A 142,196-nucleotide genomic window follows, 5' to 3' on the forward strand; every position below is an offset into this window, starting at 1 on the left:
CAGTGGTAAAAGTTGAAGTTGAGAGATGTCATTTAAAACTTATACTCCAAATATTAGAAATGTGACAACATACTAAGGGACTAAGGGGTCAAAAATTTTAGTGCACTAGCTAAAATTAGTGCATTTAGCCAGTCCTTCCTAAATACCAAACACACACACACACACGCAAATATGCACACGCAAATAAAATAACACAGAAAAGAAACACAGTAAATGCAATCGACTACAAATGGTAAATATAGCTTTAAAAATGTGGGAGAGTTTGATATAAAGATGAATAGGAGAAACAAGAATATTTATTTATTTATTATTATTTTTTTTTGCGGTACGCGGGCCTCTCACTGTCGTGGCCTCTCCCGCTGTGGAGCACGGGCTCCGGACGCGCAGGCTCAGCGGCCATAGCGTACGGGCCCAGCCGCTCCACGGCATGTGGGATCTTCCCGGAAGGGGGCACGAACCCACGTCCCCTGCATCGGCAGGCGGACTCTCAACCACTGCACCACCAGGGAAGCCCAAGAATATTTCTATTAATTTATATCTATACCCACTAAAATCAATCATGATAATAATGGATTATAACACTGAATTTTAAAAACGCATGAGTCCACAATGAAACTCAAAAAAGCTTTTAATGATATGGAAGGGGTATGGATTGTCTTTCCCACAGCACAAGGCCAGGAATACAAGTTTACAGAATGATTGAATTAGAAAACGTCCAGGGTACAAACACAAGTATGATAATTGACATACATGAGGGAACAATAAGGGATGGTAAAATATTTAGAGAAAGAACATCACGGAACAAGATATTCATAAACTCTCAAAGTACCACTAATCAAGTTACTGATTATAGACAGAAAACATGTATTTCCAGTGAACGGATCTCATGGCCCTTGCATAACAAAGTGTCCAATGCTAAAATGACAATAGTGGTGACAGGCAAAGTGGACACTCTTAGTCTCCAAAGAGGCTGTGCTTGGAAGCACACAGCATGCAGTAAGTGGTGTTCTTGGCAAAAAGGGTTCAACTGAACCCTTCAGGAAATGATCAGACAACTGCAAAATGTAGACCTTTGAGCCAGACAACTGACCTGTCCTCTGCAAGCAAGTCAATGTCACCACCATTGAAGACAACCACAAAAAGCTGAGGAGAGGTTTTTGGTTCCAAAGGACTAAAGAAATATACTGACACAATCTTTTTGTCCTTGGGAATCTAAAACACCTATTCTCCTTTTTGTTGTCTATTTGTGGAGACGTTGACTGTTTGAAGAAATACAGGCCACTTGTCTTGTTCAATGGCCTAAATTCTTCAGTCATCTGATAACTACCTCATGATGAAACTCAGGCTAAACAGTTTCAGCAAGAATACTGCATAGTTAATGCCCTCAGATCCTAGTACAGTCCATCTAGTGGCAAAGAATGACCGGTTGACATGTTGCCTTCTTCCAGTTGCTCCTGATGCCGGTGTGTGGAGGATGAACATTGAGACGAGCAAGAGTTAAGGTCTCTCCAAACTGTGTGTCCACCAAAGCATTGGTCTCCTTATCAATTAATCACCCTTGGAGGCTGATAACTGGGATTTCTTCCATCAGATCTATGTCTTGGAGTGTGGAGAGTAGTTGTTGGTTGTAAGGTTGATTCTCAGGAAAGGATCCCTCCAGTGTTCTGTTTGGGCTTTAACTTGACTTGCTGCTGTAGATTATTTTTCATCAAATGGAAAAGGTACATTTTATAATGTGGTTTCTTCCAAATTGGCGATATCTTTTCTTAGTTCCTAAAGTAATTGGTATCTGTGAAAGACAGGGGAGGCGGAGAGGAGACAGAGGGAGAGAGAGAGATGAAATGTGAGTTTTGTTAGGTCCTGCTGATAGCTGAGCCTGGAGGGATGGCTACATGGTGACAGAGGCCAGGGGCAGGCTGAGCTCCTGTTGACAGGAGGAGCTGAAGGGGGAGCCACAGGCTGGCTGAAGTGGAGAGTGAGGTACATGAGTTAGAAGAAATACCTCCCTAAATTTTCATCCAGCCTGTGGTGCAGAATCTAGGGACCCCTGTCCTCACCCCACCAGTGCTTGGTGATATCCCAGCTCAAAGCTGCTGCAGGGGCTTAACCGAATCCCCACCACCCAATCCTCAGCAGCCACGTACATCCCTCTTGAATCCCCTTCATCTGGACCGAATGATGACTTTCTCACATGTACCAGGATGGATGTGCTTAGCATCCCTTGTACACTTTCAGAAACAGACTGCTATGGGAGCAGAGGATCCTGGGTAGAGAGACACACCCTCTTCTATCTCTACGTCCCTGCCTTCTGAGGAGGAGGGGCAGGCTACAGGGAAAGCCCTGGAATGTGAGAGCCAACAGGAACCTCAGAATGTATCCAAGTCCAGCTCCACCTTTTACAGATGAGGAGCTATGTTTCCAAGGGGCTAGGGACTAACTAAAACCACGTGGCCTGTTATTGACAACCCTGGCCCTAGAACCCAGGCCACAGGCCCTTTCCATACATTTGGGGGAAGGGAGAGGAAAGTCTCCAATCTGGAGGTGTCAACAGTTAATGGAGGCTGTTTGGTCACCCTCCTGGACAGGAATAAGGCTTTGCAGAGAAATCCTTCTCCAAAGGGGCTGAGGAACAAATGGAAAAACAGGAAACTCGAAATGAAATTAACAAAAAGAGAGCAGGGAGTGTAACTGTGGCCCAACCCATTTGCATCCCATGGACACCAACATTCTAGAAAGGTAATTTCATGATGGATCCACCTTAGGGCATTTCTAGGAATATTCTCAACATATAGAAAAACAAAACTCTGAAGTAAAAGTGAAAAAGCATTAGTTTTAGTTATACTAGATTCTCATCACTTTCTTCTTAAACTTTTCCCAAAGAAAGAGTCTCTCTTACTATTTTATGCTAGTGCATAGAAGGGCATGAAAAAGGATAAACATAGGAGAATGAGGCCTAAGATTCATTATGGGGTTTTTGCATAAGGAAAAAATTAAATGAAAAAAAAAACCCAACAATTTGTTGAATCTGCAGTTCTGAACCCGTTAGGGAAATCCATTTAGTGAAGAGCGAACTGCAAGTTGCATTTTGACAGTAGAAAAGGAAACACTAAATTTCATTATTGTGGGAAGAGGAGGTACTATTTTATACTCTGGGTTTTTATGTAATTTTTTTTAACTCTATCTTGTACGATAAAAATTGTGAGAAACTTGGATCCAAACAGAGATATTATATATCTAACTTATCTATCTTTTTTCTCTTTTCTCTTCTCTGAGCTGTACAAATAGTTCTGTTGAGAGAAGAATGCAAATTCCCTTAATGGCTGATATTCAGCTTTTCTATGAAGTAGCCACACAATGGACATTGCCATACTGGTTACTGATATCCTACCATATCCACAGTCCTTATAATCCCTTGATGCAAATTAACAGAGTTTTTAAAAATACTGATACCCAAACCTCACTGCAGAACTTTAGAATCAGAATTTCAATGGATTGGGTTAAGGCATTCATGTTAGATCAAAACTCACCCAGTTTTTATTTTATAATAGCATGATTTAGGACTACTCATTAGACCTACACTATTTCACACCATTCTTTTTCTTCTCTCCATCTACTCCAGCATGGACTTCTTTCCCACTGGCCCTAAAGATTTTTTGATCTTTCTCTGACACTCTCATATAAATAACTTGCCTTCTCAATTAGATTTGTCTGAAGCAATGATCATCTCGTATTCTTGTGTATCTCCCTGGGTCTTCATAAATCTGGCCCAAAGTTAATTCACTACCATGCTCTCCTACATTCCCTGCCCTCAGATTCCAACTCAGTTCATTTCTTCTGGATTTTTACTGAACATGTAGAAGGAGTAATTTTAAGAAAGGGGAGAGGTGTGAATGCCTATGCACTTCATGCTATTATGCATATTGAAAACCTGGCCTCTGGATCTCCTTTTGGGCAATGTCCCTTTAGGGTGCCATCTACTGTCCTCCACCTACTGCCAGCTCATCAGTCCCTGGAAGCCCCATGCACATTAGCACAGAATTGCCCACCTGGGGCTGAGGGGAACCTGATTCCAGGCTAGTCCAGCAATCCCACCTATGACCCAGGTTCTTACTTAGTTTTTATAATCAGTGCTCTTCTTCCTCAGTTTCAGTTCTTCTTATTCATGTGCAGATGTTGAGGATTAAGGGTTTTCCTAGATAAGGTTCTCCAAAAGCCAACCCAACATGCAAGTGATTCATTAACACATGATCCTGGAAGAAATAGGCAGTGGAGTTTGGGAACAGGGAAGGGAGAATAAGAAAAAGAAACCAAGAAAGTGTGTGAGATCAGGTGAAGTACTATGTGTTCAGTGGCCTAAATTATGCTCTTCTGATGAGGAGGACCATGGATTTGGGGTTCCCTGTGGCTAAAAGGGAAGCTCAGAGGGAATATTGGACAGCAGCTATAGGAACTCAACAGAGTTCAGAGTGCAAACAAAAGATGGAGATGGAAGGGCCATGGCAGGGTGGCAGCCCCCATGGAAAAGAGAGGAAAGAGCAGACGAGGTAGCATCAGCTGTTGAGTGAACAAACGAGGAAGAGAAAAAATAGTGGGAGACTGAGCTATAATCTTAGGTAAAGAGTATAAGGAAGAAGTACACGTAAGAGCCTCAGATGTAATTATCTCTGTACCCTAAGCTTGAAGGCCAGGGAATTGGCATGCTAGTCTCCACTTGCTGAACAGCAGTTTTCTTCGGATAATCTTCTGTTTCAGGACACTTAAGCATTAACCTTGTTACAGACCAGACACTCATGCTTGCTGGCAGCTAAGACCTCACCTTCCAGCTTGGGAGCATTCTTCTTTCCAATGGAAGCATCCAAACCCAGCTCTGAAGATAAAACCACAGCCAAAAGGATCCGTTGTTTTGCATGATCTTACTATGACTTACCCCCCCACCCAGGAGAGACATCAAGTAAGGAAAGTGTCCGGGAAAAAGAAAGGCCATCTGAAAGTCTATGGTGAGTGGAAACCAATGGAGACATTTTTGTATTTGCTTTTTGTTGATCTTCCTAACACTACCCAGTACTGGTAAGATTGCCACGAGGCAAACATGTTCCCAAATGCCAAAAGAAAAAGTCAAGAAAAATAAAACTGATTTAAAAAAAGTTCCTAGGTAGAAAAGACAAAGGCAAGAAAATCATGCTGGACATAGGCTGTACTGATGGGAGGGAAGAGACTGTACAGATCAAGCAAAGTCAAAATTGAAGGAAAACCTCATGATAGAAAAGAACTGGGGAAGTCTGAAACTGGAAAAATTTTCAAATGTGCATCAATATATATTTCACATATATATGTATCCATAATATGTGTAATACATATATATACTCAATCTAAATACGGCATGGAAAATATGATAAAAATGCAACCACACAAGTGTGTGTGTGTATAATGGAACTAATTCATGAGGGTGTTGAGGTACTGAATGGACTGCTCTAATATCCTCCTGATGAGCTGAACTTGGAAAAGAAAAACCAGAAGAATGAGAGAGAAGCTCTGGTGGGTGACAGGAGCTATTAGATATGGGGGGCAGGAATCACTGGGTGGAGGAGTGTAAAAATAAAGGGCATTAAAATTATCCTTTGCTGCAAAATCTGCTGTGAAGCCTGGATTCATCTCAGGCCTCCATGGAAAGTGAGCGGGAGGCAGAGTGACTGAGCCAGTGGGGTCAGGTCTTGGCTGGTAATGTGGGAAGCCAAGGACAAGAAGAGGAGAGACTAGAGGGAAGAGAAGACAACTAAATACCACAAGACCTAATGGCTCTTGTCAGGGCTACGCATCCCCTACATTCCCTACATTCCCTGAGCACTTTCTATGAGACTCTCCATGGTGCCACAGGGGTGCTCTGTCTTACCTCACCTCCACCTGAGGACGTGGGTCTCTCCTCATTTCTCAGATGAGGTCATCACCTGAGGGATGAGCACCAGGCAGCCCCAGGCTCCAGTGCAGATGTGGAGAGAGGTGGAGGGTAGGGATGAACACGTCCCAGAAGAAATGGATGTGAGGGTTTGGAAGCTCTTTTAAGAAAATCTGAGCAGAGGTGGATCCCAAGGAGAAGAAAACTGAGGACATGGCCATGGAGATGAGTGAAGATGATGAATTAAATGGAGTGACATAAAATAGACAGACCAGTACACCTCATGGGTGAGGGTGGCCCTTTATTTTAAAAAGAGGGGGGAAAGGGAAAATAACCTGGATATGAAAACTAAACTGGAGGCTGAGTTGTGTGGCCAGGGTTTACATTGCTATAGAATGTTACTAACACACTGTTACTGAGAGCACCTAGCAGGGGAAAATTGACTTGAGGGTGGATGTTGAAAGGAGAGGAAAATACTGGCCAACCTGCCTTTCTGAGGAAGCAAGGGAAGACGGGTCCCAGAGAAAGTGGGGATCAAAAAAGTGCTCTACCTCAGAGGAAACAACACATGTGCAATCATTTTGTAAGTGTTAAAGCACCAGAAAGACACAATGGTTAGATGTTATCTATTCATAGTTGTTATCAAATCATTTTTACTGATCAGGCATTCTGGACATCATGTTGCTTAATATTCCCAATGACCATGGAATGGGGATATAATTTTCCAAGAGTTCAGATGAGGGATGTGAGATGTGAATACCTAAGGAGATAAATAAATTGGCCCAGTTAAACAATCAGGAGTTTGCAAACCCAGGGCCTGAGGCAGAGCTGGCCCTAAATCCCAGGCTCTTGCTCACCTCACTCTGTTAGAGCATCACAGATTTCAACCAGACCTACAGCGGGCATGGGAAAGGCCCCATTGCCCCCTCCAACCTCAACCCTGAGACAACTAGAGCTTCCTAATTCCCTTTTATTTTTTACCTAGGAAGAATGGTCTTTGGTTTCCAGAATCGGGGTTGGCAGTAAAGCCCCAGATGGTGGAGGAAAGACCAAGTGTGGCTTTGCTGTCCCACATCGAAATGCTGGTCCAGCTGCAGTTGCAGATAATTGTTCATGTGGGTGCTTTTCTGCAGCTGTGCTTGTGGAGTTTGTACCCCTGGGCCTTGGAAACTCAAAGGCCTTTGGTGACAGTCCTCCCAGGTGTCACCTGAAAGGAAAAGAGGGTTCAATAGGACCAATCCAGGTTTTCCTGTGCTAATCCCTCCCAGAACACCCATTTCTGATATCCCCGCCTATGAGTGAAACCACCCAATAACCCAGACAATAAAGGCAGACATCACGTACATGAAGGAGATGTCGTTTTTATGGCTGTGCCTGGGGATGCTGAGATGGCAGGTGCTAGGCTGCAACATCCTTGAAATGAAAAATCACCCACTTGAATCTAGAGGGCTTTGGATGGCATACGAGGTCATGCCTATTATTCAGCTATTAGCCTTAGTCCTGTAGCCTAGAGAGAAGGCTCTAAACAGGCCTCATGGCATGGAGGAGAAAGAGTTGTTGATATCTACCCACAAGAATAAAAGAACAGGGGAAGAAGTATGGCCTAAAGCCTTCAGGTATCACTAGAAAAAGGAATTGAGAATCTACAGTATATGGACCAAGTTAATAGACTGTTTCACAGTTCTGGAACCTTTCGAACTTCCTTACGTTTAACTTTGTCTACCTTTCCACTCACCCATACATGTGTATATTCTATTGCCACATGGGGCAGAGTGGGGACAGATGGTATTAGCAGATAGAAGTAGTGTAGTAGAGGCCCGAATCCCTTATTGGAAGCTTAGGTACAGAAGTGCTACAGAATCAGAATTTGTGTTTCTTTAGATTGATGATACAGTGCACACTCCTTATATTACACACCCCTCCAGTGGGGTCTGGAAAGTGCTCCTAATCAAATATTTTGATATTTCTCCTGTGAAATGAACACATTCTCAGAATGTGGGCTAACCAAAGGTATCAAGTACCCTCATCCAGTCCAGGTCAGGCTCAGGTGGGGTCATGGCCCACAGGACCTGCTCCACATTGCCGTGGGCACCCCCCCTACTCTCCCCATACATCCTCATCCTCAGCGAGGTTTGCTTAACTCTTTCTTTAAAGTCTCTCATACATCTGTTACCACTTAGTCTTCCAGAGAGCATCCATGACTGACTCTCATCAATGATTCATCCAATCTCCTTCTAACTTCTTTCTCTGATTCTGTCCTCTCCACACTACCAAGGGTCACCTGTCCTATTACCCCCAAATCCTGTTTCATCTCATGCTCCTCGGCTTGTGGAAATTCATCCTCCCTCCTCTACTACACAGACTCTAAACTCCTCACCTGCCTTTGTAGTCCTCCTGCCTTCTGGCCCCTCTTTCTTCTGCAACATCACTTCCCACAACTCCCTTCTACAAATCCTCCTGGACTCGGCTGGCCCCTCCCTGACCCCAGCCCTGCACCAGGAGCCTCTCTGAGCTTCCAGGGTTTTTTCCACAAGCACTTCTCTCAGTCCAGCGTGCCCTTCCTATTTCTTTCAGGCAGAGTTCATTAATCATCAATTTTAGGACACTTACTCAGATTTTATGATAATTCACATTGGGCTGAAGGGTAAAACCTCTTAAATTAACAAATCTGGTGGGTGAAAGAATTGTCACAACCTGGTATCCCCATTCTCCAATGTGATTTTGAATCAATGTCTAGGATTGTTTTTAATTATCACTGTGTAATTTCATCACGTAATTTTATTTGTCTACCTATGCTTTGAATATTCTTTGCATTTGCATGGGAAAAGGACAAAACATTTCATCAAACATCGACAGTACTGACCAATATTATTATTGTGTGGGGAAGGCTCCAATACAAGGTCAAGTTGTAATTTAAAAATCAAGTGTTTGTATGGCTTCTACAGTGTTTCTCCTTGTACAGAGAGGATGGGGCAGACCCGACCACCTGTGCCCATGCTGCTGCATCACAGCTAGCCACACTGTCCTCAGGTTATCATCAGAACCCAGACACAGGTGGATCTGTGTATTATTTACATGTTCCATTCATTCCTCTCAGCCCATCTGTCTGGGGGAATTTGGCCTCTCCTGGCCCATTCTGAATGATGGCCTGGCAGGGCTGTGCCATATCACACACATCTCACTTCTGAGACGTGTGTCTGAGAATTTCTTCTCCTCCTCATGGAAACTCAGACCCGGCTGTTGGTGTTTCTGAGATAGAGCTCTGCAGCTGTTTAAGGGCATCAGCACAGCCAAATTCAAGGCCTCCCTGGACCCTGAGTGAGAGCAGATAATTCTGGGGGCAGGAGGTTCTGGGAGACATGAACCTCTCACCCCTTGCTGATTGTCCACGGAGAGCTTCGTGGAGCTGTGGCTTCACCTGGAGGGGCTGGATGAGGGGCTAGATGAGCAGCCGGCTCTGCTCATGGGAAAAAGTGCACTGATGGATTAGGAGCTGGCAGATCTGAGCGAGGGACCACAGGAGTTCTCTGCGCCAGTCTGGCAACTTTATGTTTAAGATTCAGATAGTTTCAAATCATTTGGTTCAGGGCAAAAAGGAAAAGGTGAGCAACATCCTCTCTTAGTCGCTGACGGGTCCGACTGCTGAGAGGAGCAGTCAGAGCCTGAGCCAGGGAGTCAGGCCAAGGAGAGGCCAGTGTCCCACAGCCCAGTGGCCGGGAGTCTTGGGCAAGTGAAGGGACCTTGCTGAGCCTCAGTGCCCTCGGCTCTACCATGAGATAAGACACCTACCTGAGAGTGTCCCACGAGGACTGAATGAGTTATGGTTCACATGGAGCTTGCTTAGTAAGGTGCATGGTATACAACAGATGCACAATAACCATGTGTTCCATTTCTGGTTTGTGAACTACTGTAATCCTGAGAAAGACTTTGCTTCTTTCATTACTTGTGATTGGTCTGTTCATATTTTTTATTTCTTCCTGCTTCAGTCTTGGAAGCTTATACCTTTCTAAGAATTTGTTCATTTCTTCCAGGTTGTCCATTTTATTTGCATAGCGTTGCCTGTAGTAGTCTCTTAGGATGGTTTATATTTCTGCGGTGTCTGTTGTAACTTCTCCTTTTTCGTTTCTAATTTTATTGATTTGAGTCCTCTCCCTCTTTTTCTTGATGAGTCTGGCTAATCGTTTATCAATTTTGTTTATCTTCTCAAAGAACCAGCTTTTAGTTTTATTGATCTTTGTTATTGTTTTGTTTCTATTTCATTTATTTCTGCTCTGATCTTTATGATTTCTTTCCTTCTGCTAACTTTGGGATTTGTTTGTTCTTCTTTTTCTAGTTCCTTTAGGTGTAGGGTTAGATTGTTTATTTGAGATTTTTCTTATTTCTTGAGGTAGGCTTGTATTGCTATATACTTCCCTCTTATAACTGCTTTCGCTGCACCCCATAGGTTTTGGCTCATCATGTTTTCATTGTCATTTCTCTCTAGGTATTTTTTGATTACGTCATTGATTTCTTCAGTGATCTATTGGTTATTTAGTAACGTATTGTTTCACCTCCATGTGTTTATGTTTTTTACGTTTTTTTTCCCTGTAATTGATTTCTAATCTCATAGTGTTGTACTCAGAAAAGATGCTTGATATGATTTCAATTTTTTAAAATTTACTGAGGCTTGATTTGTGACCCAAGATGTGATCTATCCTGGAGAATGTTCTGTGCACACTTGAGAAGAAAGTGTAATCTGCTGTTTTTGAATGGAATGTCCTATAAATATCAATTAAATCTATCTGATCTATTATGTCATTAAAAGTTGTGTTTCCTTATTAATTTTCTATTTGGATGATCTGTCCATTGGTGTAAGCGAGGTGTTAAAGTCCCCCACTGTTATTGTGTTACTATCAATTTCCTCTTTTATAGCTGTTAGCAGTTGCCTTATGTATTGAGGCAACATACTGTTATTGTGTTACCATCAATTTCCTCTTTTATAGCTGTTAGCAGTTGCCTTATGTATTGAGGCAACATATTAAAAAAAAAGTCTTCCAACAAACAAAAGTTCAGGACCAGATGGCTTCACGGGTGAATTCTATCAAACATTTAGAGAAGAGCTAACACTCACCCTTCTCAAAGTCTTCCAAACTATTGCAGAGGAAGGAACACTCCCAAACTCATTGTATGAGGCCACCATCACCCTGATACCAAAACCAAACAAAGATATTACAAAAAAAGAAAATTACAGATCAATATCACTGATGAACATAGATGCAAAAATCCTCAACAAAATACTAGCAAGCAGAATCCAACAACACATTAAAAGGATCATACACCATGATCAAGTGGAATTTATCCCAGGGATGAAAGGATTCTTCAATATATGCAAATCAATCAATGTGATACACCATATTAACAATTGAAGAAGAAAAAGCATATGATCATCTCAATAGATGCAGAAAAAGCTTTTGAGAAAATTCAACACCCATTTATGATAAAAACTCTCCAGAAAGTGGGCATAGAGGGCATACCTCAACATAATAAAGGCCATATATGACAAACCCACAGCAAACATCATTCTCAATGGTGAAAAACTGAAAGCATTTCCTCTAAGATCAGGAACAATACAAGGATGTCCACTCTCACCACTATTATTCAACATAGTTTTGGAAGTCCTAGCCATGGCAATCAGAGAAGAAAAAGAAATAAAAGGAATATAAATTCAAAAAGAAGAAGTAAAACTGTCACTATTTGCAGATGACATGATACTATACATAGAGAATCCTAAAGATGCCACCAGAAAACGACTAGAGCTCATCAATGAATTTGGTAAAGTAGCAGGATACAAAATTAATGCACAGAAATCTCTTGCATTCCTATACACTAATGATGAAAAATCTGAAAGAGAAATTAAGGAAACACTCCCATTTACCACTGCAACAAAAAGATTAAAATACCTAGGAATAAACCTACCTAGGGAGACAAAAGACCTGTATGCAGAAAACTATAAGACACTGAAGAAAGAAATTAAAGATGATATCAACAGATGGAGAGATATACCATATTCTTGGATTGGAAGAATCAATATTGTGAAAATGACTATACTACCTAAAGCAATCTACAGATTCAATGCCATCCCTATCAAATCACCAGTGGCATTTTTTACAGAACTAGAAAAAAAAATCTTAAAATTTGTATGGAGACACAGAAGACCCCGAATGGCCAAAGCAGTCTTGAGGGAAAAAAACAGAGCTGGAGGAATCAGACTCCGTGATTTCAGAGTATACTGCAAAGCTACAGTAATCTAGACAGTATGGTACTGGCACAAAAACAGAAATATAGATCAATGAAACAGGATAGAAAGCCCAGAGATAAGCCCACGCACCTATGGTCAACTAATCTATGACAAAGGAGGCAAGGATATACAATGGAGAAAGGAAAGTCTCTTTAATAAGTGGTGCTGGGAAAACTGGACAGCTACATATAAAAGAATGAAATTAGAACTCTCCCTAACAGCATACGCCATACACAAAAATAAACTCAAAATGGATTAGAGACCTAAATAAAGACTGGACACTATAAAACTCTTAGAAGAAAACATAGGAAGAACTCTTTGACATAAATCACAGCAAGATCTTTTTAGATCCACCTCCTAGAGTAATGGAATTAAAAACAAAAATAAACAAATGGGACCTAATGAAACTTAAAAGCTTTTGCACAGCAAAGGAAACCATAAACAAGATGAAAATACAGCCCTCAGAATGGGAGACAATATTTGCAAACGAATCAACAGACAAAATATTAATCTCCAAAATATATAAACAGCTCATGCAGCTCAATATTAAAATAACAAACAACCCAATCCAAAAATGGGCAGAAGACCTAAATAGACATTTCTCCAAAGAAGTCATACAGATGGCCAAGATGCACATGAAAATCTGCTTAACATCACCAATTATTAGAGAAATGCGAATCAAAACTACAATGAGGTATCACCTCAAACCAGTTAGAATGGGCAGCATCAGAATATCTACAAACAACAAATGCTGGAGAGGGTGTGGAGAAAAGGGAACCCTCTTGCACTGCTGGTGGGAATGTAAATTGATACAGCCACTATGGAGAACAGTATGGAGGTTCCTTAGGAAACTAAAAATAGAATTACCGTATGACCCAGCAATCCCAGTACCGGGCATATACCCTGAGAAAACCATAACTCAAAAAAACACATGCACCCCAATGTTCATTGCTGCACTATTTACAATAGCCAGGTCATGGAAGCAACCTAAATGCCCATCGACAGACAAATGGATAAAGAAGATGTGGTACATATATACAATGGAATACTGCTCAGCCATAAAAAGGAATGAAATTGGGTCATTTGTAGAGACGTGGATGGATCTAGAGACTGTCATACAGAGTGAAGTAAGTCAGAAAGAGAAAAACAAATATCGTATATTAACGCATATATGTGGAACCTAGAAAAATGGTACAGATGAACCGGTTTGCAGGGCAGAAATTGAGACACAGATGTAGAGAACAAACGTATGGACACCAAGCGGGGAAAGCGGCGGGGGGTGGGGTGGGGGGGTGATGTGATGAATTGGGAGATTGGGATTGACATGTATACACTGATGTGTGTAAAATTGATGACTAATAAGAACCTGCTGGGGCTTCCCTGGTGGTGCAGTGGTTGAGAGTCCGCCTGCCGATGCAGAGAACGCGGGTTCGTGCCCCGGTCCGGGAAGATCCCACATGCCGCGGAGCGGCTGGGTCCGTGAGCCATGGCCGCTGAGCCTGCGCGTCCCGAGCCTGTGCTCCGCAACGGGAGAGGCCACAACAGTGAGAGGCCCACGTACCACAAAAAAAAAAAAAAAAAAAAGAACCTGCTGTATAAAAAATAAATAAAATAAAATTCAAAAAAAAATGTGTACAAAGAAATAAGATTTTCTTCCCCTACTTTGTTTCTAATTTCTGCATGAGTCCCTAGGCTGAGTGGGGAAGAATAGGAAAGACAAACTGTCAAGAAGAGCTCACCTCACTGTCCTTGCTTGAAGTCTAAGTTTAAAAGAATGATTTACCGTCTTGTCATTTTGTAACAATCCCCTATCTAAAAATACTAAAGGGCAGTTCTTACATTTAGAGTGCCTCAGAATCAGCTGTGGAGATTACAGAAGCTCCTTCCTGGGCTCCAATCCCCAGAGGTTTCATTGGTGTGAGGCCCCAGAGTCTGCGTTTTTCATGTAAACACAAACCACATGTTTCAGATGCGGGTGGGCTGCAGATCCCAGTTGAAAACCTATTGTTCTATAAGACTGATTCAAACCTATAAATAAGCTTGTTTTCCTTAAGAATCTTTAATTAAAAAGTGTATAAGTCATACCACAAATTGACATAAAGATCTCAAAGCATTCCTTGGGAAAAGTCCTTAGTTATGTTCTTTTGCCTGCCAGAATTAAAATCAAGCACTCACTCCACAATTATTTCCTAGTAATGGTTGAAAAATTAAGCAACAACATGAACAAAAAACTCAACCATTGTCACCACCATCACCATCAATCACAAAAAGATCCATCAAAAGACTCAGGCCTGAGGTAGACACATGCCCTCCTTTCGTAGTAGATGAAGTGACTTTGACTTCTGCTTTTACACTTGGTTATTTAAGTATTTTCCATAAGTGCCTTTAGCTGTCACTACAGAGGAACTCATTGGCAGTTAGCAGAATGGATGAAAAGTCAGCCAAACTATGAAGTATTACTTAAAGATAAAGTAGTAAAATTTGAGGACCTCTTGCCCTGTGGTTATTCAAGCATCCCAGCAATTCTTCCTTCATCCCTGTGCTGCCAGGGCTGGAAGGCATTGATGATGTAATCAGTAGTCAATGGAGAACTCAAATATTACTTCTAAGAACTTCATTTTATGGATGTTACATTTATGAAAGCAACAGCATATGAATCCAGTAAATCTCAGACCTGGTCAGGATTAATTACTTTTAGGGAAAATTCCTAAAAGGCATTCTTGTGTTTCACCTTTGAAAAGTAGTTCTTCACCCTAATAAATAAAAAAGTTGCAAAAAATGTATCTTTGGAATGGAGGATTCTACAGTATTTAACTTTCCATAAATTATATTGTTTCCCTCTACATGTTAGAACCCGTTCTTAAAAGCAAATGTGTCACCACCAATGTCTTCAATTTGCTGTAATTCCAGTGAGAACCATCTTGGGTACACCTGTGCAGGAAACAGGGTGAGAGTTCTTTAGGGAAAAAAATGGAAAGGAAAAAACATACTTAATGTAATGCTTCAAACATGTACCAATATTTCTTGACCTGTCAGCCAAAGACAGGCAGACAACCTGCAGATTTATACAGGGTTCATTATGTCCCCCATCTTATTACTGCTAAGGTGAATGAATGTGCTGGACACTTACTGAATTGGTGTTCTATGTCTGCTGTAATAAGTGACTATGAGTTTAGTGGCTTGAAAGAACACACATTTACTATATTACAGTTCTGTAGGTTAGGAGTCCAACAAAGGTCTCATTGGACTAAAATCAAGGGGTCAATAGGGCTGCCTTACCTTCTGGAGGCTCTAGGGGATAATTTGTTTCCTTGTCTTTTCTGAAAAGGTTTTAGAGGTCACCCACATTCCTTGGCTTGTGCCCTCTTTATCCATCTTCACAACCAGCAACAGCAGGTAGAGTCCTTCTCACTTTGCATCATCCTGACCTTCTTTTCTGCTTCCCAATTTTAAGGTCCCGTGCAATTACAGGAGGCCCATCTGAATAGTCCAGGATAATGGCCTCATCTCAAGGTCTTTATCCTAATCACAGCTGCAAAGTTTCCTTTTCTATGTGATGTAATATATTCACAGGCTTGGGGAATTACAACAGGAACAACCTAGAGGGGGCATTATTCTGCTGCTGAGAACACTACTAACTAAGGTGCCAACTAATATTGGAATAAAGAAAAAAAAGCCTGTCTACTTTCAACAAAGTTTAGTAAAATTAAGACAGTATAGGAAAGTGCAGTGTAGAACAGCAAAGCAAGACAAAGTCAAATCAGAACCCTAGAAATGCTCCATTGATGACCATACTATTGCACAAGAACTAGTCAGTTTAGGGCTTCCCTGGTGGCGCAGTGGTTGAGCGTCTGCCTGCCGATGCAGGAGACACGGGGTCGTGCCCCGGTCCGGGAATATCCCACATGCCGCGGAGCGGCTAGGCCTGTGAGCCATGGCTGCTGAGCCTGCGCGCCCAGAGCCTGTGCTCTGCAACGGGAGAGGCCACAACAGTGAGAGGCCCACGTACCGCAAAAACAAACAAACAAAAAGAACTAGTCAGTTTAGATTAGATTTCTTTATCCAGATGTTGCTTCCCCACCCTCCACCCACCCCCAGGTTGACTTTGATGGTGGAAATCTCATCCAGCCTGTGGTAGAGGAAGTGAAGGTGGTAGTGGAGTCGGTGCACCTGGGACACCACTAACTTCTGACTATGTACTTTCAGCTGGTCTCCATGGAACAGATGGGTTTTCTCAGACCCACCCTTGCGTAAACACCAGGCGGATGGGTTGGGGTGGGCACGCCATGCTCCTTTCCTTGGAACTTGGCCTTGTAAAGAAGCAGGCATCAAAAGGTTAACCTGTCTGGGACCTCCTGAACCAGATGTTCCGGGTCCCAGTAGAGAGCTTCCTGACTTTTGGTCACACATCCCCGGGGTCGGCCTAAGGCCCGTGCTGCCTGGGTTGGCTGTGGAGGATGAGCTCCTCAGGCAGAGCCATCTTGCTCTGTCTTCTCCAAACCAGGTTCTGACCAGAGAGCAATGTGTTCGTGTTTCTCAGGCTGGTGGAAAATACTCCCTCATCGTCCTCTCAGACTGGGGCAGCCCCTTCCCATGTTGGCCTGCTCTGGGTGGGGGAAGGGATGGGAGGATGGGAGCAAGAGGGGCAGGGACAAGGAGAAGGAGTGGGAACAAATAAGCCTGGGGAGAAGATAGGGGAGGATGGCGAGGAAGGGGAAGGCGGAAGCTGAGGAAGAATAAGGAGGACAATGACCAGAGCGTGAATGCCATGGACGTTCTGGCCTCTGGTCCCAGAATGGCAGCTGCCCTCTCTTGAACTTCCCCTGACCTCATGCTGGACACACGCACACCCCAGCCTCCTCTCTCATCCTCCAGACTTCTTTATTCCCACAAGAGCAGCCTCTCAGCCCCTGCCCCCTCCCATGCCCTGATTCTGGGGATCTTTCCTTTTTCCCTAGGTTTCCCCAGAGCTAGGCACAGATTCCTTACCAGCAGCCAAACCCTGGTCTGTGGTTCTGGAGAGTCCAAAGCATGGAAATCTCCCATGAGAAAAGGAAATGCAGGCCACATAGGGTCATGGGGTCACTCTGTGGAATCTCAATCCAGCTGTCCAAGTCACACTATGTTGATATTTGGGAAGATGTCAAACTTGTTTAAAAAAAAAAAATCTAAGGAGATCCTTGGTGCAGGTCATTGTTACATGGAGTAAATTGCACTATGAAATCCTAAACCAGGTGATCAATCTTCATTCTAAAGTAACCGATCAGCCCTAACAAGGGCAAAACAGGTTGTGAGTACTAATTACAGGGAATGAACAAAACTGGGGCAGATCTCACAAAGGCCCAGGTAGGAGAAGCTGCTTGGGCCAATGGCTAAGTAACCTCCTGTATTAGTCAGTTTGGGCTGCCATAAAAAATTACCATAGACTGGGTGGCTTAACCATAAATCTGTTTTCACAAATTCTGGAGGCTGGAGGTCCAAAATCAAGATTGATGTTCTCACCAATTCAGTTTCCGACACGAGCTGTCTTCATGGCATGCAGATAGCAGATGCCTCGCTGGGTCCTCACATGGCCTTTTCCCCTTGCTTGAGCTGGGGTAGGGCAGGAGCCCAAGCTCTCTGGTATCGCCTCTTGTAAGGACACTAATTCTATCAGATTAGGGTCCCAAGGCTATGACCTCATTTAATCTTAATTACTTTCTTAAAGGCCCCTTCTCCAAATACAGCCCCACAGGGATTAGGGTTCAAGATATGAATTTGGGGGCGGGTAGTGGAACACATACATTCAGTTCCTAACACCCTCTCCAGCCTCCTCCTCCCATGAAGCTGTTTGCAGCTCTCAGCTCTGGTCCCTGGGAACTTCCCAGGCACTGGGGCCTCAGATTCCTCTCCCCACAGACTTTCTCCTTCTCTCTCCCTGACTCATATGCCTCAACACGGGGTACAGCTGTTGATTGGCTGACACTCAAAGGCAGTGGACTGAGTTGCTTTCACCTGGCTGACTTTCAGAAGAGAGGGGCCACCACTGACTGATATGTTTGCAGAAATGTGTTCACTGAGGAGACTGGCTGTGGTGGCAGAATAATGCTTCCCCAAAGATGTCCACATCCTGGTCCCTGGAATTTGTGAACATGTTACTTGACATGGCAAAAGAGACTTTGCAGGTGTGATTAAATTAAGGACCTTGACATCGGGGGGAGGGTTATCCTGGTGGGTCCAATGGAATCACAAGGGTCCATATAAGTGAAAGAGGGAGGAAGGAGAGTTGGTGTCAGAATAATGTGTTGTGAGAGCAACTTGATCAGCCGTGACTGGCTTTGAAGGTGGAAGGGGGCTGTGAGAGTAGAATGTGAGCATCTTCTAGAGGCTGGAAAAGGCAAAGAAAGAGATTCTCCCCTAGAGCCTCCAGAAAGAACCTCAAATCCACTGTCACATTAATTTTAGCCCAGTGAGGTGCATCTTGGACTTCTGACCTCCAGAACCACAAGATAATAAATGCGTGTTTTTACAAGCCACTAACTGTGTGGTAATGTGTTACAGTAGCAACAGGAAACACCTACTTTGGACATTGGTGGATAGAGAGGATTTAGAACCAGTTTTGGTGGCTATTTCTTACCATGGCTTTAGATCAATTACTCTACCCCAGAAATATGAACTTTCAAACTTTTCAATTCTCAGTGGAGATAATGTAAATAATAATGGATGATGTACCCACCATCCCTGTATAAGAGGTTGAAACCCTCACCCTGTGCTCAGGGATAAACATCTAGTATGCTCCGAGGTTGGGTTGTGCACGTGTGTATATTTGAGGCAGGGTTGCAGTGGCTTGGGCACTGGATTTATAATGTTATCCACAGGGCTGGCTGTAGGGTGCTGGGTACGGGGGGGTCTTTTGCCATATCTAAGCCATCTAGTATCTGAGCCCCCTTTGTTTGTATGAGGAACTTCCCACAACCTGCAACTTTTAAGGATCACGTACTTGCTTTCTTAGTTTTCCTAGGGGCTAAGGTGTGGGTCTATTACCAAGAGCTGGCCAATCCCCATCAGCAACAACTACTCCAGCATTTGACAGAAGTTGAGAGACACAAGGACTAGGCCCCGGGGAAATTTTTTCTGTCCCCTGCAACAGAAGAATCTCCCTACTTCAAGATCCTTAGTTTAACACCGACCAGGTGCAGCAGAAGCCATGGAACCATTGGAGGTGTCTAGTGTCCAGGGCCAGTAGTGTCACCTGTGCAAAGCTACAGGGTTTGTCACTCAGCAGGGTGCACTAGTGTCCTTCCCGTTTGGTCTGTGTGCTCCCTTCCATTGGCCTTTCTTATTCCTCCCTGTTTGTACAGTCTGGTTCTCCAGTTTGATGGAGATTCTCTGAGCTATTACAATCCCTGGAATAAAGCATATTTCAGATGAAATGAGCCAGAGTTTATTTTTTTTTTCTTTTATTTTTTTTTTTTATTAGTTTCTGCTTTATAACAAAGTGAATCAGTCATACATATACATCTGTTCCCACATCCCCTCCCTCATGCATCTCCCTCCCTCCCACCCTCCCCATCCCACCCCTCCAGGCGGTCACAAAGCACCGAGCTGATCTCCCTGTGCTCTGCGGCTGCTTCCCACTATCTATCTACCTTACGTTTGGTAGTGTATATATGTCCATGCCTCTCTTTCCCTTTGTCACAGCTTACCCTTCCCCTTCCCCATATCCTCAAGTCCATTCTCAAGTAGGTCTGTGTCTTTATTCCCGTTTTACCCCTAGGTTCTTCATGACATTTTTTTTTTTTAAATTCCATATATATGTGTTAGCATACGGTATTTGTCTTTCTCTTTCTGACTTACTTCACTCTGTATGACAGACTCTAGGTCTATCCACCTCATTACAAATAGCTCAGTTTCGTTTCTTTTTATGGCTGAGTAATATTCCATTGTATATATGTGCCACATCTTCTTTATCCATTCATCCGATGATGGACACTTAGGTTGTTTCCAGCTCCGGGCTATTGTGAATAGAGCTGCAATGAACATTTTGGTACATGTCTCTTTTTGAATTATGGTTTTCTCAGGGTATATGCCTAGTAGTGGGATTGCTGGGTCATATGGTAGTTCTATTTTTAGTTTTTTAAGGAACCTCCATACTGTTCTCCATAGTGGCTGTACCAATTCACATTCCCACCAGCAGTGCAAGAGTGTTCCCTTTTCTCCACACCCTCTCCAGCATTTATTGTTTCTAGATTTCTTGATGATGGCCATTCTGACTGGTGTGAGATGATATCTCATTGTAGTTTTGATTTGCATTTCTCTAATGATTAATGATGTTGAGCATTCTTTCATGTGTTTGTTGGCAGTCTGTATATCTTCTTTGGAGAAATGCCTATTTAAGTCTTCTGCCCATTTTTGGATTGGGTTGTTTGTTTTTTTGCTATTGAGCTGCATGAGCTGTTTATAAATTTTGGAGATTAATCCTTTGTCAGTTGCTTCATTTGCAAATATTTTCTCCCATTCTGAGGGTTGTCTTTTGGTCTTGTTTATGGTTTCCTTTGCTGTGCAAAAGCTTTGAAGTTTCATTAGGTCCCATTTGTTTATCTTTGTTTTTAGTTCCATTTCTCTAGGAGGTGGGTCCAAAAGGATCTTGCTGTGATTTATGTCATAGAGTGTTCTACCTATGTTTTCCTCTAAGAGTTTGATAGTTTCTGGCCTTACATTTAGGTCTTTAATCCATTTTGAGCTTATTTTTGTGTATGGTGTTAGGGAATGATCTAATCTCATACTTTTACATGTCCCTGTCCAGTTTTCCCAGCACCACTTATTGAAGAGGCTGTCCTTTCTCCACTGTACATTCCTGCCTCCTTTATCAAAGATAAGTTGGCCATATGTGCGTGGGTTTATCTCTGGGCTTTCTATCCTGATCCACTGATCTATCTTTCTGTTTTTATGCCAGTACCACACTGTCTTAATTACTGTAGCTTTGTAGTATAGTCTGAAGTCAGGCAGGCTGATTCCTCCAGCTCCGTTTTTCGTTCTCAAGATTGCTTTGGCTATTCGGGGTCTTTTGTTTTTCCAAACAAATTTTGAAATTTTTTGTTCTAGTTCTGTGAAAAATGCCAGTGGTAGTTTGATAGGGATTGCATTGAATCTGTAGATTGCTTTGGGTAGTAGAGTCATTTTCACAATGTTCATTCTTCCAATTGAAGAACATGGTATATCTCTCCATCTATTTGTATCATCTTTAATTTCTTTCATCAGTGTCTTATAATTTTCTGCATACAGGTCTTTTGTCTCCTTAGGTAGGTTTATTCCTAGATATTTTATTCTTTTTGTTGCAATGGTAAATGGGAGTGTTTTCTTGATTTCATTTTCAGATTTTTCATCATTAGTGTACAGGAATGCCAGAGATTTCTGTGCATTAATTTTGTATCCTGCTACTTTACCAAATTCATTGATTAGCTCTAGTAGTTTTTCGGTAGCATCTTTAGGATTCTCTATGTATAGTATCATGTCATCTGCAAACAGTGACAGCTTTACTTCTTCTTTTCCAATTTGGATTCCTTTTATTTCCTTTTCTTCTCTGATTGCTGTGGCTAAAACTTCCAAAACTAGGTTGAATAAGAGTGGTGAGAGTGGGCAGCCTTGTCTTGTTCCTGATCTTAGTGGAAATGGTTTCAGTTTTTCACCATTGAGGACAATGTTGGCTGTGGGTTTGTCATATATGGCCTTTATTATGTTGAGGAAAGTTCCCTCTATGCCTACTTTCTGCAGGGTTTTTATCATAAATGGGTGTTGAATTTTGTCGAAAGCTTTCTCTGCATCTATTGAGATGATCATATGGTTTTTCTCCTTCAACTTGTTAATATGGTGTATCACATTGATTGATTTGCGTATATTGAAGAATCCTTGCATTCCTGGAATAAACCCCACTTGATCATGGTGTATGATCCTTTTAATGTGCTGTTGGATTCTGTTTGCTAGTATTTTGTTGAGGATTTTTGCATCTATGTTCATCAGTGATATTGGCCTGTAGTTTTCTTTCTTTGTGACATCCTTGCCTGGTTTTGGTATCAAGGTGATGGTGGCCTCGTAGAATGAGTTTGGGAGTGTTCCTTCCTCTGATATTGTTTGGAAGAGTTTGAGAAGGATGGGTGTTAGCTCTTCTCTAAATGTTTGATAGAATTCGCCTGTGAAGCCATCTGGTCCTGGGCTTTTGTTTGATGGAAGATTTTTAATCACAGTTTCAATTTCAGTGCTTGTGATTGGTCTATTCATATTTTCTATTTCTTCCTGAGTCAGTCTTGGTAGGTTGTGCATTTCTAAGAATTTGTCCATTTCTTCCAGGTTGTCCATCTTATTGGCATAGAGTTGCTTATAGTAATCTCTCATGATCTTTTGTATTTCTGCAGTGTCAGTTGTTACTTCTCCTTTTTCATTTCTAATTCTACTGATTTGAGTCTTCTCCCTTCTTTTCTTGATGAGTCTGGCTAATGGTTTGTCAATTTTGTTTATCTTCTCAAAGAACCAGCTTTTAGTTTGGTTGATCTTTGCTATCGTTTCCTTCATTTCTTTTTCATTTATTTCTGATCTGATCTTTATGATTTCTTTCCTTCTGCTAACTTTGGGGGTTTTTTGTTCTTCTTTCTCTAATTGCTTTAGGTGCAGGGTCAGGTTGTTTACTCGAAATGTTTCCTGTTTCTTAAGGTGGGATTGTATTGCTATAAACTTCCCCCTTAGAACTGCTTTTGCTGCGTCCCATAGGTTTTGGGTCGTCGTGTCTCCATTGTCATTTGTTTCTAAGTATTTCTTAATTTCCTCTTTGATTTCTTCAGTGATCACTTCATTATTGAGTAGTGTATTGTTTAGCCTCCATGTGTTTGTATTTTTTACAGATCTTTTCCTGTAATTGATGTCTAGTCTCATAGCATTGTGGTCGGAAAAGATACTTGATACAATTTCAATTTTCTTAAATTTACCAAGGCTTGATTTGTGACCCAAGATATGATCTATCCTGGAGAATGTTCCATGAGCACTTGAGAAAAATGTGTATTCTGTTGTTTTTGGGTGGAATGTCCTATAAATATCAATTAAGTCCATCTTGTTTAATGTATCATTTAAAGCTTGTGTTTCCTTATTTATTTTCATTTTGGATGATCTGTCCATTGGTGAAAGTGGGGTGTTAAAGTCCCCTACTATGATTGTGTTACTGTCGATTTCCCCTTTTATGGCTGTTAGTATTTGCCTTATGTATTGAGGTGCTCCTATGTTGGGTGCATAAATATTTACAATTGTTATATCTTCTTCTTGGATCGATCCCTTTATCGTTATGTAGTGTCCTTCTTTGTCTCTTCTAATAGTCTTTATTTTAAAGTCTATTTTGTCTGATATAAGAATTGCTACTCCAGCTTTCTTTTGATTTCCATTTGCATGGAATATCTTTTTCCATCCCCTTACTTTCAATCTGTATGTGTCTCTAGGTCTGAAGTGGGTCTCTTGTAGACAGCATATATATGGGTCTTGTTTTTGTATCCATTCAGCCACTCTGTGTCTTTTGGTGGGAGCATTTAGTCCATTTACATTTAAGGTAATTATTGATATGTATGTTCCTATTCCCATTTCCTTAATGGCTTTGGGTTCGTTATTGTAGGTATAGTCCTTCTGTTGTGTTTCTTGCCTAGAGAAGTTCCTTTAGCATTTGTTGTAAAGCTGGTTTGGTGGTGCTGAACTCTCTCAGCTTTTGCTTGTCTGTAAACGTTTTAATTTCTCCATCAAATCTGAATGAGATCCTTGCTGGGTAGAGTAATCTTGGTTGCAGGTTTCTCTCCTTCATCACTTTAATTATGTCCTGCCACTCCCTTCTGGCTTGTAGAGTTTCTGCTGAGAGATCAGCTGTTAACCTGATGGGGATTCCCTTGTGTGTTATTTGTTGTTTTTCCCTTGCTGCTTTTAATATGATTTCTTTGTGTTTAATTTTTGACAGTTTGATTAATATGTGTCTTGGCGTATTTCTTCTTGGATTTATTCTGTATGGGACTCTCTGTGCCTCCTGGACTTGATTAACTATTTCCTTTCCCATATTAGGGAAGTTTTCAACTATAATCTCTTCAAATATTTTCTCAGTCCCTTTCTTTTTCTCTTCTTCTACTGGAACCCCTATAATTCGAATGTTGGTGCGTTTAATGTTGTCCCAGAGGTCTCTGAGACTGTCCTCTGTTCTTTTCATTCTTTTTTCTTTATTTTTCTCTGCATCAGTTATTTCCACTATTTTATCTTCCACCTCACTTATCCGTTCTTCTGCCTCAGTTATTCTGCTATTGATCCCATCTAGAGTATTTTTCATTTCATTTATTGTGTTTTTAATCGATGCTTGATTCATCTTTAGTTCTTCTAGGTCCTTGTTAACTGTTTCTTGCATATTGTCTATTCTATTTCCAAGATTTTGGATCTGGGAAATAGAATCTTGGATCAGCTTTACTATCATTATTCTGAATTCTTTTTCAGGTAGACTGCCTATTACCTCTTCATTTGTTAGGTCTGGTAGGTTTTTATCTTGCTCCTTCACCTGCTGTGTGTTTTTCTGCTTTCTCATTTTGCTTATGTTACTGTGTTTGGGGTCTCCTTTTTGCAGGCTGCAGATTCGTAGTTCCCGTTGTTTTTGGTGTCTGTCCCCCGTGGCTAAGGTTGTTTCAGTAGGTTGTGTAGGCTTCCTGGTGGGGGGGACTAATGCCTGTGTTCTGGTGGTTGAAGCTCGATCTTGTCTTTCTGGTGGACAGGTCCACGTCTGGTGGTGTGTTTTGGGGTGCCTGTGGCCTTATTATGTTTTTAGGTATCCTCTCTGCTAATGGGTGGGGTTGTGTTCCTGCCTTGCTAGTTGCTTGGCATAGGGTGACCAGCACTGTAGCTTGCTGGTCGTTGACTGAAGCTGGGTGCTGGTGTTGAGATGGAGATCCCTGGGAGATTTTCGCTGCTTGATATTATGTGGAGCTGGGAGGTCTCTTGTGGACCCGTGTCCTGAAGTTGGCTCTCCCACTTCAGAGGCACAGCACTAACTCCTGGCTGCAGCACCAAGAGCCTTTCATCCACCCGGCTCAGAATAACAGTGAGAAAAAGTAGAAAGAAATAATTAGTAGAAGAAAGAAAGAGAGATTGAAAGAAAGGAAGAAGGGAAGTAAGGAAGGAAGGAAGGAAGAAAGAAAGAAAGGAGGGAGGGAGGAAGGATGGAAAGAAAGGAAAGAAAGGAGGGAGGGAGGGAGGAATGAAAGCAAAAGGAAGAGTGAATGGAAGAAGAGAGGGAGGGAGGGAGGAAGGAAAGAAAGAAAGAAAGACAGGAGGGAGGGAGGGAGGGAGGAAGGAAAGAAAAAGAAAGTGGAAAGAAGAAGGGTGGGAGGGAGAGAGGGATGGAGGAAAGAAAAATAAAGAAGGAAAGGAGGAGCGGAGGGAGGGAGGGAGGAAGGGAAGGGAGGAAAAAAAGAAAGAGCAGGTAAAGTAAAATAGAATAAAGTATGAAATATAGTAGCGTTATTAAAATTAAAAAGTAATTATTGAAAAAAAAACACGGACCGAAAGAACCCTGGGACATATGGTGGAAGCAAAGCTATACAGAGAGAATCTTACACAGAAGATTACACATACACATTCACAAAAAGAGAGCAGGGGGAAAAATCAAAAATCTTGCTCTCCAAGTCCACCTCCTCGATTTGGGATAATTCGTTGTAAAAAGAGGAAAAGGGCGAAAAGTCTGAAATCTTGCTAAGTCCACCTCCTTAATTTGAGATAATTCGTTGTAAAAAGAGGGAAAAAAAAGGGGGGAAAGTCTTAAATCTTGTCCTCAAGGTCCACTTCCTCAATTTGGGATGATTCGCTGTCCATTCATGCACTCCACAGACGCAGGGCACATCAAATGGACCGTGGAGCTTTAATCCGCTGCCTCGGAGGCTGCACAGAGAGATTTCCCTGTCTCTGCTCTCACAGCTCCCGGGTCTCAGCCTTGGACCTGGCCCCGCCTCTGCGCGTAGGTCGCCGGAGGGCGTCCGTTCTTCGCTCAGACAGGACGGGTTTAAAGGAGCCGCTGATTCGGGGGCTCTGGCTCACTCAGGCAGAGGGGAGGGAGGGGAATGCCCTCTCCTCGCGCACCAGGCAACAAAAGGGAAAAAAGTCTCTTGCCTCTCCGGTAGCTCCAGACCCTTTCCCCGGACTCCCTCCGGGCTAGCACTAACCCCTTCAGGGTCTCTTCCTGCCGCCAGCCCCAGACCTCTCCCTGCGCTCCGACTGAAAGCCGATACCCGAGCCTCAGCTCCCAGCCCCGCCCGCCCTGGCGGCCGAGCAGACAAGTCTCTCGGGCTGGTGTGTGCCTGAGGGCACCGATCCTCTGTGCCAAAATCTCTCTGCTTTGCCCTCCACACCCCTGTTGCTGTGCTCTCCTCCGCTACTCCGAAGCTTTCCCCCTCCGCCACCTGCAGTCTCCGCCCTCGAAGGGGCTTGTAGTGTGTAGAAACCTTCCCTCCTTCACGGCTCCCTCCCACTGGTGCAGGTCCCGTCCATATCCTATTGTCTCTGTTTATTCTTTTTTTCTTTTGACCTACCCAGGTATGTGGGGAGTTTCTTGCCTTTTGGGGGGTCTGAGGTCTTCTGTCAGCGTTCAGTAGGTGTTCTGTTGGAGTTGTTCCACGTGTAGATGAATTTCTGATGTATCTGTGGGGAGGAAGGTGATCTCCGCGTCTTACTCTTCCGCCATCTTCCTCCGGCTCCCAGAGTTTATTTCTGATGGCTGCAGAGAGAGAAAGGAGGGGAAAGGGGGAAAGCAGGGGAGGAAAGGAAGCTTCTTCCTGGAAGTTAGCTGGGTGCTGAGTTCCTTTGCTGTCAGCTCCAAGATTCTCCGGAAGAGTCAACTTCCCCCTTAAGCCAAAGGCACCCTCAAGGATCAAGTTACACCACTCCTTGCCCTCTGGTCTGAAAGCACAAGTTGGCTACTTTCTGCAGTTTCCCCCCTCCCCGCCCTCAGGTCTAACCCAGTCTTACCCTGTAAGAGAAAACCAACCAACCAACCAACCTCACTCTTCAAGCAAACAAGTCATCTTTCTATCCCTTATTCTGGTCATCAGCTTCTTTTTCAGAATCTTCATTTCTTGTATTCTGTATGGTGGGGAAAGGAAAAACATGGTCCCTGGGATACCAAGAGAATGAAGTAGGAAGGACGTGCACAGAAAATACACCGAGTAGCAGCACTCTGAGATGTAACCCTGAATCTGTATGTCTATACACAAGACACATACATAAATATATGCTTGTATCCATTGTTTTACAACTTCTTTACTACTTAAAAAATTTTTGGATCAGCGTAACACACGATCCCAGAATTCCTGTCCCCGGCGTGTAACGCAGGACAAAAGGTAAGAATTCGAGGAGGCTGGCGAAATCCGCCGGTATCTCAGATAAAGGGTAAGAGGCGTGTTACCTCGGCTCGGTGGGCTCCCGAAGTGGGCGGACAAGATGACGTCACTTCCCCCTTCAGCAGCCGGCCCGCCCATTGGTCATCTCGGCAGGGCGGGGACAGGGCGGGGGTTGGAGGAGAGGAGCCGCCTTAGAGGTCAGGAATGGGGCTTGGCTTATGTAAATCTTGCAGCGTAGGGGTACAATTCCCCGCGAGCCACTTCCCGGGCTGTGGAAGTTTTCCAGAGAAGTTGCTTGGATTTTGTTAGCAGAGTCGTTAGGAGGGGCTGAGAGGCGTGGAAGAGGAAGGGGTGCGGAGGGTGGGTGGTGAGCGTGTGTGTACAGTGTAGCAGTCTAAGGCTATACGGGGGGGCGGGGAAAGCAACTCATACTTACCTGGCAGGGGAGATACCATGATCATGAAGGTGGTTTTCCCAGGGTGAGGCTCACTCATTGCACTGCGAGTGTGCTGACCCCTGCGATTTCCCCAAATAGGGGAAACTCGACTGCGTAATTTGTGGTAGTGGGGGACTGCGTGCGCGCTTTCCCCCCGCAATTGGTGTTTAAAAATAGAATTAGTTTCTACACATTACTAGATAAATATAACACGCGGCTTGTTTTATTTTTTGGGCTTTGTAAGTGCTATAAAAGTAAGGTATTATTTGGTAGGGTAGCCCCCGGTTAAGTTAGTACTTCCTCTTTTCTTTATGGGAAGCTGCGTATGAACTTTTCATAATAAATGGTGTGGTGTTTTACGGAAGCCGTTTCTGACAGGTTGTTGTAGTGATTTACTTTTTTTATTTTAGTTGGTTCTTACTCTGGAGAAGTTACTCAGGATTGCCGCAGCTTTTTTTTTTTTTTTTTCAGACGTTAGGTTTTTACAACAAAACTTTACCAGAAGATGTGACATGAGGGTTCTCCGGGGCGTAGCTATCTGAGTTTTTCTGGCAGTGCAGTGGTTAAAAATTTCTTTCGCAGTCGCGAAAGACGGGTGCAAGTTTCCGGAAGTCCCCGTCCCGCAATTATTGCAGTCTGCGCGCCAGAAGGTCCTGCTCCGTAGCAAGGCCAAGCCACTGCGTCAGAAAGTACGGCGATGACTCGCAGCCCATTGCTATCGCTTCCCGCAATAAGAAAAAAGCCCGCGCTCAGCAACGGCGACCCAATGCAGCCGCAAATCAATGAAATTAATTTATTCAAATGAAAAATACTGTGCGTCTGTTGAAGAAGGGGAGTGAGTAATCTCAGAGTGATGGGGAAACTATCGGTCTAATTTACTGCTTGGAGAGTTTGCAAGCAACACACATGAGGGCAAACTGAAATAAGAGCCCACATGGACCCTGTTGAGTTGAAAACACGGAGCAGACAGCAGGGAGACCGCAGGAATTAGCCTCCAGTAGACAGACTCACAGGGAGAAAAGAGAGGCTAACAGTAAATCAGAACTGGAAAGGAGATCTGTTCATCGTGCAGCACAGTACTGAGCAGTGCGGCCCTAGGCGGGGACTTCCTAAGGGCGGGAGAAATCTTTGAGAAGATGAGAGACTCATCTAGATAGTGCTTTTTCCAAGCAGGTATAGACTAAAGGGGAAAACAACAAAAAAGAAATCGTAATTCGTGAGGGCATGGGCTGGAGTACGCGGTACCATCTTCCTTGAGTAGCGGACGCTAGTTAGCCCCAGACGGAACGCTGCTCGGAACCACATCGCAAATCGTAAAAGCAATACCTGAAACGATCAAACTGTTTGCAAGTATCTTAACTGCAACCCTGAGCAAAGTTCAGCGTTTACAGGAACACAAAACTGTCCCGCCTACAACAAGGCACCATTCACAATGCCTGGCGTTCCATCAGAGGTTTTGAGGCAGCCAAAGAAGCAGGAGGAATGACCCATAATGCAGAGACACATCGGTCATTTGCAAATGACCCAGAGCTGATATAGATGTTAGAATCACCAGAGAAGGACATTAAAACATTTATTCCACCTGTATTCCGTAACTTAAAACAGTTAAATGTACACACGGAAAAACATTTAAAAATTCTCCTCTAACGTAAAGAGATGAAAATTACACCGTCTGAAAGGAAACGTAGTGCAAGGGATTAACAGCGAGCAATTTGAAAACGCAGAAGAAAAACTTTTGTATAGGAATTGCCTTGACTTTGCAGATCACTTGGCGTAGAAAGCGACAGTCCCAAATGAAAGGGGTGAGGCGTCCTGAGTTGGGGCGGTGAATACTCCGCGCAGGTGGTGCCATGGAGCGTGATTTCTGACATCGCAGCTTGAGTAAGGGATTGCCGCCACCCGTGTGCGTGTGCCTTCATCCTCTGGCAGTTGTCCTGGAACGTACAAGGCAGGTGACTCAGTGAGAGCAGCCCTCCAGGTGCTGCAAAGAGACCAGGGGCACCAGGTAAGGACCGGGAGCAGGCGGAGATGAGTTGGGTGGAGATTCCGGGAGAGGGGCGCTGGGGAGGAACTGCAAGGGCAGGCGCATAAAAGCGACAGCTGAGACCTCGCTTATCAGATTCTAAGCCAAAGTCCGTCCCTGGGTGGGCTCGAACCACCAACCTTTCGGTTAACAGCCGAACGCGCTAACCGATTGCGCCACAGAGACGGGCGGCTGCAAAGCTTTCTTGTAACATCCTGGAATCAGAATGTATTCCCCGTCCCTTCCAACCCCAGCGGAAAAGAGATTCAAATGTCTATCTTGTCCAACCTCGCCGGCGCCAGAGACGCTGAGTCTCGTGGACCGTGGACACCGAGCCCGAGGGAACTGGGGGCTCCGACGAAGCAACGCCGGACCCACGACCCTCCTCGCCTGCTCCTGGCCGCCTCGAAAGCGGCCCCTCTACACGAGACCACTGCCGCCTCTCTCGGGCTCAAGTCCTCCATTTCCCCACTCGTGATCGGCCTCACCCGTCGCGCTCACCGCAAGTCTCCCTCCAGGCCCGGGTGGTCGTACGGGGGAAGGACAGCAACCGGCTGTGTCCCCACCGTTCTGCACCCTCTGGGCGCCTCCAGAGAAGGGCTCCACGAGGCACGACCCAGAGTTTGTTCACCAGGCAGCCCCTCGCGCGGAGCAGGGCCTGGCATCCAGCAGGCGCCCAATAAATGCCTCGCGGAGGATGCATTCCGCCTCCGGGGCCCGGGGTGGTGGGTAGACCAAGAATTCTTATGCCACCTGTAAGGTTTTGGTCCTCGAGGAACCTAGATTTTTCTGATCAGTGTTCTTCAAAACTTTTCTTCTAGTAGTTGATTTAGAACCAGATAAAAGTCCTAGAAAGGCCAGGAGGGCACCACCCCGACCGGCTCTCAACTCCTCACCCAAGGCGGTGCTGCGGCCTCAGCCTGCGGGCGCAGGTGTCGGGTCTGAGAGGCGTGAAGGAGGAAAGCTGCAAAGGAGAAAGAAGGCTGGGCTAACGTGGATCCGACCACAGCTCCGTAGGTCCCGGGTGGAGCACAGCGGTCGTGGTGTGATTGGTGCGGTGATGGGAACCTGCCTGCTTGGGTCTGAATTCGAGTCCTAACAGAAAACGGGCTTCCCGTGCCTGATCACCCCCGGCAACACCGTATGGTTCTACCTTTTGGACTTGGTGCCTTGCCCCCTACTGGCCACAGAGCAGGCGTGCGAGGTGGCGAGGCGCACACCTCACCGGAGGACTCCACATTCTGAGGACGCCCAGACTCCGCCCGAGACCCCCAAGGCCTGGAGTCAGCATTCCCTCCAGCTGCGCCCTCGCTGACGCTCCCGGTGCCGCCCACCCTGAGGAGAGCGCCTTCGGCTCCAAGAACAACCTTCTCCTCTAATTGGGGGCATTTGGCTGGGTTCATTTGTTACATTGTGTTTTCAGTGTCTAGAGGCGACATTTTAAACATTAATTTTATAATGATTAAAAAAAATGAATGTGGTTCCCAACTCAAATCAAACCAAACACGGCATATTCGCTATAGTCTAGCCTTGACTATAAGATCTGCGCGTGTCTCAAAGGCCTGGGGGTAGGTGGGTCAGGGATCCCTGCTCTCCTCAGACGCCGGAATCCGCAGCCCGGGCTCCCTTTTCTGGCTGAGCTTGGGATGAAAGGATGAGATTTCCTGGAGTACAGGTTCAAATCTTAGCCTAATAGTGCCTTTTCGTGTCCAATGGAGACTTAAGAGCGAGAAATTCTGAATAAAATGGGAATAAACTGGAATAGAATGAGTTAAAATTCTGAATAAAATAGGGCACCTGAATACAATACAGTACTTCCCATCCAGGTCTGGAACCCTCGAACCGAAAGCTAAGACGCTGTCACCCTGGCTGCTCGGCGACGTCACAGCCCCGCACCGCGACCCTTTACTCACAGGGACAAGCGCGCAGTTAGTTACAAGACGTGCGGTGCGAAGCGCCCTCGCGGGGCAGGACTCAGTGGGCGCAGCCTCTGCCTTTTGCCCAGGAGACCTAGGGTGACCCGACGAGGGGGTGCCACCGGCTCGGTCGCTGCGCCCCTGGGCGGCGGGGCGGGGGCCTCCGATGGCCAGCGACGGGCAGAGTCGCCAGGGCCCAGCGGAGACGCCGCGGGCTCGTCTCTCCACCTGCCCGCCACGTCCGCGTGGAGCACGAGGACCGCGCCTTCCCGGGACGCGGGAGCGGGAAAGCACGTCCCATATGAGGGGTAAAAAATCCCCTTCTTCTAACTAAACAGAAAGGTCCCACCGAGATTTGAACTCGGATCGCTGGATTCAGAGTCCAGAGTGCTCACCATTACACCATGGAACCCTCTGTCGGTCGTTCTGCTGCTCCCGCCACTGAGCCAGGCCGCGCACAGCCCCGCGGGCCCAGGAGCGGCCTCCTGCCGGGCGCTCTCGTCACCCCGCCCCGAGCCCTCTTCCTGCGCGACGCCAGGAGGCGCCTGACTCGCCTGCCCTCGGCCGTCTCTTCAGGTTTGTCTGTCGTGGAATGAGATGAAATCCATTCGGGGTGAGCGACAGGGAAGAACTTTTAGGGCTCCCCCAAATCCACCTGCTCTGCCGGCATTTCTAGAGTTTTCTGCCCTGAGGTAAAATTCCCGCAAGGAAAAAAAAAGTTCCTTTCCTCTTCTTTCCAAGTGTCCTATTCCCGCTGCCTTGGGAACTCTGAAGACCCTCAGAACAGCCCTTGGGACTTCGTGGGATTGCCTCATCCTCCTCCTCCGCCTCCGATTCTACTCTCGAGAGCCCTCTCTCCCTCCTGCGTTCCTTGCTGTTTTCCTCCTCATCTTTCCCGCTTCCTGCATCTGCTTTGCTATCACTCGTCCTCACTTTCCCTGCGCCCGCCCCAGTACACAGCTTAGGCTATCAGAACATGGGGAAGAGCGGCCACAGTGTGACAGGAAGGTGAGGAACATTTTCCATCAACGCGAGAAGCCCGACTGCTTCTCGGGTCAGGACCCTTTAGGGGACTTTGCTCGAGGGAGTGGCTGAGCGTCATAGCCAGTGCTCGAGGCCTGGGCAGCGCGGGCCTTTTGCCCGCCCGGGACCACCCTGGAGCCGGGGTGACTCCAAGATGAAGAACTTTGGGTTCGGCGCAGCTCCTGGGTGATTGGTCAAATGCCACGAAAGTGAACCGTCAGCACTCTTCTCCTTTAGACCTTCAATTGGGAAAAATCAGTGGCTCATATCGCCCCCTCGTGGCTACATCCGGTACCGCGCACAATGATGGGGTGCAGTAGATACCAGAAAAATCAAAGAACGCTGGGCGACACTCAGGACCTTGAAATTAAAAGTTCGACAAACTACCGACTAAAATAGATTCATGGAGGGAAAAAAGCATGCTCCTCCCTTTTGGCTACAAACCAAAAAAGGGCTTGAAAAAGCAACTTTCTAATGTTTTTAGGATTCAGGCAGAAGATGAATGGGTGATAGAACGTCCCACCTTCCGCAGCCAGCCTTCTCATTTTAAAATTTCCGGTGGCCCAGAGACTGCCGCAGGTCTCCTGCCATCGTCTGTGCACAACCCACATCTGAGCGTCTGGACACTCATAACTCTTGAGTAGAGAGCGGGACCTTACACTCATTGTGTGGGAAGGGAGAGAAGAGAAAAGGTCTTGCCCCTTAGGCTGAAGTATATTAGTCAGATTCAGTGGGGAATTATAAATGAGCCAAAGCTGTGGTTTATGTCCTGTTAACAGCGGTTACTCTTAGGGAAGTTAGTGTGGAGGAGAAGAATTGAAATTTTTCCTTGTACATTCTTTTATCATGTAACTTACAAAGAATATATACAGGTGTAGCTTGGGTCTAAAAAAGAAAGGAAAAGAAAAAATGAAAGAAAGATGCTTCAGATGCCAGTGCAGAGGCAATTTAATTGGGGAGGGGGAAGGAGAGCCTCTTTGGGGAGAGAACTCTGAGAGGGTGCCAGAATTCTGAGAAGATCCCTGGGGATAAAGCTGGAGCTGCACTAGGACCAATTGGGGCAGAGGAAGGAGGTTTGGCTACTGGGCTGAGCAGCATTCTCCTACAGCTGGGTTCTTCTGGGATCTATCCCTGCCCTCATACTCTCCTCTAAATCAGATGGCTCTCAAAACCACGCTCCCCCTACTAACGCTGTCTGTGCTTGTGAAATGAGTGTGATCACAAAGGTTGATGATTTCATAATGATTGGACCCCATTTCCCATATTTAAGAATGACCAGTTAATACATAACATACCTAGAGTACTTTGCAGCCATAAATGTGAGGAATATCTCTATGAATCAATATGGAGTTATTTCCAGAATGTGTTTTTATGTGGAAAATAAAGGCAAGGTACAAAAGAGCAGGTACACAGTGTTACCAATCCCGGTCTTTGGACTTTTCAGTCAATAGAAATTGATGAGGCCAGATGAGAATTTCAGGCAAGGCTTTACTGGGGTTTGTGCTGCAGCATAAGGGAGTGAAACCTAGAAAAAGGTGCCCTTGCTTGCTCCCAGAGAGAAGCTGCTTGGGTCGTTAAAAGGAGTAACAACAGCGGCAGTCCATGGATTGGTCTGCCCACCCCCTTGGTGGTGTTGTGTGCAGGGATCAGGTGCAGTATCCTGCTTTTGCTCCAGGCACCTCAGAAATGGCAGTTGGTTTGTGGCCTTTTTGTAGTGTATTGTTCATAATTGTCCCAACAATGAAGGTGTGCAGTTATTTTTAGTCCATTATAGTTTCTTTGTATTCTGTTGCTCTAGGAGATGTTTGTCTAGGTGCAAGCACTCCAGTAAAGGGTCCTAGGTCCTAGCCTATCTCAACAGGATGCTATCTTTTATGTAAGGAGAAGGGGAAATAGATATGCTTATCTTGCAGGAAGGATAGGCCAGAAACTAATGAAAATGTTTTTATCTAGGGTTGCACAGGAATGGAGTCTAAGGTATGGAGATGGGAGGGGATTTTTTCTAAGTGTATCTTACAGTTTTCATTTTTTAAACGATGTCACTCTTTTACATATTCCAAAAGAGGATGAAAAAGCTAATCTTAAAATTAAAAAATAAAAGCAGAACAAAAGAATTTAATTATATATCAAATGATAATGTAACCACATAGAATATAATTAATTCAAGTAAATTTTGAAAGCAGTGCTTGTCTGTACACCCATAGTGGGATATATCCTAAGGACATCTTGAACTTTACTTAATAGCTTTAAGGTTGGTCGTTGAATTGCTATAATAATTCTGAAGCTGTCTTGTGTGTATAGTAGGATAGAGCAAATAAGTAAAAATGTTGATATTGTCAGGAATCAAGGTTATCAACTTGGGAGATGGAGGACAAAATTATGAAATGGAAAGAGCTGAGGAAGAAACTTATAGTGTTGGATTGGAATTGGAGATAGCCATATCAACTAACTGTTACTGAGTCCAAGCTCTCCTACCGTGTGCTGCACAACAGGCCAATAAATTAAGAGATGAGTTGTTAGGACAAGAAAAAGTGACTTGATTCAGAAAGCCAGCAGACAGAGAAGGTGGCAGACTAATGTCCCAAAGAACCATCCTATGGAATTAGAATTCAGGCTTCTTTTATACTGAAAGGGGAGGGAAAGTGATTGGTTATTGAAAATTTCTTGGTGCCAGAATCCTTTGTTCTTGCAACTGTCTGAGTAGGTCTGATCACAGTGTTCCTATAAACCTCCAACAAGACATTAGACCTTTTAAAGGTCAGAGCCTTGAGAATGGGCTGTCCAAATTTCAGGCTATAGGCAACATTCTTTTAGTTATTAAGTTGTAGCAAAAGCAATAGAATACAAAGGTTAAAGTAAAAGAACCAGATCCAATCTGGAGTCAAATTTGTTCTTCCCTATTACATAATGATACCCACTGATAAGGTCTAGAAGCAGTGATACCTCACAGCAATGAGCTCATCTAGTGGTCAGTTTCTAAATACCATTTGTCTGGGATCCCTTGTAGAAATGCCTGATTTTGTGTTGGGAGAGAAAAGTATAAGTGAGCCTGCAACATTTTGTTGTGTCCAAAGACTAGTAGAGACATGTCAAAAGATCACAGAAGCCAGCCTGAAAAGTTCCCCTGTTTAAACTGGAGATCAATGAAGCATCAAAAAGAATAATGATTATATTATTACATACTGAATGAGAGAGGAATCCATATAATATATATGTAGTATACACAGTATAATCCATGTGCTATACTTAAAAGATGGAGGAGGGAAAGCTGTATTTTATAGAAGAATAGCAGTTAATAAGTGTGGAAGGAAAAATAAGGTTGTTTGTTAGAGTCCATGTTTACAAGAAATGATTAAGTTTTCATTTTTGGGGGGGCACCAAAGCTAAACTGGGTGACCACAGGTTTTTTGTTTATCTCAGGTTTTAGATGTGTTTATTTTCTTGACTGCAGATGGTGCACATGTTTATTCATAATGGTGAAAGGGCAAAATGTCAGTTTTACTACCCTAGTTCCTCTCTGTAGTCAAATTTCTACCTGTGAGGCATGGTTCCATTCACCTAAGTGCTTGGCAATTTTCTGGTTCAATACAATTATTTTGAATTTTTATTTTATTTGACAAGTTTTATTTGCATAGCTGTAAAAAGAAATGTTGACTAATGTCCATAAACATCCTTATTAACATATAGTTAATATAATTAGATACTAAGGCTATGAGTTAACTTCTTTCTGGAAGCCTTGTAAAGCCTCTAGGGTTGTAATTTATTTTGGAGGGAATGCAAGAAGTATTTTATTCTCTTACCAGTTTTACTGAGATCAAGAACTAATAATTATCCAGACTACCTCTACCAGGATTTATCTGCTGCACCTAAAACTGTATGGGTCCTCTTTCCCTAAGATCCCCATACTTGTCAATGTTGTGGCCTATAGAAAGGGACATCTTTTAGTATCTGTAAGCCTGGGATTCCATAAGCCGTATACCAAGTGAGAGACCATTTTTCTGAAAGGACTTTGTAGGCATCATTTCTATAAGTGAAGTGTGGCTCTTATGCCTTAAAATGAGTTTGCACACCAAATTTAACAAGATCTGTTGCATGGTCATATATTACAATGTAATTACAATATAATATATTATTATATTCTGGTAGGAAGAATAAGGATTCTTACTGAATATTTGTAAGTAACTACAAGATCATGAAAAATAAAGGAATTTAATAAAAGTTTTTTCCATTATGTTTAACCATTGTTACATTATGCTGAATAGTTTTGTAAGCCAATCAACACATATGTTTTTTTTTTCTTGGCCGTGCCATGTGGCATGTGGGATCCTAGTTCCCAGACCAGGGATTGAACCCGTGCCCCCTGCAGTGGGAGCATGAAGTCCCAACCACTGGACCACCAGGGAATTTCCCATATTATTTTCTATAGAGTCATTATTCTTAAAATTTCTTGATGTTTAATTGGCTTACAGTCTATAGTAAGACTTCCCCAGGATGTCTTTTCAGTATTCCAAAGACTCAGGTATCATAAAATACCATTTAAACAATGTTTCATTTCAGTTTGTACAAATAGACCCTGTTAAATTGAGGAGTCAAGGTATATTAAAAAGAAAAGGGGTTTTCTCATATGCACACTAAAGAGAGAATATTAACCACAAGTTGATTAGTTCTTTTGGTACATTTAGACCCAGTAATTAATTCATGTTTTGTTGATCTTGGGTAAATAATCTACTTCCTTACAAAGTCATCTGCTTCTGAGTAAAAGAGTCCTGGAAATCCTTGCAGGAATCCTTGTACAAGTTGGAGTCACTTGCACAGTCTGACAAATGTCTGTCTGAGGTGATGATGTTAGCTTACACTGGAAGCTGTACCCATGAGTCTATTTCCTGTACTATTAACAGTTAAGACTAGATACAGTCTTTTACTGAGGCCCTTTTGGTGTTTCTTTCAGAAGCCTCAATTTCTAATCTGTAGTTTGTAGGAGGGACATTACATAAGGGAAAAGCAAAAATCACTGTGTATGAAAAGACTGAATGGCTCTGGATAATTCTATATTATAACCAACAATCTCAGTATGGCTAAGAGTGCAGTTGTCTATAGAAATATACACAAAACAAATTAATTAGAATTTAATCATTGATTACCCTGAGACTTGTACCAATTAAGCCATTAAGTTATGTCTTCCTTGCTAACATAGGGAGTTTGAGAGCATTCATGATTGGGGGTATGCAAGTAAAATGGTGTTCAATCTCTCTCTCTCTCTCTCTCTCTCTCTCTCTCTCTCTCCCTCTCCCTCCTCCTCCTCCCCTCCAACCACAAACAACTGCCTTATTTGCACAGATTTACTATAAATAGCTTTATGCATTTAGTAAGTTATAAGCCAATAAATTCAACTGAGCAGTTGTGAAATCTAACATACAAGAGCTTGACTTAAACTTAGACAGTGATTCACAATGTTTCTGACATGTCTTCAACTGGTGAAAGAGAATATTTGGTTTCCTTCTTATTTTCAACCTGTTATTTGACTATCTTCCCAATGAACATATTTCATGTTCTTCTCTTCCATTATTGTTTTTGTTTTTGGATCAGAAGCAATATGACTTGCATACACTTAAGCCCAAATAAAGCTGTTATATTTCTGTTGAACAGTTTCAATGCCTGTCAACATATTTTGCTGAAAAGTCAAGATTTTCAAGTCTACCTTGGTTATATTTAATTTCAGCTTCCTGCTGACAGCATCCCTAGATCTGACAGGGTGTGCTGTGTGGATTTGTCACCATAAGCTCCTCTAAACTAAAGGCTTCTTTGCATAATTGTGTTCATTGATGTATATAGTTCTACAAGTTTATGCTATGCTTCTTGGTCCCCAACCCAGATTCTTCTAAATACTCATTCATGTTAATTCTGAACAGCTTCCACATTTCCCCAGGGTATTTGAATTTCAATTTTATGTTTTCTTATAGAAGTATCAGCTGGATCTTCTTGTAAAATTGGGTCACATAGCTATATAACATTATTATATCTTTCCATGGCATCAGATTTCACTTGACTCTATGACTGCCAGGAAACTTCAACTCCTGAAGGCAAAACAATGCCAAGCCATACTGACCATAGCCTAGGGCTGCAATCATTACCTATTCACATATTATCCAACTACCATCTCCAACCATAGAAGCATATTCACTAATTAACTCTTAAACTTCTACCATTTGACCACTATTTCAGGAACTTTGTTCTTTCCTTTTTCTCATTTTATCTCACATCTTCTTCCCAAAGCTCAAATCTTCTAAAAGATAAGACCTTTGTCATCTTTCCAGGATCTAGAGGCAGCTGTGCACTTTCCCTGGAGAATTTTTAAAATTATAATCTTGTGATCATTTTGTTTTTCATGTCATCGTTCTTTTTTTTGAATTTTATTTTTTTATACAGCAGGTTCTTATTAGTTATCCATTTTATACATATTAGTGTATACATGTCAATCTCAATCTCTCAATTCATCACACCACCACTGCCGCCACCCCCCCCGCCACTTACCCCCGTTGGTGTCCATAAGTTTGTTCTCTACATCTGTGTTTCTATTTCTGCCCTGCAAACTGGTTCATCTGTACCATTTTTCTAGCTTCCACATATATGCGTTAATATACGATATTTGTTTTTCTCTTTCTGACTTACTTCACTCTGCATGACAGTCTCTAGATCCATCCACGTCTCTATAAATGACCCAATTTCATTCCTTTTTATGGCTGAGTAATATTCCATTGTATATATGTACCACATCTTCTTTATCCATTTGTCTGTCGATGGGCATTTAGGTTGCTTCCATGACCTGGCTATTGTAAATAGTGCTGCAATGAACATTGGGGTGCATGTGTCTTTTTGAATTATGGTTTTCTCTGGGTATATGCCCAGTAGTGGGATTTCTGGATCATATGGTAATTCTATTTTTATTTTTTTAAGGAACCTCCATACTGTTCTCCATAGTGGCTGTATCAATTTACATTCCCACCAGCAGTGCAAGAGGGTACCCTTTTCTCCACACCCTCTCCAGCATTTGTTTTTTGTGGATATTCTGATGCTGCCCATTCTAACTGGTGTGAGGTGATACCACATTGTAGTTTTGATTTGTATTTCTTTAATAATTAGTGATGTTGAGCAGCTTTTCATGTGCTTCTTGGCCATCTGTATGTCTTCTTTGGAGAAATGTCTATTTAGGACTTCTGCCCATTTTTGGATTGGGTTGTTTGTTATTTTAATATTGAGCTGCAAGAGCTGTTTATATATTTTAGAGATTAATCCTTTGCCCGTTGATTCATTTGCAAATATTGTCTCCCATTCTGAGGGTTGTCTTTTCATCTTGTTTATGGTTTCCTTTGCTGTGCTAAAGCTTTTAAGTATCATTAGGTCCCATTTCTTTATTTTTGTTTTTATTTCCATTACTCTAGGAGGTGGATCAAAAAAGATCCTTGCTGTGATTTATGTCAAAGTGTGTTCTTCCTATGTTTTCTTCTAAGAGTTTTATAGTGTCCAGTCTTACATTTAGGTCTCTAATCCATTTTGAGTTTATTTTTGCGTATGGTGTTAGAGAGTGTTCTAATTTCATTCTTTTACATGTAGCTCTCCAGTTTTCCAGCACCACTTATTGAAGAGACTGTCTTTTCTCCATTGTATATCCTTGCCTCCTTTGTTATAGATTAGTTGACCATAGGTGCATGGGTTTATCTCTGGGCTTTCTATCTTGTTCCATTGATCTATATATCTGTTTTTGTGCCAGTACCATATTGATTAGATTGCTGTAGCTTTATAGCATAGTCTGAAGTCAGGGAGTCCGATTCCTCCAGCTCCGTTTTTTCCCTCAAGACTGCATTGGCTATTTGGAGTCTTTTGTGTCTCCATACAAATTTTAAGATTTTTTTTGTTGTAGTTCTGTAAAAAAAAAATGCCATTGGTAATTTGATACAGATTGCACTGAAACTGTAGATTGCTTTGGGTAGTATACTCATTTTCACAATATTGATTCTTCCAATCCAAGAACATGGTATATCTCTCCATCTGTTGGTACCATCTTTAATTTCTTTCATCAGTGTCTTATAGTTTTCTGCATTCAGGTCTTTTGTCTCCCTAGGTAGGTTTATCCTTAGGTATTTTATTCTTTTTGTTGCAATGGTAAATGGGAGTGTTTCCTTAATTTCTCTTTCATATTTTTCATCATTAGCGTATAGGAATGCAAGAGATTTCTGTGCATTAATTTTGTATCCTGCAACTTTACTAGATTCATTGATTAGCTCTAGTAGTTTTCTGATGGCATCTTTAGGATTCTCTATGTATAGTATCATGTCATCTGCAAGTAGTGACAATTTTACTTCTTCTTTTCCAATTTGTACTGCTTTTATTTCTTTTTCTTCTCTAATTGCCATGACTAGGACTTTCAAAACTATGTTGATTAATAGTGGTGAGAGTGGGCATCCTTGTCTTTTTCCTGATCTTAGAGGAAATGCTTTCAGTTTTTCACCATTGAGAATGATGTTTGCTGTGGGTTTGTAATATATGGCCTCTATTATGTTGAGGTAGGTTCCCTCTATACCCACTTTCTGGAGAGTTTTTTATCATAAATGGGTGTCGAATTTTGTCAGTTTGTTCTTCTTTCTGTAGTTCCTTTAGGTGTAAGTTTATGTTGTTTATTTCAGATTTTTCTTGTTTCTTGATGTAGGCTTGTATTGCTATAAACTTCCCTCTTAGAACTGCTTTTGCTGCATCCCATAGGTTTTGGATTGTCGTGTTTTCATTGTAATTTGTCTCTAGGTACTTTTTGATTTCCTCTTCGATTTTTTCAGTGATCTCTTTGTTATTTAGTAACGTATAGTTTAGCCTCCATGTGTTTATGTTTTTTACATTTTTTTCCTGTAATTGATTTCTAATCTCATAGCACTGTGGTCAGAAAAGATGCTTAATATGATTTCAATTTTCTTAAATTTACTGAGGTTTGATCTGTGACCCAAGATGTGATCTATCCTGGAGAATGTTCCGTGTGCACTTGAAAAGAAAGTGCAATCTGCTGTTTTTGGATGGAATGTCCTATAAATATCAATTAAATCTAGCTGGTCTACTGTGTCATTTAAAGCTTGTGTCTCCTTATTAATTTTCTGTTTGGATGATCTGTCCATTGGTGTAAGTGAGGTGTTAAAGTCCCCCACTATTATTGTGTTACTGTCGATTTCCTCTTTTATAGCTGTTAGCAGTTGCCATATGTATTGAGGTGCTCCTATGTTGGGTGCATATATATTTACAATTGTTATATCTTCTTCTTGGATTGATCCCTTGATCATTATGTAGTGTCCTTCCTTGTCTCTGGTAACATTCTTTATTTTAAAGTCCATTTTATCTGATATAAGTATTGCTACTCCAGCTTTCTTTTGATTTCCATTTGCATGGGATATCATTTTCCATCCCCTCACTTTCAGATTGGATGTGTCCCTAGGTCTGAAGTGGGTCTCTTGTTGACAGCATATATATGGGTCTTGTTTTTGTATACATTCAGCGAGCCTGTGTCTTTTGGTTGGATCATTAATCCATTCACGTTTAAGTTAATTATCGATATGTATGTTTCTATTACCATGTTCTTAATTGTTATGGACTTATTTTTATAGGTCCTTTTCTTCTCTTGTGGTTCCCACTTAGAGAAGTTCCTTTAGCATTTGTTGTAGAGCTGGTTTGGTGGTGCTGAATTCTCTTAGCTTTTGCTTGTCTGTAAAGCTTTTGATTTCTCCATCGAATCTGAATGTGATCCTTGCCGGGTAGAGTAATCTTGGCTGTAGGTCCTTCCCTTTTATCACTTTAAATATATCATGCCACTCCCTTCTGGCTTGTAGAGTTTCTGCTGAGAAATCAGCTGTTAACCTTATGGGAGTTCCCTTGTATGTTATTTGTCGTTTTTCCCTTGTTGCTTTCAATAATTATTCGTTGTCTTTAATTTTTGCCAATTTGATTACTATGTGTCTTGGCATGTTTCTCCTTGGGTATATCCTGCCGGGGACTCTCTGTCCTTCCTGGACTTGGGTGGCTATTTCCCTTCCCATGTTAGGGAATTTTTGACTGTAATCTCTTCAAATATTTTCTTGGGTCCTTTCTCTCTCTCTTCTCCTTCTGGGACCACTATAATGTGAATGTTGTTGTTTAATGTTGTCCCAGAGGTCTCTTAGGCTGTCTTCATTTCTTTTTATTCTTTTTTCTTTATTCTGTTCTGTGGCAGTGAATTCCACCTTTCTGTCTTCCTGGTCACTTACCCATTCTTCTGCCTCAGTTATTCTGCTATTGATTCCTTCTAGTGTATTTTTCATTTCAGTTATTGTATTGTTCATCTCTGTTTGTTTGTTGTTTAATTCTTCTAGGTCTTTGTTAAACATTTCTTACATATTCTTGATCTTTGCCTCCATTTTTTTCCCGAGGTCCTGGATCATCTTCACTATCACTATTCCCATTTCTTTTTCTGGAAGTTTGCCTATCTCCACTTCATTTAGTTGTTTTTCTGGGGTTTCATCTTGTTCCTTCATCTGGTACATAGCCCTCTGCCTTTTCATCTTGTCTATCTTTCTGTGAATGTGGTCTTTGTTCCACAGGCTGCAGGACTGTAGTTCTTCTTGCTTCTGCTGTCTGCCCTCTGGTGGATGAGGCTATCTAAGAGGCTTGTGCAAGTTTCCTGATGGGAGGGACTGGTGGTGGATAGAGCTGGGTGTTGCTCTGGTGGGCAGAGCTCAGTAAAACTTTAATCTGCTTGTCTGCTGATGGGTGGGGCTGTGTTCCCTCCCTGTTGGTTGTTTGGCCTGAGGCGACCCAATACTGGAGCCTACCCTGCTCTTTGGTGGGGCTATTGGCGGACTCTGGGAGGGCTCACGCCAAGGAGTACTTCCCAGAACTTTTGAGGCCAGTGTCCTTGTCCTCATGGTGAGACACAGCCAACCCCCACCTCTGCAGGAGACCCTCCAACACTAGCAGGTAGGTCTGGTTCAGTCTCCTATGCAGTCACTGCTCCTTCCCCTGGGTCCCATTGCACACACTACTCTGTGTGTTTCCTCCAAGAGTGGAGTCCCTGTTTCCCCCAGTCCTGTCGAAGTCCTGCAATCAAATCCCGCTAGCCTTCAAAGTCTGATTCTCTAAGAATTCCTCCTCCTGTTGACAGACCCCCAGGTTGGAAAGCCTGATGTGAGGCTCAGAACATTCACTCCAGTGGGTGGACTTCTGTGATATGTGTTCTCCAGTTTGTGAGTCACACACCTAGCAGTTATGGAATATGATTTTATTGTGATTTTGCCCCTCGTACTGTCTCATTGTGGCTTCTACTTTGTCTTTGGATGTGGGTATCTTTTTTGGTGAGTTCCAGTGTCTTCCTGTCAATGATTGTTCAATAGTTAGTTGTGATTCCAGTGCTCTCGCAGGAGGGAGTGAGCACACATCCTTCTGCTCTGCCCTATTGAACCAATCTCCCATGTCATCATTCTTAATGCCAGTCCTTTTATCCTGAATCATCGCAAAATAGCTTGCCGGGCTTAAGTTCTAAACAAATTTAGGTGTGTGATATTTTGGACAAGTAAAATGCAGCTTTGTTCCCACATTAAAACTACAATTGAATCATATGAATATATTACGATGGATTATTTTCTTTATTTCCCATAGTTACTGACCTAAAACACCAATTTGTTTAATTTTTCCCACAGTCTTGAAGATCTCTGATAATACAAAATATAGAATCTCCCTAATGCACAGCCTTACCTGTCAAGGAGTTATCATTGAGCTTTGCTTTTTATAGTCTATGTCTTGAAAATAGTTGGGTTTTTTTTGAATATCTTTTCTCAAACAATACATGTGCCTCTCTCTCTCCCTCCCTCACCCCGATATTGTTTCAACACCTGTCATTTCTTCCTTCTTATTGAGAAACTCTGTCCTAGTTATTCTGTTCCCCATTCCCATGTTTCAAAGCGTTTTTCCTTGATGTCACACCAGTCACTAAGCTCCCTGTTCTGAGACTGTAGAATCCTGAGAAACCTAATTTAGGGGCAGAGCTAATCATGGTCATCCAGGAGATAATTCTTCAGATTTTGAACTATGTATTTACTTTGCTTCTTCAGTGGTGGTATAAGAATTACCTAGGAAATTTGTGGAAGAAAGAAGTGTCCTGTGCCCTATCCCTATGCCCAGAGGTTATTAACAAGTTCCTCATGTGATTTTGGTGTAAATGATCCCTAAGTCTGCAGCCAGTGCACTAAGGATTGGAGAATAAGGAATTCATATTAATTGAGTGACTTCTCAGACACTGAACTTAGTAGTTTGTCTGTTTGTCTGTCCGTCTGTCTAGCCACACACACACACACACACACCCCCATACATACACAGACACACACATATTTAAAATCATCCAAAAGATCTATACATAATGTTATATTCTCTATTTTGTAAAATGGGGTAATGAGGCTCAAAGAGATTAAAGAAATTGTCTATTATTGCATATTTAGTTAGTGGTAGATCTGGTATTCAAATCCAATAATATCTTTTCCAAATCCATGGTTTTATTTCTTCAATCCAGCCCCAGTAAAGGATTTTGTGTGGAATACACTTGGAACTAAGGAATATTGGTAAAAATTAGCTGTTAATAAAATAAAAGTTTATAATGACTTTTATTCATTCATTCAACAAGTATTTATTGACTATTCTATGTGGCAGGGACTTGTATAGTAAGGACATGGGGGGAACAAGACAGGTCCTACACACACAAAGATTGTCTTCTAACAGCCAAACATTATATAGATAATTACCAAATATATTGTAATTGTGATGAGTGTTAATTATTATTTACGTGTTCCTTCATCTAGTTTCATCAGCTAGGGGTTGAAAGCTGACCGAGCATAAAAAATAGACCCATGGAATCCATGAGAATATATTTTTCCTGGGCAGGAATCTTCTGATTTTTTCATCTTAAAAGTGAGAAAATCACTGTTTATTACACTCTGACATTCTAATATGAAGCTGAATGGCACAGTGCAAAAAGCACTAACCTGGAAGTCTTGAGGTTCCCAGATTTATAAAGGTACCTCTGCCACCAACAAGCTGTGGGAGCTCTAGCAAGTTTCTTAATTTTTGTAAGTCTCAGTTTCTTCATCTATAAAGTTAGGTTATTGTCCTTCATTTTTCCAGTTTTGCAAGTTCCCTATAGAGGAACAGCCCTGCCATGGTGCCCTGGAAACCTTCTTTGTATTCACACAGGCTTAAATTGCAGCTAATCTGAGTTTTGGCAGAATGCGTTTTTATCCTCTGGAATGCAAGAGGATGGGAGGCTTGTGAGCATTTGCCTTGACGATCCCACAAGTCTCCCTGTTTCCCCTGCTAGTCTCTCATGAGATAGGTTATTAACACCTACCAGGTTTCGATGAGATATGATGCTTTCTGACTGCTTTTCTCAAGGTACAGCTGAGACTACAAAACCAATTAGTTCTACTCTAAAATTGGCTCCTCAGCAGTGGGTGTCCTACAACTCACATTGCAGTCATCAGCCCCTTTTGTTTTGGTGGTGTACTTTTTGGTATGTAAGACAATGGCCCAGGGAGCTGGTATGTTTGACTACTCTTTTTTCACTGTCTATGTAAGTAATAAACTGCATCTAAAACTGGCTCATTGTATTTTTGCCAGCTGAGTCAGTCAGGCCTTGGTCTTATCTTGTGTGCTTGACAGTTCCTGCTCCAGTGTTCTCTTTGAGCTGTGATGAACTCAGTGTGTGTTAAACGGTCATTAGGAACTGCAACCAAGACCAGGCCATAGTCCTTGGTGTATGTATTTGCTGAATAAACATTATGCTTAGCCTATGCCCTGAGAACATATAACTGAGGAACTAGCTGGAAGAGTGTCTACATGTTTAGAGAATTATAAAAACATGCTGAAGGATGAGCTGATGGTAGTCTCTTGGTAGCCAAAGGGGATGAGATAAGGACAGTATTCAGGCTAGGTTAGGAAAGCTTGAGGGGAAAATAAGAAATGCTTACAATATCCAACTCCTTAAGGGGCAGCCCAAGCTGAGCAGTGTGGTCTGAGAGAGTAGCTTACCCCACAGTGAATTGTGCACCTGGCCAAGGAGGTCCACAGAATGGACCCAGGGCTCATCTATACTGCTGGGGAGTATCACCTCCAGGGGGAGGAGGATGTAATCATGAGGCTCTGCTGCATACCTCAGAATTCAACCTTGGGGCTGTCCTTACAGTAGATGCCTACCAAATAACTTTTGGATTAGCAGGAATGAAAGATGCTTGAAGATGTATAATGAATTTTACCTTAATGGATCTTCTTCATAGGATCAGAAGGGGCTACGGGAAAAGGATCATTGCATGTAAAGAAATATAGTAATAATCATTTTCTTCTGTACTTTCAGTTTACAAAGTTGTTTTTTTTTTTTTTTTTTTTTTTTTGCGGTATGCAGGCCTCTCACTGTTGTGGCCTCTCCTGTTGCGGAGCACAGGGTCCGGACGCGCAGGCTCAGCGGCCATGGCTCACAGGCCTAGCCGCTCCACGGCATGTGGGATCTTCCCGCACCGGGGCACGAACCCGTGTCCCCTGCATCGACAGGCGGACTCTCAACCACTGCGCTACCAGGGAAGCCCTCTCCTCAGTTTTTGTCTAAAAACATAGTTATTTCACCATCATTTTTTAATTCTTAACATTTTTTGATTTATTGAGGTATAATTAACTACACATGTTTAAAGTGCACACTTGATCTGTGAGGCATCACCACACTCATGATAATGAATATAACCATCATCCCCCAGAGTTTCCTCCTGCTCTTTCATAATCTCTCCCTCTTTCCTATCCCTACCATTGATACCTCCATCCCTAGATAATCACTGATCTGATTTCTGGATCATATGGTATATGCTCTTTTCTGTTGGCTTCTTTTGCTCAGCCTAATGTTTTTGAGATTTAACCATGTTATTATGTTGTGATGGTTTATTTTATGTGTCAACTTGACTTGCCCAAATAGGATGCTCAGATAGGTGGCAAAACATTATTTCTGTGTGTCTGTGAGGGTGTTTCTGGAAGAGATTAGCATTTGGTCTATTAAGCTCTATCTCAGTGCAGCTTTCTCCTCCTTGGTACTCTACCCCGTGCATTCTGCAGTGTTGGTCTTTGCAGACTTACCAGGCTGGAAATTCTCAAGGTATTCAGCCTGGGCAATGAAAGGGCTCACTTCATTTGTTTCCTGTATTTCAGGGATTACTATCCTTCACTGCTTGTTTTTGAATGTCTAAAAACCATTATTTAATATATTTTGTCTGGATCTTTGGTTGTTTTAGATGTGAGGATAAATCTAGTCCCTTTTATTCTATTTTGACCAGAAATAGAAGTCTCCTATTTTGACCAGAAATAGAAGTCATCCAAATAGATTGGATGTCAAATATCGTGACTGTTTACATTGTTGAGTGCTGGATATTTTTGTACTCCTATAGGTATCCTTGAGTTTTGTCTTGGCATGCAATTATTTGGGAACCATTTCACCTTTCAAGAATTTTTAGTATAGTTCTTTTGTGTCCCATCCCGCATTAGTCCAATACTTGACAATGTCTTGGGACCATGTGCTTCAATCAAGCCCCTTTTCTCTAGTTAGTCTTTATTACCTCAGAACCAGGAGACTTTGGGAGATTTCACTCTGCTTTTTATAAGCTCTCATGCTAGCTCTTAAGCCTTCCATGCAGTCCAGACTTCAGTAAGTGTCCTTTAGGGAAAACTAGCTGTGCATCTGATGCCCTTCAAGTTTTCAACTCATCCTTCTATCACCACATACCACTAAGAGCTTTGTTGGTTTCACTTTACCCCCATCAGATACCCTCTGTCTGGGCAAAGCTCAGTCCTCAGCCCATGCCCAGAATCAGCAAATAGCTACAGGGAATAAGATGGCTAGTGATCTCCGTTCGCCTTGGACAGTTCTGCTTTCCCTCCTGAACGTTAGATCATTTAGTCCTGGCTGCAGCCACAGTTCTTTGTTACATCTAAAAATAGGATGCCACTCTCAGAATCCACTCTGTGCTCAGACTGGCTCTTGATCAGGTAGATCCCTGGATTGTCAAATTCCTTTACTCTTCTCAGATATCCTAACTCTAGGTCATTCTCCCAGACAACCTACAGGAACCAGCTCTGCTAATTGGGGGAGAAAAATAAACACCATCTTCAGGTTGCCACAAATGTTTCCATTTGTGGATATAACAAAAGATCCCGAACATTCAAAATATTTCCAGTCTGTACCCTGACCCTCAGAAATATTTTCTGAGATCCTGTTGAATGTAACACCCATTCCACTACCCAATCCCAAAATATAACTTGTAACTGTGACCCAGACTATTGTAATCGATGACAAAGATCCCTGAAAACAAGAACTAAGTTAGGTCTGTAGTCATAGTTTTGAGGATCAGTGGGCCTGGAGTTAAGACTTTTACCCCTAAAATCCAGGTATACAGGTCTGCAGTAATCTTTGTGGCTCTTTCAGGTGTTTAGACTCCTCACCTGATGTTCTCATCCTAAGTTATCACTAGCAGGAGGGCTTTGCAAGTTGTAGTGAAGGGAAATTAGTTCTGTAGTTGAGAATTTGGTGAAAAACTACTTTTGGTTTTAAAATATCATATAGCATATGGCCTTCTGACAAAGAACCTTGCCCTCCTCCCTAGAAAGTCAATGAAGAGAATACTCTCAAGACAGGAGTCTCCTTCAGCATATGACTGAGTGCCTGAAGAATTCTTACTGGTAAAAGAGCACAAAGAAGTTCATCTGTAAGTGCCCTGGAGCCAGGGAACAGGTTAGGGAAAGGGAGGTGGTACTCCAGATCTGCATATGTGCTGCTGGATGAATAGTGACCAAATAGGGCAGCGGAGAGACTCACAATGTCTCCCAACCACCTGTGTCATGGGTAATTGTCGATGCAGGGGAGGAGTTTGGAAGGGATAAAACAAAAGACCCCAGACCAACTGGGCCAGAAGGAAGCACTTTGGAAAGCATATGTCAGTGCAAGTGTGGGTCTTGACAGAATTCTGGTGCTATTTTATTGTTTCAGTGACCAGGGTACATGATGTTTAGGAGACCATTCTGTTAGTGCCTGAGTCCATGTTACACCTACCACTCTCTACCTCTGGTCTGCAGGCAGTCTTTTGACCTGCTGTTGAGCTTTGAGGTTAACTGTTTTGGTCCATTTCTACTATCACATGTCTTCATTACCTGTCCTTCTACTTTACATCTCCACTTCTCTCTTCAACTCCCTCTATTCTTCTCACCCTTTAGTCACTCCCACAGTGTCATTCCCTCCTCTCCCTTGAGGAAATTTAACTCAGTTGAATCTTTACAGCAGCAAATACAGGGTAGCCTTGTTGTGTTATTTGAAGAAAAGTCCAGAGACCAGCTATGTAAAAACCCCATGAAATAAAGGGATGGAAAATAAAAAGGATATTATAATCACGGCCCTGAACAAAGACATCTGAGGGAAGTGATTGCTGTCAGAATGAAGTATATAACCTGCTTTCAAGTACATATCTGACAGAGAAAGAATGAGTAGGGAAGTTCCAGGATAATGGATATATATCTCTGGATATATGTTAGAATCACCTGGGGAGCTAAAAAAATATATAGATACCTGGATCCCATAGCAGAGATTTTCATTTAATTGGGGTGGAGGTAGTAGACTGGGCATCAATATTTTTATAGAATCTGTATAGGTAGTATTAATGTCAGCCAGGGTTGAAAATCATTAGACTAGGATCTCAGCTAATCCAGCACAGGATGATATCTAAGTGTGCAGTTTACAGAAAGTGCTAAAAATCAAATCAGAGTTTGCATTCCTCTAGTTAATTTTGGCATAGCCTGGAACAAAAAGAAGAGGAAAGGTGGCAGATGGATGGATGACACCATGTGTCCCATATACCTATTACTTTTCTCTTTATTCAAAAGTATCTGTGTGGCAATTTACATTCTTTAGATCCTGAGGCTGAGTGGATAGGTCTTGATAATATAATCAGTAATCAATGAAGAACTCAAATATTATTGCTGTATAATACTTTTATTCAACAGTTTTACGGAAAAAAAACGCTCACATTTCTGTATGTGTTATATCACATAATTTTCAGACATGTCAGAGTCCGGTGAAAAATTACATTTGGAGAAAAGCTTTAAAATTCATTCTTGTATGCCACTCCTTCGTGAAATACTGAAAAGCAGCTCTGTATCGCAGCACTAAAGGTTACAAAAAGCACCATTTAAAGGAGGACTCACATGTTTAATTCCCTTTATAGTCTTATTCCCCCTTTATAACAGAGCTGTACTCACTCAAAATGCTTCAGTGTAGTAACAACCAACATTCTCCAATTTACCAAAATTTAAACAAGTTTCACATATGGGGCCCAGTGTGGAGATTAGGACTAATCAACATTAGTGAGCTTTGGCTGTTCTAAAACCACAACCTGGGTAGGTGTTCTGTAGATGGGAATAGAAAAGAAATAAGATGATGAACACATAATGTAATACTTATAGTAGGTACCTCCTCGACCATTTTAACCTGACTATAAAATCCACATAGCATTTAGTTTTTCATATCAATCTTACTGCAAAAGCACTGTGCCACACAAAATTCGACTCCAACTAATGTTGGAACTAAAACAAAATTTAATTTTTAACAAAACTTATTCATTCAAAGCACAACTGAGGGGCTTCCCTGGTGGTACAGTGATAGGGAGTCCACCTGCCGATGCAGGGGACACGGGTTCATGCCCCAGTCTGGGAAGATCCCGCATGCCGCGGAGTGGCCGGGCCCGTGAGCCATGGCCGCTGAGCCTGTGCGTCCAGAGCCTGTGCTCCGCAACGGGAGAGGCCACAGCAGTGAGAGGCCCGTGTACCGCAAAAAAAAAAAAAAAAAAAAAAGCACAACTGAGTAAAGCAAATTAAGACAAAGCCCAAATTTGAATCCTAGAGGGATTCCACTGCGAAGAATTGGATTTCATAAGTAACAGACTCTTGGAGTTCTTTCCTTTTCTTTCTGTTTTCTTATAATTTTTAAAGATTTGGCCTTTTTACTCCAAAAGTTTGAGTTCATTGCAGAAATCACAGCCCTTCAACCTCCAGTTGTGACTGGTGCTTAAGGAGAGACAAATGCCTAGATCCAGAGTTTTAAAAGACCCTAACTCCTATCCCTCCCAGGTCCTCCATCTCATGGGTAACTAGAGTCAGCAGTTCCTAGAAGACAGCAACAACTTGGCTTTAAGAATGAGTCACAATAATGCAGGAGCCAACTGTGTATCTGCTCTTAAGCCTAGGCCCCAAATCACTAGAACGTGAGGATTTAGAAATCTCTGAGAATAGAATATATTTCAAACATACACAAACATAGACTATTGCATATCATTTTTAGTTGAGGTCAAAAATTTAAAAGCTCTACTTCCCCAATTAACAGCAGGGGATTCTATCATTAATATGTCTCCTTCATTTATACCCAGATTAATATAAGCCCAGTCTAGAGGTAACACTTCTTTCTGAATTTAACTTCATTTTAGCAGCATATGTGGAGTACCAACACTTTTCAAAGATTTTATCTCAGATCCATTAGGTCTACGAGATTAGAAATAATTGGGGTGAAGTGAGTGAGCCTGGGTTTGTAGGATCCTGTCAGAAACCTCTCTTGGATTCTTCTTTTACAGAGCTTCTTTACCATATGTAAGCACTGTTTTGAAAAAAAGCCAACACTGTTGAGGCCAGGTATGACCTTCAGGGGTTTTACCTACAGTGATTAAATCCCATTCAACTCTAAGCTTAAAACAAGCTAATAACCATGACACAGAAGTTCTCCTTACCAGCAAGATGACTAATATTTGTTTTAGGTAATGTTTGACTTTAGACCCTGGTAAAGTCTGCCTGACACATGAAGTTAAAGCACAACATAGGAGAAGGTGTAGAAAATAGAAACAAGAAAAAGATTTTTTATACCGTAAATTCTGTACAATGAGATCCAAAGACACCGGTATATGTTTGATTTAATTTTAAAAAGGATATTTTTAGTTCCGAGTTACTTAAGCCTTAACTTTCCTAGTACCACTCCTCAGCTCAGTTACTCTTTCTTTTTCCCTTAACTCCTAAACCATGATACAGTTCAAGAGTCAGCCCTCCCTAAGAATTACATTCTTACTCTTTGACTGTGAAACTCTTATAGGCAAAAAAAAAAAATTTTAAAAACCCTAAAAAATTTTTTTCCTTTATTCATTTTCAAAATCTGTCAAATTCTTCTGCAGAAAATAAACTATCCCTTTAACCAATATAAAAGAATGAGTGAACTGTACTCTTGGGTACCTTCCTCCCTCCCTCTCAACCTTCTAGAACCGTTTCTAGGGGACAGACTGAGAGTATGATAGGAATTCTCAAGGCCGTGGTATGTTAATCAGCAGTACAGAGAAGGGACATCATCCAATTCCTCTTACTGATCCCTTTCCATACCAGCTGGTAGGCTCCAGTTCCACATCTGGCTGAAAGATTACCTCAGAATTTGGAAAACTGACGCTTTCTACACATTTCCAGATTAGAAAGATCTGAAGGTCACCAGCACCAAAACCTACTGTCACTGGCGACAGACCCATTTCACAGAAGCCTCTGGCCTGAGAGAAATGGAAGGAATCTCTTTTCCTGCCACACTCTAATGATCTATCTGTGCAGAATAGAGATTTTAATACAGGAACACAGAGACAATTACATGTCAATACTGCTGACAAGACATATGAGTACAACACAATCCTCTAGGTGACAACCAAGATTTTAAATCCTCCTAAACAAGCCCACTTGTTTAACGGGTAATGGAAAAAAAATTCTAGTATAACTGAAGACAATGTAGATCCTGAGAGTTGGTAGTAACAGAATTTGGCCTGGATTTTTTAAATGGCACACCATTCTAAAAGTGATTGGAACCGTAAAACGTTCTCCACAAAAGCCTTTTGAGGCAGATGGTGGCCTTGAGTGGCTAAAGCAGTATTTACTCTCAGCAACTAACCACCAAAGAAGCACTTAGCAATCTGCATTCCCAACAACAATCCCATACCCTACTGCCCCACACACAGGATCTAAGAGTTCTACATACCCGAAGACAACTGTATCATCAGCTTTACATGCGAAAGACAGGAGGTAGCTAATTTACCTGTGGGTGCCCTTTCAGTGGGGCTGGGCTCATCTTAGCAGTCAAGGAGCCTCTCCAGCAACAAGTTTAGCCTCCTTCAGTATTGAATGTTTGGCTTGCATTTATCTGTAATGGAAGAGCCACAGAAACTTGGGGGAAAATATCTTATCTCTGAGTCTCAAGAGTGGACTGAATAGATACTTTTTACTCCGCAAATGGAAATCACTGACCCCACTTCATCAACACTTTCTGCAAGATACAGAAGAACAAGATAACTCTGTTAGCATTTAGTGCATGAAATGGATACTTTTCGTGGCTGGGAACACCAAGGGTAATTTCTTGCCTCTTGGCTTAATGAATCTTTAAGTTGAGGGACCCTTTTAGGTGCATGAAATGAGCCTGAATGGGTCTGTATCTAGAGCAATGTTTACTGTAATGATGTACACAGAGTCAGCTTCATTAATGTAAGACTGTAGGGGGCCAGACTAGAGAAGAAAATATTGGGAGCAATTTATCATAAGCCTGAAGTTCTCCAAATGCAGTCTCTTTAAGACCAATGAAAAGGCATTTTTTGATAAAAGAAAAATGTAGGCCCATAAAAATCTTCCAAGGACGAAAGACATGAAGTTTCCCCCGGTTTCACTCCCACCTTCAAAGCAATCTGCTCTGTGAAAGAAAACATGGAAGCAGGGCCAAACCAGGTGGGAAAAAGTATGGGAATGTGCCAATACAGCCTGAACTGTGGCACCAAACCAAAACAAAAAAGTAGACCTGCATTCTGCCTTTCATATAATGCTGAGCCATATTTTCTTCAGTAGAAGTTAAAATAAGTGGTAACAAAGTGTCATGGGCCTGTGCTGAGCTTAAAAAGGAGACTTTGTGGCAGCCCTAGTCTGTAACGTGGGTCAGGTCTCACATAGCCTTTGAAAGGGGTCACTTACCCACTGAGTTTTGTGTTAGGCAAGGGTCAAATATAGGATCTGAAGGAGGTTAACAAAGCAAGAATGTGAAATGAGAGGAAAAAGGGTTCTTGTGGGGTACCTGGTATCATATAAAAAACACAGATTGTGCACATACTCTGGGAATACAGAGAACCCATGCAAGAAAAGCTGCTCCTGCAAGGAGGCAGCTGTAAGTAGGGCAGCAGTCTGGCACAAGTCCATCCCTTGGAGAGCCAAGGTAGCAGTGATAGAATCTCCACCCAACAAGGATCCTGAGAGTTTGCTCTTTATTCACTTTAGGAAAAAAGCTTCCTGTAATGGTTCTTCCTGCAGCTCTCCCCAACAGGTCTTGGTGAGTTCCCACAGGCAGAGAGAATACATCTAGCTAGGAGGCTTCCATTAACTTTCCTCTCGTGTGTGTGTGTGTGTGTGTGTGTGTGTGTGTGTGTGTGTGTGTGTGTGTGTGTGTGTGTGTGTATATGACTTTTTCTTAAAATAAATTCCATGAACTCCTAAAGCTCTCATTTGCAATCAAATGCAAAAGCAGAGCATCCTACTCAGAGGCTCTGAAACACACATATTAGCCTCAAAGCAAATCAGCCTTCCAGTCCCAGGTAAGACTGGTCTAGTCCAGAAAGGCAAGGGAGATGCTTCTCCTGAATCCTGGGAGGCAGGAAGGAATCCCTTCAGATGGGCTTGTACAGCAGAGTAGTGACATACTTCTTCTTGTAGCGATGGGTTGCGCTAAGGACCATCACACTGTCCTGCAAGGGAAATAAACATATGTAGTTAATTCACTAGTTCAGGATGTAGGCAGCTGTTCCCAGCCATTAATCCTTCACAACTGCTCACTTTTAACACAGTTAGTTTGATATTATAAAAAAAGGTTGGTTTTGGATTCAAATCAATTTAAGTTTTGATCCTGACTCCTACTGTTACTCTGTTTGTGACCTTCAATAATCTACTTAATGTCTCTAAGTTTTTTCTCATCATTATAAAGGATAACACCTACCATTAATATGGCTCTGATGATTACATGAAAATATCTGACAGAGAAAGTAGGTGCTGAAAAAATATTAGTCTCCTACCTCACTTACTTCCCCACCTCACATTCAAATACTGGGCTTAAAACTATGATGGAAAAAAAGGGCTTCCCTGGTGGCGCAGTGGTTGAGAGTCCGCCTGCCGATGCAGGGGACACGGGTTCGTGCCCCGGTCCGGGAAGATCCCACATGCTGCGAAGTGGCTGGGCCCGTGAGCCATGGCTGCTGAGCCTGCGTGTCCGGAGCCAGTGCTCCGCAATGGGAGAGGTCACAACAGTGAAAGGCCCACATACCGCAAAAAAACAAAAAACAAAAAAACCCCCAAAAAAACTATGATGGGAAAAAAAGAAATATCCTGATATCTATCTCCAGAAGGAAGTCTTAAAAGCAATGAGAAAAAAGGACAGTGATCCTTTTGAAAAACCATTTCCAAGCCCCATTTAATACCAGGGATGAACTTTAAAAAAAGTCATCTCTGATCAAGAGGGGACTCAGGAATCATCTTCTATCCTTGAACAAAGTGGACCCTAAAATCCTCCTTGGAAAGACACTCAGTCCAATGGATCAATTCCAAACAGCTTAAACAATCTGAGAGAACGAGGGATAGGTCAAGGCCAAGCTGAACCAAAACAATCAAGACCTTGACCTGGGTCAGAACCAGTGTGAAGAGTAAGAGGTATCATTTCCCAAACAGTGTTACAGACCCTGGGTGTACCATAGAAAGAGATGGCAGACCTGTGGACATCACCTGATAGCCAAAGAGCAGATACAGGAGGCAAAATTCAGTTATATCACAAAGAACCCAAGCAAACCAATTAAGAAACCAGTGCCTCTTCCTATTTTCCTCTATATTGTATCATCTACAATGAATACTTCTCAGATTGACATTCTGTGACCACAGTATGCAGATCACAGCCTAAAAATGACAGAAGCAAGGCAGGTAAAAAATTCAACTCCAGAAAGAGTTTGGTGGAAATGAGAAGTGGGTGAGAGAAAGACCTACTTGGAAGAACCAGCACAATGGTCTCTAGGCAGGGACATGGAATAAGGATGGGAGGACTGGACCTCAGTCCTCTCGCTGGTACTTATTGGCAATACGACCTTCTATGAGCCTTAGTTTCTTTATCTATAAAACAGGGTTAAAAAATAATACTTATCCCATAAGGTTATTATAAAAATTAAATTCAATAATATATATTTAATAAGTATCACTTAATCTGTTAAAGACAGCTGTATCAGTGATTTCCCTAATCTGGCTGCACATCTAAGAAATATAAGCAGCTTAAAAAATTTACTGAGGCCCATCCTAGATACACTTATTCAGAATCCCTGGGGATGGAGCCTTTGAATCTATATTTTCCCAAACTTCCCCCAAGTGATTCTGGTGATGTTCAGCTTAGTTTGGTAACTACAGAACTGTATAAAATATTATTCCAATAGCCAGACCACAAAGACATGACAAGACTGAACAGATATTTTCAATCCAGAATCTAAAGCAGCAGAGAAACCAAGAAGCATTCTAAGAGTTGGAACAGGGATGGGGGGGACAGGGCAAGTCTGGTCACATTTCTCCTTTAAGTAGTGTATAGGAAAGATGCAAGCACTTGGGTATATATGACTCAGGCACCTGAAAGCAGCTCATGTCCACCTTTAAAAAAGTGGAAGCCTTAATATCACATTCAAGCATTCTTTGAACTGGAAGGTAAACTTGCTTTTTCTGTAAATGAAATCCTAGTACTATGAACTCAAACTTAATTAAGTAGGTGGTGCAAAGGTTATAGCTACCCAAAAAGAAACCAGGAAGCAAAAAAGTTCATTCAATCACAGCGCAATTCACCTAGCCAGAACTCAGGTATCGAGACTAAAATTTAAAACAAACAAACCCACTAGTTAAAAAAAGAAACTTCTTCTCCTATAATTTGACCATTACTGCCAGCTTCAGCTTCAGTGAAGTAGCAGAGCAAGTAGCCACTAGGGGACACGTGTTCAACTCTTCCCCTCCCATTTTGGGTAACTATGTGAAGAACCAGGCCCACCACTTACCTTAATGGACAATGCATAGAGATGGTTCAGCATAACATGATTGGGCTCAGGGAGCAAGGCTGGATCACACTAAGAGGGGTAAAAAAAAAAAAACCAAAAAAACCCCACTAAATGGGGTTAAATGCACAATCCTAAACCAGTTTATTCTTCCTCAGAGATCTTTGGGACTATTGAGAAACTCAAAACTAGAATGTATTATTTCTTTTAAATAATGCACTCATCCTAGTATATATAAATAACACATTCTCATTACAGAAAATCAGGAAAATTCTGAGTCCAGGGCAGAAACCCTTAGCCTCACTATCTATTCATCCTCTTTAACAGACCTTGCCCACAACACATAAAGAAGATTTGTGTAAGAGGCAAAAATAATCTTAGTGGGAATCAAGTGAATTGACTAGAAATGTAAATTATATGAAAAATATACTTCTCTTGGATATCCCCAAATGATAAATACTCCTTATCCTATGTTGGAATAGAAGTCTTAGAAACTGGTTCTAGCAATCCATAGCTCTGAGCCTGATATATTAGGACCAGAAGACAACTATGAATTTTGGTAACAGTATTTGGAAAAGTTGCAACTCAGCCCGGGAAAAAGGAACTTGTAAAGCTACTGATACGTATATGATTTATACTCAACACACCTTTGTAATAATCCCAACCTCTAGGATTACTACACTGTAGCTCAAATGGTCCTAGTAAGCCCCAGATGCCCCAGCAATACTCTTAGGATACTCACAGATATGTTAGTGTCCTTGTTAAGAATAACTTGGAGAAGGTGAGGAGGCAGGATGGGTGGGGATTTGAATCTCTCCTCTGATCGAAACACATACATTTCTTGACCATAAGGCCCTGGGGGTGAGCTGGAAAGGTCTGGAAGATATTTATTCAAATATAAGGGAAAGTTGGAGAGCTATTAAAGATGCATGGAAAAACTGTCAGTACATGGCAGCTAATATTAAATATGGTAGAAGTCAAGAATCATAAACTTCTGACTTGTTGGGTCTACAACTACAAGGCAAACAAAGAAAAAGTCTGCGTCATCCTGAACATAAACCATGAAGTTCCTCAACATGGTAACATGACGTGAAGGATAGGGGAGGAGATGAGGGGTAAAAGATGTAGGTTCAGGGAAGAGCTACTCTATTTATCAATTGTATTACTTGGGCAAAATCCCTCTACTATAGTCAGTTTCTTCATTCATAAAATGAAAATAACAATCTCTGCCCTATTTCACAGTGCTTTTATAGGAATCAAATGAGACAACAGATGTGACAATGCCTTATAAACTACCAAACAATATGAAAATATTAGATTTGTTCTTTTTTCCAGTCAAGCAACAAGGTTATAAACTCTAACACTACTGATACTACGATGACTGCAACAAAAAGGAAAAATTAATAACAATGTAGTAGTCATTAGGGGAATGCAAATCAAAACCACAATGAGATACCACTTCACACTCATTAAGATGGCTAGAATAAAAAAAAGACAGAAAATAATAATTATTGGCGATGATGTGGAAAAATTGGAACCTTTGTATTATTCCCATTGCTGGTTGGAATGTAAAATGTTGCACCACTTTGGAGAACAGTTTGGCAGTTCTTCCAAAAGTTAAGCACAAAGTTACCATATGACCCAGCAATTATACTCCTGGGTACAGGCCCAAGAGAAATGAAAAGATATGCCCACACAAAAACTTGAACACAAATGTTCATAACACCATTATTTGTAACAGACAAAAAGTGGAAACAATCCAAATGTCCGTCAGCTAATGAATGGATAAATAAAATGGTATATCCATACAATGGAATTTTATTCAGACATAAAAAGGAATGAAGTAATTATATATATTACAACATGGATGAACCCTGAAAACATTATGTTAAGTGAAAGAAGCCAGACACAAAAGACCACATAGTGTATGATCCCATTTATATGAAATGTCCAAAATAGGCAAATCCATAGAGACACAAAGTAGATTTGTGGGTGCCAGAGGCGGAGGGGAGGAGGCAATGGGAAGTGACTGCTAATGGGGATGGGGTTTCTTTTGGGGGTGATTAAAATACTCTGGAATTTGGACTTCCCTGGTGGTCCAGTGGTTAAGAATCCGCCTGCCAATGCAGGGGACATGGGTTTGATCCCTGGTCCGGGAAGATGCCACATGCTGCAGAGCAACTAAGCCCATGTGCCACAACTGCTGAGCCTGTGCTCTAGAGCCCACAAGCCACAACTACTGAGCCCATGTGCCTAGAGCCCGTGCTCTGCAACTAGAGAAGCCACTGCAATGAGAAGCCCACACACTGCAACGAAGAGTAGCCCCTGCTCGCTGCAACTAGGGAAAGCCCATGTGCAGCAGTGAAGACACAGCGCAGCCAAACAAAACAAAACAAAACAAAACTCTGGAATTATATAGCAATGATGGTTGCACAACTCTGTGAATATACTAAAACTTACTGGATTGCACACCTTAACAGAGTGAATTTTATGGCGTGTGAAATTATATCTTAAAAAAATGGAAAAAATGTATGCAGATAAGAATAGAAATACACAAAAATGAAGAGAACTATAATTTTTTGCTTAAAAATTTTTAATGTTTTTTACAGTTTCTAGTAAAAAGGATTTTAATAACCAGTTCAGCATAAGAACTCAGATTTCAATTAAATATACGTGGGACAAAAGAAAAGAGTAGCAAAAATACTGTTATATTAAACAATCTTAAAAATGTATAGAACTTGAAACTTTTCAAAGTACTCTCAGTTATTTTGTCATAGATCCACAAAAACACTCTTTGCAAGTACATAGAACAGTTTTTTTTTTTTTTCCCTTTCCATCAGAAAAAAAAATGGTTAAGTCATTTACCCAAAGTCACATACATGGCAAAGATGGTCACTGAGTGCAGATTAAAACCCATTATCTGAAGATTCCTAATAAAATGTATTCTAAACCCTGCCTCAGTGGATCAGGAAATTGGGTGAAAGTGGGAAGAGAGAAATATCAAAAGTATGCTAGTCCTCTTTCTCTATAATTATGATTATATGTCTATTATTCATTGGTTGCTTTGCTAGAATCATATAATGCAAAAATTTAGAGTAACTAGTGGGCTCATCATTCAATTCAGTATTTTTAAACTCTTTTAAATCTCTGCGCCACCAGTTAAGAACAATGTCCAGCCTTACTTTCTGAGCTTATATAACGAAAACAATATCTTTGTAATTTTCCTAAACAATTATTACACTATTGATTATTCTTTTAGAAATTGCATAAGCCACTCTTGTGTCCTGAGATTCTAATATGTCTCACTTCAGGTATTGTGTCTCCTCAGCTGTGAATCGCTGAGAGTCTAAGCCTCTGATTTTACTGATAAGGAACCAAGAACCAAAAGGGTTGAAGGAGTTGTCCGTGATGCAAAGCTAGTTAGTAGCAGAGGCAGGCTTTGAACTCACAAGGGAGAAGTGTGCTTACTGGAAACACAGTTCTTTAGACAGTCATAGCCTTTATTGTAAAACAACAAAATTGGTAACTGTGAGTATAGATAGCAAATCACTTTTCTGGTTTTATAGCTAATGTAAGGAGAGATGAAGGCCTTGGAAAAAGCATTGGGAGAAACAAAAGGATACAGGTCGTTTCCTCTATGAAGGGATTTTTTTTTTAACCCAAAACTTACAAAACTTCAGTTAACATATACACAAAAGAAATGTGAGGTTTTGGAACTTCCCTGGTGGTCCAATGGGTAAGACTTCATGCTCCCACTGCAGGGGGCCCGGGTTTGATCCCTGGTTGGGAACTAGATCCTGCATGCATGCCGCAAGAAGTCCACCTGCTGTAACTAAAAGATCCCGCGTGCCGCAACAAAGAGCCTGTGTGCCGCAACTAGGACACGGCACAGCCAAAATAAATAAATAAATAAATAAATTTTTAAAAGAATAAAAAAAAAAGGAAATGTGAGGTTTTTATAACCCTTTTCACCCAAAAAACTGCCATATATGTAGGGCCCTATAAAATTATAGAACTGCCAACTGAGCTATCAAACTGGCAGGATTAAGCTGAGGCAGCTAAACAAGGCATATGAGACACAGCTAGCCCCTGCTAGTTGATACTCTCAAAGGTCAATGAAAAACTTGAAATATTACTAGAAATAGCTTTTTAAACTATAGACCATAGCCCATTAGTGGTTTATAAAAAGAAGGATAAAATAGAAAATAGAGTGCTTTACATGTAATAAAGGCAAATATTATACTGTAAGACTTGTGCTACTGTGAGTGTGTATTGGGTTACAGTGTAAACCTACTGGTTAAAAAGTTTGAAATCAAATACACTAGACAGATTTTTTTCTTGAATACAGGGACCTAATGTTTATAGGAGAAACATATACATACAATTCATAAGATTCCTAAGGAGAAAATGAAAAAACAAACAAAAACCACTCTTGGGAAGAAACACGCATTATAAGAAAAACAGATCAAGAAAGAGCAAATACTACAAAATTACCTCGACAAGATGTCTCTGAGCTTTCCATTGAATCTAGCTTTAAAGCATCAAACACCTCAAAATCAGATTTCTTGACATGGATCAAATTGTTAATTGTGCCAAGCTGACTGGTAACCACAGGCTGAAACAATGAATGGAAAAAAAATTCATGAAACCCCATTTCAAATACATCTCTTCTATTCAACTCTCCTCTTTTTAAAAGGGATCATACTTGGCACCACCATCTTTTATAAGGAAAGAAATCCAACAGTATAGGAGCCTATCAATCCTGACTGCAATGATGTTTGACACCAAGGGGAATGATAGTTTAAAGGAGACTGTTAAGTCAGTGGTTACCCTCGGAGATCAAGGCCTTACCTCTGATGGATCATGAACCCATTGTCCATCCACAAAGAACTTGTACTGGTGCTCTCCCTCAGGGAGGTCCAGGATGGCAACAAAGTCATTATGGCTATAGAAGAAAACAGAAAGTTAAATAGGCCAAATTTCTATTTGAAGACAGAATATAAATGTAAAAACCACGAGGCAATCACAATATCATACCAATGATCTCCCGCATTCTTAAGTGATTGCAACCCCTGTAGTAAAAAATAATTTATAAACCCATTCTCCTTTTTTATATCACCTTGAGCATGTATTTGCTAGCCCCTCCCAATAACTTTAGTTCTTAACTAATATCTGGAAAAGAACAATAAAGATGTTAATCCTCCCAAATGTTCCACCTTAGTACAACTATTTTGCTTCAGCAAAACGGATCCCTCATGAATGTAAATAAGATAGCAAGTAGGTTCAGGATAAGAAGTGCCTCAGGGTACCCTTTCCATATTTTGTTGAGCAGATTCTAGAAAATTACCTATATACAAAGGGCCATAACCAGTTACATAATTCACTGTTGCTCTGAAAGCAACAAACAACATTACTACCTAGAACTTTACAGTGTGTTTTGTTTTAGTGCAGAAGTCAGAGCAACTGGACTCAGGCAGTTATGGAAGACTTCCCACAAGCATAGAAAGGACTTGTATTAACACAGTCCTAAAGAAAATGACATTCTAAGTGGTAAAACATCTCTGACTCACTATGAGGTTAGAAAAAAATGTCACAGCTATACTTATTGGTCACAGAAAATGTTCTAGAGAGAGTCCCTAGCAGGTGGAGAGGAGTAGTCCAGCCAGGTCTCTCTCCGGAGAAAGGAAATCAAGTCTCTACTCCTGGACCCTGTAGACTCAACCAAGACACTTGTCTTCACCTCTTAATCAGTGGAATCTTGGTGCTCCAATTGTTGAAGGACCCAGAGATGAAGACCTCCTTGCCTCCTTCAGACCAGCGGATAACAGTGGGCCGGGCCTGCTGTGTGGGCTTTACGGAGTCCTCCAAATCCTGCTGCCATGATACAAACTCTTTGTCCCCAGGGAGCTGTAAGAAGGATTAGGTCATCCCTAAATTGTGACCCAGGAATTCTGAAAAGGTCTCTCTCCTCCCTAGGGCAGAGAGGGGTGCTACGTTTCTGCTAAGGATTAATAAGCCTTGAAATTAGGAACTAAATCAGATTTTGAACAAACTATAGAAAAAGAACTCATCTAGGACCAAAATGGTCAAATGGCTTATGCTCAAAGGCTACCCAAATCACAGCCTAACTTCTGAGTCTGCATATATCACTCATTCTTTCAGAGCCTTAGGATTTCCCTTAAGAAACAAACAAACAAAAAACCTTACTTCCTCTTACCAGATTAACTCATAGGCAGACAATTATGATATGCTTCTGAGTGTCTCTTAGGAGGAAAAATATGAAAATAAAGTATGGCTCTACAAAAAATAATTAAGTTAACCACATGCAAATATGAGCAGCTCTCAATTTACCAGTTGTAATAGAAATTAGAGATGCTAAAATTCATAAGTAATTCATAATCTCCACTTTAGTTAATAGGTTACAAAAGGACATTAAAAATATAAAAATCAGGGCTTCCCTGGTGGCGCAGTGGTTGAGAGTCTGCCTGCCGATGCAGGGGACACGGGTTCGTGCCCCGGTCAGGGAAGATCCCACATGCCACGGAGCAGCTAGGCCCGTGAGCCATGGCCGCTGAGCCTGCACATCTGGAGCCTGTGTTCCGCAACGGGAGAGGCCACAACAGTGAGGGGCCCGCGTACCGCAAAAAAAAAAAAAAAAAAAAGTAAAAATATAAAAATCAGATCATTGGTTTCATAAATTTTGAGAAATGGTTATGAAATCTTACTTGCTCACCTATGCCAGGTTTGTACTAGTTATTTCAGGAGTAGGGATGAAAATTCTGGAGCCTCAAGAAGCATCAGATCAAAAACACAGTTTCCTTTAAAAAAGTGGTTCCAATATCAAGTGAAGTATGTAGGGTTCCGGAAAAAAAATTGACTCCTTACTTAGTTTCTTTTCATTACCATCCTTCAGAACAGGAATTGGCAAACTATGGCCAGTGAGCCAGATGCTTTTACAAATAAGGTTTCATCAGAAAATAGCCACACTCATTCACTTACTCATTTTCTACAGCTGCTTTCATGCTACTATGGCAGAAGTGAGTAGTTGTGACAGAGACTGTATGGTCCGCAAAGTCTAAAATATTACCTGTCTGGCCCTTTATAGAAAAAGTTTGCTCACCTCCAATTCAGACTGGCTTAAATGACTTTGGTAAATAAGACTATATGGTACCAAGCCAAAATATTACTGAATAAAATAATGTGGGTTTAAAAAAAAAGGACTAGTTTATTCATTTGGGCTTTACTTTCAAAATGGCTGAGGCAGACTACCTTCCATACTGTCTCTCAATATTCCTCAAAACTACACTATGAGATACCAGTAGCAGCATAATCCAAAGCAAGCAGAGAAAGAGAATTGAAGGAACTTTCACATTATATAAGGAAGTGGCTTAAGAGAAAAGTTTGATCTCCATTTTCTCAAAGCAATGAACTCTTATTCGACAGGCTGCATTAGAATTACAGAAATGTTTACATATGCCTAACAATTATATATGCCTCAGATTCTGATTCAGATATAAGGCCTGGGAATCTATTTTTAAAAAGCTTCCCAGACAATAATACTGAAATTATATTAAAAATAAGGAAAGAAACCTCATCTTTAGAGATACATCCTAAAATATTTACAGATAAAGTAATATTCGATATGATGGTCTGGGATTTGCTTCAAAATAATTGGTGGGGGAAGAGTGGATTGGGGTATAGGTGACATAAATTAATTCATGATTTGATCATTGTTTAAACTGGATGACAGTTAATATAGGAGTTCATTACACTGTTCTCCTGACTTTGAAACATGTAAAATGTTTCAAATTTTCTATGCAGTGTTCAAACAAATCTCCGGTGAGTCTAATGTGCAAATAGGACTGAAAACCATTGAACTAGTAAACCGAAGAAGGCTGGTATTTGAAGCAATGTAGACCCGCCTGCCACTGTTTCTATTATTTACTTGTATGATTTAATAGTTTCAGTTTAGAATTTGAAAGCTACAAACTATTAATATGCCTAGCTTTGGAAGAAAGCCCTTCCACGTATGACATGACATTTCTGTGGTAGGCATGAGTGCAGCTGACTAGCAAAAAGATTGTTTACTCCAAGTTAAATAGTCAGCAAAATCATCAGGAAAAGAGGCAAAACAATTAGAATTATAATTGAAAAATGTTTAAGTGAAACATTGAGGGAAGAAATAGAGTAGATTGAGAACTATAAAATCTTAGATTTGGAAGTGACCTTGGGAATATTTGAAGCAATTTTCTTCTTTCACAAATGTCAAGATTGAGGTAAGGGAAAGAATGATCCAAAATAGGCTCCATTTCAGATAGAGCAACCTGGCTTTTATTCAGGACGCCGATTACTGCAGTCACAGTTTGACAAATGCACTGTACTTAAATCCTGAGTCATCAATGTAGGAAATTGGTAAAAATACAATCACCTTGAGAAAGCTCTGAAGAAGTAAATTCAGATGGCTGAGGAGAGGGCTCAAATGTTGAGGAAGAAGTCCTGAAGTGGGAGAAGGAAGAAAGGAACGAAGAAGAAACCCCAAGAAATCACCCTCACTTCTCTTTGTGATTATGTTCTCAATTGTGATCCAAGAAAATAAACAGTAGAATCCACATTTCATGTGTTATCAACCCGGCAAATTATTCTCTATTTACAGGAGTAAATAAAATAAAACCCCAGATGGGTGGGACAGGATGAGTGATAACATCAAACCTACCCCAATCTCCCCAACCCCTCCATTTTTCTACTTCATTCTAGTCAGACTACCAGGAGGAATTAATGTATTTAATGCCTACAACTCTGAAAGTGATTAGAAACATTCGAATGGTAATTACATTGCTGTCAGCTCCATCTATCCTTTCTGTAGGGTGAATACAAGTTGCCACTTTCCTGAAAGTCCTTGATTGAGAGCAAGGTCTTCAGGGCAACTGTGGGTTGTCCATTTTCAGCCGCGGTAACATTATGAAGTACTACCGGCAATTAGAGAAATCCTGGAATTATTTGCTCTCCCACTTGAGAAGCAGCTGGACGTTAAAGAAGCAGCTCAGCCAAGACAACTGTAAAGTATGAGATGAAAACTAAGCAGTCAACCAAATAATGTCCTTTATTGATCCCCATGACTAGAAGAAAGTATTCATATAAGCAAGTGGTTGCTGCTCACAGCCATGCCAAAGGGGAAGAGGATCTGAAGTGATGAGCTCTTGGAAGGGCAAAAATGATACTGATACACAACAGTTATCAGGAAAAAGAAATTCATTTACCTACCTCAAGGCAAATGTGAGGAAATGCCGCCTATGGTCAGCAACTCGGGTAACCTACCCTCTGAAGTTTTTCACCAGGGCTCACAACCTACAAATTCATCAGTACTCTAGAAGAGGGTGCCTGTTAGGAGAACCAAGGGCGACCGGGCGGAGGTTTGTTGGCCTCATCCTAAAAATGTGGCCAAAAGAGTAGTCGAGTAACAAGAACTCCGCCTCTATCCTATTTTGAGACAGCACCGCGAAAGGAATTACCACTCAATATCTCCGTTCCCGAAAAAAGCCTTTAACTCCAAATACCGTAACCCAGGTCAGTGTGATAAGAAAAAATCAAAATAGGGAGGAGGAGCCCTGACACCCAGACTACTGCAGCATCGCCACCAACTGGGGGCGTGGGGACACTCACCTTGGAATCCGGCAGGCTGAAGACGCTGGGGTCATCGGTGCTCCCCACCATGATCTTATGTTCCTTGCCCGGGGCATGGCCGCCGGAGCCCTCGGCGCGCGCAGCCTTGGCGCCGTGGCGCTCCCCGGCCACCCGGTCGCTGGTGGTGTTTCCCATGGCGGTGCAGCTCGAGTCGGGGGCCACCTGCCGTGGGGAACAACACGGGGCTAGGGAGACCCCGGCGGTCGCGTCTAGGGAGCCCCTTGCCCCGCCCCTGCGTCTGGGGACCCGGGCAAAGGAATCCCCGCCCCAGGAAAGCCGCGCGCAGGGGAGCCCTCCCTCCCTGGCCTCCAGGAACCCCCAATCCCCCTAGTTGCCCGCTGCTCAAGAAACCCGCTTTCGGAAACTCCCCCACACCCTCCGCGCTCACTGCCCAGGGGCGCTCCCAACCCAATCACCTCCCGCGATGCTCTGCCTCCTCCCGGGACCAATGGTGCGATGGCTGTTCTGCTGATAAAGCCACCAATAAAGTTATTAAAATTGAAGCCACGCCCCGGGCTAGCGACCCGGGTTTCCTCCTAAAATGGCTACAAGGCCAGAGACGCGGGGTCGCCCCGCGCGCGTTCCCTGCGGCCGCGCCGCGGCAGCGCCCGGGGCCCGCCGGCCTCTCTAGCCACCGTCGCCTCGATGGTGGGCAGCCGCGCGCAGCCTCCAGCGCCAGGCGGGGGCGCCGGTTCCGCAATCCACCGCGTGCGGGGCCAGGACTGCTTCGCTGGCGAGACTGCGCCGAGATCTTCGGTTGCTTGAGCCTGAGGGATTGCCATCGGGTGGGGACGGTCACCGAAGGACATGGGGTCCCGTCACGGGCTCTGGTGCTCCGCACCCGGTGGAGCGGCATTGCTTTTTTCCCCGCTCCCTCACCTGGCCTCAGGTTCGCCAAAAGTTTTCATTTTGTAGCGTCTTTTCGACAGGCGTCCCGGAGAGGTGAGTTCCTATAGGGAATAAGAAAACGGACTTGCAACTGATAGCTAAGGAAGTAGTAGTGGTAATTGCTCGAGGTTAAAACTAAGTGCTATGGGGAGCAGTCAGCCTGACTGGGTCCCCAGGGAAGAGGGAATAATTAGGAGATAAATCTTTTTTAAAAAATTTATTTTCATTTATTTATTTTTGGCTGCATTGGGTCTTCGTCGCTGCGCACGGGCTTTCTCTAGTTTCGGTGAGTGGGGGCTACTCTTTGTTGTGGTGCTCGGGCTTCTCATTGCGGTGGCTTCTCTTGTTGCGGAGCATGGGCTCTAGGAGCACAGGCTTCAGTAGTTGTGGCTCTCCGGCTCTCGAGCGCAGGGTTAGTAGTTGTGGTGCACGGGCTTAGTTGCTCCGCGGCATGTGGGATCTTCCCAGACCAGTGATCCAACCCATGTCCCCTGCATTGGCAGGCAGATTCTTAACCACTGCACCACTAGGGAAATCCCAGGAGATAAATCTTGACAAATTGTTAAAATTAGTATAAGGAGAAGGAGAAAGCTATTCTAGGCTAAGAAACAGCACTGCAAGTGAGCAACCCCAGAAGAAATGAAATTCAAGAAAGAGAGCAACAGAAGCATCAGAAGGAATACTTAGGTAGAAAAGGGCAACGACAGTCTTGTTGGAGCAGATTCAGGTTTCTACTGATAATTAATGGGACTTCTGTGGTATTAACTAATTCTTACTTTGTATTATGACTATATGCATGTCTCATTACCTACTATAAACCCTTGTCACTCAGCATGTGTTATAGTGACCAGAAGCATTGGCATCACCTGGGAGCTTGTTAGAAATGCTGAGTCTGAGGCCCCATCCTACAGAATCAGATTCTGCATTTTAACAAGATCCCCAAGGGAATGTGTATACACATTAAAGTGTAAGAACCACTGCATTGACAACTGGCAGAGAGCAAATCTAAGTTTGATTCTTCATGTTCTTGCATGCACCTTGTACAGAGTAAACTTTTAATAAACATTTGCAGAATGAAGGGTACATGAATACTGTTTACTACATTTATAACAGGATAATTGCACTTAGTCTTAAACACAGCCAGTAATGGGGAACCCCAAGTCACACAAGGCCACCCTTTCTGAATGAGCATCTCTATTTGTTGAAAAGTTTATATTAAGTTAAAAACCCGTCCACTTAAGTCCAACAAATCCACTGCTCCCCCTTTTGTTTTTGCTCTGCCCCTAATAAACTCAGTTATTCTGTAGCTCTTAACCAAAGACAGTTTGCAGAAAAAAAGGTACATTTTTTTTACTGCAACCTTTTGCTCACCCCTCCAAAATCATTACTGTCTAGTTACCTCCTTCTTGGATAATCTTACGCCCCCTTATTCCCAGAATTCCTTTCAATCTTTCCACAGGACTCTGAAGCAAGGCCCTTGAAGGACTAATACAATAAACATTAACTTGTGTACTGTTCAGCTTTCTAGCCCCAGGGTGGTTTCTCCATGCCAAGTAATATGTCCTTAGTATGTATTTCCTTACAAGCGTCAAATCAGCATAGGAGAAGCAAATCTGCTTTGGGGATTATTCATGACACTGTTCTGCTCTAATAACATTTATAAATCGGTCAGTAGTTAATAATAAAAGTCAACTTTGCATATTGTGTATTTTAGACATAAGACAAAAGTAATTTGACACTGTAGGAAGGATTAATTGCTTCTCCCTAGTCCCATGTTTGTTTTTTCCTTATATTCAGGAAAGACTAGGTAAAGAAACATGATCTCTTAACCAACACCAGTATAATTTCTCTCTTCAGACTTATTGCTGTTGCCCCAGTGTCCTATCCTTCCTTCTAGAGGGAAGGAAAAGAAGAAGGTAATAGGCAAAATAATTGGTGGGGGTTCTCTTGATGTTACTGTGTCTCAGATGTCATTGCCACTTGTCTCCTCAGATAAGCCATTCTGCCTGATAAACTGAGGAGAATAATGGAGAGCATGGGAGGCTTCACAACACCGTATACTTTTATGCATGTTGCTAAAGGTGTCCTACTTCCTCTGAGAGGTGAGGATGGGGGAATGGGGGAAAAATATATCGATTTTACAGAACTGGATGACAGGTTAGATTCGGCATCTGGAGCTTTACTTTCCTGTCTCTGCTTCCCAGTTTGCATCCCGACTTGTGATCAGGAATGAGTGTGACACCTCATCTTGGTGATTTCCATTTCAAAAACAATCTGATCTTTTTTATAAAGTTAAACATACACCTAACATGCAGTTTAGTAATCCCACTCTTAGGTATTTATTCAAGTGAAATAAAGACAGGTTCACACAAAAACCTGTACATAAATATTTATTTATACAAAACATATGTGTCTTCACTCATTTTCACCCCAAAAGGTAAACAACACAAGTGTCTTTTGCCTGGTAAATCTATAAACAAAATGTGGTATAGCCATAAATGGAATACTGCTCAGCAATGAAAAGGATTAAACTCTTGATACACACAACATGGATGAATATCAAATGCATTATGGGAGGTGAAAGAAGCCAGAGTCTATTTACATGACATTCTGGAAAAAGCAAGACTTAGAGTCAGAAAACAGATCAGTGCTTTCCAGGAGTTGAAGGTGGGAAGAGGCGTTGACTACAAAGGGGCCTTTAGGAAATTTGGGGGAGTTATAGAATACTTCTGTATCTTGATTGTAATGGTGTTATGCATCTGTCAAAATTTACAGAACTGTACACTAAAAAGTGTGATTTTATTGTATGAACATCATACCTCAATAAAAAATAAAAACAATTTAATACTATTTAAAATATCAGCTTTAGGAAGAGGAATGATACAAATTTATACACAAAAGAGACTACTCAACCATTGTGGAAAGTAATTATTTTAAAAAACAAATACCATTGATATTAATTTTTTCCAGCTTTATTGAGGTATAATGATAAAATTATATATATTTAAAGTATGCAGCATGATGACTTGATGTATGTGAACACTGTGAAATGATTCCCACAATCAAGGTAATTCACATCTATCACTTCACACCTCTGTGTGTTTGTGTGGGAAAATGCTTAAGATTTACTCTCTTAGCAAATTTCAGGTATATAGCACAGTATTATTAACTATAGTCATCATGCTGTGCTTATTCATCTTATAACTTAAAGTTTATACCCTTTGACCAACATCTTCCCATTTCCCCTAACTCCTGACCCCTGGCAACTATCATTCTACCCTCTGTTTCTCTGAGTTTAACTTTTTTTTTAGATTCTAGGTATAAGTGATACAATACAGTATTTGTCTTTCTCTGACTTATTTCACTTAGCATAATGCCCTCAAGGCCCATCCATGATGTTGCACATGGCAGGATTTTCTTCTCATGGCTAAATAGTATTCCATTGTGTATGTATATGCTACATCTTCTTTATCCATTCATCTTTAGACAGATACTTAGGTTGTCTCCATATCTTGGCTACTGTGAATAATACTGCAGTGAACATGGGAGTGCAGATATATCTTCAAGATCCTGAGTTCATTTCCTTTGGATATATGCCCATAAGTGGGATTACTGGATCATATGGTAGTTGTATTTTTTAATTTTTGAGGAATCTCCATACTGTTTTCTACAGTGGCTATACCAGTTTACATTCCCACAAGAGCATGCAAGATTTCCCTTTTCTCCAAGTCCTTGCTGACTCTTATCTCTTGTCTTTTTGGTAATAACCATTCGAACAGATGAGGTGATGATATCTCATTGTAGTTCTGATTTACATTTCCCTGATGATTAGCAATGTTGAGTGCCTTTTCCTGTACCTGTTGGCCATTTGTATACCTTCTTTGGAGAAATACCTATTCAGGTCTGTGATATCATGGTTTATAATAGGAAACATGTATTTGGTCTTTGTCCCTCTTTCTGCAATCCCCACACCCTTGGCATTTCCTAAGTGATGAGAGCATTAAAGGTGTTTCTTGTTAGATTAATGAAATGCCTTTTGGACTGAACCTAAGGATGGGAGCTGTTGTCAGGAAAACCAAACACGTGATTAGAGGGTTGGAACTTTCAGTCCCACACCCTGACCTCTGGGGAAGGGAGAGGAGCTGGAGGTTGAAACAATTGCCAATGGACAATGATTTAGTCAATCATGCCTGTGTACTGAAGCCTCCACAAACCCCCAAAAAGGACAGGAATTTGGAGAGCTTCCAGGTGGGTGAACACGTGGAGATTCGTGGAGAGTGGCTCGCTTGGAGAGGGCATGGAAACTCTGAGCCCTTTCCCCATACTCTGCCCTCAAGGAGATGGATCATAACTGTCTACCCCTTAAGTATGGGCGGAGCATACTTCCAAAGAATACAATATAGAAAAGGGGAAAAAAGGATAACTTTACAGTGGAGAAACTTAATAAACACAACCTCAGCCAGCTTAACATCATTAGTGGGAAGTCAGTAGCAGTACCTTTGATATAAGGTGATGAGAATAGCACTTTACCTCTGTGGTTTTCCTCCTGACAGCCCAAACCCCTAGACTAATCATGAGGAAAAAATATCAGACAATCACAAATTAAGGGATAGTCTACAAAATACTTAACTAGTACTCCTCAAAACTGTCAAGATCATCAAAAACAAGAAAAGTGTAAGAAACTGTCACAGTCTAAAGCAGCCTAATGATAAGGAGTAATGTGATACCCTAAGTGGGAGCCTGTGATAGAAAAAAACATTAGGTATAAAGTAAATAAATCAGAATAAAGTATGGAACTTAGTTCTTTTCAAATTGTCAAGTTCCTGAAAGAAACAAAACATTGAAGAACTGATGAAGATTAGAGGAGATTAATGATACATAACAACTAAATGCAATATAAGATCCTGGAACAAAAAAGCGAAATTAGTGGGAAAAGTGGTGAAAATTGAATAAGTGATTTAGTTAACAGTTTTATATCAATGTTAATTTTCTTGTTTTGATAATTGTTGTAATGTTATGTGAAGTCTTTAGGGAACCTGGGGAAAGCTTATACAAGAAGTCTTTGTATTTTTTTTTTGCAACTTTTCTGAAAGAATTAACTCGGTTCAAAATAAAAAGTTTAAAAAATTACTAAAGTAATCCAAATAGTAAAACACATGAGGAAGCCCAGTGACATGATCTTGAGTCAGAAGACTTTTTTTTTTTTTTTTTTTAAATTTTTGGCTGCGCTGAGCAGCATGTAGGATCTTAGTTCCCCAACCAGGGATCAAACCCGCACCCCCTGCATTGGAAGCACAGATTCTTAATCTCTGGACTGCCAGGGAAGTCCCAGAAGTCTCTTCAAATGAGAGCATTTGCACCCAAATAAATACTCTGAAGAGAGCTTTAAAATAAGTTTATTTAAAATCCTCAAGAAAGGGAAGATGCTAGTTTGAATACACCCCAGCTCCACACCACTCTCATCCCAACCCAATTTTCATAACTCAGCATCGGTTGATTCTGGTAGATACTAGAGACCTCAGAATCTGTTCAAGTCCTGACAGAAAGAGCATTTACAGGTCTTCCTTGCCTTTTGGCTAAATCAGTGGTTCTCAAACTTTACCATGCATCAGGAGGGCTTACTAAAACACAGATGACTGGCGACTGGAACTTCTGATTCAGTAAGTCTGGGATGGGGTCTGAGAATTTCTGTCAAGTTCCAGATGATGCTGATGTTTCTGGATCAAGAACCAAATTCTGAGAAACACTAGGGCAGGCAACAGTCTGGAGACCAGTATTGGAGATCCCTAATAAAAGGCAGTGTAAGGAAAGAGTTAGCTGACTCTTGGAACCATAATAGTGCTTCCCATATCTCCAAAAATAAAGAATTAAAACCAACCAGAATATGGGGAACAAATCTCCTATACAGAAAAATTCCACATTTATGTGTATATTGCCTTCTTAAGGAGGTGGAGCATAACTGCAGGCCTGAGATTGCTTATCCTTCGGAAGGCCACCTTGCATCTTTGGCCGATGGCTGGTGTCTGGGAATTTGGATTTTGGGAGGGTTCTTACCACCCCAACTGATAAGAGTGGCCCGCTGTGCCTACACTGTGTTACTGTGTGGTTTATACTGAACACCTGCTCTCCTTCTGGGAGTCTGGAATTTTGATATGGGCTGGCAGAGGGTGCCTATGTGACTAGCCCTATTACAGACCTTGGGCACAGAGTGGAAAGATGTGAAAGTCTTCTGATTGCTTCTATTTTCTTAGAGAAAAAAGAAACAAGGTTTAGTGGTCATGAATTTAAGACGTCAAATGAGCACAGTGATATTTTTCTCTTGCCATATTTAAGTGTTTTAGTGCAGGCACATAACTAAAGGTAATGTTTAGCCAAGCAAGTATGGAGGAAAGGGCTAAGGAATTGAGAGTGCATGGTAGGATATGATTATAATGTTGGACCATGGCTTATAGACCAGGTAGGCTAGGAAGTAAAGATAGAGCAGGTTAATGGAGGGCATGAAGTGGAGTCAAAAAACTGTGGAGTTAGAGTACTGGAGTGAATGTGCTGAAAAGATAAGAGAAGGTTTTGGACAGTGGTATGCTTGAAATAGAGATTTTGGTGGTAATGACATAGGTAGATTATAAAATCACTGGAATGAGAAGGTCATTGAAGTGAGAGGCCAGGTGGTAAAGGTCTACCTCAACACTCATACTCATTCTCCCCTCCTCCTTAATAATAGAACCTTGATTTTACCTGGATACATTGCCTCTCTGTATGAAGACACATTTCCTAGCCTCCCTGGATATATGCTAGATATATGTGACTAAATACTTCCAATGAGATCTACGTGGAAATGTTATATGGAACTTCTAGTAATTTTCCTTAAAAGGGTCGTGGCCTTCTTCTATATTTCTTTTTCCTTCTGTGTAGAATGTCCATATAATGGCTGGAGCTCCAGCAGCCATCTTGGACCATAAAGTAGAAGCCATATGCTGATAGTGGAGCAGAAAGAGATGCTGTGGAGCTGTTACACCATTTCAGGACTATCTTCCTCTATCTTTTCATATGAGAGGGAAATAAACTTAAACCTTGTTTAATCCATTGTTACTTTGGGTTTTTCTGTTATATGCAGTTGAATCTAATCCTAACTAATACATTGGATTGGTGAAAGTATTACCTACATAGATGTGAACTACAGAATAATGCTGCACATCCATGTTCATGGCAGCATTATTCACAACAGCCAAAACATGGAAACAACCTAAGTGTCTATCAGTGGAGAAATAGAGAAAGAAAATTGTGGTGTATATACACAATGGTATATTATTCAGCAAAGAAATGAAGGAAATCCTGCCTTTGCAACAACATGGATGGACCTTGAAGGCATTATGCTAAGTGAAATAAGTAAGAGAGAGAAAGAGAAGTATTGTATGATCTCACTTCTATGTGGAATCTAAAAAACAGAACAAAGCACCTGAACTCATAGATGCACAGAACAGATTTGTGGTTGGCAGAGGCGGGGGGTGGGCAAAATGGGTGAAGGGGGTCAAAAGGTAAATACTTCCAGTTATAAGATAAACAAGTCCTGGGGATATAATGTACAGCATGGTGACTACAGTTAACAATACTGTACTGTATATTTGAAAGTTGCTAAGAGAGTAGATCTTTAAAGTTCTCATCATAAGAAAAGAATTTGTTAACTATTTGTGGCCATAGATGTAAACTAGATTTACTGTGGTGATCATTTCATAATATATATAGAAATCATTATATGGTACACTTGAAACTAATATAATGTTATATGTCAATTATATATCAATAAAAAAATTGAGGTTAAGAAAACTGCTGCACAAATTAACTACAGGAGTAGTTATATATAGAGAGAGGGGGAAAGCTTGGTGCTAAAATCTTCACTGAATGAAGAGGAGTAAACGGGAGGTCCGTAAATAATTTCAAACAGGAGAGGTAGTGGGTGCTTTAAAGAAGCTGGGGAATTTGAGAAAGCAGGGAGAAACAGCAGTGAGGACCAAGGCAGCAAGGAGGATCAAGGAAGACACGCACCCCACCTTTGTTCCCGCGCTAAAATATTGCCTTTTAAAATCCTGTGTTTGATTGAGGAAATAAGATATGGATAGGACATGTCACTTGTGTTTCAAACTAAACAATATTAGAGATGACATACTGACTCAGATCAATGATCTATCCCAGAATATTTTCTGGAAGAACATGCTTGCCCCACAGACATTTCAAAATGTTAAGCACCCCATAATCTCCTCTGTAACTTTTTAATAAAATAGTGAAGTATTATTCACTATTTTATTTACTCCTTTAAAAACTCATCCATATTTTATCTCCCATGCTGAACTTAATTAATTAATCATTTAATTAGTCATTGATTTACTGAGGTCTTACTGTGTTTCAGGTACTATATTAGGCACTAGGAACATACAGATTAATTACAAAGTATCTTCCTCAAAGGAATTTACTAATTCAAGGAGGAACTAGGTGACAGAAACAATTGACATTATATAGTGTGACAAATGATAGTCACCACATATAATTGAGCAATATACCAGGTGTGGTGTGAAGCATAAAGATAGGTCACCTATTTCATCCGGGAGGTTTCTAGAACAGATAACAGGTTACATGAATCTTGAAGGTGAAATAGGTTGGGCAAGGGGAAACATAAGAATGTATGTAGAAACATGGAAAAATACAGCACTTTGGGAAATTACAAGTAAGCAGCTTGGAGGATGTTTGTATAGTATTATACATTATATTACTACTGACAAAAGTAACCATGCACAGATCCAGTACTGAATAAAATTATCTCATTCATGAATGTACTTGTTATTAATATACCATACATTTTGCTAGTGGAGATTATTGGCTTAATGTGCTCAGCTATAAGAACTTACCTAAGTATTTTAGGAAAATGTGTCTTTTGACCTCGTATTACCATTTTCTCCTCTCTACAACTGTAGTCTATACTTATTCAACAAAGGAACAAAATTGCTATAGTAAGTAATAGTATGCTTTATTAGAAGAACTTAATTTGTAGAGTAATCAAGGGAAAAGATAGTAATTTAAATGAATGGTACTATCCAATATTCTTCCTCCTCTGAGAAAATTCCACTAGACTATGCCTCTGAGTCAAATCCTAAACCAAAAGAATACATTTCTTTTTTTTTAATAATAATTTTAAAATTTTAGAATAGCTTTAGATTTAAGAAAAACTTGGGAAGTTAGTACAGAGTTCCTGTATATCCCACACACAATTTATTTTATTGGTAACATCTTACGTTACAATGCTACATTTGTCACAACCAATAAACCAATCAGTACATTGTTATTAACCAGAATCCATACTTTATTAATATTTCTTCCATTTTTACTCAATGTCTTTCTATGTTCCAAGATCCCATCCAAGATACATTACATTTAGACATCAGGTCTCGTTAGGCTCCTCTATACTATGACAACTTCTCAGACATTCCTTTTTCTTTGATGAGCTTCACAGTTTTGAGATGGTCAGGTATTTTGTAAGATATTCCCGATCTTGAGTTTGTCTGATGTTTTCCTCATGGTTAGACTGGGTCATGGTTTTAGGGATGAAGACCACAGAGGCAAAGTACCCTTCTCATCACATCATATCAAGAGTACATACTGTCCACATGACTTTACTGTTGATGTTAATCTTGATCACCCAGCTGAGGTAGTGTTTTTCAGATTTCTTCACTCTAAAGTTATTTTTCTCCCTTTACCGCTCTTTGGAAGGAAGTCACTCTATGCAGCCTACACTTAAGGAATGGGGAGTTATGCTCCAACTCCTGGAGGGCAGAGTATTTATATAAATTGTTTGAAATTCTTCCATATGGGAGTTTTCTCTATTCTACCCCACTTATTATTCAATCACTTATTTATACCATTATGGACTGATGTATATTTTTTATACTTTATATTATAAACCAATACTAGGTTATTTATATTGTTCAAATTGTTCCAGCTTTGGCCATTGGGACCACTTTCAGTTGGTTCCTGTGTCCCTGTGACATTCCCCCATCGATTTGCTTTTTGAGGACTTCCTTACTTTCTGTCACTACAAGAAAGCATTTTTCTGTATAATATAATTGGGAAAGTGATACGACCTTTTAATATAATTACAAAAGCAAGATGTGGTAAATTGATGATTAATACACATTCATCAGTAACTAGGGCTTTGTATCTTGAGTTGTTTTGAGTTCACTTTCCTATTCACATCTTACTTTTAGCTTGGTTTAGAATTTTAACCAATGATTTTTTGGGGGGAGGGTAACCTTTCATATTATAAGGAAACTAAGAGAGTCAATGAGCTTAGAATTACATGCTTTTTATTTAAAGAGGAAACTGGGGTACTTATTGCTGATAACTAGGAATTACATTATCAAAGGACTTCAATTCAACAAACTTACATGCTGAAAGAGGCAAATTTATATGTTGAAGGAACAAAATGGAAAAGAAGCAGCTTTCAATTTAATTTTGAAGAAGAATAGTCTGCAGATTAAAAGATACTAGGTCCATTTTAATAGAGGATTAATCCCCAGTATCACATAGATTCTGGAAGAAAAAAGACCTTCCAATTCTCGAAAAGCATTCCACAGGCAAAATTAGGCGAAATAGCAGGGAACTGTACAAATAGTTATATGATTAGGAGGAAGTTGTAGTCTCACGTTTCTGGCTCTCTTATTTATTGTACATTGGGAAAGATAATGATTTCTAACATTGTTTTTCCAGTTGTTCAAATTTATTTTTTGGTTAAGCAATAGGTAGCAATCCCAAATGTACTACACCACAGCTTATTTACTAACACACTTGGCTGGTACCTCCAGTTCTTTTCTTCATGAAATTAAGTGTGTCAGACATCTAACACTTAGTTAACTACTCTGACAGACAAGAACAGAGCAAAACTTCTGCGGATGAGAAAACAGAATCAACAGCAGCACTTGGACATAAACTGGAGTCCTTGGTTTCATTTCATTTGCTTTGTTTTTCATAACTACAATGTGTGACATAAGAACTGTTATAAGCAGAATACCCCTATATTTAGTTATTAATCCTAATTTATTACATAACTGACCTATTCGAATACTTACTACTTAGACTCTCTGTGTGAGAGGGTGTAGAGGGGAGATAGTAGGAGTTGGGGGGAGAAAAATCCAATCACTTGTGTAGGCCACACCACAGCAGTTGATGGCTACTTATCATAGTTCCTAAGTTAAAGTCTTGTATCCTAATATGGGAACTAAGAGATCAAAAAAGACTGGACAGCTCATTTTAAATCCCAATTTTTCCAGCCAAGTTGAACCTGCTGGTAGCTGCTAGATTGTTAAATTGATCCATGAGCCTAGAAAGTTGGAGGCAGTTTCTTCATTGAGAAAATAGACGTGTTGCTTAGAGGAAAAGAGTGAAAATGACCATGTATCAGACACACTGGTGAACGGCTAGTGAAACAAAATGTTTGAAACAAAGTGTTTAAGTATCTATATATCTTATCTTAGATATATACAACTGTTATAAGACCATTATTTTTCTTATCTCTGAGGAAAAATACATTTAGTTACAATATTAAAAACAAATAAAAGATTAAAAGTCTAGTAGAAAACCAAATCCTGTCGGAAGCACCGTTACATGGAATCTCCCATTTCTTATGTAGATATTGGCTTATGCTCCCCACCATAATATTTGATAAATGACAGCAAACATTTATTAAGCACCTACCACAAGGGTGAAGTCAAGATGGCAGACTAGGAGGACGCGGAATTCGCGTCTCCGCATAACTAGGGCATACACTGGTGGGGGACCACAGGCAACTAAGGGAAATGGGAGGAACCCCCAGTGATGGGGTAGGATGTGGGGCCTGGGGTGGGGAGTGAGGGAGGAGGAGAAGTGGAGGTGGGACAGGACTGGTGCCCCTGAGGGGCGGCTGTGGGAAAGGAAGGGATCCCATGCCCGAAGGGGGAAATTGGGGGACCATTGGGAGGGCAGAGGATCAAAAGGCAGCATGCCCAGGTTTCCCCTGCCCTCTTGGGCCCCTGGGAGCCTGCTGAGATCCTGGGCCTGATCCTCTGCCCACCGAGGCCCCCTCCAGCCACGTGGGTACTGAGGGGGTGGGAGGGAGGTAAGGGGGAGCAAAAATAAAGGCTGGACATACAGGACTGGCAACCCTGAGGGGTGGCTGGGGGATGGGAGGAGTTCCTACACCCAGTGGGACCGACCCACATTTAGGGGGATGGCAGTTGGGGGGACACCCTAGAGGGTGGCACAGAGGAATGGAAGGGAATGTGGCCAGCGCTTTCCCTGTCCACTTAGGCACCAGGGAGCCTGTTGGGCTCCCAGGCCTAATCCTCTTACTTCACAGCCTCCTTTTCCTGCAGTGCAGAGCCCAAGCCCGGCCCCTACACCCCACCCAGGGCTCTACCTCTATACTCGGAGACCCCCTCTGAGAGCCCCTCCAACCGCACTGGGCCTAAACCCCACCCACACACCCTCACCCAGGACCTTACCTCCAAACTCCGGAACTCCACACTCTAGAGGCCCCCATTTGGATGTGCTGCCTCTCCCCTTCTATGCAGACCCTAAGCAGAGTCCATGCCCCACGTTTGAATGGAGCCCACCTAGGCCCCGCCCCCAAGGTCTTTTCCGGCTGCATGGGTCCTGAGCCTAGGCCATGCCCCACTCCCAAATGTCACCCATCTCTCGCCTAGGTTCCCCCCCCTCACCGCCATGCTAAAGCCCACCACTGCCTAATTTCCACCCACGCCTAAACTCTGTGCCCCAAAGCCAAGGCATTTTTTTTTCTTTTCTCTTTTTCCTCTTTTAGATTGAGGTTCTGTTTTACCTTGATTCATTCTTGTTGATTCATGTATTTTTTATTTTTTCTAACCTTTTATTTAGTTTAATTTTATTCTTTATACTTTGTTATTGTTCTGCTCCTTTCAGATTGTTCTCCCCCCTTTTTTTCCCTTTCTTTTTTCTGTTGTGGTTTTGTTTTATCTTGTTGCAGTTGTCTCAATTATATTTTTATTTTTCCTAATATATTTTTTATCTTTCTAATTTTATTATTTTTTTATTCTTTGTTCTTGTACTGCTGTTTTTTTTTCTTTTTTTTTTTGCTACGCCACATGGCTTGCAGGATCTTGGTTCCCAGGCCGGAAGTCAGGCCTGACCTCCTGTGGTGGGAGTTCTGAGTCCAAACCACTGGCCTAAGAGAGAACCTCAAACCCTAGAGAATATTAATTGGAGTGAGGCCTCCTGGAAGTCCTCATCTCGGCACCATGACCCGGCTCTATCCACCTGCCTGCAAACTCCAGTGCTGGATGCCTCAGGCCAAACAACCAGTAACACAGGAATACAGCCCACCCATCAAATTTTAAAAAATGACAAAAAAAAAATGTGTTACAGACGAAGGAGCAAGGTGAAAACTTACAAGACCAAATAAATGATGAAATAGGCAACCTACCTGAAAAAGAATTCAGAGTAATGATAGTAAAGATGATCCAGAATCTCGGAAACAGAATGGAGAAAATACAAGAAACATTTAACAAGTATCTAGAAGAACTAAACAGCAAACAAGCAGTGATGAACAACAGAGTAACAAATTTAAAATCCTCTAGAAGGAATCGGTAGCTGAATAACTGAGGCAGAAGAATGGATAAGTGAGCTGGAAGATAAAATAGTGGAAATAACTGCCAGGGAGCAGAATACAGAAAAAAGAATGAAAAGAATTGAGGACAGTCTCAGAGACCTCTGGGACAACATTAAATGCACCAACATTCAAATTATATTCAAACATTCAAATTATAGAAGAAGAGAAAAAGAAAGGGTCTGAGAAAATATTTGAAGAGATCATAGTCAAAAACGTACCTAACATGGGAAAGGAAATAGTCAATCAAGTCCAGGAAGCGCAGAGAGTCCCATACAGGATAAACCCAAAGAGAAACATGCTGAAACACACATTAATCAAGCTATGAAAAATTAAATAAAAATAAAAAATTTTAAAGCAACAAGGGAAAAGCAACAAATAACATACAAGGAAATCCCCATAAGGTTAACAGTTGATCTTTCAGAATAAACTCTGCAAGCCACAGGGGAGTGGCAGGACATATTTAGAGTGATGAAAAGGGAACACCAACAACCAAGATTACCTGGCAAGGATCTCATTCAGATTTGACGGAGAAATCAAAAACTTTACAGACAAGCAAAAGCTAAGGGAATTCAGCACCACCAAACCAGCTTTACTACAAAATGCTAAAGGAACTTCTATAAGCGGGAAACACTAGAGAAGAAAAAGACCCACAAAAACAAACCCAAATCATTAAGAAAACGGTAATAGGAACATACATATTGATAATAACCTTGAATGTAAATGGATTAAATGCTCCAACCAAAAGACACAGCCTGGCTGAATGGATACAAAAACAAGACCCTTATATATGCTGTCTACAGGAAACTCACTTCAAACCTAGGGACACATATAGAAAGAAATTGAGGGGATGGAAGAAGATATTCCATGCCAATGGAAATCACAAGAAAGCTGGATTAGCAATACTCATATGAGATAAAATAGTCTTTAAAATAAAGACTGTTACAAGAGATAAGAAAGGACACTACATAATGATCAAGGGATCAATTCAAGAAGAAAACGTAATAACTATAAATATTTATGCACCCAACATAGGAACACTTCAGTACATAAGGCAAATGCTAACAGCCATAAAAGGAGAAATCAACAGTAACACAATGGTAGTGGGGGACTTTAACACCCCACTTACACCAATAGACAGATCATCCAGAGAGTAAATAAATAAGGAAACACAAGCTTTAAAAGACACAATAGACCAGATAGACCTAATTGATATTTTTAGGACATGCCACCTGAAAGTGGAAAAACACACTTTCTTCTGACGTGCACATGGAACACTCCAGAATAGATCACATCCTGGGTCACAAATCAAGCCTTGGAAAATTTAAGAAAACTGAAATGGTATCAAGCATGTTTTCCAACCACAATGCTGTGAGATTAGAAATCAATTACAGGAAAAAAACAGTAAAAGACACAAACACATGGAGGCTAAACAGTGCGCTGCTAAATAACCAAGAGATCACTGAAGAAATCAAAGAAGAAATTAAAAAAATACCTAGGAACAAATGACAACAAAAACACAATGATCCAAAAACCTATGGAACGTAGCTAAAGCAGTTGTAAGAGCGAAGTTCATAGCAATTCAAGCTCACCTCAGAAACAAGAAAAATCTCAAACAATCTAACCTTACACCTAAAGCAACTAGAAAAAGAACAAAGAAAACCCAAAGGTAGTAGAAGGAAAGAAATCATAATCAGAGCAGAAATAAATGAAATAGAAACAAAATAGCAAAGATCAATAAAACTAAAAGCTGGCTCCTTGAGAAGATAAACAGAATTGATAAACCTTTAGCCAGACTCACCAAGAAAAGAAGAGAGAGGACTCAAATCAATAAAATTAGAAATGAAGAGATTACAAGAGACACTACAGAGATTCAAAAGATTATAACAGACTACTACAAGCAACTCTATACCAATAAAATGGACAACCTGGAAGAAATGGACAAATTCCTGGAAAAGTACAACTTTACAAGATTGAACCAGGAAGAATTAGAAAACATAAATAGACCAATCACAGGTAATGAAATTCAAATTAATTTAAAATCTTCCAACAAACAAAAGTCTAGGACCAGATGGCTTCACAGGCAAACTCTATCAAACATTTAGAGAAGAGTTAACACCTATCCTTCTCAAACTCTTCCAAAAAATTGTGAAGGGAGGAACACTCCCAAACTTGTTCTACGAGGGCCACCATCACTCTGTTATCAAAACCAAAGATATTACAAAAAAAGAAAATTACAGACCAGTATCACTGATGAACATAGACACAAAAATCCTCAAGAAAATACTAGGAAACAGAATCCAACAACACACTAAAAGAATCATACACCATGATCAAGTGAGATTTATCCGAGGGATGCAGGGATTCTTCAATATACATAAAACAACCAATGTGATACACCATGTTAACAAATTAAAGAATAAAAATCATATGATCATCTCAATAGATGCAGAAAAAGCTTTTGGCAGAATTCAACACCCATTTATGATAAAAACTACAGAAAGTGGGCATAGAGGGAACCTACCTCAACATAATAAAAGCCATATATGACAAACCCACAGCAAACATCATTCTCAATGGTGAAAAACTGAAAGCATTTCCTCTAAGATCAGGAACAAGAGAAGGCTGTCCACTCTTGCCACTATTATTCAACACAGTATTGGAAGTCTTAGCTGTAGCAATCAGAGAAGAAAAAGAAATAAAAGGGATACAAATTGGAAAAGACCTAAAACTGACTTTCCTAATGATATGGTACTGTACATAGAAAATCCTAAAGATGCCACCAGAAAACTACCAGAACTAGTCAATGAATTTGGTAAGGTTGCAGGATACAAAATTAATGCACAGAATCTCTTGCACTCCTATACAGTAACAACGAAAGATCAGAAAGAGAAATTAAGGAAACAATCCCATTTACCATCACAACAACAATAAAAAATACCTAGGAGTAAACCTACCTAAAGAGACAAAAGACCTGTACTCAGAAAACTATAAAACACTGATGAAAGAAGTCAAAGATAACATAAACAATTGGGCAGGTATACCTTGGTCCTGGATTGGAAGAATCAATACTGTGAAAATGACTATACTACCCAAAGCAATCTACAGATTCAATGCAATTCCTATCAAATTACCAGTGGCATTTTTCACAGAACTAGAACAAGAAATTTTACAATTTGTATGGAAACACAAAAGACGCCAAATAGCCAACGCAATCTTGAGAAAGAAAAATGGTGCTGGAGGAATCAGGTTCCCTGACTTCAGACTATACTCCAAGGCTACAGTAATCAAGACAGTATGGTACTGGCACAGAAACAGAAATATAGATCAATGGAACAGGATAGAAAACCCAGAGATAAACCCACGCACATAGGGTCACCTTATCTTTGACAAAGCAGGCAAGAATATACAGTGGAGAAAAGACATCCTTGTCAATAAGTGGTGCAGGGAAAACTGGACAGCTACATGTGAAAGAATGAAATTAGAACACACCCTAACTACAGACACAAAAATAACCTCAAAATGGATTAAAGACCTAAATGTAAGGCCACACACTATAAAACTTTTAGAGGAAAACATAGGCAGAACACTCTATGACATAAATCACAGCAAGGTCCTTTTTGATCCACCTCCTAGAATAAGGGAATTAAAAACAGGAATAAACAACTGAGACGTAATGAAATGTAAAAGCTTTTGCACAGCAAAGGAAACCATAAACCAGACCAAAAGACAATCCTCAGAATGGGAGAAAATATTTGCAAATGAAGCAACTGAAAACGGATTAATATCCAAAATATATGATCAGCTCATGCAGCTCAGTAACACAAAAACAAACAACCCAATCCAAAAATGGGCAGAAGACCTAAATAGATATTTCTCCAAAGAAGACATACAGATGGCCAAGAGGCACATGAAGAGATGCTCAACATCACTAATTATTAGAGACATGCAAATCAAAACTACAATGAGGTATTACCTCAAACTCATTAGAATGGGCATCATCAGAAAATCTACAAACAATAAATGCTGGAGAGGGTGTGGAGAAAAGGGAGCCCTCTTGCAATGTTGGTGGGAATGTAAATTGATACAACCACTATGGAGAACAGTATGGAGCTTCCTTAAAAAACTAAAAATAGAACTACCATATGACCCAGGAATCCCACTACTGGTCATATACCCTGAGAAAACCATAATTCAAATAGAGTCACGTAGCACAATGTTCATTGCAGCACTGTTTACAATAGCCAGGATATGGAAGCAAACTAAGTGTCCATCAACAGATGAATGGATAAAGAAGATGTGGCACATATATACAATGGAATATTACTCAGCCATAAAAAGGAACGACATTGAGTTATTTGTGCTGAGGTGCATGGACCTAGAATCTGTCATACAGAATGAAGTAAGTTAGAAAGAGAAAAACAAATACCATATGCTAATGCATATATATGGGATTTAAAGAAGTGGTACTGATGAACCTAGTGGCACAGCAGGAATAAAGATGCAGACATAGAGAAATGGCTTGAGGACACAGTGGGGAAGGGGAAGCTGGGATAAAGTGAGAGTAGCATTGATGTATATACACTACCAAATGTAAAATGGATGGCTAGTGGGAAGCTGCTGCACAGCATAGGGAGATCAGCTCAGAGCTTTGTGAAGACCTAGAGGGATGGGATAGGGAGGGTGGGAGGGAGGCTCAAGAGGGAGGGGATATGGGGATATATGTATACATATAGCTGACTCACTTTGTTGTACAGCAGAAATGAACACAATATTGTAAAGCCTTTATACTCCAATAAAGATGTGAAAAAAAGAAAAGAAAGCACCTACCACATTTCAGGAACTCTGCTAAGGACAAAACAAAGATGACTAAAAGAGTATCTGAGCTCACAGTCCAGGAATGACTGAAAGGAAAAAGTGATGGGTCATAAGAGTAAGGTAGGTAAGCCAGTACAAATGAAAAGGTGGGATTTCACTGTAGGGAAAAGAGGAAAAAGGTTTAATGATTTAGAAAGAGAAATAAAAGATTTCTGGGCAATGTGAAGCTGAGAGTTGTTCAATCTTGTCAGGTTCTGAAGGCAGATCCAGCATTCAAAGAAAATTGGGACAATGACAATGGAACAGCTAAAAATAGGTCATAATTATAGCAAAGCAAGCCACAGCCAGCATAAACCTGGCCACTGTTATTGTTGAAGTTGTGGAATTGTTGTTTTCAATTACTCTTGTCATTAGCGGCTTCCTGATACGATCTTCTGTGGTGAGGATAGCTTTTCGAGCTCCATCCCACTTTCCAGGGCCCTGTAGCCGATACTGGATTGGAGTACAGGGTCCCCAAACTAACTGTAATGCCAATTTGGGGTCAGTGAAGGCCAGGGACAGCAGATTGGGCTTGACGCCCACCAGATCAGCAAGCTCATCCATGGTATCTATATAGTCTCCCTGAATGGTATGGCGTTGGCTGTCCACATACCTGAAGCAGAGGAGATAGAAGCCATGCCTATTAACAATTCAGTCAATCCATCAATTAATCAATGCTTTCTATCTGTCTGCTCTTGCCTCAATATTGGGCTAGGAGCTGTAGAAAATAGAGAAGAAAGACACTGTCTCTATCCTTAAGGGCCTTATAGTCCACTGGAGTAGATAAGATAGATACACATGAAACGGAGAAGAATGTAAGACTTTTGGTAAATCATGTGGTATTAGACTCCTAAATAGAAATGTAGAAGAGGGTATTTAAAATCGAGCTATGATAAGTCCTTGAAGGATGTGGAAGAAATAGATAAGCTGAGAACAAAGAGGAAAGTATTACAAGTCAATATATGTAATGTAGATTATATATTGTAGGAGTTTAGCAGTGAAAGGAAGGAGGAAAATAGGAAAGCACCTAGAAAGGGTATCAGGGTTAAATAAAAAATGTCTTTCTCCTCCTTTCAGAAGGGAGAGTTATGCTGGTATAATCAGTTGAAGAAAACCACGTCTTTGGGCATGGGATGATTGTGCCTCTGACTTCTCCATAAAAATCTAGGAACATCATCAACATCAACTTTGTTCAAATGAAAATCACTAGTGAATAAGCTCAAGTTCTGAAATTCAGATGGCTAAATGTGTCCACCCAAGCACTAAAATACGGACTGGTGGTACCACCTTCCCAGATCCTATAGATTACTCATAGTAAGAGTCACTGTGACCTAAGTATGCTGTCACATGACAGCCAGCAAAGTGGCCTCTGCAGATTTGTAAATCTACCTACAGATTTGTAATTTAACCGTATCTACCTCTCATTTATTCATCGCTTCCCTTCCTTCCTCTGGCAGCTCTAATATCCCTTCATGTAATCCTTGCCAAAATAATGTACCAGGTTTTTTCTCCATGTGCTTTTTCCTACTTGACTTTTCTTTTAGGCCCTAAACATAGAATTTTCTTAAGCTTTTCTCTCCTTTCCCATCCATATTCAAACCACTTGGTGGTATTTCTCTATTCTATTGTCACAAACTATTATTTCCTTTTCCTTCAAAATATAATCTAAATCCTTAAACAGACATGAGGACAATAAATATAGTACAACATTGCTCTTATTAAGAAGTAAGTGGCAGGACTTCCCTGGTGGTGCAGTGGTTAAGAATCCGCCTGCCAATGCAGGGGTCACGGGTTCGATCTCTGGTCCAGAAAGGTCCCACATGCTGTGAAGCAACTAAGCCTGTGTGCCGCAACTACTGAGACTGTGTACCACAACTACTAAACCCCGCACACCCTAGAGCCCATGCACCACAACTACTGAAGCCCACACGCTCTAGGGCCCACGTGCTGCAACTACTGAAGCCAGTGTGCCTAGAGCCCATGCTCCACAACAAGAGAAGCCACCACAATGAGAAGCCCATGCACCACAAAGAAGAGTAGCCCCCTGCTCTCCAGAACTAGAGAAAGCCCACGCACAGGAGTGAAGACCCAATGCAGCCAAAAGAAAAGAAAAATAAGTGGGAAAAATTAACCACCTATCTTCCTGGGAGAACTCTTACCTTTTGCCCATATCCTCTTGAACCTTAGCTATTTCTTTTATCATTTCATTTTGTGAGGGTAATGTCTTTATCCCTAAAGAGAAAAATCAAAATTTTAAGTGTAAAATTACCTCAGTGTGAACACTAATCCTATTAACAATTACCATGCTATGGAAAATTCAAAGGAATACAGGCTAGTTGTCTGTAGCAAGGAGGTTACACCTTCACTTGACCACCTTATGCTACCACCACCAAAATATAATCATGTTAACCTCAGTAGCTTACTGTTTTCTGCTTTGTCTTTGGAAGATATTTCTCCTAATCTGCTTTCTAACCAAAAGCTGCCTCTTCCCTTACATAGTCTTTCAATTGGGAAATGAAATTGGACATGAGGAAATGATAAATGGCCTTAAAAATATACGGAAAATGAGGTGCAAAGTAAAAGGAGGGGGGAGGATTGGAAACACACCTGTACTTGTACTCTTAATAACAAAGAGGCTTTATACCACAGGGAGAAAGAAGTAAAAGTAAACTCTCAGTCCTATTTTAGTAAGGGGGATGGTCAAAGGCAACTCATAATACCCAATCTTAACAAATAAATTTAAGCACTAATGCCCAGTTTCAGTAGCAGGAATTTAACACCAAGGACATGGCTAGACAAAGGTAGAATAGTATTTAAGTCAACATAGACAACTCTCAATTTAAGTGATTACCTTTATGCCCGGATTTACAATCACTATGCCATGTAGAAAACTTTAGCCACACCCAACTCTAAAGTGTTACTCCACAAAATTCTGGAACATGTAATTTTAGAATGGGAATATATCTTACCTAATACAATCCTTCTCTCTACAAATACTCTCAAGTGGTTATCTCATTCCTCCTTAAATATCTCTGGTGATGGGGATCTCATCACCTGAGGAGATGATTTAATTGTTTGGCCACTCTACTTCCTGGAACATTATCCTTTTCATTGACCCCAGAACATGCCTGCATGCAACTGGCACCAGTGGACTTAGCTCTGCCTTCTGGGGCCAAGGAGTCTAGTATTAACAAATGACAGCCTTTGAACCATTTGAGAACAACTGTCATAACTTCTTTAAGTCTTCCCATTATCAGCCTTAAAGCCTTAACAGTTCCCCATATAACAGGTTTCACGTTCTCTGCCCCACTAGTTGCCTTTCTCTGGGCACACTCTAGTAACTATGCTGGTGTGTACCTCTTAAAACATGAGACCCAAATTCGACACTCAAGAAATAGCCTTCTGTGTTTTGCCATGTGTTCTTTTCATTTTAGCCTTGGGAATTATTATGTATGTTCGTAAGTCAATGAGGAATCACTGAAATGCTTCATTTGAAGTTAATCACAGGTCTTAAGATGCTCATGAAACACAGTTTGAGAGTTGATTTCCAAAGTATTTCTCATAGTACAACCGTAATTTTTACTTCTCTTAACTAGAAACATTATGGAGGAGGAGGTGATTTCTTGCCTGTGATTCAGCCAATTCATTTAAAAAAAAAACAACAACAAAAACACAACCAAACAAAAAATCACTATAAATTAGATAGGTAAATAGATAGCAATATATAAAGATGTGTACTGTATCCAGTGGTGCAGTTCTTAATTCATTGATACTGTTGCAGTGTTTCCTCGTTCAGGCACATGTCATTTTTACCATATGTATCTCCCTCCTTCCTATCTTGCTCCTTCTCTTATATTACCAGTTTGCATCAATGGCCATAGCCCCTGAGGAGATTCTTTTCTCTCTTTCATCTCCAACCTACATTCCATCCAAATCCTTTCAAATTCACCAATGAAATTTCATTCAAATATTTCTTGTATTCCTTTACCTTAGTTTAAAGCCCTCATTATGTCTTTCTTGGACATTTGTCACAGGCTCAAAATTGACCTATTTCCCATTTCCTTTCCCTCTAATACATCTGAATTACAAATCTGATTTGACTCTCTCAGTTAATCCTTCAATTGTTCTCTATTGCCTACATTGAATGTAAACTTCTTGCATCGCACCTAAGGATTTTTCTTGGTTTTGCCTCTATAAATATCTCCAGCTTCATTTTCTTTAATTCCTATAATACTTTATTCTCCAGAATTCTGAACTCCTTGTAGTTCTCAGGACTTGGTTTATTTTGTCATTTTCTGTAACTTTGCATAAATATTACTTATTGTTCTCTTCTCTGTTATGGTCAAGATGGCCTTGTCCTTTTATTAAACTCATTTTTTACAGTGTATTTGCAGTTGTAGGGAGAATTGGGTACTTATTCCTTTCTGCTCCCATAGCCAACTCCTCTACATTGTTATTGGACACTTGTTTAGGATATAGTAAATATCTGCTGAATGAATGAACACATTAAATGTCTGTTTACTTGTCTACCTTGCTTGACTCTCAGTTCCCTAAAGATAGGAGTTTTCTATTTGGTCATATTTGCATCTCCAGCACCTAGCAGAGGGTCTGGCATATACTAAGAGGCCAGTAAATGTTAGCTGAAGAATGTTGTTGAAGAAGAGTGTGGAACTGAAGTTCAGAGATTTCCTAAGGGTTCCAAGACAAGTTTCAAAAGGGGCGAGCTTGGGCTTCCCTGGTGGCGCAGTGGTTGAGGGTCCACCTGCCGATGCAGGGGACACGGGTTCGTGCCCTGGTCCGGGAAGATCCCACATGCTGCGAAGCGGCTGGGCCCGTGAGCCATGGCCGCTGAGCCTGCACGTCCGGAGCCTGTGTTCCGCCACGGGAGAGGCCACAACAGTGAGAGGCCCGCGTACCGCAAAAAAAAATAATAATAATGGGCAAGCCTGAATTATAACTCTGTGGAACTAAGTCTTTCAGTCGGCTCTTGGGCCTATGGCAGATTGTATTTATGTAATCCTGACTAGTCCCTGCATGTTTAATGTAAAGATAATGTTACAAGAGAAAGGAGGTGTGGCTGCCATTCTGCTCTTTCAGTCCAGTCCAGTGCAGCCTTTTACCATGACTGGAAATTGAGAAGGTAGTTCATAAGCTGAGATCCTCTGATAAGAACTTTCTACTGTAGTTTAGAAAACCTCCAAAACTAAACTCGCAGTCATTGAATAGAGATGTATTAGCTACCTCCCATGTGCTAGGCACTGGTCTAGACTTGGAAAACAAAGGCAAATAAACATGATTCTTTTATTTAAAGAGCTTTCAATATACTACAAAGAGAGGGAGGAAATAAACGGGCTTTTTCCACACAAATAACGAGTAAAGGGAGGCATACCAGGCAGAGAGAACAACAGAAGCAAAGGCATAAGGTACAAGAGTACCTGCTGTGTTTGCTGCATAGTGGGTAAGTCATTCAGTGCATCTAGAAGATTGTAGGATGGATGGTAATGACTAGTGAAAGGTGGGCCTGAGAAAACAGCCTGTATCCAATTTGTGGAGGAACTTGAATGCCATCCTATGACATAATGCCTCCTTGTGATCCAGAGAATTGGTATCATTTCATACGGTTTTCAAGGGAAGAAAGTTACTAAATGAAAGTGGAACACTTGCAAGGGCTTTTGAGAGGGCTACAAGCGAGACAAAAGAAAAGTAGATTTCTGTCAAGGCAAGCAAGTGGGTTCTGTGTTCTAGAAGAGGGTGGAATATTTTCTTGACAAGAGAATAATAATTCTAGAGAACAAAGGAAGTAGGGAAATGCGGCTTGGTGAGGAAAGGACAGGCCAGGGAAGAGGACAGGCTGAGTTGGGTTGGTGTGATAGAATGGTCTTAAAATTGGCACAGTGAAGGTAGAATTCTGGGATGAGAAAGGCAAGGATTTGGTAGGCAGACAGTAGAACAAAAAACTCAGGGTTCGTTTTGGAAACTTGATAAAGTTATAGGGATTCTCTGATGATTCCTTCCTTCCAAGTGTTAAGAAGAAGGCTAGAGGGATTAGCACTGACTAAGATTTGCTAGCATAGGAAACTGAGCTTTTTGTGCATTTCCCCTAAAATCCCCTAATCCCACAGTCATAATGCAGAATCTTCCAAATACTCAGTTGCCCTAATCCTCTCAATGGTTCACTTGGTCCTGGAAAAGAGTCTCGTTTTTATTCAAAGTGTGCTAAGATGCTGTGGCCTATTTTAAAGCAATTTTTTCCTCTTACTTTATTGACCCAATTAAAAGATCCACTTTATATGACTGGAATTAAGCCAACTTCACCGGTTACTTGCATTGGATTGCTGGTCCAGTGCTCAAGGAGTACATGATCTACTGGATAGAATTAAAAGGAATTAAGAAATGAAAGAACTTTGGGAGTTCCCTGGCAGTCCAGTGGTTAAGATTCCATGCTTCCACTGCAGGGGCTTGGGTTCGATCCCTGGTTGGGGAACTATGATTCCCACGTGCCACACGGCACAGCCAAAAAATTAAAAATAGAAAAAAAAAAAAAAGAAAGAAAGAAATGAAAGAACTTTGGGGAAATTTGGAAAAATTTTCTTTCTATCAACTCTAACATCATTGCTTCTTTTTTCTATGCTACCATGAGGATCTTCACTAGGGAAGAAGAATCTGTAATTTCAATAAAAACGTTTTTAAAAATATTTATTTATTTGGCTGCACCGGGTCTTAGTTGTGCCACACAAGATCCTCTTTGTGGCATGCATGACCTTTAGTTGAGGCACGTGGGATCTAGTTCCCTGACCAGAGATCAAACCCAGGCCCCCTGCATTGGGGATGTGGAGTCTTAGCCACTAGACCACCAGGGAAGTCCCTCAACAAGAACTTTGAATAGTTTTAATTAAACATTAGTAATGGTAGCAAATTTTATTATAGTAACCATAGAATCAAAGAACTACTTTGTTAGAGGGAACCTTAAAAGTCATCTGATTTCTCTCCCTGTTCTGAGGCTTGAATCTACTTCATATTGGCCTGGTCAAAGTTTATTTTTAATGTTAAGCTGATATTGTGCAAACTCTCAGAATTTCACTCCTTGCTTCTGGTTCAACCCTTTGGAGTGATACTAAGCAAATATATAAAACCTTCTGCCATGGGGCACCTATTCAGGTATCTGCAGGGAACTTCCATATCTCCCCTAAATCTTATCCTCTCCAGGCCAAACCTCTCCAGCTCCTTTAGTTGTACTTCAAATGGCACATTTTCAACTCCCTTAACCATTCTTGTCTCTCTCCTTTTAATGTACTCCAGTTTCACTTTTTTTTTTTTTTTTTTTCCCCTGCGGTACGCGGGCCTCTCACTGCCGTGGCCCCTCCCGCCGCGGAGCACAGGCTCCGGACGCGCAGGCTCAGCGGCCATGGCTCACGGGCCCAGCCGCTTCACGGCACGTGGGATCCTCCCAGAGCGGGGCACGAACCCGCATCCCCTGCATCGGCAGGCGGACTCGCAACCACTGTGCCACCAGGGAAGCCCCAGTTTCACTTTTAAAATGTCTTTGGGTGTGGTCTTATCAGTTCATGGAAGAACAGTTATAAATTCCAGGACATTATAGTTTTTTAATGATGCCAGATATAGTTAAGTCTTTTGGAAGCCACATCATTCTGCTGATTCATATTGAGCCTGCTATCCCAAACCCCAAAATTTTTTCTCATGTTTTCCTAGCCAAAACTTTCTGAAAGAGGGAACATAAAGGGGGGAAGTAAGAATTTGAGTGGCTGAATCTTCTTCATTCTAGACTAGTCTTTAACCAGATCTTAATTTTTGTCTAAAATGAAATCACAGCACTTCTATATGTGACTTTCTCTAACTATAATGAAAGAAGATTAAATTCTTTTGCTTCACAAATATGTATCAGTTGTCTGAAATCTAGATGAGGGGATTTTAATCTGGAGTGCATATTGGAATCACCTGGGGAACATTTTCTCAACAATCTTATATAAGCCTCACTCGAGACTTATTAAATAAACACTACCAGGCAAAGCATGCCTATTTTTGGAAAACTTCCTAGTAGATTCTGCTATATGTCCATGGTTATAAATCACTACTTTATATTTCCTCAAAAATTAATTTTTGAGCACTAATTTTGTGCCAGGCACTGTTACAATCATACATACTGTCTCAGCTATTTATAAGCAAGAACATAAACATAATTAAACAAACCACTAAGTAATTAGGTAGTCATCTTGCATGGTCACTTACCTTTAAACACTTGAGTGACCCAGCGTCCTTGGAGCTCTGAAATGGGCATAATGGCACCCAAGGGCTGGATCAAGCCTATGATTGCAAGAGTTGGCTTTTCTAGGTTAGGAGGGAAGACCTTTTTATACAGGGATATCTTGTTTTTGACTACTTTGACAGAATCTTCAAGAAAAGGAAACGCAAAGCTATAGCCTGTAGCAAAGATAACAGCATCAATGTCATCTTCCCTGGAGCCATCCTCAAATATGGCCGCTGTCTCTGTGAATTCCTTCACGTTTGATTTCACCTTCACCAAGCCAGAAATTATACAATTTGGCAGAAAGTCATTTATCGTTGGATGCTGACTCAGAGCTCTGTGAATAATGATAATGAAGGAGAAATCAAGAGAGATCATGAGAGGGAAATATCATTACCATGTAAGTAAAATTGTATTTTGATTGAGGTGGTTAATCAATATGCCAATAGTCTCCTTTATTCATGAAATTTGGGAAAGGTCTAATGTATACCAGCTTGAAAAAGGTAAGGATCTCAGAGTAAATGTTGGACCCCGGGTGGCATTGAAAGAGAAGCTGTTGGAGAAGTGAGGGAAGCATTATTTTATTTGATGAGTACGTGCATGGTTTCTCAAGGACTAATAATGCTCTCAGTGATATGATAAGTCCACAGTCTAGTAGCTTCTATCCATATATCAAGAAATCTGTAGAACTGGACTATCAGCATTCTGTTGAGTCTCTTTTCCTCTTCAAAAGCCCAAGAGCTAGGTTTGGACCATCATTTTCCAAAAGGTATAATAAATTATATGTGTATAGTGACTTACAGTTATAAACTGTTTTTACATACATTAACGTATTTGAGTCTCACGCAAACCCAACGAAGGAAACAGGACAGTTGTCATTATCCAGGTCTTATAGACGAGGAAACTGAGTCCTAAAGAAGTTAAGTGGCTCGCCCAAGGTCACACAACCTAGGAGTTTAGGATTTATATCAAATGGTTTTTTATGAACTCCCTTGAGATACTCTAGGCATGGTAAGTAGTGTTTTCTCGAAATAGCATAGGATAAGGTGCAGAATCTTGGACCTTTCTAAAAGCAGTGTGAATCCTTGGATCCTGTGTTAACAGGCTCTGAGAATCCTCAGCCCATCATGTTCAGACAGAGCTGGCCTCTTCTTAGGAACAAGATATGTTTAAACAGTATTACTGGTTTGCTGAATTTGGTAATTCTTTGACACAAACCTTTAGGTACAGATTCTGTTCTCATTCCAACCTCATCATTTCATCTTTCTCTCCAAACTTACTCCTTTTTACTAACAGTACCACCATCCACATTGTTGCCCAAGCTACAAAACTGTGAGTCTTAATATCTGGTCACCAAGGCCACGCTTTCTCCTCTTAATACCCCCAGAATAGTTTTACTTGTGCTGTTTCACCTGGGCCATTACAGCTGTCTCTAGGGCCTCCTGCTCCATCCCCTTTCAATCTATCTTCTACATCATTTTTGGAGTGATTGTTCCAAAATGTGTTTATTATTATGTCACTCACCTGCTTAAAATCTTTCAGTGGCTCTGGGATGTCTTCATTCTAAACATTTTATTTAGCAGAGCATACAAACATTTTCATATATCTGCCCCGTGAACCAGGAGATATACTCAGTCATTCTTCCATCTTTGCCTGTAGTCCAGCCAAACCAAACTATGTGCAGGTCTCAGAGCATAACGTATATTTTGCTATTCCAAGACCTTGTATTTATAATTAGAATGCTACTTCCTTACCCTGTTTGTTTGACTATCTCTTATTATTCCATAAAGCCTCAATTTATTTTGTGATCACCAAAGTTATGGATGCTAGTTTCCATAATTGGGTGAAATAAATGGCTGAAAGTTTTGGGAACACACTCTCAAAATATCACCCTACTGGTTAGTTTCAAAGGAAAAAATAATCTTTACAAAAGAGAAACATGGTAGACCACCTAATCCAAGTTGTCAAATTTTACATCATTAGTATGCAATAAACTGCTATCATATGGCTCCTGATGTGATCCACCAAGAAGGCACAACATAACCTATGAATATTCACACCAAAATTGTTTAACCTAAATATAATAGAGGAATAACAACTATGAACCTCCAAATTTAGAGACTTTCTGCAAAACAAATTGCTTGAATTCTTAAAAAAAACAAAAATCCATGTCAAGAAAATGGAAATTTATTTCAGATTAAGAGAGAGTAAAGAGATATGACAACTAAAGACAATGGTGTAATACCTGACAGGACCCTGGATTTAAAACTATAAAAGCTACAGGAAATTCCCTGGCATTCCAGTTGTTAGGACTCCAAACTTTAAGCAATGCAGTGTGGCCAAAATAATAAATAAGTAAGCTACAAATATTATTGAAACAACTTGGAAAATTTGAATATGCATTATATTAGATAATGGTATTTCATCAATGTTAAATTTACTAAGTGTGATAATTATGTTTATGTAGAGGAATTCCCTTTTCCTTAGGCAATATATGCTAAAGAATGTAGGGTAAAATGTTGTATTGCCTGCAGCTTACTCTCAAATGTTTCAGAAAAATTTATGAATATATGTATGTATATATGGATGCTATATATGTATAGATCTATCTATCTCCAGAGAGAGGGAGAGGGAAAAAGCAAATATAGTAAACTGTTAATAATAGGTGAATCTAAGTGAAGGGTATATGGGTGCTCACTGTACTTACTATTTTATAGCAAGTATATCTAAACATTAAAAAAATTAAAAGCTGTAGGGGAAAACAGCGTTTAAAATCAGCTTCTAGAAATGCTGTCACAGTCTACCTTCTAGGCTGTGTGAGAACTCCTATCCTTCATACTCTCATGGGACTCCATGCATTTCTTTTTTTTTTTTTTTTTTTTTGCGGTACGCGGGCCTCTCACTGTTGTGGCCTCTCCCGTTGCGGAGCACAGGCTCCGGATGCGCAGGCTCAGCGGCCATGGCTCACGGGCCCAGCCGCTCCGCGGCATATGGGATCCTCCCAGACCGGGACACGAACCCGTATCCCCTGCATCGGCAGGCGGACTCTCAACCACTGCGCCACCAGGGAGGCCCCATGCATTTCTTTATCATATTCTATTGTCTGTCTTCTTATTAGAGTATTAAAGGAAATATCAATTTCTCGAGTCTGTCATTTATTACTTGTGTGATCTTGGGCAAATTAGTTTCTCTATGTGTCAGTTTTTATATCTGCAAAATGGAGATGAATATAGTACCAACCTATAGGGCTGTTGTGAGGATTAAATGAGATAATGCCTGTAACTCATTTAGCACTGTGCTTGTCTTATATTAAGTCCTCAAAAAGGTACAGTGTTATTATTAGTATTACTATTACTATTAGGTCTTTAGTCTCAGTATTCTCATGCCCGTATAATGCTTGGCTCATACCAGATGCTCAGTTGTTTGTTGGATGAATGAATGAATGATACATTGCCTGCTACTACCATTTTGTTGTTGCTACTGGGCATCATGTAAAAAGAACTGGTACCTCGGGGAATGATAAAATGGTTAATGCCAAGGAGAATTATAGCCTGAAAATTACAGACCAATAGATCTTGGACATCTGTGGGGGAAAGGTAGAAATCTAATCTCAGATTCTGTGGATTTGCTTAAAGTACAGATAGAGGTAGCTATACTATTAGCCTATGTGAACAGTCCTTATTCTTTGCCTTGGCTGTTACTGCCCACCTCCCCACCTGGGAACATACCTGTGTTTAGGCTTCAGGCCAAATATTTCATGATCAAACCTTTGGTTCATCTTTTTTTCCAAAAATATATTTGTTAATGATTGACCACAAATCTTCTTCATAAAATATTTAAATCGAGAAGAGAATAACACATCAAAAGGATATCCATAGTCTCCGACACGATTAAAGATCCAAGCTCCTCTTCTGGTGCTGAGGAAAACCTGAGGCATGGGGAAAAAAATGTTTGTTTTTGCCATTCCCTGACTCATTTCTCTGAAGGAATGGGAACCCATTTTCTCCAAGCTGAACTTCAAACTCATTAGTCTGGCTTTTTATTCCCTGGCAATATATATATTTTTAAATTTCCTGCCATTTTCTTCTCAAACACTAAGCTTACAATTAAACTGGTGTAGTCACTGACCAAGACTATGTCTTGCTCTCAACCACCAGTGCATTTCTGTTTAATGTCATTATGCCTCCCAGAAAAGCCCCGTATCCCCTTCATTCTCTAAAGCCTATTCATTTTTAAGATCCAGATCAAGTCTCCCTCCTCCATGAAGACACTAGTGACCTTTCTGGCTGATAATTGTCTCTCCATCTTCTGAACTTCTCTAGCACTTGTCACCTGTCCAACTCATTTCAAATCATGGAACAGTAAAGCTGAAAGCAACGGGACATCATTTGATCTGAAATCTTCTGTCTTTTTTTTTTTGCCTTTGACATTGTTTGCAGTATTATAAAAAACTTATCATTTATATTGATATTTAATATTATATATTCTTATCTTTTATCTTTCCAAATGTGTTTTCTCCAAGGTGGGGGGTAGAGCATATACACCCTTTAGTCCCCAGCCTATCATCAGCATCACTTCCTTTTATTGAGAATTGTAACCTGTCAGTCACTGTACTAAGTCCTTTATCTATATTTTTATTTGATCAATACAACAACCTCTTGAGGTAGGTATTGTTATGTCCATTTTAAGGATGAGAAGCATGGAGAGGCTGAATAACTTGCCTGAGATCATATAGCTACTAAATGGTAGAGCTGAAATTCCAAACCTAAGTCTAACTGACTCCGAAGCCTGTGCTTAAGTAATGTTTTATCATTTATTTAAGGGAAAAACTGAAGATTGCAAGTAGCACAACATGGAACTGGTCTGTCTTTCTGTGTTATCTGCTGGCTAAAGTCCACGTAATAAAAGTTTGGTATTCAACTACCTGGCAAAAGCATTGCTTTCTCTATGTTATAAAACTCGCTGGAGATAGTTTCCAGGGTTGTAAGCTATGTAAGTACATTGTTTTGTGGTCTTTTGTTTAAGCCCTCATGTTAAAAGGGATAATCATGTACTTCATACATATATTCTCACTGATGGTGACCTTAACTGCTATCATATATAAGCACTTTTACGTGTCACCGTTGAAAGAGCCTGTGTGTAGTCTCAGAAATCAAATGGTTTTGTGTGCAGTGTGTATAACTTTTTAAATATAGGTTATGAGTAATGTAAATGATCAGAGCTTCAGTTAAAAAGTTCTCTATGTATAAAATAGTGGCAATAATACATAGGTCACAAAGCTTTCTCAGACACAACCACCTTACCTCCACCTGCTCTTGCTGCCTTGTTCTTTGGCAATTTACAATTCCTCAGTGCTTGTAAGGCTCAGCTCCTCTACAACTGACCATTTAACAAGCCAATGGTATTAAAGAAAGCTCATGCCTTCGGTCCCCACCACATACCTTGTACATTCTTTTATCATAGCACCCACACACATTTTTACACTTTATTGTTTATATACCTATTTCCTAATAAATGCTTGTTGAATTAATTCATGGAGTAATATATAAAATCAGTTTTGTGGTGATAGATGGGGATAGACCTGAGAAGAAGTATTATTGAATGGAGTTTGTGGGTAAAGTTCATTTCACAAAGTTGTGGCATTAAACTTCTATTTGGGGTGGTATAGGGAGGGTGGGAGGGAGGGACACACAAGAGGGAGGAGATATGGGGATATATGTATATGTATAGCTGATTCACTTTTTTATACAGCAGAAACTAACACACCATTGTAAAGCAATTATACTCCAATAAAGATGTTAAAAAAAAATAAATGCCAACCCTAAAAAATAATAATAATAATTTTAAAACAATTTGTGGAGAAGCACAGCTTAATTAGTTAGTGAAGAACAACCAGGCATGTACTTATTGCCAACAAAGTTACGATTCAATAAAGATGTGAATAACAAAATATATCAATGATGTCTTTTTCTAGGAATTTATAATTAAGAGACTTTTTTCCCAGTTCAAAAGCTATGATACAAAAAAAACAGAACAAACAAACCAAAAAACCTCAAGGACATAGAAATTGCTTTAGTGTGAATGTTATTCTGTGTTACCTAATAGTATGCAAAGGCTGGGGAGAGCTGCTTGCATGTGCTACAATGTGGATGCTTTTCATACTGATACCCATGTTGTCTCTAGAAGGATTAGACTTCTTTTTTCCATTTGGGGAGTGATGAAGAGTGAAGAGGAAAATTCCTCCAACATCCTATGAGTGAAAAGCTTTCAGTGACTGAGTACAGTTTCCTTCAGATAAGAGCATTATCACTTCTGCTGGCCAACAGGTGATCCACACTCTGAATGCTGCATTCTAACAAGCTCTCCCAGCAATCACTTGGTCTTCTTCAGAGCCAGAAGCACAATCTGAAGAGACAGTTGAGTGAGATTATGAGCACACTTTGTGGTCATGACCAAATTCCTTAGTGTGAGGCCAAATGAATGATGGGAATCTAACTTGTAACCTTGGCTCCATCACATCATCAATCAAAATGTTGCCAACTGAGGCAGTGAAACCAAGCCCTGCATTTGCCGTTGGCACTGATGGGCTGTGTGCAGGTATCCATACACTCTGCTGGGTCCACCTGCAGCTTCCTTGGTGAAACAAAGTAAATAATGTACTAATTCAAACCTGCTTGGCTGTATGGCTAATTTCCACAGCCAGATCGCCTCCAGAATTCCCAATGCCAATTATAATGACTCTCTTTCCAGTGAAACTCTCTGAATTCTTATAATCTCGACTATGGAAGTATTGTCCTTTGAACTTCTCAATTCCTACAAGAGAAGGGAAAATAATTATTGGGTGATGGTTTATCTGATATCATTTGTTAAATCATTCATTTTTTTGCAGTGTGTAGAGTTTATGCATATATTCTCCATATGTTCTGCTTTTACTCAGGTGCACTGTTGCCTTTCTGAATATTTTGCCTGTTTTCCCATAGCCTCAGAGTGGAACCTTGTGATTTCCTTATCATAAGTAGTCTGCTTAACTCAGGATCTGTTAATATTTTGGACCTGTGGACTCACTAATCCAAACTGCTTCAGAAAACCTCCATTCTCTTTTGTCTTTTCATCCTGTTTATTTTTTTAATTGAAGTATAGTTGACATAATATTATATCAGTTTCAGATGTACAACATAATAACTTGATATTTATATAGATTATGCAACATACAAAGTTATTACAATATTACAGTATTTTGACTATATTCCTTGTGCTGTATATTACCACCCTGTGACTGATTTATTTTATAACTGATAGCTTGTATATCTTAATCCTCTTCACCTATTTTGCCCATCCCCCACCCCCTCTTTTCCTCATCTGTAAATACCTACTTCCATTCCAATTGGAGTATATATGTTCTTATATACTCTAAAGTATACATAGAGTGCTTTTTTCCCCAAAAAATGAAAATCCAGGTCAAAGACCATAATTAAGCTCTTTCTTTAAGCTTTATTTTCTTCCTTAGAAACTCAATATTTCTGTTTGTTTCCTTGATTGCTAAAAAAGCCCTCATTCAGGTTGAAGAAGATGTGGTAAATATATACAATGGAATATTACTCAGTGATAAAAAAGAACAAAATAGGGCTTCCCTGGTGGTGCAGTGGTTGAGAGTCCACCTGCCGTTGCAGGGGACCCGGGTTCGTGCCCCGGTCCGGGAAGATTCCACATGCCGGGGAGAGGCTAGGCCCGTGAGCCATGGCCGCTGAGCCTGTGCGTCTGGAGCCTGTTCTCCGCAATGGGAGAGGCCACAACAGTGAGAGGCCCGCGTACCGCAAAAAAAAAAAAAAAAAAAAAAAGAACAAAATAATGTCATTTGCAGCAACATGGATGTACCTAGAGATTGTCATACTGAGTGAAGTAAGTCAGAGAAAGAAAAATATATGATATTGCTTATGTGTGGAATCTAAAAAAAATGGTACAAATGAACTTATTTACAGAACAGAAATAGACTCACAGAGGTAGAAAACAAACTTATGATTACCAGGGGAGAAAGGTGTGGGGGACGCCTAAACTGGTAGACTGGGATTAACATATACACACACTACTATATATAAAATAGGTAACAGATAAGTACCTACTGTATAGCACAGGGAACTCTTCTTAGTACTCTGTAATGAGCTATATGAGAAAAGAATATAAAAAAGAGTGGATATATGTATATGTATAACTAATTCACTTTGTTGTACAGCAGAAACTAGCACAACGTTTTAAATCAACTATTCTCCAATAAAAATTTAATAAGAAAAAAGGCCTCGTTCAATCTGATGCGGATCAACTTTTTATCCTTAAAAAAACTAAAATTATTGTAAAACTAAATATAGAGCCTTCTAATTTTCCTCTAGTCCCTGAAATTACTGTTATCTCTACGTCCTAAATAGCATTAATACAAGTTGCCCCAACATCTTTGAGGAGAATATGCAGAATTAGGATAAGCCTTATTTCATCCCAAGGTAGGAATCACTCAGACCACAATCCTCCCTTTCTTTAGGGATCAGGTCACAGGCATAGTCCAAGTGTCTTCATTCCTGGTAGGCTACTTACCAGGGAAGGTTTCCAAGGGTAAGTGTGCACTGGTGTGATGGCCAGTGCAAACCATAACTCCATCGAAGACATTCACCTCCTTTTTCCCTTCAGATACCGTGACCACCTCCCATTGGCCTGAAGTGGAGAAATCAGGCTGCTTCTTCACACTGCACACGGTTGTCTGAAAAGAAAAGGGGTAGTCACAGGGGACTATAACCACAGCCTAAATAGTGGATATCTTCCCTGACAGGACTCTCCTTGCAGAGGGTTACACAAACGCCTGATACCGCATAACAGTCCTCAGGCAGGGATATTTGATTTTCATACTCCACAAATCAGAACTTTTTTGTTTGGGGCTGTGGTCAGAGTGAGAAAACTTCCATGAGGCAAGCTAAATAAAACAGAGTTGGCAGACTAATGTTGCACTCTACTCTTCTTCTAGAAAAGTGCAAATTACTAGTTCTCTTGTACCATAGCCTAAGGCAATGTGATACTTGAATAAAGTTTGGGCTTCTCTTGTGCTTCTGAGACACTCCATGCACTAAATGCCTATTCCTCCCCCATACCCCCAGACATCCTGGGACTCTCTGATGCCTTCTTACCTCAAGTCGTGTTCTCACTGGCCTTAAACTTGTGACTGAGCTAGAGGGCTCCCTTTCCTAGTAGAAAAATATCTCAGTGGCTCATATTTTATGTAAATGAACCTCTCTTTGACTCCCATAAATGCCCATTTTACAAGTAACTATAAAGAAAGGTGTGAGATGGGATAGTCAGTGGTACAATTTTTAGCTTTAAAAAATAATAATAAATATAGGTTACTCTACCCAGGTTAAGGAAACATTAAAAATGTGTTCTTGTGCTTCTAGGGTTTATGACCATAATGTCTTGGTTGACTAACAGAGATACCCCTCTTGTATACCTGAGACATCCTATACTACTTATAGTTCCTCTCTATCATGTTCTTACTTTTACACAGGCTGGTGCTTCTGCCTGGATCATCCTTCTACTCTTTCTTCATTTGGAGAAACTCACCCTTCAACATTTAGCTTGGTATTATCTCCTCTAAGAAAACTACCCTGGTGCCTGATGCCTCATGCCCTGATGGGCTGTTTCCCTCCTCTGAGCTGCAATGTATAGATTTCAGTGGCATTTATCACTCTGTAACTCTTTATTTTTATAATTATGTTTACAATGAAATTTCTCTTCATTATTCTATCTCCTTAACAAGACTGTGAAATCACTGGGTTTTTTTGTTTTTGTGTCTTCACTGCTTAGTATGGTAACAAACCTGTTCAATAAGTGTTTAAAGAAGTGAAGAGAAGCACCACTAGGCTGTAAATGACTGACTTTAGAAGTCTTCACTGGATATTGCCATTTTAATTTTGTTGTTAAAGAGAAAGAGTCATGATTTAGTAGAATGATCAGAAGGTAGAAGATTTCGGCTTTTTGCCAGCTGTTAGAAATATCAATTATTATATGGTCGTGGTTTGGAATGATAGAAATAACATGGAAGAATTTATAGCAGGAAGGAATTATTGATGTGATCTAGTACAATCATCTTGTTTTACAAATAAACTTAAGACACATCAACGTTGGGGAACCTACTTGTCTGAAGTCACAAGTTGATTAGTGGTAGAGCAAAGACTAGAATTCAAGTTTTTGTTTCCCAATTCAATGTTCCTCCCTCTACACCAGAGTTAACTTATTTGCTTCCTCATAACGTTTCAATATCTACGTCACTGGGTTGTTGTGATCACATAAATATTGCACTGGAAAATACTTCAGAAAGTACAAAAGGGCTAAGCAGCAAGTTGTGGAACCAGAAGGTTTTAAAGTTCCCATACCTGTCAGTTCCCCTCATTGTTTTATTGTAATCAAATGATATAGAATGAAGGCAATGAAATGAATATGGCTTCTTGGATCTGCAGTCAAAATATATAGAAGAGGGACCTTTCCATGAATATTTTCAGACACAGAGAAGACATAGAGTAGAATCTGTCTGGATAGGATAGATACATGACCATATCAAACCAATCTATACATAAGCACTGGTAAATGAGAACAGTTATTCATTTACTTGAAACTCTGAACACAGAGATACCCACGAAATTCCCTACCTTAAATCGAATGTACTTTAGAAGGTCAAATTCTTTGGCATACATCCTGAAATACTCCAGGACCTGGGAGTTGTGCATGAAGTTAGGATAGTGATCTGGGATGGGATAGTCACTGAAGCACATCATCTCCTTAGAAGTGTTGATGATCACTGACTTGTAAATACTGGCCCTTCCTTCTTCAGGTTCTTCCTGCAGTAAATAAAAAGCATTCATAGCAACTTGAGAATTAAGGTCATGGTTTGTAAACAGCCAACAAACATTTGAAAAAGTTTTCTGAAAGAAATGACCATTAAAAAAAGTCCCCTCCCCACAACCCTTTACATCTCCCAGTATTTGTGCCCTCGTGCAGTCTCTTCCCCTTAAATCTAAGTTGTCTTTATGACTTGCTTTTGACCAACAGCATGCAGCTGGAATGATACTGAATGGCTTCCAAGACTAAGTGATAGGTAGTCTTGCAGCTTCTGTCTGGGTCTCTTAGAAAGCTTGCTCTGGTGGAAGTCAGCAGCCACGTAAGAAGTCCAGCTACTCTGAGACCACCATCCTGTGAGGAAGCCCAAGCTATCCACATGAAGAGCATGTTTGGGATAGAGAGATGTGCAGCCAGCCCCCAGAAGTTCTAGTTATCCCAGCTGACATTCTAAATATGTGAGCAGAGAGGTCATAGCACACATCCAGTCCCAGCTGTCACCTGATTGCCATGACATAAGACTCCAAATGAGAACTGCCCATTTGAGTAATAGTCTTTTAAATAGTATATATATTTCAAAGCCTTGGGAAGTTTCAAGAGTTTCATACACTTGCCACCTTGTTCTCCAGGAAACACTGTACTAACTTACATTCTGTCCACTATGTGTTCCCATTTTACCTCGTTTTTACTAAATTAAAAGACAATTACTCAGTGTTAGCAAAAATGAGGTGAAATGAGATCTTAGTACAATGTTTTCTGGACAGCAATGTGACAAGAATATGAAACCCTTGCAACCTAGCTTTTTAAAGAAAGATTCAGCATTGTAGACAAAGATTTATGTTAAAGGATGTTAATGATAGCATTATTTATAACATAAAAATGAAATAAGCTATATGCCTGCAATATTGTGATTTATAGGAAATATATATTTGGTCATCCAGTTGGTCAAAATATATTTCTCATATATATTTGGTCTTTCTCCACAGTTCCTAGCTCAGAGCTCCTAAAACTCTCCTAATTTCCTAAGTGTTGAGAGTGATACAAAGTGCCCTTTGTTATGTTAATATGCTGACTTTTAGAAAGCAACTAAGGATGGGGGCTAGTTACCAATGGAGCAAACCCTGTGATTAGAGGGTTGTAAACTTTCAGTTGCCTATTCCCTGATCTCTGGGAGGGGACAGGGGCTGGAAGTTGAAGCAATAGCCAATGCCCAATGATTTAATCAATCATGCTTATGTCATGAAGCCTCTATAATAACCTAAAAGCATGGGGTTCAGGGAGCTTTCAGGTTGGTGAACCAAAGAGATTAGGGGAGAGCGGTGTGCCTGGAGAGGATATGGAAGCTCAGTGTCTTTTTCCCTATGTATCTCTTTCATTTGCCTCTTCCTAAATTATATTCTTTTATAACAAACCGGTAACCTAGTGAGTAAATGGGTTTCCTGTGTTCTGTGAGCAAATTAATCAAACCCAAGGGGTGGGTGTGGGGGTGGTCGTGGGAATTTCTGATTTATAGTCAGTTGGTCAGAAGTATAGGTAACAAACAACCAGGACTCGAGACTGGCATCTGAAGTCCAAATCCAAGGAGGGGGTCGTTGGAACCTCCAATCTGTAGCTGGTTGGTCAGAAGCCCAGGTAATAACCAGTGCTTATGACTGGTGTCTGAAGTGGGGTTGAGGGACTGAGCCCTCAATCTGTGGAATCTGACGCTGTCTCTGGTTAGATAGGCATCAGAATTTAGTTGAATTCTTGGACATCCTGCTAGTGTTTGAGAATTGTTTGCTGGTGTCTGGGGACCACCTGCCACCCACGCGCACACACACACACACACACACACACACACACACACACACACACATTGGAATTGGTCTCAGAACCATTTAATGCCCAACAAAATTCACTGTAATTTTGAGAACAACTGCTCCAGATCCTTGCTACCTAAAGTAGGATCTGTGGACTAGCAGCAGGGGCATCACTTGGAAGATTGTTAGAAATGCAGAATCTTAGGTCCCATCCCAGATCTACTGAATCGGAATCTGCCTTTTAACAAAATCCTTAAGTGTTTCAGATGCATCTGAAAGCTGAGAAGCATTGCTCTAGCTGATATCAAACCCCGGTTCACTGTTCTTCCCCCATCAAGGTTAACTTCTTTGCTTTCTCAAAAACTTCTAATAACTACCTCATGGGGGTGTTGTAGTGATCACATAAAATAAAGCAGTATCTACCCAGATTGTTATATTAGCCTGTCACTGAGATATCACAAACCATGACTTTTCAACTCCATTATATTTTTTTAAAATTGTTTTGATTATGGAAAATTACCTTACCAATTTGGACCCCCCTTCTCTTTTTATTCCAGAAATAGATATTTGGATGCTGGCTATTATTGAACATTAAATGGCCACAAAGGAGAGTGTTCACTGGCTTTGCCCACATTAGAGATGATTTTCCTCCCATTTTTAGAGAAGAATTTTTCAATTTCAGAATCCTGAATTGATTATTCCCATTTCTCTGCCCCATCCTTCAAGATCGCATTCCCTTTGGCTGCTAATGGTGTTTTTACAAGTCTCTTCCAATCTGTCCTCCTTATTTCAACCAAAGTGTTCTTTCTAGGGTACGGTTGTATCTCTGTCATAATTAAAATTTTGGATACTGCCCCATTTTCTCTAGTGTATATTTTTCAGCTTAGGATTCAAAGACCTCCATAATGTCTTATAGTCTATTCCTTATCTCCCCAACTAGATTGTAAGCCCCTTTACTTGTATTCATGATCTTTCCTACAGCATATAAAATTATAAATAGCACTTAGTAGATATTTAATAGATGTATGTTGAATTATATTGAGAAAGGTACATAGAGAAAAAGGAAGTAAATTTACATAATGCATAAAAAACTAATGAAATACATAAAAGTTCATTTAAAAACAGTTGAATAAGATATTTTAATCTTATTCACAAAAATTTGTTGTAAGGAAAATTGCAAAATAATATAAAATCAAATGCATAGAGATATTCATTTTATAGTATTTAAAATAACTATTAATTAGAAACCACTTAAAATGCCCCCCTCCCCCAATAGGAAAATGTTTTAGTAAATTATGGTATCTCAATATGATTCAGAATTTACCTTCCACACCACTCCTTAGGTATCCTGCTAAATTCAAAGCAGATCCTGTCACCCCACTGCTTAATGGGCTCTACTGATTCCATTTGGAAAAGCAAATTTCTTATTTTGAAACTCAGCATATTTCACAATCTATCCCAATCTACCTTTTTATCTTCATTTAGTGTTCTCCTCAGTTAACTTCAAGCTTCTGAGTCATTAAATTGTTGTTGAAACATTCCAGACTCTTTCACAACTTTAAACTTTTGTAACACTACAGTACAACTTCTTCATTTGGAAAATTCCTATCTATCATTCAAGAGTTACATCAAATGTCACTTCTTTGAAGAAGTATTTCTTGTCCTCTCCACTGAGTTAAATGCCCCATTCAACCTCCAAGCTGCCAAAACTCTCTGCTCATATTGCCATCAAGGCAACTTAGAACACACGATATTCTGCATTTGTTTCTATGATTGTGAGGTACCCAAAAGTAGGATTTGTGTCTTATTTTTCATAGCTCTATCATCAAAACAGTACCTCATATATAGTGGATGCTTAATAAATGCTTTGAAATGAATTAATAAGTGAATTATAGAGATTGAATTTGGAGATACTTAAAACTATGATTTTGAAATCTGTGTAGAAACATTGAAAATGGACTATGATATAACTTTAAGTGGAAAAAGTAATATGAAAAAATTCAGGTCACATTCTAATCACCAAGTATATAATATTATGTATGCCTAGGGCAACTGTATACCTATGTCTACCCATATTTATATAATTACACATTGTATAATCTCTCCCCTGTTATCGAGTATATTTTATTTATTTTAAATCAATAAAACTTGAAAGTAGGAAAAACAAATTGATTTATTAAGGAGGTAGGATTTTTTCTTTTATTTTTGTAGAAATGTTGTTTATACTACACCTTCATGTTAAAAACCTTCAGCAAGCTAGGAATAGAGGGAAATATCTTCAATTTGATAAAGAACATCTACAAAATACCTGCAGCTAACAGTGTACTTAATAGAGAGAAAATGGACAATTTCCCCATAACATTGAGAACAAGTTAAGGACAGCCTCTCTTACCACTTCTATTCAACACTGTACTAGAAATCCTAACTAATGTAATAAGATAAGAAATGGAAATAAAAGTATACAGCCTGAGAAGGAATAAATAAAATGATTTTTATTCACAGATGATATGACTGTCTAGGTAGAAAATCCCAAAGAATTAAAAAAAAAATTCCTGAAACTAATAAGCAATTATATCAGTGTTGTAGGATACAAGGTTAATATACAAAAGTCGCTTACTTTCCTATATACCAGAAATGAAAAATTGGACTTTGAAATACAGTACCATTTATAATAACACCCCCCAAATTAAGTGCTTAGGAAAAATCTAACAAAATATGTATGAGACTTATATGCAGATACCATAAAACAGAGAAGAAGAAAATCAAAGGTATAAATAAATGGAAAGATATGCTGTGCTCATAGATTGGAAGACTCAGTATCATTAAGATGTCAGTTTTCCCAACTTGATTTGTAGATTCAACACAATCCCAATCAACATCCCAGCTAGCTATTTTGTAGATATTGACAAACTGATTCTAAATTTTATGTGGAAAGAAAAGAGGCTTAGAATAGCCAACTTTGACCTTAAGTGTAGACTGTGCATAGTGACTTTCTTGCAAAGAGTATAGTATGACAAGGAAGAAAAAAAAAGAGCAACTTTACAGTGGCAAACCCTGATAAACACCATCTCAAGCAAGGTCGGCAAGGTTAACATCAATCAATTGTGATAAGTTTGATAGTATGTACCATTGATATGATGTGATAAGAATAGCACTTTACCTCTAAGGTCTTCCTCCCCAAAATTCTTAACTCCAGTCTAACCATGATGAAAACATCAGGCAAATCCCAGTTGAGGGACATTCTATAAAATACCTAACCAGTAATCCTCAAAGCTGTCAGGGTCACCAAAAACAAGGAAAGTCTGAGAAATTGTCACAGCCAAGAGGAGCCTAAGGAGACATGACAACTACATGCAATGTGGTGTTCTGGATGGGAACACCTGGAACAGGAAAAAGCCACTAGGAAAAAAACCTAAGTAAATCTGAATAAAACATGGACCTCAATTAATAATACTGTATCAATACTGGTTCATTAATTAGGACAAATGTATCATACTAATGTAAGATGTTAATAATATCTGGCATGGGGTATATGGGAACTCTGCACTATCTTCCTATTAATTCTGTAAATCTAACACAGTTCTAAAATTCAAAGTTTATTTAAACATGTTGTTTGTACAAAGCACATTTTTTCAAAAAAATTAAATTAATGAGTGGTAGGGTCCTTTTGGAATGAAGATGTTTGAGGGGACAGGGGTAGACACATTCCTAACTATTAAATTCGACTTCATTCATTCATTCAGTAGATATTTCTAAAGTCCTTCTGTAATAAAAACACTATATTAATGCGAAAAAATACAAGTCTGTCCCTGTTTCCCAAGGGTTGAAAGTTTAGTACAAAGAGTAGAGCCATGCTTTCCACAGCAGCTGTGTTGGGGTCACTGAGCTAAATGAATCACAGATCTTACCCCTGTGACAACAATCATATATTTGTATTCTTTTTCAAGTAATTAAGACAACAAAGTGTTATTGTGTGTCAACAGAAACCTTCAAGCCCTTCTAAACACCTGATTGGATCCTAGGTGGGGTTCATCACTGTCAACTCACTGCTTTATAAAAGAGAGTGAGGGCAGAGCAGTACTGGATCAGTGAGTGTTAAAAGAAGCTTCTGCTCCTGCATTTTAGTATTTCCTACCATCGGCGAATAATCTGCCCTCTAGAGATGTATCTTGATTCTATTTCCTGCCTAAGCACATGACTCGCATTGAGTAGGAAGTCCATATGAGAAAAGAGAGAACCAGGGACGTAGGGTAGTGTAATTGGAACTGAAGGGACTGGAGGCAATAGTAAGGGCAGAAGAAAGGAGAAAAATGACTCCCCTTCAGTGGGAGGAGTGAGAACAGTGTGGATCTTCTGTTCCTTTGACAGACTCTCAGAATCCCGTGGGACAGAAGCTGTCTTAGGACTGTTGTTCTCAGAGTTGTCTTCACACTGGACTCATCTGGGGAACTCTAAAATACTAATGCCTGGTCCTTACTCCCAGAGACCCTGTTTTAATTGCTTCTTGTCTGATGTGTAGACAAAGTTGAGATCTGCTGGTAAGAGTTTGTGTGCTGACCCCAGTAAGCTCAGGGCACCAGAGTTCATCCCATCCACCTCAGAAGTCCTTTCTCCATACATCCTTAGCTAAACTGCAGAATGCCTGAGGGCAGTGGCAGGAGGTTATATAACTCCGTATCTCCACACACTCTAATATAATCTGAGCTTCAGAAATGTTTGTTCAATGAACTGTTACCGATTTTGTTTTAAAAATGCAATGTCATCCTCATTAATCACCTGGGAAAGCTGGGGTAAAAGCTGAAGGGCAAAGGTTTCCATGTTGGCTGCACATTAGAAATAACTAGTGGAGAGCTTTATTGGCACCCCAGGCCAATAAAACCAGAATCTGGATGGACTGATATCATTATTTGTTAAAGTTCGTTAAAGTTCCCCAAGTGATTGTTCAGTGTTGCAGCCAGATCTGACAGCCACTGCTCTACAGTTACCCTCTTTTAAGTATTTTTGTATCCATTCAGTTGTCCTTTTTTTGAGGGGGGGGGGGGAGTTGATATATTTAAGAATTAAAAACACCTGTTCATCTAAGGGTGTTTATTACTTAATTTTATATTTTAAATTAAAATGTATTAAATATGCCTCATTTGACATTATATTGTATCCATATGGTACCTTTGTATCACATATACACTTTAAAACCTCTCTACGTGAACTGTAGTTATCAGATCAGCAGCATCAGCATCACCTGGGGCTTCATCTGAAATATAGAATCTTGGCACCACCCCAGATTAATGAATCGGAATGTACACTTCAGGAAAAGCTCCAGTGATTCATGTGCACATTAAAGTTGGAGAAGCACTGCTTTGGTATACTTTAAGGATTTTTAAAATTCAGATTGACTAAAGAATATTAAAAATTATTTTCCAGCATTACATACTTCTTAAAACCTCAGCATTTCATAAGGGATTTTAAGCTATTTTGTTCATAAAGTAATATTGCAGTATGAAAATTAAAGTGATACGTCTCACATTACTACCGACTTTTCACCATCAGTCTGGTCTAACATTAATGAGGAGATCAAGAAGAAAGAAATTTATACTGAGTCCCTGAGAACTGTTACAAGAAAGAGAAAATGGAAGCCCTGAGTTGCCAGTGGCTTACTGGACACCCGGTAGCAATGGTGGAATTCCAAATTGCTTGGGATGCTCCTACATATGAAACCCCCAATGAATTACAGAAAATTTAGTGGGGGTAGGATGGGGGAGAGGAATACTCCAAATAACAAGCAAGGGGGTCATAGAAAAGCAGATCTCAGAGGCAATTCTTGAGGAAACCAGCATCAGCATGTAAAACATGTTTAATCTGCAATTAATGGATGTTTATAATACCTCAGGCTCCACAACTGTGTAACTGTGGAGTATGTGAGAATGAAGGTCTCTATTTCCACGAGCATTCTAAGCAGCCACCCAAGATATTTTGTTTCTCTAGGATTCATTTATAAAATGTAAATATATTTGGTTCCTAATATATGCCAGGCATCACCTGTGGCTCTAGAGATATAGTGGTGTTTGTGTGTGTGTGTGTATAATATATGTAAAATATATGTATGTTATATATAATATAATAGACACAGATGTGGTCTGTCTTAACAGAAGTCAGAATATTATAATGAAATATAGCTTATTTATTTTCAAGGAAGCAGTTTATAAGGTGTTGAAATTTTGCCAAGAGTATAATCAGAAAAAACTCCAAATTGGGTATTTAAGAGAGAAGAAGTTTAAACCACTTTGGAAATAAAACCTGATAATCAGGTAGGATGGTGGACCCTTCACTACTTTCATGCCTGGTCAGTAGTTGCCAGACCTGGCTAGGATGCTTACCAGACACCAAATGTGTGGGCCACACTCTAGGCCTACTGAATAATAATTGATGTTTAGCAATTATTGTGCCACTGTTATTAGTGATGACGTAATTAGTCATTCACTTAATCCCCACAATAACTCTATGAAGTGGGTGCCAGTATTATCTCCTTTTTAAAGATGACAACACAGAAGTACAGAGGGCATGGTTTTCCCCGAGGTCAGAGTAGGATTTGAACCCAGACGTGCTCTTAACCTCTACACCATGTTGTGGCTGGATTTCAAAAGTAAAATTTTCTATTGATTACAAAATATTAATTAACAGTTTTTTCAGCCATGCCCAAGACTGATTATGACCGAGGCATGGGTGGTGTGCTAAGGAGTATCCACCCTAGCTCCGAATAAGGACTATTGTCAAATAGAATTAGTCCCCAAGACAGAGCCCAAATGCAAAACAACTGTACTGCTGTTCTACTAAGGAATGCTATGAATGAATGAAACCACTTTTAAGTAGCTGGCCAACACCGTCTCCATTTTGTGAAATATGAAACAAATCTGGACACCTTAATACACTTAAAACACTGGCTTAAAAAGTGAGTTGAAAAGCAAACCCAATGGATGTTGCTTTGGAGATCAGTTAAGGAGGGTGATATTCTTTGACATATAATAAGCTTAACTATCATTTAAGTAAGAAGATATCTTAACTGTTAGTAACAAGTTGCAGGGCTGGGTGTGCATATTAAAGCAACTAAACTTTAAAACTGAGTCTGTGCAAGGCCAAGAAAAGCCAGTTACAGGTGCCCTCTGCCCTTCCCTGAAGATGGGACTACTGCTTTGAATTCTCAAGTGAAGGAAAAGTGCAAAGCAAAGAAGGCGGCCAGATTTTATATCCTATTCAAGCACTAGAATCATTAGAGAATTGTCTAAAGTAAAGAAGGAAGGAAGCAACGAAGGAAGGAAGGTAAGAAAGAAAAGGAAAAAAAACAGTAAGGTTAGAAGAGATTGAAAAGGGGGATTCCTGGAAGGAGTTGTAAGCAGTATTCTAGATCACTTACCGATGAACGCAGACCAAGAGCAACCACTTTACATGTCTGCCATTCTGCTACACCCCGCACCAAGATTGTTACCCTTTTCTGGATAGCAGCAAAACTCATTACAGACAGTGCCCAACTTGTGATTTTTTTGACTTTACAATGGTTCAAAAGCAATACACATTCAATAGAAACCACACTTTGAATTTTGATCTTTTCCTGGGTTAGCGATATTTTGTAACATACTCTGATGATGCTGGGCCGTGGCAGCTTCCAGTCAGCTGGAAGGATCAGGAGGGTAAACAACTGATAGACTTACAACCATTCTGCACCCAAACAACCATTATGTTTTTCATGTTCAATACAGCATTCAATAAATTACATGAGCTATTCGACACTTTATTATAAAATAGGCTTTGTGTGAGATGATTTTGCCTGACTGTAGGCTAACGTAAGTGTTTTGAGCACGCTTAAGGTAGGCCAGGCTCAGCTATGGTGTTAGGTAGGTTAGGTGTATTAAATACATTTGTAACAGGATATTTTCAATTTATGATGGGCTTATCAAGATGTAACCTCATTGTAAATCAAGGAAGATCTGAAAATGAAAATGGTCTCTGTGCCATTTTCACAGACATCAGTAAAGGAAAAAACGAGTGATACCTGCGTCCCATTTCGCTGCCAGCGTAGGGAAAGAGAACCTGCATAGAACCTGAGGTGATGGCTGCTGAGAGGAGGTCAGCAGGTTGAAGTCTGGCAGGTTTAATCACTGTAAAGCCCATCATACTTCCTGACACGAGGTAAAATATCTTATGCACCTAGTTACAGCGAGAGTTCCAAGTATTAAGGAACCAGGAGATTTACCTGAAACCGCCATAGCCCTCCGATGTCATCAGTCCCTTCAAAGCAGACGGGCTCCAAGCCTTCTTCCAGGCAGCACTTGATAGACGTGAGCCCACTCGCTCCTCCCCCAATCACAGCAATTCTTTTCTTGGTCATGGTCTCCAGAGATCTTCACCGGGCTGGGTCAGTGTAACCTGTCCTGAAGAAAGGATGACAAAAGACAGAAAGCACACACCAGTTATCACCTTTCAAAGAAGAGCTTGAACGTGGCATTTAGATAAATTTTGCAACAGCAGGTGCCTTTGGGGAACCCAGATTCCATTGTCCTCGTGGACCACCGGGAACTACTACACCTTGGATGGATGAGCCCTGTGCCTGGAAGACCCAGAGCTGAGACCCAGAGCTGAGAGCTCTGCTGCAGTACCCGACCTCGCTGCCTTTGCCCCAACTGGCAGATCCTTCAGCTGCGATCTGGAGGGCACTGCCCTTTCAGCTCTTTGCAAAGAAATGTAAAGCAACAAAGTACAAACAGCAGCAATAGCCAATGTGGAGGGGCTGTTCAGCTCCACCTCCTTTCAGGCAACACACCGCCCACTCAGCAGCACCCATTACCCCCACAGAGGGGATAAAATGTGGGCCAAACCTGCTCTGGGCAGAAAAGATTAACCCTATGACCTCTCTGTTTTTCACCTGCAGTTGCCCACACTCTCAGCTACTCTCAGGGGAGACCCTAGGGGTCGGAATCTCCATCACGCGCCCTTCTCATTCACTTTTAACTTTCTGGTGTTGTCTTATAGTGACAAACTCCTACTGGTGAAGGGAAACTGTCACCAACAACCCCGAAGCAAGTCTTGCTCCAAAAGTTTACGTGGAGAACATCTATCTTTCAGGAGGTCTGTCAGAACACATCCCGGCCCCTCGTCCACCTCTCCAAGCCAACACCCAACCCCACAAATAGGATCTTTCATTCTGAGCTACAGGAAGAAATTTACTTTAAAATACCCATGCACTTAGCACAGGGAGATCAGCTTGGTGCTTTGTGACCGCCTGGAGTGGTGGGATAGGGAGGGTAGGAGGGAGACACAAAAGGGAGAGGATATGGGAACAGATGTATATGTATAACTGATTAAATTTGTTATAAAGCAAAAAAAAAAAAAAAAGAAAAAGGAAGAAAATATTTCACCAGAGCATATAGAATAGTCAATAAATGCAGCTTTTAAAAGTAAAAAAAAAATAATAATAATACCCATGCACTGAGCTGGGTGCTGGGGTACAGTGAGGAGTGAGAGGATTAAGTTTCCTACTTAGAGGAGGTTATAGTTTATAGAGAAGACTGATACACAAACAGATAATTTCAAAAAAATAAAAATACTGTAAAAAAAAGCGCTTTCCTCACACAGCTACCTGTGTGATTACAAACACAAAATATCCACTTTTAAAATGTAACAAAATTTTCAAATTATTCAGAAAAGACCAATGTAATGGATATAGGATTTCATACACTGGGTCAGAATCAGGGCTCATTCAACCCAGGAGTCTATTTTGACAGGTGTAAGGGGTTCTGGGAGAGCTGGGTTGTGACAGATGCCATGCATCTTTGTGCACCTTATACTACTCCCTGAGTCAACCTTGCTGAAGATAATTTGATGCCAATAATTCCAGCACTCGGTTTTGACTTACTGACCTGGTTTTGACTTAGTGACCTCACCCCGAATGTATCCTTCCCAGACCAGTGGGTTATTTCTCAAGGGTTTACCTTATATGGTGCAAAAGATACAGTGGGAATGGATCGTATCTTTTGGGAATGCACACATGTAATCCTCTCGGCAACCCCATGAAGAAAATACTATCAAGTACTTTCGAGTACTATCAAGTAAGAAAAACTACTTGTAGTTTCAAGTAAGTACTATCAAGTTCTTACTTACTTGCAAGTAAGTGAAAAGGCAGGTAGGTACACCTGGCAGTCTGGCTTCAGGCCTGGGCTTCAATCACTATATATACTCTCCTTTATGAGAATATCTTACATCTTATTTAGCCACAAGTCTTTGTCCATTTCTCGTCTCTCTGTTGCATCCCTTTTCTTTGCCTAACTCCTGCCTTTACAGTGTACACTTTAGTTGAACTGCTTTTAGCTGTTGCATTATTTCAACTACTTTAAAATATGTTTAAAATAAGATCTTTGGTTTTGGAAATCATTTGGCTCCATCAGGAAGACTCCTGCTCAAAATATGGTCTGAATTATATGAACACATAAACATAGGCACACAGTAGGGAACACAGGACATCAACATAGCCTAATGGGAGAATAAAGGGAAAGAAGCTTAAGGATGGAGTTATATATATTTCTCAGTAATTAAAAAAAGTGTTTTTGTTTTTTGATTCGGTTCTGTCTTTTTGATATGGTTCTTATTTATCAAAGTGTCATTAATCTCTCAATAGTTGTATTTGTCTTTAAAAAAAATCTACTATTTAGTTTTGTTCTGGATTCTCTTCTCACTTTGCTCCAGAAATCCCTTATTTAACTAGTGTCCTCACCGTCAAATACCATGAAATAGAATGTCTTTTGTCACCAAATATGTTTTCTGCTGTCTAAGGCTACTTTCTCCGAGAAAGAAAAAGCAGGGGTTTGTTTTGTTTTGTTTTGTTTTTTCCAGTTACCTAAATGCATCTCTCTTGAGATTTCAAAAATATTAACCTCTCGTCTTATCCCTCCCCAAGATTTACGGCAGTGGAAGGGCCACCGAATACTAAAGAACAAGAAGTTGTCATATAATCATCCTGTTTCTATTAGACCATGGTTTATTGGGTGTTGGAGAAGTAAGTGTCTTCCTTTGAGTTAATGAGTTGCTGGACCACAAAAAGCCAATCTGCGTCTGAGGGAGATGATTGCAAGTCACCCAGAGATCCCAGAATTTGAGCTGGATGCAGCACCTGGATGGAATTTGGCGTTGTCTCCCTTGGGGAGGGGATGAGCATATCAGGAGAAGGATGAACACAGAATTCTTGTGGCTAGAGGGGTGTCAGACACTGCTAACTCTTCATTAAAATCTGTTTTCCTCCTATTACAGCATTATAGGACTGGAGCTGGGATGGGGCTGCCCATATAGCAACAGTATTTCCCAGTTTCCCTTGTAGCTGCACGTGGACATATGACTAAGTTCTCACTGAGCTCTGTCTAACCCATTTAAAAGGCAATGGTTTTCCCTGGACTTCTGCTCACTCTTCTTTCCTGTAGCCTAGAATAATGATAACCAGAGAGACCTTTGGGAACTATGTATTGAAGTAGGTCCACCATCAGATTGGGGCCCTAAATGACTGGATCTTCTAATCTGGTTTTATTAATCTTGGAGTCTTACATGAGAAATAAGTAAATTGCTATTTTATTTGTGCTATCGAGTTTTTTTTTGTTTTGTTTTGTTTTTGCTGTACGCGGGCCTCTCACTGCTGTGGCCTCTCCTGTTGCGGAGCACAGGCTCCGGACGTGCAGGCTCAACAGCCATGGCTCACGGGCCCAGCCGCTCAGCAGCACATGGGATCTGCTATCGAGTTTAAAATTTTGCTTTTTACAGCTGTTTAGACAACCCTAATTAATATTAGTATCAATATTCTTTGGATCTGTAACTTTTTTTTTTGCGGTACGCGGGCTTCTCACTGCTGTGGCCTCTCCCGTTGCGGAGCACAGGCTCCGGACGCGCAGGCTCAGCGGCCATGGCTCACGGGCCCAGCCGCTCTGCAGCATGTGGGATCTTCCCGGACCGGGGCACGAACCCGTGACCCCTGCATTGGCAGGCGGACTCTCAACCACTGCGCCACCAGGGAAGCCCTGGACCTGTAACTGTAACTTTTTAAAGACTGATATCTTTCATAAAAGTTTTCAGTTATAGGGCTTCCCTGGTGGTACAGTGGTTAAGAATCCATCTGCCAGTGCAGGGGACACAGGTTCGAGCCCTGGTCCAGGAAGATCCCACATGCTGTGGAGCAACTAAGCCCATGCGCCGCAAGCACCAAGCCTGCACTCTAGAGCCCGCAATCCACAACTACTGAGACCACGTGCCACAACTACTGAAGCCCACGCACCTAGAGCCCGTGCTGCACAACAAGAGAAGCCACCGCAATGAGAAGCCCGCACACCGCAATGGAGAGTAGCCCCCACTTGCTGCACCTAGCGAAAGCCCACGAGCAGCAACAAAGACCCAATGCAGCCCAAAATAAACAAATTAATAAAAAAGATTTTCAGTTATAAATGTGAACTTATACAATAATAATACCTTTAAAAATAAAATTCTGAAAAGTGTTTTAATGCAACCATTTTACATATTGGAATTTTAACTTATAAATGAATTACTTGGATAATTTTGAATGTATTAGAGATGCCTAGTTATAGGAAAACTGATGAATTCTTTTATGAACTGAATATTAATCTCTCCCTACTGAATCAGTTTCAGAACAATACAAGAATTACTTTTAAAACTTAATATTGTAAAATGTATTTTTAATGCTCTACTACTTGTAAAATGTTTTAAACCTTGACTCAAATTTTCTCTGTTTAGGCTAACTGCAAATTTGCAAGTGAGTATATACAGGCTCAACTTTGACTAAAGTTTTTCTACAGACAAAAGGCAGGCAGAGGACATGGGGGGTGGGGGGCGGACCATAGGGTTCTGCTCCATTTCAGCTGTTCTTCCTATGCATCCAGTGCTGCATGCCATTCTCTAACATACAAACACAAGTAATGGAAGAGCCTGCCCTTCGTGATTTTCAAAGATGATTGGAAATACAGAATATAAGATTTAGAGATACTTAAAAATACCATAAAAAACAAGAGGAAAATCTCCAATGAAGAAATGACTGGGTTCTAAAAAGTTAATCAATTTTAATCAATTGTTGAAAATCAGAATACATTTTCCCATAGAAACAATGACATTTTTCATGGTTAAGGCACTGGAAATATTGTAAAAACCAACTGAAGCTCAAAAGAAAATCAGTTAGGGCTTCCCTGGTGGCACAGTGGTTGAGAGTCCGTCTGCCGATGCAGGGGACACGGGTTCGTGCCCCAGTCCGGGAGGATCCCACATGCCGCGGAGCGGCTGGGCCCGTGAGCCATGGCCGCTGAGCCTGCGCGTCCGGAGCCTGTGCTCCGCAATGGGAGAGGCCACAACAGGGAGGGGCCTGCGTACCGCAAAAAAAAAAAAAAAGAAAGAAAGAAAAGAAAATCAGTTAAAATTCTGGATCAGTAGGAATGGAAGTTTTGTAGTAATGACTCATTCACATTGAGCAGAACAGCACTCATATCTGATGAGTCTCTGGGGACTCTTGTCCTCCCATTCACTCCTCAAGCACAGGGTCCTTCTTGTGGCCTGCACATCAGAGACAGTTGAGACTTGTCCTAGGGTGAGGACAGTGGAGATCATGAGAAGGAGATGATTCTGGTATGGTTCAGAGGTAGAATGACTGTAATGATGGATGTGGAGCAGAGGTGTCATACAGAGAGTTTTCTTGTGCACTTTCCCAGCCAATATCCACCTCCAGAGGTAAGCATTGTTTCCTTTTGTTTTTTTATTACTGTTTGTTTTTTATTTATTGACATGTAACATATGAGTTTCAGGTGTACAACACTTGTGCATCTGAATGATATTTGTGTATTGTGAAATGATAACCAAAATAAGTCTAGTTAACATCTGATGCTTTTATTTGTTCTCAAACTTCATATAAATAGAATTATATAGTATGTACTCACTCTCTGTGCTTAGAATCGTTACACAATGTAGTGTTTTTAAGATTTATCCAGGTAGTTGCATGTATCAGTAGGTTGCTCTTTTTATTTGTATGAATCTATAATTTGTTTATCCATTCTCCTATTGATGAATATTTGGATTATTTCCACTTTTTGGTGTAATGAAGAAGGTGTTTTATTCTTGAACAAGTCCTTTTTGTGGACATCTGCTCTCATTTTTCTTGTGTGCCTAAGAGTGCAATTGCTGGTCATAGGGTAGGTTTATGTTTAACTTTAGTTGAAACTGCCAAAAAGTTTTCAAAAGAGGTTGTGCCATTTTATACACTCACCTGCAATATATAAAATTCCAGTAGCTTCATAGCCTCTCAACACTTGGTACTGTTAGCCATTCTTGTGGGTGTGTGGTATTATCTCATGGTGTTTTTGATTTGAATTTCCCTGATGACTAATGATGTTGAACATCTTTCCATTTAACTTCTTGGCCATTTGTACATCTCCTTTGCAAAGTGTTTGTGAAAACGTTTTGCCTGTTTTTTAAAAGCTGAGTGGTCTTCTTATTGAGTTGTAAGAGTTCTTTGTACAAGCTGGTTACAAATTCTTTGCAGACATATTTATTTCAAAATATTTATTTATTTTTGGCTGCGTTGAGTCTTTTTTTTTTTTTTTTTTTTTTGCGGTATGTGGGCCTCTCACTGTTGTGGCCTCTCCCGTTGCGGAGCACAGGCTCCGGACGCGCAGGCTCAACGGCCATGGCTCACGGGCCCAGCCGCTCCGCGGCATGTGGGATCCTCCCAGACCGGGGCACGAACCCGTGTCCCCTGCATCGGCAGGCGGACTCTCAACCACTGCGCCACCAGGGAAGCCCGTGTTGAGTCTTAATTGCTGTGCGCGGGCTTTCTCTAGTGGCGGCGAGTGGGGGTTACTCTTCATTACTGTGAGCAGGCTTCTCATTGTGGTGGCTTCTCTTGTTGTGGAGCATGGGCTCTAGGGGCATGGGCTTCAGTAGTTGTGGCGCACGGGCTTAGTTGCTCTGCGACATGTGGGATCTTCCCGGACCAGGGCACGAACCTGTGTCCCCTGCACTGGCAGACAGATTCTTAACCACTGTGCCACTAGGGAAGTCCCTCACTTTCTTAATTGTGTTTTTTGATGAGCAGAAGTTTTAAATTTGGATGAAATCTACTTTATAATTTTTTCTTTAGGGTTAGTACTTTTTGCTTTTATTTAAGAAATCTTTGCCTACTCCAAGATCATATAGTCTCCTGTGTTTCCAACTAGATATATATTTTAGATTTCACATTTAGATCTACAATCCATTTTTTAAAAAATTTATTTTCTTTATTTTTTGGCTGTAGTGTCTTAGTTGGGGCATGTGGGATCTTCACTGAGGCATGCGGGCTTCTCTCTAGTTGCGGCGTGTGGGTTTCTCTCTAGTTTGGCGTGTGAGTTTTCTCTCTCTAGTTGTGGCACTTAAGCTCCAGGGCACGTGGGCTCTGTAGTGCACGGCACGCAGGCTCTTTCATTGAGGTCTGCGAGTGCAGTAGTTGTGGCATTCGAGCGTAGTTGCTCCACGGAATGTGGGATCTTAGCTCCCTGACCAGGGATCAAACCTGTGTCCACAGTATTGGAAGGTGGATTCTTTACCACTGGACCTCAGGGAAGTCCCCTGCAATCCATTTTAAATTAATTTTTTTGTGAATGGTATGAGTGTAAGAGTCAAGGTTTATTTTTTTCTATTTGGATGCTGTATTCTTCCAACACCATTTATTCTAAGACCTTTCTTCCCCTTCAAATTTCATTGGTGTCTTTTTCATTGGTCACGTAGCAATATATGTGTAAGCCTATATCTGGACTCTATTCTGTTCCATTGATCTATTTGTTTATCCTTATGCCTATACCATACTGTATTAATTACTTGCCTTGATAGTAAAATTTGAAAATTGGTAGCATAAATCCTCCATCTTTATTTTAAAGATGATTTTGATGATTGCATTTAAATTTTAAAATTAGCCTATCAATTTCTACCAGAAAAGCCTGCTGGGATTCTGATTAGGATTGCATTGAATGTATAGACCAATTGGGGAGAAGTGACATCATAACAATTAAATCTTCCTCTGTGAAATAGGCTCTTTCTTCTTTCATTAGGTCTTCTTTGATTTCTCCTTGTTTTATGATTTTCACTGTAGAATCTTATGCATTTTATTTAGTCCTGTGTACCTTATTATGTTTTAAATCCTATTGTAAATGGTATTATTTTTACATTTTCATATTTCAGTTGTTTGCTGCAAGTATAAAGAAATACAGCTGATACTTGTATATTGACTTTGTATCACATGGCCTTGCTTAATTCACTTATTACTTCTAGTAGTTTGTACATTCCTTGGATATTCTATGTATACAATCATGTCATTTATGAATAAAGTCAGTTTTACTATTTCCTTTCCAATTAAAAAATTTTTTTCTCTCCTTATTGCACTGGCAGGAACTCCAATACAATGTTGAATAGAAGTGGTGATAACAGATATCCTTGTCTTGTTAGGGCGAAGCATACACTATGTCACCATTAAGTGTGATATTATTTGTATGTTTTAGGTAAATAATCTTATCAAATTGAGGAAGTTTCTCTCTATTCTTAGTCAACTAATAGTTTTTATTATGAATGGGTTTTGAATTTTATAAAATGCTTTTTCTGTATCTTTTAAGATGATGACATTGTTAAAATTATATTGAATGAATTTTTAAGTGTTAAGCAAGCTATGTCTTTTTGGAATAAACTCACAAGACCATGATGTGTATGGTTCTTACATAATACCGTATCTGATTTGTTAGTCTTTCATTTAGATTTTTTTTCTACCTGTATTCTTAAGGGATATTACTCTGTAATTTTTTTTTCTTGTAATGTCCTTGATAGATTTTGGTATCAAGGTTATGCTGGCCTCTCTGAAAGATTTTGTGTAGAATTCTTCATCTTTTTCCTTAAAAGTTTGGCAGCATTTATCAGGGTAGCCATCTGGATCTGGTGTTTTTGTCATTGGAATGTTATAAATTATGGACTTAATTTCATTAAAAGATACAGGATTATGCAAAATTTCTGTAAGTTGTGTTTTTCTAAAAAGGTGCCCATTTCATCTAGGTTGTCAGCTTCATTGAGATAAAGTTGTTCATGAACACTCATATTATTTTTTAATGTATGTGGCATCTATAGTGATGTTGCCTCTGTCATTCTTGATATTAGGTATATATGTTTTCTCTCTTACTCTTTTCCTTGATCAATTCTACCAATTTTATTAACCTTTTCAGAGAACCATCTTCTGGCTTCATTTACTTTCTCAGTTTTTTAAATTTTTAATTATTTATTTTTGGCTGCATTGGGTCTTCGTTGCTGTGTGCGGGCTTTCTCTAGTTGCAGCGAGTGGGGGCTACCCTTTGTTGTGGTGCGCATGATTCTCATTGTGGTGGCTTCTCATGTTGCAGAGCATGGGCTCTAGGCGCGAGGGCTTCAGTAGTTGTGGTTCATGGGCTCTAGAGCGCAGGCTCAATAGTGGTGGTGCACAGTTGCTCCGGGCATGTAGGATCTTTCCAGATCAGGTATCGAACCCGTGCCCCCAGCACTGGCAGGCAAATTCTTAACCACTGCACCACCAGGGAAGTCCCTGACTTTCTCTGTTTTATATCTCTTTTCTATTTCATTAACCTCTGATTTTATTTCTTTCTTTCTACCTTCTCTTTTTTGTACCTTATTGAGATAGATACTTAATTCATCAAATTTCCATCTACGAACTACTCTAGCTGTGTCTCACAAATTTTGATATGCTGTATTTTCATTACTGTTACTTTCAAAATATTTTCTAATTTCTATTGTTATTTTGTCTTTGATGAATCAGTTACTTAGAAGTAAGTTACTTAATTTCCAGATGATTTGGGATTTTCTAGATATGTAACCAAATAGGATGCTATGGGTCCTTCCCCTGACAGACCTCTTCCCTATATCCTCTGCTTTAGCTCCTCTGAAGTATTGTACTTAGATGATTGCATCTGACACACAGTTCCTGAGTTGTTTTATAGATGCTAAAACCTGCACCAAATGGATGAAATTAACTACTTGATGACTGTGGGCACGTAGCCCGCAGACCTACTGGAGCCTGAGGATTGATAATGTTAACCCCTGTGACACCACCCTGTTACCTCACCATCAACCAATCAGAGAATTCGGCAGGAGCTCATCACATACACTGGGATGCCCCTCCCTTACCTTACCTTTAAAAATGTCTTGCTGAAACCCATTGGGGAGGTCAGGCTTTTTGAGCACTAGTTGTCCCGGGTTCCTTATATGGTGCCTAACAATAAATGCTGCACTTTCCCTCACCACAACCCACCAGGCGAGTGGACCCACGTTTTGGTTTGGTAACAGATATCTTATTGTTATTGATTTCTGGTTTAATTTTTCTGTGGTTAAAGAACATATTTTGTATAATTTTAATCCTTTGAAATTGATTACTAGTTTTATGGCTCAGCATATGATATATTTTGTTCAGTGTTCCATATGCACTTGAAAAGATGGAGCAACCTACAGCTGTTGAGTATAATTTTCAACAAGTGTCAGTTAAGTTGCTTAGTATTGTTGCTCAAATGTTCTATATCCTTACTAATATTTTGTCTGCTTGTTCTATTGGTTATTGAGGAGGTATGTTAAAATTTCCAGTTCTAATTCTATATTTGTCTTTCCCATACAGTTCTGTCAATTTTTTGCTTCATAAATTTTGAAGTTATATTATTAGGTGCATATACATTTAGGATTATGTATTTCTCCTATGGAATTGATCTTCTAATTATTATGAATTTCCCTTTATTCTCTGTTACTTCTTCCTTAACATCTACTTTGACCATTAATAATATAGCCATATCAGTTTTCATATGGTTACTCTTTTCACGGAGTATCTCTTTCCATGTTTTATTTCCAATTACTTATATTTAAATCAGTTATGTTTAAGGTGTATCTCTTGTAGTCAGGATATTGTTGGTTGTTTTTAAAAATAAAGTCTGACAATCTTTTTCTTTTAAAGAGTGATTAGTCCCTTTAAATTTTTTGTGATTACTGATATGGTTAGCTTTAAGTATATCATATTTGTGTTTTTAATTTGTTCTGTTACTTGTTTCTTTGTTCCTCTTTTCCAGCTTTCTTTCAGGTTAGTCAAGTATGTTTTAGTTCTCCATTTTTCCTCTTTTGTTTTCTTTTTACATATAGTTCTTATATATTTAGTAGTTACCCTAATGATTACAATATACATATGTAATTTATTACTATCTTGAATTAGTACTTAATTGCTTCACAAACAACGTAAGAGTCTTACAACCATATAATTATAATTTTATTTATCTTTCCTGAATTTTGTGTTATCATTGTCATATATGTTACTTCAACATGTTACGAACCCCATGATACATTGACAGTATTATTGTTTTAAACAGCAAATAGTCTTTTAAAAAGAGTATGAAGTGAAAATTTTTAAATTTTAAATTTCTACCATTTATACCATATCAAGATATCAAATTCCTGGGAATAAACCTAACCAAAGATATACAAGCCCTCTATGCAGAAAGTGGGAAAAAATATTGGAAGAAATTAAAGAGACCTAAATTAATGGAGTGAGATACCATGTTTATGCATTATGAGTCAATATTGCAAAGATGTCAGGTCACTGCAATTTAGTCTTCAGATTCAATGCAATGCCAATCAGAATCTCAATATGTAGTGTGTGTACACATGTGTCTGTGTGTGTAGGTGATTTTAAAATCTTAGCCAAGGCACCTGAAAAAGAACAAGGCTCAACAAAGAAGATATATAGATGGAAAATTCTAAGACTCACGATTGAAAAGCATATGAAAAGATGTTCCACATCATATGTCATCAGGCAAGTGCAAATTAAAGTGACAGTGAGATAACACTACACACCTAGGAGAATGGCCAAAAACCAAGAACACTGATGACACCAAATGCTGGCAAGGTTATGGTGCAACAGATACTTTTTCATTGCTGGCGGGAATGCAAAATGTTACAGACACTTTGAATGTTTCTTACAAACTTTACATACATCCAGCCATCAGCAATCGTGAGTCTTGGTATTTCCCAACGGAGTTCAAACTTATGTCCATATATAAACCTGCACTCAGATTTCCACGCCCCACCACCCACCTTAATTGAGGTATAATTGATAAATAAAATTATATATATTTAAAGTATACACCATGATGATTTGCTACATTTATACATTGTGAAATGATTACCACAGTCAAGTTAATTAACACATCCATCACCTAATATAGTTACCTTTTGTGTGTGTGTGGTGAGAAAGCTTACCATTTACTTCCTTAGCAAATTTCAAGTATCCAATACAGAATTATTAACTATAGTCACCATGCTGTATATTAGATCCTCAGAATTTATTCATCTTATAACTGAAATTTTGTACCCTTTGACCAACATCTCCTCATTTCCCCTACCTTCTAGCCCTTGGTAATCACCAATCTACTCTGTTTTCATGAGTTCAACTTTTTTTTTTCAGATTCCACATATAATAATTCCACATCCTACTATTTGTGATAACATACAGTACTTATCTTTCCCTTCTGGTTTATTTCATCTAGCATAATGCCTTCTAGGTTCACCTATGTTGTCATAAATGACAGGATTCCCTTTGTATGGCTGAATAATATTCTATTGTATGTATATATAACATAGTTTCTTTATCCATTCATCTTTTGGTGGACATTTAGGCTGTTTTCATATCTTGACTATCGTGAGTAATGCTGTAATGAATATGGAAGTGCACATATCACTTCCAGATACTGATTTTGCTTCCTTCAGGTACATACCCAGAAGTGGGATTTCTGGATCTTATCACATTTCTATTTTTAATTTCTTGAGGAACCTCCATACTGTTTTCCATAATAGCCATACGAAATTACATTCCCACCAACAAAGTACAAGAGTTCCCTTTTTGCCACATTCTTGCCAACATTTGTTATTTCTTACATATATTTCTTTTGATAATAGCCATTCTAACAGGTATGAGGTGATATCTCATCATAGTTTTGATTTGCATTTCCCTGATAATTATTGACATTGAGCACCTTTTTATCTATCTGTTGGCCATTTGTATATTTTCTTTGGAAAGATATCTATTCACACCCTTTGTCCATTTTTTAATCAGATTATTTGTTTTCTTCCTATTGAGTTACATGAGTTTCTTATATATTTTAGATATCAACCCCTTATCAGATATATGATTTGAAAATATTTTCTCTCATTCTGTAGGTTGTCTTCTCATTTCCTTGATTGTTTCCTTTGCTGTACAGAAGCTTTTCGGTTTGATGTAGTACCAGTTGTTTATTTTTCCTTTTGTTGCTTGAGATTTTGGATGATCTAAAAAAATCATTGCCAACACCAATGTCAAGGAGCTTTTCCCTATGGTTTTTCAAAGAGTTTTATTGTTTCTGGTCTTACATTTCAGTCTTGAATCCATTTTAATTTAGTGTTTCAAGTTAGTTTTGTGAGTGGTATAAGATAGGGGTCTAATTTCATTCTTTTGCAATGTGGATATCTAGTTTTCCCAACACCATTTATTGAAGATACTACCCTTTTCCCATTTTATATTCTTGCACCCATGTCAAAGATTAGTTAACTGTATATGTATGCATTTATTTCTGGGCTGTCCACTCTCTTCCATTGGTCTATATGTCTGTTTTTTATGCTCATATCATACTGCTTTGATTACTGTAGGTTTTTAATGTAGTTTGAAATCAGGACGTGTAATGCCTCCAGCTTTGTTCTTTTTTCTGAACATTGTTTTGGCTATTTGGAGTCTTTTGTTGACACAGATGTTTATAGCAGCTTTATTTGTTTGTTTTTCATTTTCTAATTATTTATTTATTTATTTTGGCTGTGCTGAGTCTTCGTTGCAGCATGTGGACTCTTTCTTGCCGCGTGTGGGCTTCTGTAGTTGCCGCATGCAGGCTCTAGAGTGCGCAGGCTCAGTAGTTGTGGTGCGTGGGCTTAGTTGCAGTATGTGGGAACTTAGTTCCCTGACCAAGGATCGAACCCTGGCCCCCTGCATTGGGAACATGGAGTCTTAACCACTGGACCACCAGGGAAGTCTCTATAGCAGCTTTATTTGTAATTGCCAAAACTTGGAAGCAACTTGGATGTCTTTCAGTAGGCAAATGGATAAATTAACTGTGGTACATCTGGACAGCAGAATATTATTCAGTGTTAAGAAGAAATGAACTACCAAACCATAAAAAGACATGGAGGAAACTTAAATGCATGTTACTAAGTGAAAGAAAGTAAAATGAAAAGGTTACTGTGATGGTTAATAAGTGTCAACTTGACTGGGCTAAGGTATGCCCAGATAGCTGGTAAAACATTATTTCTGAGTGTGTCTGTGAGGGTGTTTCTAGATAAGATTAGCATTTGAATTGGCAGACTGAGTAAAGAAGATCACTCTTTACCCATGTGGGTGGACATTACCCAATCCATTAACGTCCTGAATAAAGCCAAAAGGTGAGGGAAGGACAAATTTGCTCTCTACTTGAGCTAGGACATCCATCTTCTCTTGCCCTCACACATGGTCGCTCCTGGTTCTTGGGCTTTTGGACTGGACTATGACTTAAACCATTGGCTTCCTTGGTTCTCAGGCTTTCAAATTGGGATTGGAACTATACCACTGGCTTTCCTGTGCTCCAGCTTACATATGGCAGATCGTGAGATTTCTCAGATTCCATAATTAGTGAACAAATCCCTCATAATAAGTCTCTTACTATCTATGTATCTATCTATCTATGTGTATATATATATCCTATTAGTTCTGTTTCTCTGGAGAACCCTGACTAATACAGCTACAAAGTATATGATTCTGATTATATAACATTCTGGGAAAGGCAAAACTATGAAGACAGTAAAATGATCACTGGTTGCCAGCAGTTTGAGGGGAGGGAGGGATGAATTGGTGAAGCACAGAGGATTTTTAGGGCAGTGAAAATACTCTGTATGATAATATAATGGTGGATTTATGTTATTATATTATATTTGTTCAAGCCCATAGAATATACAATACCAAGAGTGAGCCCTAATGTAAATTATAGACTTTGTGTGATAATGATGTGTCAATGTAGGTTCTTTTTTTTTTTTTTTTTGTGGTACACGGGCCTCTCACTGTTGTGGCCTCTCCCGTTGCGGAGCGCAGGCTCAGCGGCCATGGCTCATGGGCCCAGCCGCTCCGCGGCATGTGGGATCCTCCCGGACTGGGACACGAGCCCGTGTCCCCTGCATCGGCAGGCAGACTCTCAACCACTGCGCCACCAGGGAAGCCCAATGTAGGTTCTTTGATTGTAACAAATGTAACACTCTGGTGGGGAATGATGATGATGTAGTAGGCTATGCCTGTGTTGGGCTGGCAGTATATGGGAAGTCTCTGTACCTCCTATCAATTTAACTTTGAAGCTAAAACTGCTCTAAAATAAAAAATGTCTAAAAAAGTGGAATCAAAAATTTTTTTTCAATAATGTTCTGTGTTAAAAAAAACAAGGTGGAAGACTTGCTGTACTAAGCTACAATTGTGTTATGTTGTTTTGGTGTAAGAATAGTCAAATAGATGAATAGGGCACCATAGAGAATCCAGAAACTGGTTCATGCATGCAAAGACATTTGATTTATGATGAAGTTGTCACTGCAAAGCACTTGGAAAAATAGCTTATCAATATATGCTGTTAGGTGAAAAAAACCCCACAAAGCTTGATTCTTACTTCATATTCTACAAAATACTAATTCCAATTTATAGACATAAATATACTAGAAATCCTAGATGGTATAATAAGAAAAAGAACTGGGACTTCCTGGTGGTGCAGTGCTTGTGGCTCTGCACTCCCAATGCAGGGGGCCCGGGTTCGATCCCTGGTCAGGGTACTGGATCCCACGTGCCTGAACTAAAGATCCCACATGTGGCAACGAAGATCCTGCATGCTGCAACTGAAGATCCCTCATGCTGCAACAAGGATCCCGTGTGCCACGGCTGAGACCCAGAACAGCCAAATAAAGAAATAGATAGGTAGATAAATAAATAAATAAATATTTTTAAGAAAGAAATAGAAATGAGAGGTATTTAAACTGGAAAGAAGAAATGTCCCTACTTGCAGAGAACACATTTGTCCATGTAGAGGATTCCAAGGAATCTACACAAAAAGCTACTAGAACTTACAAATGATTAGCAAGGTCACAGTATAAAAAAGGCCAACATACAAAAACCAACTTGCATTTCTATATATTCATAATAAACAATTAGAATCCAGAAGTTAAATACGGTACCAATAGCTCTTCATAAATGAAGCATTAGGTATAATTATAATAGGACATGCAGGATCTTTATTTTGAAAATCAAAAAATGTTGATGAAATAAAGCAGAGAAGACCTAAATGAATGGTGAGACATACCCTTTTCATTGATTGAAAAATTCAATATAGTTAAGATGTCAATTCTCCTAGGTTGATATAAAGATTTAATGTAATCCCTATTAAAATCCCAGCAGAATTCTTTGCAATTATAGAAAAGATAACTCTAAAGTTCATATGGAAATGTGAAGAAACTGAAGTATCTAAAACAATTTTGAAAAACAAGAACACAGTTGGAAGACACACTACACATTAAGATATATCATAAAGCTACAGTAAAGAAGACGGTGGTGTTGGTGAAAGGATAGACACATAGATCAGTGGAACAGAATAGACTCCAGAAATAGACATTCACAAATTCAGTCTATTGATTTTTAATGATGATACAGAAGCAATTCAGTGGAGGAAGGACAGTCTTTTGCACAAATGATCCTGGAAAAATTAGACATCTATATGCGAAAAAAAAGTGAACCTTGACCTATATCTCACACCACATAGAAAATGAATTTAAAATGGATAATAGACCTAAGTGTAAGATGTAAAACTATAAAACTCTTGGAAGAAATTATAGGAGAAAATTTTCAGGACTTTGGGTGGGGCAAAAATTTCTTAATACAAAACCAAAAGCATAATCCGTAGAAGAACAAATTTATAAATTAGACTTTGTTGAAACTTAAAACTTTTTCTCCTCAAAAGACATTAAGAGAATGAAAAGATAAGCCATGGGCTGGGAGAAAAGTTTACTAATCATACATCTGACAAAGAATGTTTACCTAGAATATATAAAGAACTCTTAAAACTTGAAAAAAAATACAGTTTAAAAAAAGTGGGCAAAAGATTTCAACAGATACTTCACCAGAGGAGATATATGGATGGCAAAAAACACATGATGAACCCATTAGTCATTACAGAAATGAAAATGAAAACCAAATGGGAAACTCCTGCACACCTATTAGAATGGCTAAAATAAAAAATAATGACAATACCCAGTGCTGGTAAGGATCTTTAGCACCTGGAACTCTCCTACATTGCTTGTGAGAATGCAAAATGGAATAATCATCCTGGAAAACATGTTGACAGTTTCTAATAAAGTTAAACAAATACCTATGTGACCCAGCAATCCTACTTCTATGTATTTTGTCTAGAGAAATGAAAACACATGTCCACACAAAAACTTGTACATAAAGGTTCATAGCAATACTATTCATAACTGTCAAAAACTGAAAACAACCCAAAATCGCCTTCCACAGATGAATAGATAAACAACTGTGTTGTATTCATACAATGGAGTGCTACTCATCAGTTAAAAGGAATAAGCTATTAATACACAAACAACATGGATGAATCTGAAATGCATTATGCTAAGTGGAAGAAGCCAGTCTCAAAATGTAACATAATGTATATTTCCATTTATATGACATTTGGGAAAAGGTAAGACTGTAGTAATGGCAAACAGATCAGTGGTTTCTGGGGATTAGGGGTGGGTTGAGAGACTGATTAAGGAGTGTTAGAATTGTTCTTTATCTTGCTTGTGATGGTGGTCATAAGGATCTCTGCATTATTAAAACTCATAAAGCAGTAAACCAAAAAAAAAAAAGAGTGAATTTGCTGTGTGTAAACTTTAAAATAATTAATAGATAAATAAGTTGATATTATTAGTGAAAATATTAGTGAAACGGAGCAGGACCCTATGGTCCTTGCCCCACCCCCTGTCCTCAGCTTGCCTTTTGTCTGTGGAAAATCTTTAGCCAAAGAATAGGTTTGATCAGAGAAGTGAGGAAATGCAGAAACCAAGGAAAACAGTCAAAGGAGACCAAATAATAATAGTTTAATCATTAAGCACAGTCAAGGACCTTTAGTTCCTCCTTAAGGGCTATAGATAATATTCTGAGCCATGTCCTGTGAGCTGTTTTGCAGATACTGAAGCCCCCACCAGGGGAGGAGGATGACTACATGATGACCAAATTGAAGCCATGACATAAGCTGTCACAGTTCTGAGAACTGGCCTCAAAGAAATGGGAACAAACCCTGGAACTGAAGATTAACTGTACTTAAAACAACCAAGATGATGACAATCAGACCACCACATTACCGGTTTCAAGATGACTGTCAGAGCTGACTGTGATGTTCTGCTCCCTCCCTCTGCCTATACAGCCCTGAAACTCCCCTTTAAAAGCCCCTTCCCCTGAGCAGCAGTTGGGAGTTGGTTCTCAGACAGGAGTCCACCCTCTCCCCCGATTTCCAGCCTCGGAAATAAAGTAAACTTTCCTTCTGACCAACACTTGTCTCTCGAGAATTGGCTTCTGAGCAGTGAGCAGTTGGACGTGGGTTCAGTAACATTAGAGGTTGGACTCATCATCTTGGGTCAAACTGAAAGTCCACATAGCCTACAATTTTATGGCTGGTAGTGCAATAAAATCAGATAGTTGCTATTTATCCTCCCTGGCCCCATATATGCCAGTATGATTTAATGGTTATCTATGGTTCTGTTAGGCATTACTGACTCATTCTTACTCTGAAAACACATTTATTTTACCTTTTAAGCCATTTACTAAAGGTCACAGTAACATGCAGTAATATTTTTTATAAATGGAAAATTTAAAAATCTAGAAGAATCAACTGAATAACTATTTGTACTAAAAAGACAGTTCAATAAAGGGGCAGAATATAAGATCAACATACACAAATTGATGTTTTTTCCTATATATCAATTTAAAAAGTAAGAGAATAAAAGATCCCATTAACAAGAGCAGGAAAGGGGGCTTTCCTTGTGGCACAGTGGTTAAGAATCCGCCTGCCAATGCAGGGGACATGGGTTCGAGCCCTGGTCCAGGAAGATCCCACGTGGTGCGGAGCAACTAAGCCTGTGTGCCACAACTACTGAGCCTGCGCTCTAGATCCTTCGAGCCACAACTACTGAGCCCGCATGCCACAACTAGTGAAGCCCGTGTGCCTAGAGCCCATGTTCTGCAAAAAGGGAAGCCACCACAATGAGAAGCCCGCACACCGCAACAAAGAGTAGCCCCCACTCGCCGCAACTAGAGAAAGCCCGTGTGCAGCAATGAAGACCCAACACAGCCAGGAAAAAAAAAAAGAGTCCCTGGAATTCCCTGGCGGTCCAGTGGTTAGGACTCCACACTCTCACTGCTGAGGCCCTGGGTTTGATCCCTGGCTGGGGAACTAAAATCCCACAAGCCATGCAGTACAGCCAAAAAAGAAAAAAAAATGAGTCCCTATCTTTGCAGGTGCAATGGGAAAAGTAGCAGCTCAAATAAAAATTATAGAAACAAACAAACAAACAAAAACACAATAGCAGGAAAAACTAAACATTTCCTAAGAATAAACAAAAAAGTAATATGCAAGACCTATTTGAAGAAAACAATAAAACCTGACTAAAAGACATAGAATATGACTTCAATAAATATCTTGTTCCCAGACAGGGAATCTTAGTATTGTACAAATTATTAAGTTTGCCAGTCTCCCAACATTAATTGTTGATGTCAAGGCAATCCAATCAAAATTTCAGTTGAATTTTTATGGACCTTGATGAGTTGATTCTCAAATTTATATTGAATACTGGAAAAGAAAATGTGTTAAAAAAATTAAAATAAAGACAAACATTGAAAAGAAATATTTAAAAAGAAAGTAGGGCTTCCCTGGTGGCGCAGTGGTTGAGAGTCCGCCTGCCGATGCAGGGGACACGGGTTCGTGCCCCAGTCCGGGAGGATCCCACATGCCGCAGAGCGGCTGGGCCCGTGAGCCATGGCCGCTGAGCCTGCGCATCCGGAGCCTGTGCTCCGCAACGGGAGAGGCCACAACAGTGAGAGGCCCGCGTACTGGAAAAAAAAAAAAAAGAAAGAAAGTAGCAGTATAGTGATTGAAACAGTGTGGTATAGTTGTGTAAAAAGATAGCCTCGTGTACATAAAGGAATTTAGTTTGTAATAAAGATGCTACTTTTAATCATTGTAAAAAAGGATGAATTATCAATAAATAATGTTTGTTATCTATTTGGGGAAAAACGTAAAGTTAAGTCCTGACTCTGCATTGTATCAAATTCCAGAGGTAGATATAAAAAATAAAACTAGAGAACTACTAGTAGAAAATATAAGAAAATATTTGTATAATCTGGGAGAAAAGGAAGGCATTTATAATAAGTAAGAGTCTAAAATCCAAGAACAGTGAAAGAGAAGTCTTACACATGCAAATTCAAAACTTCTGTATATAAATAATAATAAATAAGGAATTCAACAAAAGATTAAAATTCAAAATATGTGAAGAGCTTCACACAACTATTAAAAAAAGACAAGACAATAGAAAAATAAGCAAATGATATGAACAGTCCATTCAAACAGAAGGAACTAAAAATGGCCAATTAGTTTATAAAATGATCTCCAATCAGACATGTAACCAAAGAAATTTTAGGTAATATTATATCTGTTTTCCTCATCAATTGGAAAACAAAACAAAAAGATTGGTCATATTCAGAATTGGAAAAGTGATGGAAGTGGGCATGCTCATCTACTGTGGGTGGAAGATAAACTGATTAAGCCTTCATGTGGAACAAGTTTATCAAAACTGTGAGTTCCTTTTACCACAAATTCCCTTCCAGGATTTCCTGCAGAAATAGTTACACATGCGTATAAACAAAGATGTTTATTGTAGCATTGTTTGGGGTATAGCTTAGGTGCTGGAGCCGGACTATGTGGACTCTACCACTAACTACTTTTCTGACCTCAGGCAACTTAATATTTTTGTGGCTCAGTTTTCTCATCTGTAAAATGAGGAATAGAATATTACCTACCCTGTACATTGTTGTGAGGAACAAAGAAAGTAATACATGTAAAGTGCTCAGCACATGGCCTGGCACATCGAGTTCAAGTATCAGGTGGCATAAATAGTGAAAAATTTGAAATAACTTCCAAATGTTCATCAAGATGGTCAAGGACTCTATTATGGGACACCATACTGTAGACTAATACAGCTGTCCCCTGCCTTTTTGGCATCAGGGACTGGTTTCGTGGAAGACAGTTTTTCCACGGATAGGGGGGACGGGTCAGGCGATAATGGGAGCGATCGGCAAAGGCAGATGAAGCTTTGCTCTCTCGCCTGCCTCTCACCTCCTGCTGTGCAGCCCTGTTCCTAACAGGCTGTGGACTGCTACCGGTCAGCGGCTGGGGGGTTGGGGACCCCTGGACTAATATATACATACATACATATATATATATATATATTTTTTTTTTTTTTGTGGTACGCTGGCCTCTCACTGTTGTGGCCTACATCGGCAGGTGGACTCTCAACCACTGCGCCACCAGGGAAGCCCCTACATATATTTTTTTAAAGTATATTTTTAAGAATTTATTTTGAATGAGACGAATTTATTGTACTGACATGGAAAGATTAGCAAAGATTTTAACCAGCACAGCCCCTGTTTGGTTTCTGTAGCTCTCCTGGCAAAGGGTAGGAACAATCTAAGCAAGCACATTTAAAGCTTTAGCTCACATAGAGTACATCACATCCACTTGCATTCCACTGACCAAAGCAAATCATATGGACCCTGCCTATTGGGAGGCACTGAAGTCTATTAGCTAAGGGCTGGATGTACAATCATCTTATAGGGGAGAAAGTGAATAGTTGGGAACAGTAATACCATCTACCAAAGCTGGGTATCCACGACCCCATGACCCCACCATTGAGTAAACATCCCACACTCTATGTGTGAGTGTGTGTTTTTATTTACCTTCAGAATCCGTATCTATGGGCCACACATATGAGAAAAACACTATGGAACATTTGCCTGTGGATTCCCTGAGCAAATGAGGTTACAATGGGACCCCAACAATGTGAGATAATTCCTGATTTCTTGTGTCTCCACTGATAAGATGTAGATACTTAGGTGATCACCAGGCTCATTCCCAACTTAACTTTTTTGTTCCTTCACAATATCCTGGACATTCAAATTTGTGTTTAGTTCCTTGTAAAAAATTATTTCATTTAATTTTAACAACACCTTTATAGGGTAGCTATTTTATCCTCATTATAAATTATTGTGTATTATAAGCATCCCAGAAGCACTCTCTTATTGTTAAAACTCTTTGATTATGAGTATTAATTGTGCATGACAATTTTGAGCAGTTTGGGGGGATGGAGTTGGGAGAACTCCCTTGCATTAGTGTTATAAGTGTCTCAGGAATACATGTCTGCAACAGGTGTGCTCATTTTTCAAACCTAAGACCCAGCTTTGTGGGGTTAGGGCATGAGATGGCTTTGGGCTCTTGTCAACCACAGCAGAAGGGGGTTCTTAAGATTGTAGCCTCTTTCATCCTAGTGCAGTCACTAGGCCACTGATATAGGGCACTGACATAATCCTAACCTGAACCCAAAGGTCTAAGTCCATGTACTCAAAAAGAAGTCTGTACAAACTTTCACCCATGGTCACAACTTTTACTCAAGCTCCATATCTGACTCACTAGATGCTGCTAGATAGTATCCTGCTGTGATCCAACAGAGCAGGGACATAACAGACAAGAAACACAACTTGTTCACTAACCTGTGATCATGCATGTTTTGGTAGGGTTGGTATATGCCAAAGCCCATCACTGACATGATTTGGATACCATTAATTTTATCAGGTTGCCGTTGGCAGAGGGTGTACCTTCTCTGTGGTGTAATCAAAGAATTAATATGAACACCATGCTTATATAACCTGAGCAATGAATGAAACAGGACTTGGGGTTATACTTTATTCTGGAATTTAACACTGATTCACTAGAAAACATTGGACAAGTTGCCTAAACTCACTGCATCTTCGTTTACCCATTTGTGAAATATCCTCTCTGTACCTCAAGGTTATAACAATCATAGGTCCTGGATTTTAGAATTGTTCTACAGATACCTCATTCAAAGATTCAGCAATACTTATTATGTGCCAGGTAATCTTCTAGGTACAGTTGAATTTTCAACATATCTAAAAGTGAAATTATCTTCTCTTCCTCAGCCCAGCTTTTATCTCTTATATTCTCTGTCTCAGTGGTGGCGTCAACATCCATCCAGTTGCCTGAGGCAGAAACCCCTGGGCGTCAGTCTCAGTGTTTCTCTTTCCCTCAGTCCTGTTTCTCCTTCCCTCAGCCCTACATCGGTCCTCTCAAGTGTACCCTCACAAATGAAAAGAATCTATTACTCCCTTGCTAACCCTGCCTCAGTGTTTTCACCCTTGTGGTCTCTCTGCCTTGAACACGCTCCTTCCTGATTTCACATAGCTGGCTTCTCATCATTCAGATCTTAGCTCAAATGTCATTTTGTTAGTGACATGTTCTTCAACCCATCCAATACAGAGCTGCTCCCCAGTCCTGCTCTTAACCTATTACCCTTTTTTTCTTTTACCATCTTATTAGCACTAATACTACCTGATAACTCACTTGTACACTGCCTCCCCGCCGCCACCACCATTCTGTCTGTCTCCAACACAGGATCTAAACTCTGTAAGTGCAAGGACATTGTCTGACTTGTTCACCTCCATTCCAGACACTGGGGATGTGGCTAGTATAACCACTGTTTATTGTATTCATCCGGAAAAATCCAACCTGGTAAAATCCAGTTCTCTAACTATTCCTCACTTGCACCCAGCACACACTATGTGGACTGGTCTCGCAACCATAAACCTCAAGTGTCCCTCGCTGCTGTTTGGCAATTTTCTCCAGTCAATTCACTCTCTCACTTCCCCAGACAATTATTTCACACCTTTCCCTCCTGAAACTTCTAACCCCACTCCCCCTCCTCAAGCTCATCTGATGACTTTGTTTCTTACTTCACATACACAACAAAAACAGAAGAGATATTCCACGTGCTCTCCCCACCGCTTCTGTACATACACTGTGCCTCTGTGTGTTCCAATGCGTGGACTGTCCATGCTCCTATCTGGACCAATCCCTCCACTCGTACATTGGGTCCCACCTCCTCTCACTTAAGGACATCACTCCTGCAGCATCAGTTTTTCTGTCGATTGTTTTTCCCTGAGCTTTCAATATGCTATAATGTCATCCATCTGCAAAACAACCCTCCCCTTGACCCTATTTCCCCTTTCAGTTATTGCTCCCAGTTTTCTGCTCCCTTTTACAGCAAAACTCTTTGAAAGAGGCGTGAGACATTTTGTCTCCACTTTCTTTCCTCCTATTCCATTTTTATTTTATTTTTATTTTTATTTTTTTATTTTTTTTTTTGTGGTACGCGGGCCTCTCACTGTTGTGGCCTCTCCCGTTGCGGAGCACAGGCTCCGGACGCACAGGCTCAGTGACCATGGCTCACGGGCCCAGCCGCTCTGCAGCATGTGGGATCTTCCCGGACCGGGGCACGAACCCATGTCCCCTGCATCTGCAGGTGGACTCTCAACCACTGCGCCACCAGGGAAGCCCCCTCCTATTCCATTTTTAAAACCCACTTCTGTATACAGAAATCATTCTTGTCACGGTCAACAATGACTACCATATTGCCCAATCCAGTGGTTATTTCTCTGTCCTACCTTTATTCCACCTCTTAGATGCATTTGACACAATCACTCACTTCTTAAAGCACCTCATTTGGCTCAGGGACACCATGTTCTTAGTTCTCATACTATGTCACAGGCTGTTTGTTCTTCTTAGTCTCTTCTGCTGGTTCCGCCTCATCTTCTTGTCTTCTAAATATTAGTTGACCTAGGCTTAGTCTCTTTTATAGTTTCAGTCATCTCTTAGGGGGAACCATCTAGTATCAAGGCTTAAGGTCTATCTTAAAATGAGGACTTCCATATTTATACATTCAGTTCCAATCTCTCCCCTGAATTCCAGACTAATCTGATTATCTATTCAAAATCTATACTTGAATATCTAGTAACCATTTCATGCTACTCCGTCCAAAAATGAATTCTTCATGTTTCTCAAACCTCCTCATTCTCAGTCTTCTCCCTTCCATAAATGGAAACTCCATTATACCATTTTCTTAGGCCAAATCCCTGAAATCACCCTTTATTCCTCTACTTCTCTCAGATACTTTGTCAGTGTATTTTTTTAAAACTTTTTAAAAATCATTTATTTATTTATTTATCTTTGGCTGCATTGGGTCTTTGTTGCCGCGCACAGGCTTTCTCTAGTTGTGGCGAGTGGGGTCTACTCTTCCTTGTGGTGCACGGGCTTCTCATTGTGGTGGCTTCTCTTGTTGCAGAGCACGGGCTCTAGGCACGCGGGCTTCAGTAGTTGTGGCTCACGGGCTCTAGAGTGCAGGCTCAGCAGTTGTGGCACGCAGGCTTAGCAGCTCCTTGGCATGTGGGATCTTCCTGGACCAGGGCTCGAAACTGTGTCCCCTGCATTGGCAGGTGGATTCTTAACCACTGCGCCACCAGGGAAGTCCCTGAATCAGTGTATTTTATAGGCTCTACCTTTTTTTTTTTTTTTTTTGCGGTATGCGGGCCTCTCACTGTTGTGGCCTCTCCCGTTGCGGAGCACAGGCTCCGGACGCACAGGCTCAGCGGCCATGGCTCACGGGTCCAGCCGCGGAGCGGCATGTGGGATCTTCCCGGACTGGGGCACGAACCCGTGTCCCCTGCATCGGCAGGTGGACTCTCAACCACTGCGCCACCAGGGAAGCCCGGCTCTACCTTTAAAAAATATCTAGTATGTTACCACC

At 40.4% G+C, this 142,196-nt stretch overlaps 2 protein-coding genes and 1 long non-coding RNA gene across 4 annotated transcripts; all 3 read right to left on the reverse strand.

Moving 5' to 3' along the window:
* Nucleotides 1-51,006: 51,006 nt before the first annotated feature.
* Nucleotides 51,007-54,309, reverse strand: LOC307048980. The gene is made up of 3 exons (XR_013810727.1): nt 54,118-54,309; nt 51,273-51,419; nt 51,007-51,179 (listed from the first exon to the last, which is right to left on the reverse strand). It is a non-coding gene; the product is annotated as an uncharacterized lncRNA (long non-coding RNA).
* Nucleotides 54,310-55,723: 1,414 nt separating this feature from the next.
* PRKAB2 (protein kinase AMP-activated non-catalytic subunit beta 2) lies at nt 55,724-67,936 on the reverse strand (the record flags this gene model as incomplete). Its single annotated transcript, XM_079698036.1, has 7 exons — nt 55,724-55,801; nt 58,124-58,192; nt 58,863-58,996; nt 62,615-62,735; nt 62,972-63,065; nt 63,861-64,027; nt 67,781-67,936. The coding sequence occupies 7 exons, from the start codon at nt 67,934-67,936 to the stop codon at nt 55,724-55,726; spliced, it is 819 nt and encodes a 272-aa protein (XP_079554162.1).
* A 10,266-nt stretch (nt 67,937-78,202) lies between these two features.
* On the reverse strand, nt 78,203-116,529 carry LOC307047843 (flavin-containing monooxygenase 5; the record flags this gene model as incomplete). Of its 2 annotated transcripts, none has more annotated exons than XM_079696545.1 (8): nt 78,203-78,263; nt 89,369-89,441; nt 95,457-95,809; nt 99,201-99,400; nt 102,143-102,285; nt 104,056-104,218; nt 106,155-106,343; nt 116,386-116,520. In XM_079696545.1, the coding sequence occupies 8 exons, from the start codon at nt 116,518-116,520 to the stop codon at nt 78,203-78,205; spliced, it is 1,317 nt and encodes a 438-aa protein (XP_079552671.1). The 2 variants fall into 2 exon arrangements, with proteins under 2 accessions (XP_079552671.1, XP_079552672.1); XM_079696546.1 differs by lacking the exon at nt 78,203-78,263 and adding an exon at nt 87,477-87,822 and having other exon boundaries at nt 116,386-116,529.
* Between the last annotated feature and the right edge of the window lie 25,667 nt (nt 116,530-142,196).

The sequence above is a fragment of the Hyperoodon ampullatus genome (genome assembly GCF_949752795.1).
Source record: "Hyperoodon ampullatus genome assembly, chromosome: 2".
Taxonomy (NCBI): Eukaryota; Metazoa; Chordata; class Mammalia; order Artiodactyla; family Ziphiidae; genus Hyperoodon; species Hyperoodon ampullatus.